The 144179-nt window shown below is 41.2% G+C and overlaps 1 protein-coding gene across 1 annotated transcript; it reads left to right on the forward strand.

The window, feature by feature from the left end:
• Nucleotides 1-4783: 4783 nt before the first annotated feature.
• Nucleotides 4784-117529, forward strand: HMGA2 (high mobility group AT-hook 2). Its single transcript, XM_066183197.1, has 5 exons — nucleotides 4784-5176; nucleotides 7918-8004; nucleotides 15645-15695; nucleotides 94130-94162; nucleotides 114258-117529. Exons 1-5 carry the CDS (start codon nucleotides 5066-5068, stop codon nucleotides 114303-114305), a joined length of 330 nt encoding a protein of 109 aa, XP_066039294.1. The 5' UTR covers nucleotides 4784-5065; the 3' UTR covers nucleotides 114306-117529.
• The last annotated feature ends 26650 nt before the right edge of the window (nucleotides 117530-144179 follow it).

Raw genomic sequence — 144179 nt, forward strand, 5'->3', positions numbered from 1 at the left:
GGAATGGTGACAGCCTGGGTGCATAGCTGTTGAGGAGCAGTGGAAGCATGTTTTGGCCCATTAGGTGGCTGTGCTGCATTTTGAAGCAGTTTTTAGGTTGGAGAGTTGTTACCAAATAATCCCATGTGGACTGATTCCACTGCAGCTGCACCAGAGTTAGCAACAATGGGAACCTTAGTATTGACAGCTTTCAGTTCCAGCAGCCGTTTTCAGCACTGTATCAGTTAACCCTGCTCTGAGGAGGGTTAATTGACACAGTGCTGCAAATGGCTGACTAGATGAAAACTCATATATTATGCCTCCCAACATCTTTGACAATTGTGCAGCTGCATTCTATATTGGCAATGGTGGGAATTTGGAGGAGGGAGGAAATTTGCCAGTGCAGGCAAAGCCTGAGCATGAGCGTTAATGTTCTTTTCTGGGTCTTTTTGTCAGTCACAGTCATGCTTCCTTAAAGATCTCAGAGCCATCTCCAGGTTGCTGATTATGAAGCAACAGCTACTTTTAGTCCCACTAGCTGGATGAAAAGAGTGGAAAATTGCTGATACACCCTGGCCCATCTCGTAGGTGTATTCTGTTCTTCTGTCTCTTGTATCCCCACAGCACATTCTAAAAGAACCAGGGAAAACAAACATTAACTTTCCCCACAAATACAGACAATGTTTCAAGATGTACTTCTCCTGCACTGACTGGTTCTCTAGCAGCAGAGCATCAGGATTCCCAGGTCCCTGAGTACCCATTGTAGCCTTTAACTACATAAATACCTTTGGCTTGTCTGGTTGGCCACAAAAGTGAAATACCCACTCAAAATACAACCCTTCAGACATGGCAGCCTCTAGCTCTGGTAGGCCATGGCACTTCCTCTAAGGAGTTTTCTGAGGCAGTGCAGAGCTGTAAGCTTCTTGAAATATGGAGGAAACAGTAAAAAAAAAAAATCTTCTGAATTTTACCATCTGCTCTCCCATTCCTGGCAAGAGATCTCTTCCAGAGTTAAAAAATTGCTGCTTCCCCGGGGCTAAGGCCTTAAACTTACTATCACTGCCCCTGATAGTAGTAGTTTGCACTCCATGGGAATTAGGGCGGGGAAAACAGGACTTGTTTGAGCGGAACAGAGGGGTGTCCTGACTCTGCCCTCCCATGTAGACGGTGAGCGGGCATTATAAAGTTGGTGACACACTTCCTGTCACACAGTTGGTATCACAGACCTTCAGCAGCAACTTGTAGAAAATGAAAAGTTCTCTTTGTGTAAAGCACTACCCACTGAGGCCATCTGAAGTCATAGACTTCCACTGGTGGGAGTTAGTTGTACTTACGTATGGGTTAAGTTAGGTTGCTATCTATAGGTGACATCTCCCTGTGACCATACAGCATGCTTTCTTCTGCATCTGTGGGCTTTTGAGAAAGGAACTAGATGAAGTGAGCAAGAGAAGCTATTATTGCTGCTATTTATAATCTCCAAGGCCTATTTAACCCGTAATTTTCTGTCTTTCTAAAACATACTTTCCTGCAAACTTGGTTCTTTTTTCTGATGGAAAATATTACTGCTGTTATTAGAATGCACAATTAAAAAAATTTCCTCTGGGAAGAGGGGTCAATTAACCCTCTACAAGCCATCACACCGATTAGAGAATAACAAATGACCTCTTTGTAAGTGTTCTCGGTTTGGTAGAAAAATCTGCACATTATTTTTCACTGTCTTCTTCTTAATCTTCTGATTAAGAAGTTCTTCTGATTTCTTTGCAAATGTCCTGAGTTTAAGACTCATGGAGACTAGGAATCAGGCCAGATTTTATGTCTATAAATTTCCTATGCTATTATGAATGGTTCCAGAAAACAAAACAAACCAACAAACAAACAAAAAAGCACTGATAATTAATACTTCTGTTAATAGACCAAACCTTAAATCCCAGACCAAAGCTGCTGGAAAGTAGGTCATGTCTACTCCAGTGACTTTGCAGTAGTCCCTTTGATTAATTATACAGTTGTGCTCACTGGTGTTTGCACTGAATATTGTGCAAATACAGCTATACTGTTAGAGGATGGATCGAGACAGTGGAAGGAACAGCTACATCTCTTCTGGGAAGAAACATGGAAAAAAAAGAAGAGCTGTTTCTGGCTCCTCAGCTTCCATCAGCCACTTGAGGAAGGTCAGGCTTTCTGGGTTCTGGATGTCACGTTGCTTACCTGGGTTAAGGTAAGCAACTCTGTATATAAATGCCATAAGAACAAGTGTTTTGATTAGTCTAGATGGCTCTGTATCCACAGAGTTGCCAAAAGGAATATGGCATTGATTTATTGTCTAAGTACTTTTGGTTAAGGTGGGAATCAGGATAGTCTCAAGTAAATGAAAGACCCACAATTGCTTAGATCTTGGATACTGATTCTTATGATGGTGAATCTGTAGTCAGACTGTAGAAAGACCCAAATTGTTGTGCTGGGCACAGTGCAAGCATCAAGGCTTTTCTTATCCAGAACAGCTTTCAAACAGGGAGCTTAGGAATACTGATCTCATGTGAAAATTATTTGCTTATGGCTACATGTAAAAAGTCTTTGAACTATAGTATTTTTACTAGAACTGCTCAAGGGAAGACTAGGGGTACAATTAATAGCCCATATAGGACGATTCTGTAGAGATGAATGTTTTGGAGCAACAGGCTTTTACCAATTGCATGTAACACTTTCTTCCAGAGAAACAGACACATTAAAATGCTTTTAAGAGATTAATAGATGTTATAAAAGTTATGTGCTGCTGCACTTTTAACCAAAGACTTCACAACGTCCACTTGGAATCCCAATCGCATACAGCAGCTTAATCTTTTGATGTATAGAATAGATGTAGGGCTCTATGGATTTCTTCATGGTGTGATGGGAACTGAATATTTTACAAAATGCAGTAGGACTACAAGGCTTTTCTAATAGCTGTTAGATTTAACAGGTGGACTGTGTCTATCTTCCATAGCTGGTTGCTTTTGGGGATGGGAGTGAAGCAGGCTTTGGGATTCTTGTGATTGGATTAAGAACACTTTGGCAATATTTTCAGCCTTAAGAGGTGTTCTAGAATTACTCTTTCTTTAGCCCATCTGTCTGCAGTGTACTTTTTCTATTCCATAGAAAATGACTCAGCTGTCTCCTCAGCACAGTCCTTGCCGGTCAATGACTGCATATGTTTGATTGTAGTAACTTTCTGCCTGTTTCCTTATTTATCGATAGATATAAGAATTTATAAGGTGTCAAGAAAACTGGCTGTATTTCGATAGCTTGCACAAGGACTGTTGCAACAGTATCTCTGCCCTCTTCAGTATTACATACGATAATGCAACTTTTCCTTCTGAGCGCTCTCCTGCGCTTGTCCAGCCCCGACTAGGGGAGAAAGGATGTCACCAGACAGTTACTACAGGGGTGGCTGTCAGCCAAAGTGCAAGACCTTGTGGGAGGAGTGGCACTGGGACTGGAGGAAATGCCCAAGTTGCACGTGAAGCCCAGGTGTGAACGTTTTCTTTGGGGGACGCACAGACAGGGGGGTCCTCCCTGGCCTTTTGCGGCCATCTCCTTATTGCCACAGCGGAGGGGCGCCTAACCATGGCTTGTACGGGAGAGGACCGAACTCCGGCGGAGGGGGAGAGAGGGCTGTGCTGGACACCCTGCCTACGGGGTCTGGGAAAAGGAGCAGCCTGCGGCCCCGCCATGCTAATAGGAAGAACAATGCCGGGGCAGGGCTCTCCGCAAGGTCATTCCCCGTGCCGTCACCCTCCCGGCAGGGCAGCTCCGACCCGCCGTCGGGTTACACCGCCCACATCTTACCGCGGCGGCGGCCGTCTCGCGAGGCGCGCAGCCCGCGCCGCGATGGCAGCGCCTGCCCGGCATCCGCGCCGCCGGCGGGGGAGCCGCGCTCCCGGCGGCCGCCCGGGGCCGGAGCGCGGCGGGCGCGTCCCGGCGCGGCCGCCTTTGTTCGGCGGGGCGCGCACGTGCGGCGGCCGCGCAGCCCCGCGCGGTGGCCGCGGGCGGGCGCGTGCGGGCGGCGGGCGCCGGGCCCGGCCTGGCCCTTTAAAGCCGCGGTGGCGGCGCGGCCCGACCGGTGCGGGACACGTGAGGCGGCGGCGCGCTCTGCCGCCGCTGCCCCGGCTGCCGTGCTGCTCGTGTTTTATCTGGCCGACCGCCAGCCCCCCATCGCCGGGTTTTTGCTCTGCCTCCTCCTCTCTCTCTTTTTCTTTTTTTTTTTTTTTTTTTTTTTTTCTGCAGCCCCCTCCTTGTTTTTCCACCCGCGGGTAAAGGTGGCTTTTCTTTTCTTTTCCTTCGTTTTTGTTGTGTTTTTGTTTTTTTTTCTTCCCCTCCCTTTACCCTCATCCTAGTTTAGTCCGTGGGCAGGATTCGCATAATAATATTTCCAGTCCAGGAGCTCGCATCACAGACACGAACCCAGGACCGCCCCCCCCCCCCCCCTTTTTTTTTTTCCCTCCCAATCTCACAAATAGTTTTTTTATTATTATTTTTAAATGTTCGCTCCTTTTGCGCGCTGCTCCCGCTGCTGCCGAAATCCCCGTCTTCTCAGGGTGCATGCTTCTGGCAAGATTGTGCAGTGTTCTCAGTCCATTTTCAGTGTGTCTTATCTTAATTTGTCCTGATCCGATCTAAGCGCGATAGCCACCACTTGCTTTCAATTTGTAGGACTTTTTTCCTCTTCTTGGTTTGCTCCCGACTACCTTCGGACTATTTCCCTCTCTCCTTGCATTTCCAGGGTTGCAACTTACTCTGCCTTTCCTTTTTTTTTTTTTTTTTTTTTTTTTTTTTTTTTTTTTAACCTCTCCTCTTTTGAGTTGCTTAATGTTACTAACCATTCCCAAATTGTAAGACAGATTCATTCCCCCTCCTTTTCCACCACCACCAACACCACTACCACCATCACCTCCTCCTCCTCCTCCTCCCCTTCTCTTCTCCTTTTTGGCAGCACCAGGACGTCCGGTGTGGTGGTGGCAGCGAGCAGCAAAAGCAGCAAGAGCTCGTTTTGATTCCCCCCTTCCAAGGTGCTTTGGAGAGACTGGTTTCAGGCTGAGCAGCAGAAGTCACGATGAGTGCACAAGGTGAGGGACCCGGTCAGCCTTCCACTGCTGCCCAGGAGCAACCTGCAACCGCACAGCCTCAGAAGAGAGGACGAGGCAGACCCAGGAAACAACCACAAGTCAGTATCGTATAGATACGTAGAGCCGCAGATCTATAGTGTTATAGGCATGTACATGTACGTATTGTGCTGCAAGTGAAGGAGTCCTGGCGACGGGGCGGGGGGGGAGGGGGGGGGCTTTGTTGTGCGCTGCTTCCCGGCGAGGTGGTGCAGAGGCGTAGCGAGGGGCTCCGTCGGGCGCCCCGGCGGGGGGACCCCGGAGCGACGGGGCGCTGCCTGCCCGTGGCTGAGCCGCGGAGCCTCCTCGGGACTTTCACTATTGTGCAGGGAGCGAGCTGGGGCTTTTCAATGTAAATGGGGAACATGGAGCAGCGCGGCTCCGACCAACCAGCGCTCGCTGGGTCATTTCGAGCTGATTTTGAAATTGCGAAAGCGAGGAGCAGGGAACGGGGCTCTCCTGTCTCCCTCCTCTCTCAGCCTCGCAATATCTCAATCTGCGTGCGCGCGTGTGTGTGCATGTGTCGGGTCCCACCGGGCGCTGCTGCCGCCTCCGATCTTGACCAGCCCAGCCCCTGAACTGCCCCTAGACGCTGGGGCTGGGGGAGAGGAGGGTGACTAGGAAGTCGCATAGGTTTTTTTTCGCCTTTTTCCTTTCCCCGCACCCCCTCCCCGGCTTTCCCCCCTTTCCCACCTCCCCCCCTTCGCCCCCCTCATCGTGTAGAGAGAGGTGCCCCCGTTGCTGATGGAGGTGGGGGAGGTAGCCGGAGGGGTCTTGCCCTGTTTTCAAACACCTTTTGCCCTAGCTTCAGCGCTTTCCCAGGCAGGTCGAGGCGACAGAAACGCTGCCGTGTCTGGACGCGGGGAGCGGAGCCCTGTGCTCCTTTCCACCCGCACCCACTGCCTCCACCTGGACCCCGAAAGGGACGCGCTGGGCTCCCCTTTTTGACTTGCAAGACCTGAATTCGCGCTAAGGTTGCTAGATCCGTGTGTTATTCCCACCCCCACCCCCCTTCCCTTCCTTTCCCGAAGTGCCATTGTCGCATCGCCTGGAGCTGCCGAGCCGCGCTCAGCCCCTGCCGCCGGGCGAGGGGCCCGGGGGAAGCCCCCGCGCTCTGCAGCCCCTCCGCCGGCGCCGCCGAAGGAGGATTTTGCCTGCGGATGCAACCAATTAATCCCGCAGCTCGGCGGGGCCAGCGCGGAGCCGCCCGCAGCCTTTTCCCTGCCTCCCTCGGAAGTCGCGATTGAGAAGCAGGGCTCTCTATGGAGCTCATTTTAAAGCCAGATTCCGCCTGCTTTAAACGTGTTTACTTCCCATTCATTTGGCATCAGCCCCACTGCCACGAGAGCCTTCGAGGGGCTCGAAACATGGAGAGAGCTGAGCGGCAGAACCCCGAGCCGGGGGAAACCCGGCTGCTTTGCTTCCTTCCCCTCCCCCGCCCCGATATGGTCCTGTAAATTGCACAGAAAGTACTTTTTGGAAAGCCATAAAAGCAGAGCCCCCCCGTTACCTCGCTCTGCCCTTGGTGACACTCACTCCATCGGTCCGGTGACTGCGGGCTCTGTCCCCCTTCTGCTTCACCCCCTCATTGCCCTCGACCAGCCCCGGCAGCCAGCACCCACCGAGCCTGCTGGCTTGTGCCAGGGCTTCCTTTTTTTCTTTTTTCTTTTTTTTGGGGTTTTTTTTTTCCTTCCCCCCCCTTTTATTTTCCTTTATTTTCCTCTTTTTTTTCCTCCCTTTTTTCTTTTCCTTTTTTTTTTTTTTTTTTTTTCTTTTTCCTCCCGTAGTGTTTGAATGTGTGGAAGTGAAAGAAAAATGCGTCTCCTTCAACGTGCTCAGCCCAGATGTGCAGTGCCTGCGGGGCTCGCCACTGAGCTGCAGCACTTGGGGAGTCCCCCTGCCAGCCTCCCCTCAACCTACCCGGGAATTATGAAAGCTGAAGGGGTTTAAACTGGTTTAAGTTAACAAACTGCACTTAATTAGTTCTACCACATCCTGTAATCTGAATGAAATGTATAATATTCAAGACTAGAAGGGTTTTATAGTGTTTATGATTCACTGAATAAATATTTGGAATCTGAGCTCTTAGTAATTCATACCCAGTTTTAAGGACTGGTTATTTACTGGCAGGCAAAGGAACTAGTTAAGAAAATAGCTAAAATAATCAGTGTTGACTCATTTTCTAGTCGGGGTTTTTCAAATTTTTCTTTGGTTTTTTTGGCTTACTAGTGTTCTCTTTGAAGAAACGTTTACATTTGCATGTGAATACAAATCAATTTTCTTTAGAAAAGGTGTGAATATAATGCCTACTGCAGAACAGCAGAAAAAAGTTTGCCCCCTTGAGAGAGAAATAGTCTCATATTACTTTACAATATTCTGGTAGTTAACTTCTTTTCCCCCAAAATTTTGTGCTAGAAACTACATGTGATAACTGTATCATGCTATAATGCAATGCAGTTGAAATTTTATGGGTAACTGCAATATTTTTTAAATAACCACTCTTATATGAGGGAAATAATAGCCATCTTTAAAAATGTTTTTCCTGCTATAACTTACATGTTAGAATATGCACACTTTTCCAAGTGTTTTTTATGCAATTGTAAGAGAAGTCCTTTATTGTGCAAAACATATTTTTTCCTTTACCTGGAGCTGCTAAATTTTTCATGTTGCATTATTAATATTATGGTATTTAATGACACTGTTAATGAATATATTTTAAGCAACTTCTCAGTTTAGTTTATCCTTTAGATCATCTGGGTTAGTTGTAGCCTCTTGCCACAATAGCATGTTTTCCTGTATTTAGGAACCAACTGGTGAACCATCTCCTAAAAGACCAAGAGGAAGACCCAAAGGAAGCAAAAACAAGAGTCCCTCTAAAGCAGCTCAGAAGGTGAGATTATTAAATAGAAAGAATTACTAATGCTGTTTTTTTATCAGCTGGTAGCAAAAAAATCCATTCATTTAGGCTGGGAAGTGTGGGATTGGAACTCTTTTAATAATGGAAGCTATATAAAGCATGATTTTCACATTTTTAAAATTAGAAATAACATAAAGACCCTAAGTACAGAACCTTTAAGGGCATCTTTCTTAGTAGTCTAGAGATTAATGAAATAGTAATGTATTTCATGAGAAACCATGAGATGTCCTGTATCTAGTAAGGAAGTCAATGTTAAGGATATTATTTTCTTCATTAAGATTTTTGTAAGAGGAAGATTAATTTCTTGCCCACTTACAGTTGTTACTATTACAGACCAAATCTGTATATTAAAGCTAAGTGCTTTGTCAAACATAAGTTAATTAGAAGTAAATCCAATTATGTGTTGATGGAAATAAGTGCATATATTGAAATTTACAGCCTTAAAATGTGATGATAAAGTAAACTTTGAGTTACAGTAAAAGCCTATTATATCTTGTTTAGTAATCAGTTTCAAAGTGACTTTTACTGGAAGTGCTTTTAGTCTTCTGAACCACTGTTTCTGCTTGGTGATGGGACCAAACTTTTATTCTGGTGGTTCTGGTTGCCTTTAGCTACAGGAGAAGCTCCCTGAAGTCACTGCATTTAGTGCATGGACTTTACATCACAAATACAACATGAAAATTTGTCTAAATTTTATTTGAATTGGGGAAAGCACAGCATTAATAAACTGTGTTATCAAGGCAAATCATGCATACCCTTCTGTAGGAAATATTTTAGTGAAGGCAAATAGTTGTGTATAGGCTTGGAAACAAATATGGGAGATTTGTTTATGTTGTTGGTTATACAGCAGTTAGCACTAGTTTGCAGGTACTAAATCAGAAACAAAAGCTTACAAAATGTAGTGGTGAACTGTAGGGCTAAACTGGACCAGTATCTTTTAAGGAGGTGCATGACAGGACGTGTGGAAGGTATTTGTGTCCTCATCTAATTATGGTTCATTTTTCAGTATGCCTATGGTACTGACCATATTGAGTTTGGCAGTTTTCAGTGTTATAAATTACTATAGCAACTACTGATAAATATTAAATCATTAAAAGGTGACTATGGTTTTATGTCTGTTTTGTTTAAAGTGTTTTCAACATTTGTTTGAGATACTTTTCCAACTGTCTTTAAATTCAAAATTGGTTGGGTTTTGGTTGTTTTGTTGGTGGTGGTGGGTTTTTTTGGTTTGGTTTTTTTTTTTTTTTTTTTTTTGGGGGGGGGTGGTTTTTTTTTTACTTTATGGGCTGGAAAAGAAGCAGCATGTTCTGTCAAGAAATCCATGAATTAGTAAAAAATGCTTTACAGGTTAAGTATTAAAAAAATCTTTCAATGCCATTCTGCAAGGTAATGGGCTTAAAATGTTGAATTTTTTTCTCTATACAGTAAAAGCATTCCTCAGATTCATGTTAAAATAGTTTATATGTCACTCTTCAAAAGACAGAGAGCAGTTTTTTATTAGTCTAGCAAATCCAAATGTGAGCTTTAGTATTTTAAATATTACTCCTATGAGTGTTGGCTTTCCTAGGAGAAACATTTGTAGTAAGATTAAATTCTAAGTAATTTGTGGAAATGTGTTTTTAAAAAATGCTTCTAAAAGAAATATTGACATTATTTCATTTACATAAGTGATTTGGAAATCAGTATAAATGGAAAACAATTTTAAAACATTCATATGTGTGTAGGTTTATCAAATGGAAGAGTTTTCCAGATGATTCTGGTACACAGTTATGCTTTCTTAATCTAATTTACAAACTGAGTAATTTCATTGTAAAATTTTGATTTTCAGAATGCATCAAGTTGCTGCTCTAATTAAAGCTTTTGGGTGTTGCTAATGTAAAAAATTGACCAAAGACCACATGTCCTTTTTTATAATTAAAAAACCCTTTGAGGGGTATGTAATTACAAGTCTTACTCGTTTCTAGGTTTATAGATAAAGTATATAAATGTTTGATAAATCCTCTAAAACATAAAACTCTTATAATGCCTTACTTGAAGAAAGAGACTGGTATCACATTTCAAATAAATATTTTAGCCCTTTTTCCAAATTGATAATTAACCCTCTCTAAAATGGTTCAGCTTCTCACCAGGTATCTCAAAGTATCTTTTAATGTAATATTATTTCCAATAGTTTTTCTAACTGTAATATGGATGGGAAGGTTTTGACACTGTAAGAAAGCTTTGTTTGGTGGTGAGGGTATCACCTCTAAAAGGAGTGACCTATATGTTACATTTTGTGGTACACATACATATGCATACATACATTTATTAAGACTTTCTCTAGCCTGTCTCAACCCCCAGAAAGAGAACTGGCTATCTTAGCTCAAGTCCCTCTACATGTGAACCTGGGTACTATACACCCAGCTGGAATTTGCTGGAATTTCTAAAGAAAAGTGCGTGCCCTGTGTGTTTCAAAGGGAGCTCATTGAAATGCTTCAGAGTGTTCACAACATGTTAGATAAATGCCGACCAGGAGAACCCACCGAGCAGCCATGAGAAGGCACTCATGATTAATTGATTGGGTGTTCTCTTGCAAAGCATTACACATCACAATTAAAAATGTATTGCACAAACTGGCAGTGAGTTAAAAATACTCCAGAACTGGGGCTTTGTTTTGTTATACTTAAAGAAGGAAATACCCTTAAATCAGTTGATGGACAATTTTCCCAGGAATTGTGGTTGTGTTGTATATTTAAAATTTCTTGGTTCACAGGATTTTTTTTTTTTAATTTTTTTTTTTTTTTTTTTTAGCTTTAAGAGCTTGTGTTTGGTCTTAGTAAACTGGCCTTGGGGCATCTCAAAACAAACTGTTCTTGTTAGGAAATTAGCAATGTGAAACTTGACAATGCATACAGAATGTTGCAAAACTAACTGAACAGCTAATAATGTGGCAATTACTCTAATTTTGGGTAATATGCTTTTTTCTTTTCTTAAAGCCTGGCATATCACACATGCCTAAGTTTTTATAAACTAGAAACAAATAAACTGTGTTTTATAGAAGACAAAACCATTTCTCAGTTGTTTAATTTTCACAAACAGGAGGAACAAAATATATTACCAGATAGATAAGAAGAGGTAGAGACAAAAAACTCCTGATCACCGTCCACTTCAGTCTCCACAATTACGTTGTTATTATGCAGTCTTCATCTTTAAGCAAGTTATTCTGTCATTCATTTAAAATATTTGAAAAAAAAAATAAAGCAAAATGTAAATGGGGTTTTGGGGGTTTTTCCTCCCTAAAGCACAACTATTTTTTCAGGATGGTCATAGTAGGGAATCTTCCTTTTTTTATGTTCCTGGGTGTTCTGTGATTGAATTTTATTTGTTTGGAGAGCTGTGTTCACCCATCACATTTCCCTTCCTAGGTCTTCCTTGTTGGTTTTTTTTTTTGTTTTGTTTTTTTTTTGGGGGGGGGGGTTGTTTGTTTGTGGGTTTTTTTAGCCCCTGTAGTTTGGCTTGACAAAAATACTGTAATACTGTATAGGCATAAATACTTTTGTGTTTGGGAGCAGGAAACACACTTGAGAAAAAGGAGTAGTGACTACTATATGATTGTCTTCAAAGGAATTCTCAAGGGATATCAATATGCAATGGTAAAAATTCTTTAATAAAATTTACCTTCAGCTAAAACACGTTGAGTTTTGTTGTAGTTATTGGTGTAGTGAGTTTCACTGAAAACACATACAGAGCTTGATGCATCATCCTCTGAAAACTAGAGCTTGTGATCCTGTGTGTGACTACACTTGCTACTGTCACTATATTACATGGCAAGGTTTGGTATGTAGAAAGGCATGTCCCTGGGTTAAGCAGTCCAAAGGTAAAAGAAAAAAAAAACAACAACAAAAAAAAAACAAACCAGAAAAGTGCATGTGATCAGGACTCTGCCCTGAATTGGTTCACAAAAATCTAGTTGGCTTCTCCATGCTTCATTCATTTTCACCAACACCAGTCACTGCAAGCTTAAAGGGAAAACAAGATATAATTTATCAAGTTATTGTAGTGTGGTTATTGCACTGAAAAAATAAGAGACCTCAAAATCAAATGTTTTGACCAAGATAGGAAAAGCAGAAGACTGACTTTTGTTTAGTATTAAAATGGATAAAACAGGACATGGAAAGTGTGATGTTTTTGTACTTAGTCAATGCCTAAGGTTTTTTTAAGACTATTTTTTGACTAAATAACTGTGTGGTTTTTTGAGATGGTCACATTCCTGAGCAAGGTCTTTTAACTCTGTTTGATAGCAGTGATCTTCCTCCTGAGAACTATCACTTATTTTACCTGACTTACAGCTCTGACACATTTTATCTGACATCTCCAGCAGATAATTTTCGAAGTAGATAAAGTTCTTCAGATTTGGATTCTCTTGCATTTGAGGCCTTCCTTGACAATACATAGATGCCCAAAGAGCACTTTAAAGCCATTCACTTATTTTTATTTGTCTTGTCTTGTTAATTGCTTTCAGTAGTACAGCCTTGATTTCTGTCTGGGTACAGCGCAGTTTTGCAATAAAGAGGCAGAGATCATGGGCAGTCGAGTGCTGGAGCTGCTGAGAGAAGCTGTTTGGAAGCAGGGTTTGATGGCCCTGTGGTACAGTGGATTGCAAATCTTCCTGGGGACTGTTAGCTCTCTTCCAGACAGCAGTGACTGAAATGGTGATCTTTCCTACCTGTGATAGATAAAAACCATCTCCCACATAGGTCCTGCTTTTAAATATGAGTAAATTTAGTTCTGTTCCTCAAATGTGACCTTGCAAAAATAGTATGTTTTATTATTGTTTGTAAGAAATTTCCTATTTTTAATGAAATGCGCTTTGTATTTGATAACATACTGGACCCTTCTTTAAATTTGGTGATTTCATGTCTTAGCTGTAAAAACCAAGGTCATGCCTCATAGCATAGTAGCACCAAATGTTAAAAAAAAACATTAAAACCCCCTGACCAAACCCACCTCTGGGAGGTCTAGAGCTCTGTCAGGATTTGCCCCTAGCTTCAGAGGCAATGTTGCAATTCAAGCCAAAAGCCAACAGACCAGGGTGTTTCTGATGATGCAAAAACCTATTCAGAGGAAAGGCAATGTTTTAGCTCTTTCATGGAGAAACAATGTATTATCTGTCTGACACACAGTAAAACATTTCTTCAAGGTGTCAATTAAAAGGCAGTTTTAGGCTGCTGGGGAAAATACAAGCTGTATTTTGGCGAAATGCAGGCTCAATAAAGAGGGAAGGAGGTGGAATATTTTCCTAAACTTCATGTATTTATCATTACCACCATGCTGCTACTACTCCTTTTGTTTGTTCTAGAAGTGTTTCGTCTTTCTCTACTCTGGAGAAGGAGATTAAAACTTTCACTTTGGAGGTTCTTGTCATTCATCTTCTGCAGTTTAATCTGTGAAAACCTTGCTATTTACTTACAGAATCTCTCTGTACCAAAACATCACCTCTGGCATGCCTGGCTGTTTGCTCAGCTCACCTCTGGGAAAGATTTGGTTTTGATAAGAACTATGGAAATGTTTTTTTTTCTAACATGAGGTGGAATTCATATACGGCAGGGATATAGTGCCTTTCAATCTGCAAGGTCCCCAAGCACTTGAGAAACCATTACCCAAACTAGCCAGCAGGAACACCAGCCACTTCTGACATGGACCTTTGGTGGTGGTGGTAGAGCTCAGCGCTGCTCATGGGAAGCCGCCACACTGTGTGACAGTTTGTGGCAGGAAGCAAAGATTAGTTTTTCAGAGAAATCCCTCATATTCATTATAATTTGTAGTTAAAATTTGTGTCGGTTTTGTACGGGCTCTAATTATTAGACCAAAGTACTTTTTGTTTTCAAAATTTTTTTTTTTTTTTAAGAGTTTTGGGATATGATCTTTCCTTCAGATGCAATAATACACAGAAGAAAATGAGTAGCCGTAGTGCTCTGATAACCTGTCAAGTGTTGATTTGTTAAAACCAATTTAAACTGATATTTTCTTTTTGAGATTTATGCCCAGTGTTTCATGAAGTAAATGAAGAATCAGGGGGCTACAGTTTATCAACACTATACCATATCTGGTTTTTTGCATCCTTCAGGTTACAAGTTACAAAGAAATTGAATGCTTAAAGGAAACAAAACTCTGAAACAGACAGCTATAGGCTATAGTAAATGCACTTTAACAAGTATTCTCTTAAGAGGGTTTCACCTTACATGTAACACCGGTATAAACGATTAAAGCTCAAGTTTACTCTTTTAACAAGTCTGAGTGATAATTTTGCCCTTTAGGAGTGTGAATTTTATTTTTCACAGCTTTCTTATTGCAAGGTATTTATTTCAAAGTAATTGCATTTAACTCACAGGGCAGGTTTTTTTGTAGAGATTCCTCCACTAGTTCCTCAGCTCAAGTTCTCTTTTAGAGAGATCAGATTTACACAGCATTAGGTTACAGTATATGTTACAGTGATTGACCAGCAAGTGATTTACTTAATGGCACAGTTGATTTCTAAGGGCAAATCAAATACACATAGAGTTAACTGGGGGCGAAAAAAAAAAAAAACCCAAAGCAAAACAATTCATGTGTACTAAAAGTCTTCATTCTTGGGGACTTTGTATCTGGAAAGTCCTGCCCTGACTACAGGTTGTGGCTAAATCCTGAGTGGAACAGGATTATTTACCTGGTGAAGTGTATGGATGGGCATAGCCTAGCTAGAGAGAATAATCTGACTTTTTTTCATTTTAAACTCTGTAAGTTTTTTAGTGTACTGCATCAGTAATGTTATTAGTAGTAGTATTCACAATGTCGCACAGTGGAATTAGTGGAAGAGCCTATAAACCCCCATATTTCCTTTAAGCTGAGCTCCAGGAGCAACTGCTGGGCTTACATAAATATAGCTGTCACATTTAGGGTCTCTTCCACGTTGTTTCCTTAAACCTGGAAAGGGAAGGTGTGTTTTGAGCCATAAAAGTTTTACTTACAGCTTAAGGAGGTGCTTTTGCCTGGAAAACTGCATGTGAAAAGTAGAGAAATTGTTTCCCAATAAGAACACAGACATATTCATGATGATAGTCTGTCCTAATTAATTTCATGCGTGTACATAATGAGACTAAAAAAGGAATTGTAGCTGTTGTAAACTGCTTTGATCAAACTTGAAACAGGCTGTATTTTTAATTTAGTATCTCTAAGTACTTTTTGATGGCCTGTGAAAGACTAGATTTGATGTTATTGGAGGGTCTCGGGTTTCGCAACTGCCCTACATCCCCACCCTCACTTGCATGTCAGATGGCTGGCCAGGGCACCCCAGGCTCTGCCGAGGGTCCTGAGCAGCTGGGGCTGTGTGGGGACACTCCTCCATCTCCTGGACACAGTGTGGATCAGGGCTGGGGACACCCTTGGGTGCAGGTGAGCACTGGCTAGGCACACTGGCTAGGAAATGCTGCAAAAAGCAGCATAATCACATTCTGCCAAAAAACACACAGGTTAGCTAGGGGGCCTGGTGCCACCCAAGAGGTATAATTGTAGCTTATGTTACAGGAAAGGGGTTCCTAGTTACTGAGGCTGTTAAGTAATGCTGAGGTATAAAATATGTTGTGTTTCTTTTACAGAAAGCAGAAGCCACTGGTGAAAAGCGACCTAGAGGCCGGCCCAGAAAATGGGTAGGTATTTCACTTCCAGATTTATTTGCTGTGTTGTAAAGCATGTTATAAAGTCCTTTCCTTCAGAGAACAGTAGTTTCATTTGTAAAAAAAAGCATCTGTCTTCTGTGACTCTTTGTTCTGGTGGATTGACTAAAGGGTTAAGAGACTAAAAAAGTTGATCACAGCTTCCTACCTTTAGACTCTGGTAGTTTGCTCAAGACACTTTACAACTGAATGTTTGCTTCCAGTGAATATTTATGCGTATCTTATCAGCATGAAAAGAGCCTCTACTCTTCCTTCAAAAGAGGGTAACAATGAGATAACTTGTTCAGTAACTGAGTAACAAAGGTTAAAGGGGCAATATCAGACATCAGAGGGTGATAAGACTCAGATGTAGGGTGCACAAGATAAAGTTTAAAAACCAAAATGCTTTTGTTCTACATTGCCTGGAAACATGCATATTTTTCTTAAATCCAGTGAGAAAGAGCACAGATGAACAGCAGGGTACTTGCACTTAGGACTTAGTTTTTCCATTCACAGTCATTTTCATGCCTCATATATTTGTAGTGACTGGTAATATATTTCATTGAAAGTTTCCGTTTTTCCTGACCCCATTTAGTCTTTAGATGTGTCTATCAGACGCATGTTTTTATTCCTCAGCTATGGAAGTATTTCAGTCTTAAGTGCTTGAAATTTTGTGTTCTCACTGATGTCTACAGCTAATGAGGGTCTCCCTCTCATCTGCATGGGCTTCTGCATGGGCTTTCATATGGAGTGTCACTGGGAAAATGGGATTGAGTATTAGAAGATACAAAGGTGTGGCTCTGTGCTTCATCACAAGTTTACCTTTCTGATTTCCCTTTTCCAGTTCCCTTTCCTTGCTCAACATTTTACTTTAAACTTCTTTTTCAAATCCACCCCCACCACCTTAATTTCAACCCCTTATTTCACTCTGTATTCTCTTTCCTCTAGTCAGTCCTGGAATTTTCCCCTCCATTTTGTTCAGTTCTTTTGCATAGCTGTTAAAAGAGTTGTAAAAGAATAAGCTTTCAAAAGCTCAAATTGCACCAGAAGGCACTGAAAACTACAGCTAAGGTTCTCCAGAGTATCGGCCACTAAACACAGGAAAACTGCCTTTAGCAGTCACCTTAAGAGCTAGTTCTATTGCATTTTCCAGTGAAGGTACTACAGGATATTTCGTTGGAGAAAACTGACCACTGCATACTAGATGAGTGGTTTATACCTGTAGTTTTTATGTCAGGTGCTTTTCAGGTACCTGAGGAAGCTCACTGGCATTAAAAAAAGATGGCTTTTTGAAACACATCTCTGCTGGTGATCTTCTCATAAGCAGCTTGGGGAAGGCAAATGCCAAGTGCAGTAAAACGTGGGTCAGTTTCTGTCTGCTTCCTCCCGTCTGGCTTGAACCTTGTGTATCTGGACGCTGAGCGTTGCCTGCTTGATCCTCACCTTGGGTGCAATCCCTGGGAAACAGCAAAAATACCTGGTTTATGAGAGTAGTTAATTTATAATAGTCAAGCCATCCCCTCTGAGTTAGGAATGTGTGACAGGTGAATAGGGAGGTTTGAAGAGTTTGGGGAAAAGGGAAAAGGCAGCAGCCTGAAATGTTAAGAAGATTTTCTCTTCCAGGTACTCATAGTCAGAAACTAAGGTGAGTTTTCAGTGAAAAAGGCTCATATAGCATTTCAGGCATCTTGCAGGCTAGAATGCTTCCCTTCTATGTTTGTATTTTATGGGGAAGAAAGAATAGGCAGTATCAGTGGAGCATTCAGTATGGAATGGGCTATTTGTCAGGTCAAGAATCTGATTTTCAGAAATGGGAGTTACTGAAATGGGTTGTATGCATTACTTTATTATGAGACCAATACTTTCAATAGTTTCACTATTTTTTTACAATTAATACATATTTTGAAACTCAGTTTTACTTTGCTCTTGTACCTGTTGAAAGCATAGTCTTTTTATTTTCTTTTTACAATGATATAATTGCTTCTTGTAATTTTCAGAGATAATGCTCCAATCTGCAGCTTTCATTGAGATAATTCTTCAGACTATGAGAATCAAATATGTAATTTTCCCCCCTTCTCTTTTTTCTCGCCAGTTTAAATGAAGTTCACAGACTCCTTCTAGCTTGTAGTTGAAATTAGGGGAGGAGTCTGTCTGAAAGCAGATGGTACAGCATCATCTTTTCTTTTTAGGCCTCCAGGATATAGCCAGAAAGTGTCCCTTTTTATCACCCATATCTCAGTTTAATCCTTAATGATTATATTCTTCTTTAATCCAATTTATTTATATATGTCAAGCCTTAATGATGATGGTTTAGTATCTGTGCAAGTAAGGAGCGTGTGGGGTTTTCTTCTTGGAGACGGCAGAATTCTACATTTTCGTAAGTTTGTAACCTTTTTTTTGGGAGTCTAGAGGTTCTGTGTCATATGTTGTTCATCAAATTGTAAAATATTATTTCTGCTGTTTCCTTCAATATGCTCATGCAGAGACATACAAGCTAACAGACCACTGCAGAATTCCGGTAGCTGGTCTTTCTGCTGGTTCACATTAAGTATTTAATGTTTGTGACTCACAGTGTATTTATTTATATATTATTTTTTAGAAGAGAAGTAAATCTTTTTTGACTAGTATAAAACTGAGAGGGGGAGGGAGAGCCCAAGTGAAGAGGGCAAGCAGCCCAGTTTATCACAAGCATATGAGACATCAGATGATCTTTTCGGTGCAACGATGTGTACTTTGCAAAGTTGTCAAGGGAAAGAAGACCTTTGTCAATAGAATAGATGGTAGAGATTAAACAAAATCTTATGAAAATAAAATATTCAGCTACCTAAAAAAGCTTTCTAAATATGGAGAATTGGATGAAAGTCCTGAAGATAAAAAGGTCAAGCAGGTGAGAAATGAACATTGAAATCAGCAACACAGTTCTTGCTGCTGTAAAACTCACCTTCACTGTAGGTTGCTGCGCGCGTGTGGAACACATTGAAAGCTGTGAGTCTATTACCTATTTACCCTCTTCATGGGGACCTCAGTACTCCTTAATTTTAGAGGTTTTATTGCACAAACATATTCTAAGCTCCTTGAATGCATCTGCATTAGTGTGTGAGGTCAAATCAGGAGTAGGCTTTGGAAATGCGTCTCCTAATTTTCCCCACTTACTGTATGTGTTGTGTAGCAGTCCCTGAGCTCATTGGTTGGACTCCTTTCAAATGAAACCAAATTGGAAGATGTACTGCAGAAGTGCAGTCTGGTAGACATTCAACCCACAGGACTAGGCTAGAGTGAAATAAAAACCTCTTGAAAGGTGTGTGGTTTGGACCTTAGGTCCTCAGCACCCTCCTGTAGTCCATATTATAGACATAGCCTTTGATGCTTAAAAAAAGTCTATGAAGCAACCTGGTTTTTATTTGCAGAATTATTTTATGTAGCACAGGCATGAAGTCAAATTCACATTCACAAAAGTCAGTGAAAGGTTTGTCATTAACTACATCAGGGCCATGTGTTTGCCATTGAGGCCTGATGCTGCTGCTCGTGTAGTCAGCAACTGTTTTGCTCATGGCTTCACATAGCCCTTTGTAAAGAGCTATCAAAGGTTTTTTATTTTATTTTTTTTTTAATTTAATTTGGATATGCCTGTAATTTGACTGAAAGGAAGGGTCTGAAGGTTTATGAGTGGTGCAGAGGACTAAGTAATCAGTTGTTTTGCTGTTTGTTCCAAAGACATGCCTTGAAAAGTCCTGGAAATTTCATAGTCCTCTAGTGCTCTCAGGCATCAGTTTAATGGAGGAATCTGAAATCCAGTTTTGAAGCTGATGCTGAAAAGGGTATTTGTTTATTATTTCCATTGTTGAGTCTTTAGGTAGAAATTTTTTTTGCATTTCCTAATTGTTTGACTTCAACCACAGATTCTCTGCATGGCATGGCAGAGTTGTTCCAGGGAACAGTCCAGAGTTTCTTACAGCCTTGAGGAGGACTTTGGTAAGGAGAAGAGATGGCTGATTCCATGCCATATCGCTGTTTTAAAGCATGGATAGATGAAATTCTAGAATTTACATGCTTGTAACAGCAGAAAATAGTCTGTGATCTTCTGACCAGGGACACGCAGAATGCATGTGAAGCATCTGCTTGTGCATCCTATCACTGAAGCCTAAGTAAGAACTGTGACTTGTTCAGAAAACTTGCAACAATTTTGTTTTCTGCTGAATAGTATAGAGAGCACATTTCAGTTTGGTAGGAGATAAGCGATAATAAAAAACTAATTTCATTAAGCAGATTTTTAATCTGATCTAGTCGTGGTCATCTAGACAAGCTGAGAGGGTAGGGGCTGTTCAGCCTGGAGAAGGCTTCAGACAGACTGTACAGTAGCCTCCCAGTAATCACAGAGAGCTACAAAAAATATGGAGATGGACTTTTTACAGGGACCTGTAGTGATAGGACAAGGGAAAATGGCCTTAAACTGTAAGAGAGTGGTTTAGGTTAAATATTAAGAGGAAATTGCTTACTGTGGGGGTGGTGAGACACTGGAACAGTGCTCAGAGAAATTGTGAATGTCCCACCTCTGGGAGTGCTCAAGGCCAAGGTAGATGGGGCTTTGAGCAAACTGGTCTAGTGAAAGGTGTCTTAGCTCATGGCAGGGTGCTGGAACTAGGTGATCTTCCAGGTGCCTTCCAACCCAAACCATTTGATGATTACATGATTGATGATTATAGTACTTTTTTAGTGAGGGCAGAGTTTCACTGTATACAGAATGGCAGTTTAAGCAGTGCCAAACCACATTTAAAAAATATTACAAAAGTGCTTTTTTTTATAATAACTTTTTCTTCGGATTATTTCCCAGTGCAATTCTGACATAGCTGAGATACAAAACCTTAAACATGCAATTGGTGGGACGTTTCTATGCCAGCAATTCCTGTGTCAGGGCAAGGACTCCTAGTGCTCATTAAGATTTTGAAATTTAGGTTCTTAATTTTGAAGAAGTATGTATCAAGAAAATCCCATTGCCTCAGAGGACCTGTCAATGTTTTGAGGCTATTTCTTGCCCAAATTAACTCAGTTGGTCAGAGCGTGATGTTAGTAATGCCAAGGTTGTGGCTTAAATGCCCATACAGACATTCACTTAAGAGTTGGATCTGATGATCCCTGTGGGTCCCTTCCAACCCAAAATATCCTGTGAATATATGAACACTGAGCCTTTCCACACCTGAGTCAAGTTTCTGTCTGCTAGTGACATACTCTGTGATGTGAAGTCATTTAACTAATTTTTCTTACTTCATATGCAGGCAGCCTTTTTTGTCTCGTATGAAATCATGCTTAAATTCATGCAAGCTTATTCACTGGGTGTTAGAGAGAAAGAAGAATGTTCTGAGATCATAGTCCATCCTGCTCCAAAGAAGGCTTTGTTAGAGCAGTGGTGAATTCTCAGCTGGACATATGAATCTTTTTACACCATGGAAGACAACCCAGACAATAAAATAAGACACATAATTGACTTTTAGATAGCAAAAGGTTAGTGTGCGACTTTCTCCCCTTTGAGGTGGTGCTTACCAGTGTATCCCTAAGCTGGTCTAGAGAACATGTGTTTGTTTAAATTAAGTACTACCAGGTCCATTTAGAGCAAGCCATGGCTGGGGTAAAATTCAAGTTGCATATATTGAATGATTAATGAAAAAGTTACTATTTATGAAATTACAGAAGGTAGCACAGATAAAAACTGAGTTTCTTGTTCTTGGAAGAATAACATAATTTCAGTTATTTTGAGTCTTTACAATTTTTGACTGCTATATCTATGGTGTTACTGCTTCATGTGAAGCACATTGTGAAAATTTACCTAAGTTGCAGTTACTTTAATCTTCCAAACTACCTTAGCTTCCTTCTGGAGGTCATAGATACTATTTTATAACTTAGTAATATAAAATATCTTCTTTCTTGAACATGTTCTACATCTGTGTGGGCAAGAGCATCACCTGAGAGTGTTCATTGTTTCAGTGGTCTACACAGCCTGAAGGGGCTTTTATAATTATGAAAAAAGGTCTGTTGACCTCTCCTTTAAAATACCTAAACTTAGGAAGTGGATGAAGGACATGAATTAAAAGCCTTAAAATCTTTATACCTATACACTTACTTTCCAGTTTAGATGATCTGAAAAAGAAATGAACTCTCAAAACATGAACATTTTGACAAAAGCAGTGACTGTTGAACTTTTCTCCTCAGACTAACAGATGCTCTCTTTTTTCTTTCGCCAATTTTTGGTTGTTTTCTTTTTTTACTTTTCAATTCAACATTCTGGGAGAGGCAAAAATTCATCCTATATGCTTGTACCAAATGCGTTTAAAAAATCACTAAAACTATGTTCTGTCTCCTCAGTGTTCAGAGAGGTGTATGTCTTCATTTCTTTAGACATTTGTCTAAGCAAATAGCGTCCTTCCTTGGAATTTCAGAGTCCTGTTCTTTGTTGGTATAAATGGATGTGGCAACACTTATTTGAAATGGACCACAACATAAAATTTAGCCATGATATTGGTTTTCTAAAATGCATTTATATTAGCAAAAGGATATTTCACTCATTCTCTAATTCACTTGCACTTCTGTTAAGGTCAATTAAAAGATATCATGTTAGACATCATGCTAAAAAAATATTTTGACTTCATCTGACATTTCAGACTCCTTAAAGGAAAATCTTGTTCTGTTTGAGGTCCAAAGAGGAAATTTTATCAGGTAAAAAAATGCACCAAGTAAAATTAGAGCATCTCTAGTGAAAGGCAAACTGAAATTCTTAGCAATTTCCTTTTTATGATCTCAGATAACAGGTGTTCAAGAACTTTAAAAATCAATTTTCTGTTTGGCTGTGTACTTTGATTTTATAAGCCTCAATGCCTGTTTTACATATGAGGAAACTGAGCACTGAGATTGTTTGCGGCAACATCAGGAGGCATTTTTACACCTGCAGTGTTTGATTTTACTAGCACAGTTACTAACAATTGTTCATCCAAATACCTGACAGAGAAAATGCATCAGGTAAAGGAAAGTACAGGCACTCATTCTTGCTCCTACAATTTCGTTTTCGCCATTGAAAATGTTATGAATGCAGAAAGAGAAGCTGGGCCTCACCTCCATTGAAAGTGTACTCCACAAGGTTAATTGCCTTGCCCAAGGAAATCTGTAGGAGAGCCAGGAATAGAACTCGGATTTCCTGGCAGCCTGCCCTGTGCCTTCAGCTCAAGGCCATCCTCCTCCAGTTAAGATTGCTTGAGAGCACATTGGATGAGGCAGGGAAGGAAACACAGTTTCCAATCCTTTATTTTAAACCAATAGATATTTTAAACCTGTTTCTGTAAATTCAGGTGTGACTATTTCAGTATCTCTGATATATGTCTAGCTGGTGGGCAATGAGGAGTAGGAGTAAGATATTTAAAAAGTCTATGTATCACCTCTGCAGATATTTAAAAGATGTGTAGATGGGGTCCCTAGGGACATGGTCAGTGGTGGGCTTGGCAGTGCTGGGTTAATGGTTGAACTTGATGATCTTAGAGTTCTTTTCCAGCTTAAATCATTCTGTGATTATGTGATTCCATATACAGGATAGAATGAAGAGATTCAGGACCAGAGGGGTTTTGAACCAATCCCATATACAAGCCTGAAGAATATTTGATACATAATGATGATTTTTTTTGTCTTTGTATCTTGATTACATACAAGTCCAATACTGATTGATAAAATGAGAGACAGTCACAAAAACAAGGTGCCTGGTTCCTTGAATATTTGGAATATGGTTACTCTCCTTTTGAGCATTAGCCAGTCTGAGTCATAGCTGTGGGACAGGGCCATTCCAAGTCACCTCATCTAGAAATAGATGGGTCACCTCATCTATTTCCATTCCCTGTCTTTTTGAAAGGTAGTGCTGCAGAAGGAATGAAACCCCATGTTTTAATGTGTCATCCAGAAGAGAAGATTCAGAGTCAAGACTCCTAGGTTTTCTTAAAATTTCTGACTAATTGTGCCACTCTTTTAACATAATTTAATTTAATTTAATTTAATTCTGCTTTATACTGCAAGCCCCCATAGTGCAATAGCCATACAAGAAGATATCATATTTTTTTCTCTGCAAGAAAAGGCCATCTTATAAATGGCACTCAGTCCCTGTGTGGGTGAGTTTACTCCTGTCAATTAAGAGTTACCATAATAATTAAAGGCAGGTAATACTTTTGGCTTTGTTCTGCATTCTGTACAGACCCAAGTGGGCAATGTGGATGCCAAAGGGGTACAAGGTTGATCCTCTTCTGGAAGAGTTTGGGAGAGACTGATACTGTGATAATCAATATTTGGAAGGAGTACTTTCAGGTGTTTGAATGAAAGTCATTATATGCTCCAAGTGCTAGTATTGTTATTTCCTCTTCCTTAATTCCGAGTCTAAGCCCCACTTCAAATTACAGTTCAACGTTACATTTTAGGTATGAGGCTAGATTTTCAACAAGAAAGGGGCCTCCCTCTATTAAATAGCTGCAAGTATCCTCACCAGGAGTCATATTCTAATTCTGTAGCACACAACACTTAGTGAAGAAAAGTATTTTCTTTTTGTCTCTGCTGTTTTGAATTTCTGTTGTGCTAGTTTCCACTTAAAATATAAATGGACCATAGTTTACAGTAGCATTTACAAGTCCCTAAGTCACCAGACTGCAAAGGAAAACCGGGAAAATAAAAGTAGAGGTACACAACCTTGACATTTGAAAATTGTGACTTCACAAGCTATATTGCTTAAATAGTCAGATTGGGATATGCAGTTTAATGATTTAAAGATGCAGTAGTGATGCTGCTGCTAAAAGAGGAAGAAATCTTTTGGGGTCCAAGAGAATACAGATATTTTCAGTCTTGAGGGAGGGGGCCTGGGAAGATGAAAGTCTGAATGAAAAAGCCATATGTTGAGAGGCATGTAATTGTGGAGTGGAGCCTGATAATGCTGACCACACTGTTTTTCATTCCTGTGTTGTTCTCTGTTCAGAATGGTCCTGGTTGCACAGAAGATGCTAATTAGCCTTGCTGTTACTGTAGTACTGTGCTGTTGGTGGGATATGATTTCCTTCTTCACAATAGAGTGTGAGAAGAAGGCTGCTTCTTGGTTGTTTTGATGTTGCAGAGGTTTCATTTCAGGAAGGAAATCTTGCTTCTGCACAAGAGCAACCACCAGCCACCCTGTGCTGGGAGGAGAAGGTGGATTTATCTCACAAATGTAGGCATCTCTGTATTTCATCCTTTTTCTTTCATGGCATAACATTGCAGGGAATCCATTACACCCAAGCTACAGCCTGTCTCACTAGGGTTTTAGATTCTATCATCTGTTTCCTTCCAGGACAGGCTCCTAGAATATTTAAAAAGTCTATGTATTATCTCCAGAGATACTTAAAAGACAAAGAGATGTGGTCCTTAGTGACATAGTTTAGTGGTAGACTTGGCAGTGCCGGGTTAATGGCTGGACTTGATGATCTTAGTAGTCTTTTCCATCCTAAATGTTGAAAACTGGCCTTAATTAGAACTCAAAAATTGTGTAGCTTCTTCTCTGCATGGCATTTCAGCTTCAAGAGAAGAGCTGGAGAATGCTTCTTATCCAGGAAAACACAGGAGCTTGTGATTGGGACACTTACATAGGAAGTGTGGATTTAAATCTTCATCACATTTGCTAGTAGATTGACCTCCTGTGGACAGTCTTGCTCAGAGATGCCGATGTCCAGGCTGGACCTGAGCACTGTGAACAGTGTTATGCTCTGTCCTGGTAATTCATAGCTCTGAAAGCTTCTCCAGGGATGGAGCTAGATTTTGGATGGCTATTGGCTGAAACTTGAAATGGAGTGGAGTTTTAGTGGGGAGGTAAGGCTAGCTGCCCTTAGATTATCAATTTTGAGCATGTTCAGCTAATTAAACTGAGAGGGCTTGAAGGTTAGTACAAAAATACTAGGCAACTGAGGACCTTCCAGAGATAGCTGCAGAGAATAGATGGATCAAATCCCCATTCTAGTGAAATTTCCACATACATAAGATGTTACTTTTGTGTTTTATAGCATGGATATAGCTAGAATTTTGCTGGCAACAGCTTGCTGCAATCTATTTACGTGTGATTTTAATTCCTTCTCTTGCCAGTTTAAATTGTATTCCCTGTTATTGTTGCAGGTATTGTAGAGTTTCAGGGGTTTTTTTGGCAGCTCAGTTATATATCTTTATGAGTGCTATTTCCATAGCAACTTTAGGAGACTAGTAACGAATAGTGTATGCCTTTATTCTGCTTTTTCTTTTCACTTTAAAATAAACTCAGTAGTTTCAGTTTGTCTTATTCTGCTCTGCCAATCCCGACAACTGTTGAACTGTGGAACTGCAGGGTCTGACTTTGGTGCTACTTATGATGATTTAAACAATACTACTGATAAATTAAATTTTATTGTATATCTGTATTGGCATCAATGGGAATGGTGCCTGGTCCGCAGAGGTTGGTTTGTTTTGATTAAAAGTCATTTGCCAGTGGTGGCAGTCTCCGTTTTGAAGACTCAAAGACAGTGAGTGCATTGGCACAATTTGGAGTTTTTACATCCTGTCTGTTCTGAGTAACTGCTGAGAGCTTAAAAGCAGTCAGACTGGTAGTTTCTGTTTGGAGCAGAATTCATGACTTTACCTAATATTACCCAAATCCATTTTGACTGTTATCAATTATCCTAATAGCAATTGGAGTCTTTTACAAGATGCAATAGAAACACATATGTGAGCTTCACTGTTATGATCTTATCAAAATTGCATTGTGTTAACATATTCTTGGGGTTTCTGCAGTATTCACCGGGAACCCATTCAGGCTGTGTCTGCTTGTCCTGTTTTGTTTCCTTTTAATGATGCTAAATGCCTTGAGAAATCTGCTTGGGGGCCCTCCATCCATGTTCAACTGTTTATCTGGGTTTTGAAAAAAACATCTCACACAATTGACCAAGTATATACAGTACTTGGATCAAACTATTGAATATGTAGAGGACACAAGGTGCCCTCTGACATGGCACAGACTGTTGCATTCATTGATGTTCATTAACATTCACAAACTATTTGGAGACGTCAGAGGTGTATGAAGTTTTCAAGGTACTTCTGCAAAGTTCCTGTTCAAGTCAAGAATGACCATTCAGGCAATTGTTTCATCAAGCTTTACATGTAAGTCTCAGTGAGACAGACTGACAAATGGTCTACCAGTGAGACGTGATGCCCCTGGTCTAGTAGATTGAATATGTATCCAAGAGATGCATGATAAAATATTAGGTTTGTTGAAGTCAATGGCCAAACTCCTAATGAAATGGCTTGTCTGGATTTCAGCCCTTCTCCCTCTGCCACTAATGTGCTATGTAACTTGTGTCTGATGCTTGGTTACAAGCTCTATAAATTGTCTGAGTAGCCGTGTTTGCACAAAGCTCAAGTAATTTGAGGAAGACCATCTATACATATTGAACAGAAACTTTATGGTGACTCTTACATAACAAGAACAGTATTTGACTAAATCTGTGAATACAGTAAATTTATTAATAATATCAGTTAAGTTTTGAACAGTCATTGCATGAGTAACAGGTGGACTGGACTTGTACACAGATACACACAGATTACTTTTTTTTTCTTTTTTAATTATAAAGCGACTTGTATGCCACATAAACAGTAATACTTCTTAAAAGGATAACTTCTTTAATCATTTCTGTGCATGATTTGAAAAGTGAAATGTGGACAGCTCTACACTGTAATCCTTAGCAAATTTTTTAAAGTATATATAAAGATGTGGTTTTGAAAATGCCTGAATTATCTTGCTTTTTCTGCATGCATAACTTGCATTGACCTGTGGTCATAGGTAGATACATACTGAGGGTATATTAGTCACTGAAAGAAACTCCTTTTAAGGTGAGTCAGTGTAAAGTAGTGCCTCCACTGAAATGAATCCAATATCAAGACTCCAACTTACTTGGTTCAAGTCAGGATTCTCTCTTCAAAGGCTTGTAAATAGTGATATATAAATTAGAAACCTTTTCTCAGTTTTGCTAACAAAAAAACACCTCTTATGGTTTTGAGTAAGGGAAAGGATTTGCCCTTTAATCTGCACTGTATCTTGAGGGAGAGGGTTTCAACATTTCAAAAGTTTTATTTCTAACAATAATTTTGCTCCAAGCAGAAAGGTACTTTATTCCTTTCACTGCTCGTTTCAGGAAATAGGTCTAAGAACTTCTGCAGGCAAACCAGATGCAACTGCTTTCTGAGAAAGATGTTGTTAATTTCCATTGTGCCAAATCACAAAAAAAAGGCTATTTACTGGAGAAGTTAGAGTCATCATGATCTTTTTGCATAATTATAAATCACTGTGGTTTTCTTTGCATGGTTAAAATTTCAAATAGTAATTAAGTAATGTCCTAGAGCAAGTTTTGTGCATTGCAAAGCTCTGTACAACTTTCTTCAGATCCCTGAAGCCATTATCTTGAGTATGTAATAAATGAGAAGCAGAACTGTAGTGATTTATTTAGCTTTCTCTTTTTTTTTATGTGTTAATTTTCAGAAAAGCTTTTTGTGACCTTAAAACAAAACAACAACAACAACAAAGTGGAGGAATTCTGTCCTTTCTTTGCACTTCTGTGAGCATTCCAGACACTTTGCACAAGTATAGAAGCACGAGTGAACATAGCTGTATGCATTCTGTGTTTGTCTTTTCTGGGTCAACATTTGAATCCATAGCTTGCCTGCTCTCCTCATACAGGGCTACAAAAATGTCATGGATAGAAACTGAAAAAGTTCTCATTTTCAGGAATTCAAGCATGATCAGGCTGTTGAAAAATTGAAAAGGACATTTATTAAACTTAAAAAAATGTGTGACGGTTTATTTGGAAGATATCTAACAAAAAATAAATGTCTAATCTGAGACTAACTGTTAGAATATGAGCAATATGAAAAATTGCAGGTAACCTTCAAGAAAATCAATCAGTAAAGAGTAGAAGACAGGCAAAAAGAAGGAACAAAGATCTTACTCTGTAAGACCTAGAGTATTGGGGAATTGTCAGTTTTGGATTCTTAGACTGAATTTGATCTCACCAGCTGTCAGCTCGGTTGTGTCACATGTGCTGGTATCAGAATTTTCAGTCTAGGGTAAGCGAGTGTCTAAGTTATCCATTTCTTATTTTGCATGCCTATCATAGCCCCTCTGCCTCTTGCAGTCTAGGAAACTGAAAGGAAAAAATGATTTTTCTTCTTTCAGAAACAAAGGTGATATGTAAAGCTCTTTTGTTTACAGCAGTTATGTTCTGTAAATCAAGGCTCAGAGTAACTTTCTTATTACCTGGGTTAGATACAGTTTAGGAGGTTACATTCCTCTTTTTGGATTCTGTTGCTCAGCCGGATACCTGGGGATCTCCTAGTAACTAGTTCATTATGGTTAGCTTGCATTATTGGAGACAGAATAGCCAGACCCCAGAGACAAAAGCCATGTCAGCTTGAGGAGGAGGGCAGAATCATGGGAAGTTTGAAGGCAGCTCAAAATCACTTCATTCCCTTCATATCCTGTCTTAAGCTGTATGTCTGATTTTGCACTTCCGGAGAGTGCAAAGACTTGGACCCACAGCCTGTGATTTAAACTGCTGCTGACATCAAGATTGAATTTGGGTGGCAACACATCAGCACCATGAATGACTTATGAATTAAACAGAAATTCTAAGGGATATTTTCATACTTGGCTCAAGTGGAAAGTGGAGATATTATTTGTGCAGATGGAAATGTCCATGCCCACTGAGGTGCAGTGTTGTCTTTGCTAATCTCAGATATATTTCTGTTTGAGTGTGGATTTTCTCCTTTTCACAGTGGTTCTCCTTCTAGCCAGTCTGTCAGTGAAGTCATAACCCCACAGCTGACATCATACTCTGTAATCATGGAAAGTATTGCAATCTCACAAGTACAGTCTCTGAATGATGGGAAAATGAGCTGTAAGACAGGAAGTTGCTGCTTAAACTCAAACCAATGGCAATTATCAGAAACAGAGAAAGTAATAAGACAGTTCTGTAGGGCCAAACTGTTTTTTTGTGTAGTATTGCTGAAAGCACTTGAATTAACCCAGGGAGGAACTTACCCCCTGCGTCTGGAATGACTTGATGACGAGCATAGGGAGGAAGAGAATTTGCACTCCATTTTAGTACATTGGAAAGTTTTCCTTTGTCTGGAAGTCTTTCTTTATCTCTGAATTTCCTGGCTTTTGTGGATTTATACTAGATCTTTAATGTTATTTCAAATGTATTTTTTTTTCTGGTGTTTGATGTCTTTTGAGTTGTTTTTACAGATATATATTTAATGAAAGAAAAAGCTGTCTTCCATTAAGTAGGTTGCAATGCTTTCATGAGCACTGAATAGCTACCAAATGCAAGGTGTCTCCTTTTTTCACATTGGTGGTTGTTACTTGTGTGGCTGAAACATTCATTTCAATAAGAAGAAGCAAGTATCTTTTAAAAAACAGTTTTAGCACCTCTCTTCCAAGGCTAAATATTACTGCAATTTTTACTTTTTTACCAAAGGATTGCCTCACTTGCTCTATGTCCAGAGTGTTTGTAACATCTTAACATTAATGACCTGAAGTATAAATAGAGCATCAATACATTGTGCTTGCCAAACCTTGACAAATAATAATTTTTAAGACATGTGGAAAAATTGAATAAGTTACATGTTGTACCTGTATGCAAGTTTCTCGTCCTTACTTAGAAGATATCAGAATATCCCTGTTCTAAGCCTGATAGGAGGCAGAGATAATGTACAGTCAGGCCATGGGGAGTGGAGGCTTTTGAGGATGCAAGTGAATGAAGGGTGTTATTTGTGCACAAGCCAAATTCCCAACAGAAACAGAATTGGGTTCTCCCTCGCTTGCATGGTCTTCTGAGTCCATGGCATTTCCCCAGTTGTGTCTTGGTGTGAGTGAACAAGGGGCAAGGGCCACAAGTTTTAGGAAGGGGAAATCCCATGTAGCAAGGAAAAGAAATTCACCATAGAAGGGGGTAAGCAGGGGACATAATCTGTAGAGAAGCTGAGGAATCTCCCTCCTTGAAGAAAGCTCAGGCCAACCTGATGTAAGTTCTGATTTAGAAGTCAGCCGAGCTTTGAGTAGAAGGTTGGATGAGATAAGCACCAGGCACCTTTCAAAACAGAATTTAGGTTCTTTTATGCTATACCTGTCAACATATTTGAGCCTGTTGTATCTCAAATATTTTAATGACTGAAAATGCCACCAAGGTGTACTTCCTTCTTCAACAAGTAGTGAAATGGCAGGTAATTGAGCTTGGATTACTTACAGGTTTTCTTTTGTGGCAGATCAATTCTGGAATGAATAGTAGAGTTGCTCTAGCTTTTCTTTAACTGCCCATCTCACTCAGTGCTAAGTCAAGGGACGAGGACTAAGAGCCTTAATTCTGGGAAGTCTTGGTGAGAGCCAGATGGCATCCCAGTACTGTGTGTGCTCTTTGCTTATGAGAGAAAGAGATTTCTCCATATCGTTTAGTGGATTTTTACCCCTTATGCTGAGAATCCACTGCTTTTTGTCTTAAACGAAGGTGAAAGGCAATTTCATCTGTGTTTCTGCTGTGTTACACTGAAGAGCAGAACCAGGGGACAAAAATCTATCCAAGCACCCTGTGCTTGTTTTGCGAGCGGTAAGGTAGGACACATGCCAGAAAGCTGTGCTCCTGGCAGTCCTACTGGAGGCCTGTGAGGGGAAGAACCTGTGGGCAGCACATGGATGGACTATGGAAATGGGAGAACAGCACTGATCTGTGCCTGTAACAGGAATCAGCTATAAAGGTAGTAGACAACTTCTACTCTTCTTGTTCCTCTACTGCACTTGTTGAGGTATCCCATGTATGTGCAATGACAGGCTACACTTCTGTGTTGGGCAAGAGAGGGGCAGGCTGTCATTGCATCAGGGGAGTGTGAAGTGGCATGGCTACATACCAGGCTGCAGTGATCCAGGAGCTGACTGGGCGGCAATCAAAGCACAGTTAGCTCTGGGATCTCTGTTGCCCACAGCACTTTAGGCCTGCAAAGGGGAAGTTCTCCCATGTGCACGGGCTGCACACCCCATACTGATCATGCATATAGCCACAACCTCTCTCCTCTGCTCTGACCTCAACTGCTGCAGCTGACTGACAGATCTGCCACTCCACTGCTGCAAATGGCTGCTGCCAGACTGGGACAGGGATCTTCCAGTGGTCAGTGATCTGATGGGAAAGGTCCTTGCTCAGGTCCTATCAGGCAAAGGTTTCAGATGAAAATTTATGTCTGTACTGCCATGTTGACCCTTCAGCTGGCCATCTTGGCTGTATCCTGTGACTGACTGCACCCGTGTGACTTGTCAAAGAGAAAGAGTTCACCACTCTGAGCTTTAGGGTGTTTCATGGCAAAGATTTGTGGGTGCCAGTCGCTCTGATGGATGTTGCAGCTGGCAGGCACCAAAAGGAGTCAGTTTTAATTTGGTCTGAAGTCCATCAAGGAGCTTATTTTTACCGCTTGGCCAGATGCATTGTTTTCCAGGGGAAAACATTATCCATCCATAGATTAGCCACAGAACAGTTGTTTTGTTCTCTTTTTAGAAAGAGAGAGAAGCATAAGGTTCACAGTAGTTTGAAAGTCAAGTCCTGTGTTCTGTATCTTATCAAAATGTAGCAAATATATTCCTAGCCGGTAGATTTTCCGAATGTTGCCCCTGGACCAAAAGTCATGAAGGAAAATTCTTCTGTCCCTGGTCTGTGTCAGCACTGTGTGAACATATGTCATAGATCAGGTCTGGAGGAAAGTTTTTGTTTTCCTTTTTTTTATTTCTGTAAATACTTGCAGTAAAACTTTTTTAACAGTTCATCTGTTCAATTTGTTTATTCCCTACTTGCAGTTTTACTAATCCTTATTTTTTGTGACATCATAATGATTTCCACAGCAACCAGTTGTGAGATTGAAAACAAAGGGTTATGACTTCAGGTGCAGAATGTACAGACAAACTCTTAAGAAACAGGTTTTCAGACAAATGATCCTATTAATAAGGAATAAGAGGGCTGAGTAAAAATCCCCAAACAGATGATGTGCAGTACCGACAGAGGTGATTCAAGCTGAGCCGTTGTTAGGATTTCCTGTGAGACTATAGTATTGTTTGAAGGCCATAAAAATACATGAATTTGCAAGAAACTGTTTTTTCATCTCTTTAGAAATGGTCAAGTTGCTATTTAAAGCTGCTGTGTTTGTCAGAACAAAGTTACCTCTTGACTTGTGTGCTGTTTCAAAAAAACACAAGTCCCCAAGGTATAACTACTATTGAAAAAGACACTATTGATTCCTCAAGGACTTTGTTATAAGTCCATGGATCTTTGTGATCCATGTGTGGGTGAGATCCATAATGAGTTTCTTACAAAAATCTTCCTCAGATTATCAGCAGCAAACATTTCTGATAAGCTTCAGTACACTCACAGTTAGAATGAAGGGACATGGTGAATGAACTCTACTAGCAGTATTTTTATGCTTGAAAATGTTTCCTACATTCAACTTCACTTTTGGATTTACAGCTCTGCTTCTTCCACTTCTGTTGCTTAGTGGCTCCCATAAACCCTACTTAAAAGAGCAATGAGTCCTTCTCAGTGTTGAGGACTGTCCCACTTACATTCCCACCAAGCAGACAGATTTTTAATTCTTCCCCGATACACTGAAGCTGTTAGTTAAAACAAGACAGGAGATGCAGGAGTGAGTCCATAACAACCAAGTAGTTTCTGGGGCTGTGCTTTGTGACCTTGCTTTTTTAGGCTTCTTCCTGCTTCTGGCAGGGATGGAAACCTGTCCATGTCCATGCTTTGGCCTTGGTTCAAGACTCTCTGCAGGGTTCATGGCTTCAGCTTGCTTCAGATGGTACCTGTCACCCTTCAACCACTTGATCTCCTCGTAGTAGCAATCTTCTCCCCCTACCCTGTCTCTGGGCACTTTTACCAAAAAGCACCTGAAAAGGAATAGCAAGTTTGTGGAGATTGCATTAAATGGGCAGCATATCCTTTGTGGAGCTTTCCTCTATCCATGCTTTTTCTTCAGCTTCTTCACATATCAGATCTCAAGACAGGATTCATATTTATTGGAGTATCAATTAATAAAATTACAGTAGGTTTTGCTTTATTTAATTGTGTTTGTGTTCTTCAGGCATCTTTGTCTTACCCTTGTTTCTCTCTTCTGATAACAACAGGAGGGGTTTCTGTGTGGGCCACTTGTTCTAACTCTAAATACTTTCTGAATTTCCTTTCCATTATAGTTTCCCACAGGCACTATTCCTTAGTTTCTCTGAAATACTTCCCCTAGGATTTGTGTCTTTTTTCCCCCTCAACATTTCAAAGTTTGGACAGGGATTCTCCACTTCCTGGAGTTTTAATATTTACATCCTCTGTGCCAAGCCATGGCCTGTTAATGGAGTCATGCGCACTGGATTTCTTACAGGAATTTTTTGTTTGCTGCTCCCAGGAGACCAGAACGTTTTCTCACAAGTGGTATTGGAGTAAGAACAACAAATGATCTGGGCTTTTCCTGAGCAACAGAAGTGGCTGGGAGGGGCTGCTGAATCTTGATTTCTCCATCCTGAGGAAACAATCAGTGTAGGTTTGCTCTTCATTTTGATGAGACAAGATGGGAACAGTCGTTCTGGGGAGTGGGATGTACTGTGCATAACATTTAAATAATATTTCGCGTGTAAACCTTACAATTTTTTTGTCAAGATGATACCTTTTCCCTTTTGAACAGTAAGGTGTTTTTGGTAGCTTTTTCTCCAGTACAGTTTCTTCAGGTGTTTGAAAATTACGTTTGTATGAAGGTGAATGTCCTAGATTGTTGCAGAGATACTGACAGCTTTTCAGGGACACGGAGCATTTTCAGTTTGTGTGGGTGATATTCAGCTAACTAGGATGGATTTGAGGTGATTAATTTCTTTTCCTCAATGAGTAAGGAGTCAAGATGAGAGGTGATCAGCTACCTCTTGAGCTGTCTCTGTGGTCTGAATATAAAGCCATACCATGAAGAAATGAGAAGATTAGTTGTAAGGTTCTTGTTTCCGTCGTCCCGCTGTTGCCTATCATGTTTTCCCTTTTGTCCTCCTGGCCAGGTCTTCCAGCCTGCTGCAGGTTGCTGTAGGCCTCTCTTTGCAGGTCTCTTTCAGTTAAGTAAATATGATATAGGGAAATGGTGCTCCTAGAAATATTTACCCTAGTAAATACCCTGCTTTCTAGGGGCCTTGTAGACAAAAGAGCAAATTCTTCAGCTTTGAGAGGAAATGTACAAACATCAAGGGTTGGTGTGTGCTGAGGTTTTTGTATGCCAGAAAGAGCAAAATTGATTAAAAAACCCTGTTGCATTTATCAGATACCTATAAAACCTATGGTTGTTGGTGGATAAATGCAAACACTCTTGGCATTCCTGGTCCAGAAGCACTCTGAAATCCTGCTGCAATTCTTGTGAAGTCACTCACCTTTATATGCACTGAGCTGTATTTCAGTAATGCTGTGGGTGGTTATTTTAGTCTCAGTTTCACAGTAACTGCACCTGGAATGATTACACCAGCAACAATGTGAAACATCTTAATGCAAATGGCAGCAATGGGGGGCAGGAGGCTGGAATCTTCCATACGCCCACCTCTGCTGCAACCGTGCTGCACATCGAGGCTCCCCATAGCTGGGAGTACTTAACTCACAGCCTCCAAGTAAGTAGCTTCTATTTAATTTTGAGCATCAGAATATCTCTGCTAAAATAGAAACTGAATTTTCTGAAGCTTGTGGAGCTAGGATTGAAGACAAACATATTCACTAGGAGGTCTAAGCATTAAAAAAATTGAGACGAGTTTCATGTTCTGGGTTTGACATTTTTTTTAGCCTCTCCTTATCTGATTTTCTTTCTTCAATTAGTACTTTATTCCATTAGCCTTGGGGAGGAGGACTTCCAGAGATTGATGGGAATGTGTTTTAGTTTTCATTCAGTTAAATATTCTTCAAATGTTACGTATGTAAAACAGCCATGGCTGAGAGTGCACTATAGTATATTTATGTAACTTGCAAAAATACTTAAGGGCCCTCAGTCTTTTTGTAATACCTGAATAATGCCTTTGTTTGAAGAAGTCAGGAGGTTATGAGTGGCTGTGGTGAGTTGTTGTATAAGGATCAGTCAGATCTGATTTGGTCAGAATGAACTGCTGAATGAGAAGTCAGAGAGAGATACCCTTTGTGTGAATTGATTGCCACCTGAGAAAGACCATATTGACCAGTATGTAGCTTGTGAGGTTCTCTGAAGTGCCTGTAATTGAGCAACTTTTCTACATACAGACACACTCAGACATTCAAACCAAAAGAAGTTCCAAGGCAAACACCTTTTAATATTGATAATAGAAAATATTAATATAACAGAAATAGAAAATATTGAATTGTACATAAAATAAATTTTATTTAATTGTATACAGATAGAAAATACAAAATAATGTAGAAAATAATATTGCAGTTAAAACTTTTCATTCTAATGTTTTTAAGAAACAAAACCGTAAAAATTCAGGTTATATTTGGAAAAATGTCCCAAATAAAAACCTCAAAATGCGACCAAATACTATTTGCCAGAGCTGGAAAAATATGTGAACATTTGCCACAGTCAAGGTCAGTTGGTTTGTCTCCTCCTGATGTCCCTTTCCTCACAACCTGAACTTTTGTGACCTTTCTTGTAGAGACTCTGGAGTAGTGACCCCTAATACTAAAAGGTTTTCTTTCGGTAAGTTACTTTTCATTACAACTCTGACAGACATCAGTAGGGACAAAATGTTGGCCTCCCCAATGAAATCACTTGGTTCTTTTTCTCTTTTTAATGATGATGCTTTTCTTTCTCTCTTTTTAATTGTGATTTTTGCCATATCCTCAAATAGCTTGTCTTTGAATCTGAAATGCATGCAGGGATATCGTTTAAAGAGAGCTTGCCAGCCTTCTGACTCCATTTCATCTGATGGATTATGTTTTGTCTGTTGATGCCCAGCCCTGTGAGGAGTGTGCTCAGGTCTGGAGACTGAGTTTTCTGTGGATTAAGTTCAGCCTGCAGGTTGTGAGAAAGGCATCATTGTTTTGTACCTAGTGATAGCAAAGATAATTAATTTCATATTTCTTACCAAAAAAAGAGTCCATCTTGCTCCTGAAGTCTTGCACAACCTAAAAGCATTGATCAATGATTACTTCTGTGTCCATAGTCACCAAAATGTCTTTCTGAATAGAAAACGAGGTGATACAAATTCTTAAATTATGAAATAAACGATACAGAATGTTATATACAAAGTGCATTAAATGTATTGAGTGCACTAAGAGCAATATTTAAGGTTTTGCTGACAATCTCACTCTCCCTGCCTGCAGCTCCGGCTGCATTTAATGTGGTATGTCCTACATGTGGCATGTCCTACATGTGGCATTCAGCTCCTTGTGACTTTTCCATTTTGTTCACTGGTATATGCACTGGTTTTCTTGAAGTGCTTAGGAAAAGGAAGTTTTGCAGCAACTAATCTCGTTCAGGAAAATAATGATAGTGTAGCACTTTACAAAACAAATATGAAAAGTAAATGTTTGGCAGGATTAGTGAGAAGAGTTAAGGTTAGGTAGATAATCAAAATTGAACAATCCTGTCTTTCACTTGTTTGCATACTTACAGTACCAATTGCTGGCTCAGTTTTATTTTAAAAGTTGCAAGTTGATATGCTGCTTTAAAAGGCATGAACTTATCTTACCAAGTGAATGAGCAATGATACACTTTCAAGAATACTTGTTAAAGAGTCATTTCCTAGTACCACAAACTGAGGAAGTAATTTGAAATGAGTAACTAGTCGATTTAATAAGTCAGCTAATGTACTCTTGAAAGGAATGGAAATAATTTAATATCAGACTAAAATATTTGATAAAGAACCTATTGTACCTTCATCTCTCAGGCTTGAATCAAGTATTTAAAATCTGTGGAAGTGTTTTCTATGACTTTAGTGTGGTTAATCAGATTTTTGCAAATACATTAAACAATTAGATTGGTTGATCCTTTGCAGCATGGTTCTTACAGGAGATTATGTAGATAGATGGTAATTTTGACCTTTATTAACATTGACGTCTGTGGTGGTCAGTGGAGATTTGGGAATAGTCATGAGGTGCTGATGTAAAATTGTCAGTTTGCTATTACTACCCAATGTCTCCTTAGCACTAGAATGCAGTTAGCAGAGCTAAGCAATAAAAGCTGTTTATTCAGCTAAAGTCCCAAACTTTGATTTTAATATATTTGACAAGGTCTTTCACAAGAAAACCATTTCCCTTTAGGCAGACTTCCAAGTGGGTTTTTTTTTGTCTGTTTTAAAGTGGCATTTGTAGGTCAGACGGAAGTACTGCCAAGCTATCTTAGCCTATTGCAATTAAAATCACCTCCTTCACACTGTAGTAACAGAATTTTATGTCTTTAAAATATTTTCTAGGTATTAAAAATGAGTATAACAACAGGAATAGATGCACTTAGTAGTAATGTGTCACAAAATTAATGCAGAACCCCCCCCAATGGATATGCAGTTCCTTTTCAGTACTTATTTTTCAGTGATCTTTGTGATCTTCTTTCCCAGGGAGGATTTTTACACATGCTAAATAAGCAGGCCTGAAAATTCACTTTCATTGGAAAGTCATTTATGATGGATTATAGTGGAAATTTGATGCAGCTATAGAGTTTAGTTTGTTTCTTTAGTATTATCTTTCTAAAAGAACAACAAAAAATAGAAAAACATGTGCTTTTTAAGTGTAATGTATAATACAGTAGCAAAGACACAATGATTTATTCAGTTCACGACCTTTGCAGGGTTCTTTCCTTTTGCTGCTATTGATATTTTTTTAACAGTAATGGAATTCGTGGTGCAAAGATTTTTGTAATTGAAGTTGGGAGTTTTTCCATTAGGGGCTTGGGAGTCAATATGCAGAACAGTATCCGAAATGCTTTCTTGCCTTTTGCTGCCCGGCAGTTGCTCCCCTAGAGGTGTGCCAGGGTGCAGTCCCACATGTTCTCAGTCGAGGAAGGCATCTACAGCACTGTCTTGGGGTCTGCCTGAGTCTCTCCTGGTGTTACAGCTGTGGCTTTTCACGGATGTGAAGCCAGATGGCTCCTGCAACCACCGATCCCCCTTACTCTTTCTCAGGTTCATGAAATCCCAGAGGGTCAATCCTGCCGGCAGTGTGACATTCTCATCACATGCTTTATGAAAGAAAATGGACATAAAGGAGTTTGTAAATCTGAAGTGTCAAAAGATGCCCTATCTTAGGGAGACCTAAGCAAAATAATGAATATCTACCATATTTCCCTGCTTCAGTTTCTGCTTAGGTTTATGGGGAAAGAAAATGTAAGAAGTCTATGATGTCCTTTCTGGTGCTTCTTTTCTCTTTGGATCATAGAGTCACTTTCTTTTTGTTAGTGAATTTCTATCCGCCTCAGCTAGTTCAGCATGAGACATTTCCCCCCCTAGGAAAACATGCTTCTCTTTCCTGCTAAAGCCTCTTTTTTTCTGTGAGACCTGTCCCTGTCTCCCTTACCTTCTTATTTTTAAGAGCTTTTCCCAATACTTAGTTTCTTTATGTTTTTTCTTCAGACCTGTGTTTCTTCTCAGAAACTGGGAAAAAATCTGATTGAGAAGAAGTAGAGTAAGAAAGAGCATCTGACAGTGATTATGGACTGGTGTGAAAAGTCCACGGACAGTGGGACTAAGCATGCACAAAAAGAGAAGGGAGTGTACTTCCAGAGAGAGGCTGCAATGATAGACAAAGAAAGAGTTGTACCCTGTATACAGTTAAAAACCTGAGGAAAGTGTGTGGAAGTAATCAGTGTGATACTTGGGGTTTCAGAGACTCTTTCCTCTATGTCTTTGATTAGGAGACCAAGCCCTCGGTTCTGAAGATGGGATGATAAAATCGGATTGAGTGGGAAAGATTTAATGTGAGAAGTAGGAGAAGAGAAAAAGCAGGCTTAGCATAGAAAAGGCATCACAGAAAGAAGAAAAGGAAAAAACAGGTGGATGAAAAGGAAAGAGGAAACAGACATTAAGGACAAATGGAAAAAAAATAAACTGTTATCTTCTGTACAACATAAAAGAAAGGAAAAATGGAGCTAAGCCAGAGGGGATAAGAAAAAACCAAGATATTACATGGCATTGCACAAAAATGTATTAAAAAATCATTGGGCTTTCCTGCAATCAGGGGATGAGATGAGGTGAGGAGTCTTCACAGTGCAAACCCTTGTTTCGTGACATTAAGAAGCAGAGTGAGGAAGGGAAGCTCAAAGGAGGGATGGATTAAATTACAATTTGAGAGGCATAAAAAGGGCAAAATTCTAGAGGAAGCCTTGTAATTTATGAGTAAAACTCACACAGTTCTTGTGTTCATACTTGTGCATTTGAATGGAGATTCAGTGAAGCTATCCACTGGTTAAGATCATTTGTGTGGGAAGTTGCACTGAGCAATCCTGAAGACAATGCTCACAGCCTGATCAGGAGCTCAGTGTGGTCAACAGAACTGTCCCATTGTATGTTGGCTTGTTTCCAGAGTCTTTGACCACTCAGCCCGAAAGGCAAATGCAGAACTTTTGCCATTACAATTTGCTAAGTGTTTCTGAAGCAAAGGAAGTAGTCATGAGCATGTTTTGCCCACTGACCTGCCCTCTGACTAAACTGTTGGTGTAGGAGGAGAACTCTATATAGGAGCAATGAGACAGAATATTTCTGCTATTAGTGTCCCTGGTTAAGGGGTAAAGGAAATAACTCAGAACTTGTTCAAGCATCGTCACCCTGCAAACCACACATGAGTATCCCTCAGGGGGTGTTCTGATGGCATTCCTATCTTAGGTACTCAACAGTGCAACATGCTTCTGCCTCTTAATAATATCAGCTAGAAAGGCTGACTAAGAGTCTAGATACTATTTTCCAGTTTTGTTTCCTTCCCTTTCAAGAAAGATGGATTGATTCTTTATAGTGTTTAACCCTAATGGATACCAGATAAGCAACAATTGTAAGCAAGTTTAGGTCTCTGTAACTAATCAACAGTTGCTAAAATGCTGACATTCCTTGACCATATCTGGTATGCTGTGAGTTTCTACCATCATTTGATCAGTAAGTTACTCTTCATGGTCTTTTCTGAAAGAAAACTGTATCTGTGTTTTCACATACAAGCTTTCCACCCACTTGTGCCATATGTTCCGTTTAAAGTTCCAGGACAGGAAGTATAGTAGAGATACCCCTCACTTTCACATCTAATTACAATTAAGGCCTTGAGTCTGACATTGAGTCAGACTTCCAGTTTTCTAGTTCCAGCCTTCCACAGATGAGACTTCGTGTTCAAGAAATGAAAGTAAAAGAAAGCTTTGCCTCTGTGTTGAAGTGTTGATTCTGTAATTTTCTTTCATTACTATCCAAGGCAAAACTAGGCAAAATGCCTTTTGTCTTTTGTGGATTTTTATTCCCATGGAAAGATTTGTAGACACAGTTTAATGTTTTAAAATAATCTAGAGGTCTGTGTTACTCTGACCTTTTGGCAAAGGTGCTGAGTTCTATGAGCAGAAGCCAGGTTGTAAGTGAGTGGAGATAGAGAAAGATTTCCGTAAGATTTCTTAGCCACAGCAAGCTGCAGTAACTCTGTTAAGGTATTAAATTTTATACTCATTGAGGTTCCAGCATGGTGCACTCATTATTTAAAAACAGTGTTGGTTTCCATGTTTTGGGATTTTTTTATAAGTTGGAATAAATCGTCAGAAAACTGAAGGGCAGCAGTGGTGAGGTCTACCAGAATAGTAGTAGGTGCTACTGGCAGGGTCATTGGCCAGTTCCCATAGGGTCGTTAGTCAGTTCCTATAACCAAACCTAATCTTTTTTGGAGTCTTGATGTCAGTGCAAGGCATTATGTCATGTACAGCCCAAATATCCTGTAGAAGGAAGACTGTAAAAGACTGTATATGTCTATATATCTGACATATATATTTGTCTATCTTGCATGCTCTTTGCCTTTTATTCTTTTAATCTACAGAATATGAAGACCTGAGGATGATAGGCCAGAGCTTACGATCCTGTTGAAATTGCCGGGAGCTGAAAGGGAGTAACTCAGAGTAGCATTTGTCCCAGACTCTTTGTCTTCAAACCTCATATACATAGAAGAAGCATTTTTATTCACAGTTTTACATGCAAGAGACACTGTGCAGTAAAGAAAAAATAGGCAAACAGATCTTAAGTGCATTTGCCCAGCTTTTTTTTTAGTGCATAGTAATTTAGTTTTGAAAAGGCCAAGCATGAAGTAATATTTGTCATCACATAAGGTTTACAGCTTCATTAAACATAGGCAATATCTAACAGTTATGAATGTAACCTTTGCCACTTTGGAGATAATTCCTCTAGTTTTATTTTAGTACTGCTTAGGATGCTTTTATCTACAATTAAAAACAAGTTTCCAGTATGATTTTCTAAAATGGCCTTCCTTTTTCTTTCCCTGCAAATTCACTTCAGGAAATAATTGTGTTTACCATTTATAGTACTTAGAACATGAACTACCTGATCACATCTACAGATTAGACAATTAAACATATAAGAACTAGAAAATGAACCCCTGAAATAATCCTCACAGGTATTCCTGGAAACAGAATTCCAACCAAAGAATTAATTAGGTCATAGTCTTTCAGTAACAGAAAAAAGCGCGAAGACACTAAATTAATTTTCTTGCAAAACAGTTAATGCCACAGTTTTTGTTAGGCAAATGATGATATTCAGCTAACAAATATTTGACTAATATAGAGAAACAATGACCTAAATAGTGATTAACAGTATTGACAAAAACTGCAGTTGTTTAGAATATAGATATCTTAATGAAACTAATGGTATTAATTAAAGGTGATGGATAAATGGCCTCTGAAATAGTATTCTGCAGGAAAATAAAAATTGGATCATGGCTAGAAGAATTGCGGGTTGTCCCACACTGCTCTACTTGTTGAAGGGTAGATTTAAATACAGGCTCAGGAGACTTTTCTCTGAAATCATCAAAAACGTGTACTTGAACTAAGAGATAGTATCCACGAGGAGCTGAATTTGATGCCATGGACTCATTTAATGGAAGGCAGTCAACCAATGTTTTAAACCCAGCAATACTCAGTCACTCATCATTGGGTCTGTATGTGAGCCCATGATTCCAGAGCAAAGAGCATTTTATTTGTCCTTTGGAAAAGGAGCCTCAAATTCTCTTATGTAAAAAGACCATATATAAAATTCATCCAGTCATAGTCATACTGGGCAAAGATGTCCTACCAAATCATCCTTGTTCTCCTACTTCTCCATTGTCATATCTGAGTTCATAAGTAGATACAACATAACATTGAGGTTAAAAGGAAGCGTCAGTAGGGTGAAGTGACGTTCACTCAGCAAGAGGGCTGCATAGAGACTTCTTGAGCGTTCCAAGTATGTATATGCCAACTATCAAAATTACTTTAGAAGGATTATGAAGAGGTTGCCATTTTTAAGGAGATGAGTGGACAGGAAGATGTTAAAAAAATAGTTCTCAGAAAGTAGAAGTCGTGCTCAAATGAAGGAGAAAAGAAAATTGATGTTAAACATGAAGCATTGTTAAAAGGGAAGCATTGATGAAAGAGGACTAAAAAGGTCCTGAGGAATAACCTGTTAAGGACTTGGAAGTACTAATAAAAGACATTTTAATACACGCTGGAAATGGAGGGTCATTGAAGAGTGTGTAGAGAGAATGAATCCTGAACAATTAAAGAGCTCAAGTAAGAGAAAGCCACAGAAGTAGAAAGACACAAATTCTAGGACAGTTGGAATGCATGTGAAGGAGTTTGTAAGCAGATCAATAAATCAGTAGTGAGAAATTTTCAGGAACAAACGCTGTTCTCCAAAGAAGTCTGATCAAATGGAAATATGAAATTTCTGAAGTTCCTACAGTAAATCTGTAGCTGTAGAGCATAGGACAGTGGCTTAGCCTCAGAGAAGGTGGTGGCAGCCACTGGGACACCAAGAGAGCTCCTGGAACTGCATGCCAGTAGGTCTGATCACCACTCCAGGCAATTAGGTGTAAGCTATAGAAGATAAAAAATTGTAGAGCCTTGGATAAGTATAATATTTATAGGTAAATAAAAAAAAAAATAGGAAAAGCAGTAAGCTTGTCTTAGAAAGGAATTGTGTGTCACAAACCTGTTGGAATGAAAGAAAACTAGTATGTGGCTCAAGACGGTTCAATCAATGTGATGTTGCTTGTCTTCCAAAACAGTTAATTTCAGCGTTATTTGTGGAGCACCTTAAAGGAGTTAAGTGGTCAGGGAATGAGAGAGAAGCCCACTGTCCTGTGGGCTATTTTGACAGTGGAGGGGAGATACCTTTATATTTCCAGCGGGACTTGTGGTATGATCTATGCTGCTCAAAATTAATGATATTGAAACTAATTCTGCAAAGTTATGCATTGGGGATGATAAAACAATTAGTTAATACTAAAGTAGATGGTGAGCAGATGAAGAAGGAACTCCTGGTACTGAAAGGCCTGGCAATGCAATGGCAGGCAATGCTTTGTGTTGTGTTCAAGGGGATGAGAAGCAGCTCTGGCTTTGCAAAGGAGAGCCCTGAGGCAGCTAGTGCCAGACAGGAAAGAGAACTTGGAGTCATGACGAATAGTTCGTGCAAAATGTCACTTTTGTGATGGCACTTGTCAGAAGAAGGAATAAAATATTAATAATTGTTGCAAAAGGAAAAGAGGACAAAATGTCGTACATACTTCTGGCATGGATAACTCAGTGATCCACTTAGATTTTTAGTGGATTTGAACACTCCATATAATAATGAATCTGAAGAAGTGCAGATGAATGTTAGGTTGTTCATAGGTACAGAATTATTTTCCAGCAAGGAAAGATAAGCAGACCAGGTCTTCTCCACTGAAAATAGGACAGAAACTAAGAAATAGGACCGAGACCTGTACATCTAGTTAATTCTGTATAGAGCATGAATGGAAAATAATTCTTTTTTGTTTTCTGAAATATAACAGCTAGAAAGCCAACAGCAATTATTTAGATAAAACAAGCAAAAAGAAGGGGTTTATTCACACAACGCTGTTAAATTGTTGAGCTCATTATCATAGAAGTTCTTCATGTCAGATGTGTAAATTGGTTTACAAAACTGTTAGACAAATTAAAAAAAAAAAGTAAGATACAGAAAAAGGATTTTTACAGACCTTGTACAGAAAGTGTTTTTAAACTCAGTGGACTTAATGCCATCTCCCACTTTAAAAATGCAGGAAATGTCATTCCATATTTGCCACGTGTTTTTTCCTCAGCAACAGTTATTAGCTGCTGTCTGAGCTGGCACCACTCTAGAAATAGATTTATATTCTGACTCACTGCTCTTAAGGTCCTAATTTTTAGTTCAGTATGCTTCTATATTATACCTAATATTTAAATAATAAGAAATTTCAGCTGAAATAGTATTTCTAATGTATCCTACAGTAAAGAGTGTGTGTTTTGATGGCTATAAAGTATCTGGGACCCCTATATTGGAACTGGATCTCCCAACTTTGATATCTTTTTACGTGACACAAAACAAGATTATAATTTCTGTTACATGCAGAGGAACTGTAGTTGTTTCTGTGTGCTTTCTGTCAATTCTTTATCTACTTTAGGGATGCTAGTATATGGTAGGGCACTGCTGGAGAAGTTTTCTGAGCACTAAATGGAAATATTCGGTTTTTTAATAAACTTGAGTATAGGATGATTTGTCCTATAACAGCACATCTTCAATTCCATAGCAGTGTATATATATCTCTTTTTCCATTATCCTGCATATATATGCATCCACATATATATATCTGTGAGAGAGAACAACCCTTACTCAGCACACTGCAAATAAGTTCTGTAGGTGAAAAGCTTTTTTGTATTAAAACTCAAACATTTCCAAATGTTGAGTGTTAGATAAAAATAATAAAGTGTACTTATTACATAGAAAGACTTGTGGACATGCTGAATTTTGGGTAATATTTTGGTAGAAATTACACTGGGATTCACTGAATTTTATCCCAATAGCATGAGGTGAGATGTAATAAATACAGGTGTAGCAAGAAAATACCTACTGCACTGTCTTTTATAGTTAGACTCAATGATCTTAAACGTTTTTTTCAACCTAAATGATTCTATGACTTTATTCTTCCTCTTACAAAAGCAAACAAACAAAGATCCAAAAACCCACCCCAAAATCAATGTGTAGGTCCCCAGGCAGATGGAGTGGAGAGGCATCTCTGGGTTATCTCTCCTCCAGGGCTTATAGGGAGGGCAGCAGAGACTAAATCCTGCTGGCAGCAGGGATGGCAGGAAGGGGTTGGGTTAGAGCATGTTCTGCAGTATGGTACAGTTGCTGTCCCCACCTGATAGGAGGGTTGGGATTTTTTTCCTTTTTCTCTGGTTTATGTCAGTGGAAAGTTGCACAAATTAGAGATGTTTTCTAATATATTCTACCAGGCCCTTTATGCCATATGACATTTGAAAACAGTCTTTACCTATTGCAGTAAAGTCTGAGCACTTCTATAAAGGTTTGTGACCTAAACTGGAATAGATACAAGGCAGTAATGTCTCTTTCTATAGTTAGCAAAAATTATGTTGACTGTTTTGCTCAGAGGACTATAGAAAGTCTTAAGTACAATGAGGAACAGCACTGAAGTCTCTCAGTCCTGGTACCTACAGGGTCCTTCCTCCTGCGTCAACCTCTTCATGGTAGTCATGAAACCTTTGAACAGTGATTTGTGAAACTGAGCACATGACAGGGTCAATTTATGCAATATTTTACAGAGATTCCAGATAAAGTTGGCGGACCAGTTGCACATTTTTTAAAATATGTTTATAATCAGGTTAGTTCAAGACTTAAAAACATTGCCAAACACTGCAGTGCTTGCCTCTGTCATGTTCATGTAGCTCGATGGTGGTTTAATTTCCCCATTTTTTTACCTGTTTGGAGAATAGCAGATGTTGAGTGGACATAAAAATCTATCAAGTACCCAAATCTGCCCGGAGTTCTATGCAGAGACAATGTGATGACAGTGATTCCATTTTCACTGCAAAATTCTACTCCAGTTCCAATTTAGGTCCAGTTACTGCAGCTGTCAGAAGGGAAACCAGATACTTGAGGCTCCTGTCTCCTTGTCTGAAGGCGACAGTTTAACAGCAGGAAGACTGTGTTGCCGTTTGACAGATCCTGGTTTCCCAAAACAATTGGAATGTTGTGAGGAGTAATTTAGACAAGCTCAGGGCAAAGGTGGGTTGCTGCAAAACTAATTTAGCTTCGCTTAAAAAGCAAAGGAACCATAAACAAAAATAAATAGTGAGAATATTTACTCTTCATGCTTGACAGGAGTCTTGGAAACTTTGGTAACTCAGTGGAACAGTCACAGGGTGTATTTTTTTTTTCTGAATAATCTCTGTAGACCTATAAAGCAATCAAGATAAAACCTGCATACCTGTCCCCAGTTCTGCCTTATCTACCCTGCCTTCTATAGATTGAACTTTTGGGGGTAGTCAGGGGTCCCAAGGAAAGATTGCAGTTGAGCAGTTATTTTACAGAGATGAACAGAGACTTGGTGTGTGTCAATTCCAGTGGAGCTGTTTCCAAAATGTGCTGTGTTCTATACAGTGACAGGAAAGGGTTGTGATCAAACAGCCAGAGGAGGAAAGAGACAAAAGGAATCAGTTGGTTTCAAGCCATTGCTATATAGTTTATGCCACGTTTGGGGCAAAGGTATGTGACTGACACAGGGAAGTTGAGACAGCAACAGGCTTCTTCCTTCAGCAGTGTGCTGAAATGGCATACTCAATTTTTAGGATGCCCGAGTTTATCATCGGAAAAGCATAACAGCTCCATTGAGTTGCAAAGGGCAAAGTCAGGGTGACTTTGAATGTGTTGCATGACCTCAGACAAACAGGAATTATTACTAACCCAAACAACTGGAAGTGTAAAGTGAATTTCAGGTGATGAATCTAACAGAGCAGAGCTCTTTGGCCAGGAGGGAAGATGATTGTGGGTAGGATGCATTTAGGGAATCTCACAAATCAGTAGTGGCACAGAGAAAGGGAAATGTTTATCCATTCTTGTGGTTGCAGAACTGTGAGTCATTTAATGAAAGTAGTACCTATTAGGGCTGAAAGAAACAAAAGAAGATGCTGTATCACATAAGGCATATTGAAACACCTTATGTTGCAGAAACTGAAAGTTTTTATGGAAATTCAAAGATTATTTGGATAGGTTCAAAGAATATGATTTTTGTCTCGGGCTGTTCAATACCACAGCTTAGGTTCAGGAAGCCCCAGAACCATAAATGGTCGAAAACTGAGGTACCATTATGGGAAAATGGTACTCGTGCTCGTGCATGTGCTCATCTTACTCATACACTCTTCCCTACCTTGCCCCCATGTCAGAAGGGATAGTCCCCTTGATAGTTTAACAGAAATGCCCATTCTCATCTTTTAAGGAAAGAGGTAATGGAGGAAAAATAGTATTTGAGATCTGAATAATGATGCAGACATTTTACTAATGGCAGAATAATAGTAACCAACTAAACAAGGCATTACTGTACCTGAGAGGATCAAGCATACCATATTACCAGCCACTCGTTTTCATTACAAGAGACTTTTGCAGCCCTGCTCCAATTGTTTGGAAGCCCTGTGAGGTCCCTGAGCTCCAGGTGCTTAGTACAGTCAGTTGTCAGTGAATGAAATCCACCTGAGAGCACAGTGATTTCAAACTGGCAACGAGCAGGATACCGTTATACATCCCCCTTCCCTCAGATGAAAGTGCTTTTTTAGGTCACATAGAAAATTAGTTTCTCCCTTAACAGATGCCACAAAATTAGTACATGATAAACTGTATACTGATTTTTGTTAAATGTTACTTTGAAGTTGTAATTTTGCTAGGTAGTCAGTTTGACACCATTTCAGAAGGGGAAAGTGGTAATTACCCACACTGCATCTTTTGTTTGTAATAAAAATGTGCATTCATTTGCTATGCAAATATTTATTTAAGTAAGGTGCTGCAGCAGAATATGCCCATGTTAGGTGCAGGAGGTAATAATGTTCCTGATAGGAGGTTACTTATTAGAATTCAACCCCAGCCTATGACATCTGTTTTATTGTCATTTGGAGCCTTTCTTGAGCTGGGAGGTTTGTGCCAAGCTGAGAGTAGAGGATGCCAAACAGCATCTCTGCTTGTAATATGTGTTAAGACCTTGTGCAGCTGATGTGAAACGGATTAACATACTGTCTGTTAGCATCCTCAGTGTTCTTCAAGATAGATATAGAAAAAGAAGGGATTTAATAGAAAGCTGGAGCTAACTTCAGGGGAGTTTAGGCTCTTTTTATCTTAATGTGGTGTAGATTAACAATGAAGTAAGGTCTGAATTACAACTAAAAGACAAAAGGGAATTGAGTACAATAAAATTATATATTTTACTTGAAAGGGCTCTGTGTTTTTGTAATTTCCATTTAGCTGGGTCAGCAGACTGTAGAGCAAATAGAGCCACTGAAGTAATATAAAATGTAAATGTATAGTGATAATGTACAAACTGTGTTCCTTGATTCTTATTCTTTGCCCTTTAGCTGTAATTTCTCTTAAAACATCAAAAACTCTCCTGTATAAAACCTATAAATGTGATTTTGAAAGACACCTTGGTGCCTTTTGTATGTAATTTCTGTACGGAAGTTCTTCTCAAAAAGAATGTATTCACCCGTCTTCATGAGAATGGCTGAACATCGTTAAGAGACCTAAAAGGGGAGCTGCATTTATATTTGCCTCCAGGACTTTGAACTTTTCCTTTAAGAATAATTTAATGGTGATATATTTTAATGTTTTTTATATGCATTTGGCTCCAGCATCTGAAGGTTTAAGAAACTCACTAAGTACCAGGTCCTCACCAAGTACAGGACCCATCTCGAAATTTAGTGCACCATGATGGCAGCTTCCAACTGTTCCTCTATCAGCCTTAGTTGCCACCCTCTCTCCTCTTCAGCATCCTGTTCACTCCCAGCCAGAACTGTTGCCTTCATAACCTACTTTGCTGGCCCCAGAGCAGAACCTTTTCTCTCTTCCTCCATTCTCTGCCTCTTACCAAGTCCCACCAAGGCGGCACAGAGCTCAGCCTGATCACGACATGTCAGGAAATGAGCTTGGGCTCTGTGCCAAGTCTCACCCCTGTTGTTGCTATACCTCACCCATCAGAAATGCTACATTTCTGGAAGGATGATTTTGATTGACATCATCCAGCAGTATTCTTATTCATGAGTATTTCTAGCCTTAGATCTGTGCCTACAAGTACTACTCCAGTCAGTACAGGTGGCAAGGTGAATGTCAGAAGGGAGCACTTCCCATTCTACTGGAATAATTTTTTCATAGGAATCTCTGAAGAGGACATTTTCCTGACCCATATGACATTCACAGCAGACTGCAGCAGATCCAAATAAACCATTTCAACCCAGCATATAAATTACTTACTTGAATACTTTGGTATGTTGTACAAAATATTAATTTAGGGCAGGGATCTTTTTTTAGGGGGTGGGGGGAACATATGTGTGCATAGTTAAATAAAACTGCTTCTTCAGCTGTGTACAAGTGTGTCTATTAAAGGTGGAAGACCAAGTACTGCTTCATTTTAAGAGATGAGCAGTAGGCAGGAGCCACACACAATGCCAGTCTCCCCATTTGTTAAGAAAAATGTAGTAATCCAGAACTGTACTAAGATTTCTCATTACAGAGACGTCACAGCTTTTTCAGTACTCTGCAGCCCATTTGCTGGTGCATTATCAGTTATTTACATAAGCAGTAAAAGTTCATCTGAAAAACATCGTGCTCCGTGAGGCAGATATATTTCTTCATCCTTACTGTGTTTCTTATTCACTAGATGGCAAGTACAGCCAAATTTGACCTAGCAAATCCAGCAAAGTCGGCTTGCCATAGGCTAATATCAGGTGATACAGTGGTGCTTTCTTTTCTGAGGATACATAGGCAAGACAGGGATGCCCAGATTGAGTGTACCTGTTGCAGCTGGCATCTCAATGGTATGTATACTGGTGGGGCAGGGTGTAGGTGACGTAGGTGATGGAGCAGGAACAGTACTGGAATGTTTGCCAAGCAGTGCATCTCCTGAGCTGAGGTGATGTAAAATGGCAAAAATCCATCCGTGATGAAGGCGCTGTCTGCATCAACAAGGCTCCATATCACAGTCATGTTGAGATGATGAAGGCAGACAGCACTAAATTAGATAGACAGAAATTTTGTTGGTGCTGCACCTGGGGCAAACAGGTAAGGCACAGGGTTGAGGAGGTATGACAGATCCACACTGCCAAGCTGTAAGCCTTTATTTCCCTCTGCCTTGGGTGAGAACAGTGGTACAGCATTATTGCCCATGGGGAGCCTTGGCTCTGGCAGGTGGATTCCCCCTCTGTGGTCAGTCTGTGCTTCTTCCACACTGAGCTGACCCCTTGAAGAACACGCAAGTCTCGGGTCAAGAAAAGGGTCCACAGTGTGAACCATTTAAAACACCTGTTAGTTTTTTTATGTTTGGTTTGATGTTACAACCTTAGTGATACATCAGAAAGTTTTATGGAGAATCATGGATGGCTGTTCCAGAAAGTTTGCTCCCTATGACCAGATCTATGCTCTACATACCATCAGTAGCATCCAGACTCTTCCAGAGAACTAGCTAGTGCATGCTGCCTGCACTGCTGAGCAGCTCCTGCACATGCAGTGTGCCTGGATGGGGCCAAGAGCTGCATCTGTGCAGTAGGAATGCACAGGCAAAACCAAACTGAAGAACTCCTTACTCACAACAAGATTAGGCACACTTTGTTTCAGTCGCTGGCTTGTAAAGAACCCATGTGTGGGCTGAGCATCCTAAACGCTTGCCGTTGTGTCTGGGCTGTGAGTTTTCAACAATATGTGTGTGATTTAGTATGAAACAATTGTAATTTATTCAGTGTTGGGCATCATGTGATTTCTGGTGCGAAGGCATGTTGTTCAAGCAAGGAGTGAGATATTTGAACCCTTGCACACCCAGAATATGCACTTCCTAAACTGCCTTTTTATGACTAAATTTTTTGGTCATTACTCTTATTTTTCCTATTCAACTAGTTGACTAGGAGATCAGTGTTTCTTTGTAAAAATGGAAGATTTACACTAAAAAGCAACCAGATATGGTAACTTCTTTTTTTTTTTTACAAAACATTAGTATGATTTTAAGAGAGCCAAACAATTATTTCTGAATGTAGTTTAAAAAAATTTGCTCCCTGGCTGACTGCTCTGTGCACCAAGTTGTGTTCAGTGAGGCAATTGTAAACTCATGTATAGGGGTTTATAATGGAAACTGCAGCTCTGCTTTCAGCAGGGCTGTGTAGACACACCACTGTAATTTCAATTTGATTAGATGCTCAATCAGTTATTCCTGGTAATAAAAGGCAAAGGGCATGAGGTGTTTTAGCGTCACATGTACTGCTTTTGTCCAGGATACTTGGCAGGTGAATATCTGAAAGGGAGAACTAGAATCAGAGGCTAGAGCTGTTTGAAATCCCTCCTTACAGCATGGGTTTGTGAAGTGATTTATTTGAGCTGCAGCCTATAGACCATACATCACCTTCCTGGTTGGCTTTGTTGGCACCTTGTCACATTCTTGAGGGCTTGAGGAATTCATTGTTCTTGTTTGAACTGATAAGAACAAAAAAGGATTTTCTGCCGAGACCTTGGGAAAGGCAGAGGGGGAGGAATGTTGACATGAAACAGCAGGGCTGCACTTTCCCAAGCCTTTCAGCTGGCCCAGCAGCCTGCATTCTTCCCTGGCTGAGGGACCCGGGTGGAGGTGTGATAAGCACCATTTCCTTGCTGCTACTGCCCAAAAGCATAGCCCCAGGGTAGGATTCCAAGCTGCTGCTGCCCAAAAATATGGCCCTGGGGTAGGAACCCTTCAAAGAGAATCTCATAGCAGCAAGAGGCCACGATTGCCAGGATGAATGTGTAGTATAGAGGGTTGCTTAATATCACAGAATCACAGAATGGGTCAGGTTGGAAGGAATCACAGGTTGAACCTGGTCCAATCTCCCCTCTGATTGTTGTTATTATTATTACAAAGAGAGCTGATATTATTTCAAGGACAGCCTCTGTAGGGCTTTCTGGTATCCTCTCAACAAGAGAGCTTTAGGAGGCTTTACAGGTACCTGGAAGGAGTAATTCAAGCACAATACTCCTCTGTGAAGATAGCAGGAAAGAAGCTTTGGAGCAGATGATTGTCTGCTCTGGAAAAATTTTGGGTTTAATTGGTAATTTCTGTAGCTCGCTGCTCATCAGTACCAATATAGTTCATACTGGCACACCCTTGTAAGTCTCAAGCCCTTGTGGTGACATTTTGTACTTTCAGGACGAGTAAGGAAAAAAAACTTTTTCATAATGTTGAGAAAATACGAAAGAAACCACCAAAAGTTCAGCTGGAGTTTTCATTCAAGATAGTGACTCCCAGGACAGTGATGAGATGCTGTGTCTGTGACAGTGCTTGTTATGAAGCCTGTAAGAAGCAAAGCAATGCTCTCAATAACTGTAACATGTTCCGCCTTCAAGGAATGGTTCTGGAACCAAGAACTCAGTTCACCTTCTTGAGCGGAGCATTCAAGGATAAAGTGGAGGAATAAGGATTGGGGTGGTGTATTTCCCAAATGGCACACACAGAGCAAGGTGAATTTTGGAGGACTGGCTCTTTTCCTGGAGCGGGTCCCAGCAGGGAAGAATGATTAACGTACTGAAGCATCTGTCTTAGGAGGATAGGATGAAGGAGCTGGGCCTGTCCAGCCTTGAGAAGAGACAGCTGAGAGGGGACCTCATCAATGTCTGTAAGTATCTGTAGTGAGGGAACAAAGATGATGGAGCCAGGTGGCTCATCAGCAAGATGGCTGAGCCAGGTCTTCTCAGTGATGCAGCAATAGCACAAGAGACAACAAGCAGAAACTGATGCACAGAAATTCCAGCTGAACATGAGAAAGAACTTCACACCTCACTGTGCAGGTGACCACGCACTGGAACAGACTGCCCTTGCTGGAGATATTCAAGAATTGTGTGGAGGCAGTCCTGTGCAGTGTGCTCTGCTTGAGCAGGGAGGCTGGATTAGATGACCCACTGTGGTCCCTTTCAGCCTCACCCATACTCTAAATTCTTATAGCTCAAATATTAAGGCTGAGCTAAGAATGCTTTTCAGAGAATACAATTTGTGTGATATGTTGGATGCTCTGTGGGATTTTTTTCAAGAGCAGGCTTGTGTCTTAGGAGACTTCGCAATCTGTCTCTGCACATCTCTGTGTGGACACAAAGCCAGAAGAGATGAGTTACAATTTAAATCAGCTTCTGTCACCCAAGGAGGTAGCTCTCACTAGTCAGGGCACTGAATATGAGCATCCCCACCAATGCTGCTCTCACAGGAGGGTGGAAGAGAAATGAGGCACCAAACAGGGAGGAGAGACCAGGTTGATGTTGACAGGACAGAAGGGAAAGAGTAAAGTGGTGAGGGATGTTGAGGTGGCAAAGGCAGAAAGCCAAGATCCTATGATAGGCAAAAAAGCAGTGGCAAGATGTCCTGGTTAGAAGCAGATTGGGAAGGATCAGTGTACAGAGCAAAGCCTGCCTGCCCAGCTTCAATTCCTCAGTCCAGACAGTGTAATTTGTGTGCTTTAATTTTCATCATGTGTAAAATAGGGATGGTAATTCCAGTCTTTCACTTTATGAAATATTTTGGCAACTTTAGATGAAAAGCCAAACATTTATTTTACTAGCACTTGGGATAGAGGAAAACCTTTCTACCTGGGAAAACCTTCTTCTAGGGGTACAGATCAGTTCCTTTGGGGTTGGGATATATGAGGCCGTCATTGACCTGTTGCTTAGACCACAGCTATGAAATCTGTAACTTAATGTTCAGTACCTTTTATTGCCTAAGAGGGGGTTGCATTTTGACTTTATTATCAGCAGTGGCTATACAGAGAATATACACCAGGATAAAAGACACACAGGGTGTAAATGGAGAAGTGGCAGAGTGTGTGGATGTGCCTGTGTAAGCCTATCTTTGTGATACATGAAGCACCTTTATACAGGAGAAAGATTGAGACAAGCTTGTTGGGATATTTAAGTCAGTCTTGGCAGGTCTAATAAAAAAGTCTGTTTCTGCCTGCAAATGCTGTCATGCTCATAATTTGAGCTGGTCACATTTACAGTGCATTTCAAACACAGTTTGTTAAAAGGTGCTCTTCTCTTGGCAGCCTGGCATCTTCTTCTTGATGTCACTTGAACAGGTATATGCAACATTAACAATGGTTGCCAGAGAGTATTTGACACTAATTTAAAGGCAGATGGAGTTTGTGGTGCCAATGCTCCCTGCACTGGGCTAGCAGTGCAAAATGCTGCAAGGATTGTATCTCTGATCTCACAAGAGTATTCCTCCTGAAGTAGGGGCTGCTGGCTCAGGCACTGCCTTTTTGGGTGTTCTTAATGGTTTTCTCTTCCGATGACCCCACACTGTCGTCCTTTTCTCCAAGTCCAGCTCCTCTGACATTCACATTGGCAAGCTTGCCAGCTTTGAGCTTTGCTTTTTCTTCATCTTGGAAGCTGCCCTGCCTTGCAGCACTGAGTTCACTGACAGTGTGTCACTGCTCTCTGCTGGAGAAGCACTCAGCTGGGCCAGGCCTCTCTGGGTCTCCAGCTGTTTATCTGGAATGCAGGTGTGATGGCCAAACCGATAACCTCTGAGCCTTCAAGAGCAAACTTAACATGCAGCTTATTCCTGTTCCTCCTACAGCACAATTTAGGATCTCTGTTATGCAGGCTGGAGACAAGAGTTTTCAGAAAGATGAGAGAGATAAATAGGGTGATACTAGGTGAATAGAAACATCTGTGGTCACACAGACTCGCTCCTTGGTAGCGTACTATAGCAGACACTGGTGTCATTTTCACAGGTTGCTGCTCTAGCCTGGAATATAATTCCCAGTTGTATTTGCATATAATGATCCATCTGTGAAATGTTTCTTGAAGTCAGAGGGACTGACCAGTTAGGAGTGTGTTTTTCTACTCAAGGGCATAGTCAGCATGAGGTCCTAAGAGTTCACATTGAAAGAGACTAGTATCAGTCATTTTAATCCGATTTTGGTAGTTGCAGAAGTTATTCTGGCTGTCTCGCTGAGTCATTTTCAAAGACATAGGAAAATTATCAGATCTTCCCCACAAAATGAGAATTATTTAAAATAGTGTCTCCCATTTGAGCCCACACACATACACATCTATATCACGTACATGCACACATGATACATCTTCTAATTCCATATACTTTTGTAGCTCTGGCATCTTTTTTGCTTGAAAACCACTCAAGCATAAATCATAAAAACGCAGCTTTACAACAGCTTTAAAGTGCTTTTATATTCTGCAGCATTCCATGTGAATTATTGCTGTGCTGTCAAAGAAAACAAAAACATTTGGGAAGGACTGTTTATTTTACAGTGGTTGACCAAAAGTATGCAAGTGGTTATAAAAAAATGTAGACAGCTAACAATGGGAGGTGCCATTGCTGATTCTGTAGCCCATTCACAAACCTTTGACATTGACTTTAGATTACTAGAGATAGAGCTAGGGACTTCCCACAGGAAAATATACACACTTCCAAATCACTCAAGTTATCACTCAAGTTATGAAAAAGCCACACCATTCTCCCCTCTGTCAGTCCATCCTGAATGTTCTTCCCCACTTGCCCACATAGCCAAGCAAAATGCATGGGATTTCTGTATGTGTAGTGAGGCCTTTTTTTTTCAGCAAACTGTTTCTTTGGAGTGGTTTCCACTACAACAAGATAGTAGTAGAGATGTGTATTTGAATTTGTCTTGTCTTTCAGAGAAACCTTTTTATTAAGGTGATACTACTTCTTGTGCTGTAGGGTACAATTTCCTATAATTTGACTCCCTCTGTGTTGAGCTCCCCTACAAATTACTGCGTGTAAGTTGAAGGTAAGTTGAAGTGGAGTCTGTATGATATTTTGCTTCTTGTTAGAAATAAGGTATGTGGTTCCAGTCTGGTCATACTAGAAAGTGAGTGGTAGAACAGAAGGCAGCCCAAAGGGTGAATAAGGAGGCTGCCATATGAGTGGCTGCCCTGTGAGGAATGACTGAGTAGGCTGGGACTCTTCAGCCTGGAAGAGATTTAGAAGAGTCTACAAAGTCATGTGAGGCATGGAGAGGTCTGGTAGGGATTGACACTTGACTAGTTTTTCTAAAACTGGAGTGAGTGGAATCAAATAAAATTAGCAGTAGCCTGTTTCAGAAAAAGAAGAGGTAGAGTCCCTGAATTAGCCATCTTGCTTTGCTTGGTCCCAGTGTCAATGTTGGGGTGGGCAGAGAATCCTTTAAAGCAAACAGTAATAGTCATCGTCATACTCATGGTCATAAGAATAATAACAATCATAATCTTAAGAATAGTTTATGAAAAAGCCCTGCAAGTATTTCTTGCAAAGTGGTTAAAAATTCAGCCTTGGTCTGGATTACTTTTTAGCTACCAATATCCTGCAGGAAAGAAAGAGAGAAAGAGAGGGAGAGAGAAAGAGAGAGAGAGAGACAGAGGCAGGGAGACAGAGACAGAGAGAGAGAGAGAAAGAAAGAGAGAGAGAGAAAGAGAGAGAGAGAGAGAGAAAGAAAGAAAGAAAGAAAGAAAGAAAGAAAGAAAGAAAGAAAGAAAGAAAGAAAGAAAGAAAGAAAGCAGTTAAAATAATATCATCCACCCTCTGCCCTTCTCTGTACAAGTTCCATGCAGTTTTTAATGAAGATCTGGTGATGAAGAAAGGATGTGAATCCTAGTGAACCTGCTTTTCATAAATGTGCAGGGATTACTGTGTCACTACTGTTGACACATTTCCTTTCCCTGTAGGTACACACCCTTCCCCATGCATTTTTGCAGTGCATGAAAGTTGGTTTGACTAGTCTTCCAGTCATGCCTCTTATGTGGAATTTTATTTGAAAATTGAGGTGGGGAGTGTCTGCAAGCTCACTAGCAGCTGCGCAGTCCTCTAGCCCTCTATTTATTACCCTAGTAAATCAACAGTGCTGTACAGTATTACCTTGCATGGCTACATAATTAAAGCTATCTTCCCTGACCAGAGGGAAATAAGCATGCAAAAGCTTGCTGCTGTTTGCCAAGAGGAATCTTAGTCAATGGGAGAGAGAGAAATGTTTTGTGCTTGGTCTTTTTGCTGCTTATATTAGAATCATGCACTGCTATTTCTATCTGTTTTGCCAATTGGCATCCATCCACCTTTTCTATTCATACTCAAACAGCCAGGAACACTACGGCAGGAGAGGAAGCCCCTTCTCATATGTTGCTGACCGAGCTGCCAATGGCTTGTATTTGTAGTGGATCCAGCAACAAAACAAAGCACAAAGCAACCCCATCACATCAGCTGTGTGTGCTAACGAATAGGTTCATTGAATAATTTTGGAGCAGAGTCCCAGACCTTCCCTTCCACTTCAGTTGCAGTAAAGGCATTAAATTTATTTAATGCCCAAAGCAAAAGTGACATATGTTTCACTACACTTGAATAGCTATTTTGTTGGATCAAAACAAACAAACAAACAAACAAAAAAACCTACACAACAAAACAAACAAACAAGCAACACCAGAAGGAAAACCCTGAGGTGCTTACACTCAAATATAGGTGGAAATGAATGAACTTAGTCTGAACTGATCAAGTTGATTAAATGGTTTAACTGAGCTTTGGTACAGCAGAAAACTAGATATCTCTTCTGACCAGGAAATGGAAAACCATCTTATAAACAACCTGTAATGAGAGAATCTGAGTCATTACCTTGCATGTGCAAATGGCATATACACTTATGTATCTCATGGCCAAGTTACAGCCTCAACAGAAATAGATTTACAGGGACTGAATAATAGTTGGGAGAAATAGAGGGGGTAGGGAAGCAAGAAAAACAGCCAAGTAATTGAAAACATCCTCCAGAGAAGTAGCCAAGAAATGACATTTGGGATGCTGAATGTGTGCTGGCAATATGAACACAATTCCTACTACAAAGACTTTTTGTCAAGGTAGTCATCATTTTGGGACGGGTTGATTTGACAGGATACACTTGCTGATAGAAACAGGCTTGTCCTAGCCTTCCCCATTGGAAGTAGGATTTCCTGATACTGGATCTGAATTCTGCTCTGGGTGTCTCGCTGAAAAGTAATCTTTCAGTTTTTCTTCCACCCACTCATTCTGAACTACCAAATTACGTGATCACCATGGAAGTAAAGGTATACCCCAGATGCTGTGCCCTCTGCTAACCCTGTAGAACGACTGACTACCTTTAGTTCACAGACTCAGATCCATGTATTATGTTTTCAAGCAGCTTGCTATTAAGAATAATAGAAGGGAGTATTTCTAACATGAACACTATGATCTTGTTGTGGTCAGACACTTCTATTTCCAAAATTTATTGGTACCTACAAATATTGCTTTCTCTCATCAAGACAGAGGTAACAGTGATTTTTTTTCAGCTTTGTGAACACTCTAGAATAGGATAAAATAATGTAGTTAGGGAAAGTTAATAATAATTTATTTAAAAATGGAGTAACCCACATTTTAAATAGTTTCCTTTTCTTCTAAGTTCACTGATATTTTTGTTCTTGGTCGTCTGGACCTTTCATTGGGGAAGTACTTTTTACAAGAGTGAAAAATGGAATATCTTCTGCGTGTACCATATTTCTGATGTGTAAATCTTTTGGGCATTGTATAAAGGAGAATGCTGTTGTTCCACATAGGAAATTAGGCAGCAGAAAGTGAATTGGTGGCATATTCCAATGCTACATTCCCTGCCTGATAGACTTTGCTGTTTCTGTTACCTACAAGTGTGTTTCAGGAGTTCATATTTTGTTATAAAACACATACTTTATTTTCCTATTGTTTGCAAGAAAAACAATGCATTTTGTAAAGTTTTGTCCCTTAGCTGGGAGAAAAGATTATCGTGAAGGTGTGTCAGAAACTAGCAGCACGTTTTGTCAAAGACGGTCCTCTTTTTTTTATGTGTTAAGCCAGCGGTTTCTGCCTCGGCTCCATAGTAAGGAATACTTTTAAAATGGAAAATCTAGTCAATGAGCTGATCATGTTACAGAAAAAGAGCAAGAGTTGACCCTGGGCATTTCACATGTTCTCATTCAGTATCTTTTCTCTGCAAAGCCAGTTGGAGCTGTGATTATTTCTGTGTGATATTTCATAGAGAAAACTCACCAAAGGAGTGGAAGCTAGGGTTGATTTTGCCTGTTGGCTGACCTGCGGTAGCCAGCCACATGTGTGCAGTCAGCTTGCTGCAGATGGAAGGCAAACACATCACTTGAACTGCCATCAGTGAGCCAACATGTGGTCAGTAATGTGACTGTGTGCCTGCAGTTCCTGTTTTCAACTGGCCCAGAGGCGATCTGCTGGTAGTAGAAACCTACCTGGGAAACATTTGTCAGGGAAAGTTTAAGATATGGGTATGTGATTTGGGTGTTAAATTTAATTTAAAAGATTATGATATGGAAACAGCCTTAGAAAAAAGGGCACTGTTAACATATTTGCAATGTCTGGGGAAGGTGGACATTCACTTATGGGGTGTCCCTGAGCCAAGGGTATCTGGGTGTGGGAACGCTGCATACACAGAACAAAACACTGGAGCTCAGAGATTCCAGAGTTTAATATCCTTTGGTGTGCTTTTCCTTCCTTGCTTTTATGGACAATGAACAAACCTGGGAGAATAATATAAGTCTAGATTTACTGTACACATTTTAAGTCTAATATTCTTTATGGCACACGGTAGGCCGTAAAATTTCAAGGTTTCAGGTCTGTGTAAATCAGTATAGTGCCCTCAAAGAGATTGAGACAGTTCTTGTATGTAAGAATCAGAGCAGAATAATTTTTAAGGGGAAAAAAAAAAAAAAAGCAAATTCAGCATTACTGAACTAGAACATTTTCATTACCTGAAAGTGAGTAAAAATGTCCAAGATTTGTAAATCTTTTCCTGTGGCCGAACATTCATCTTGATCATTTTCCAATCATTTAGGAGCAAGCTAGTAATCCGTAAGGCCCAGTGGAGATGCTTTCAGTTATGCCATAAACGTTTTACGTCTTGAATCTCCAGTTTTGCTCAAATGCCTAGTATTCTGGGCTGTCACTGTCATTCTTCATATGAAAAGGAAATATATTCTCTAAGATGGGCATTGATTTTTGCACTGGTAGATAATACCAGCAAGTTATTCAAAAAGCACTGAAAGGCAGGGTTCTTTTATCTGAAAGCTCTGCATTAAGGAGTACATGGGTTTTCCTTTGTTTTTTAACAGGAGTATTCACTGTATTCTTTTTGCTGTAGTTACTCAATAGCAACTAGTGGGTACATTCAGTTGATGATGACGTGCAAGTGCTGTGAACTCAGTTTTGTTTTTTTTTTTTTTTTGCTTAAAACCCTATTTCAGGATTGTATTGTTAACCCTTACTGCAGTTCCTGAATGCATTCTGCATAGAATCAATACCAGTAGCAAAAACCTTAGAGAAGGGCACAGAACCTCTCATTCATGTCTGCAGCTGAGGTAAAAACCTTCGTTAAAGGCACAAGTTTTTGAGCTAGTGGCCAGCCAGCTCAGGTGAGGCTGTGAAGGTGCTCATGCACCTTGCTGAGGGTGGTTGCTGTTCTTGCAAGATACCCTCAACCCTCAGTGACAGGGTCGACAGCTTTTGGAATTTAAGGAAAAACTCCTGTCTTGGGATCTGCAAGTTTCTGTACATGTCTGCTGCTTGTTGAAGCATCCAGCAGCTCATGTGCTTGCAGCATGCCCCCCCACCTTCATGTATGAACGTATTTATTCTTGTCTCAACTGTAAGCATGAACTTGGCACACATAATAGCATTACACGATATCCTCTTTTCTCTCCTTTAGCGAAGTGAAATGGTATGACCTATGTGCTCACATTCCTCAGACTCATCTCAAATAATACCTTTCTTCCCACTTTCTCAGTCACTGTAGGCTGGGTCCTGATGGTACAGAAAAATAGCTCACAGTAGAGTTAGGCAGCCTGACAGCTCTGCCTGGTTGAAAGCAGTGCTGTACTGATGGCTGCAGGATGGACAGATGAAGAGCATGTTTCTGAGTGGGTGGGAGGATGTGGCACTTGGCCACCTCACGGTAGTGTGCAGGTTGCAGTGTCCAGCCAGCCTCACACATCTCCCTTTCCCTGTCTCCTTCCATTTGAACCTCCCTCTTGCTCCATTTCTTCTTCTTGACTTACTGCACCATCTATTTAGTTACATAGTCCTGTGATTACAGGTCTCTAACTCTAGCTGCTCTTACTTGTGTGATCACAGGAGGGAGGAAGGGAGGGAGTCCCGTCTCTCCTGCTGACATTCGCCTCCAAGGTCTTGGCTAGAGGACAGCCACCGCTGGCAGCAGTCTGGGAGGAACTCGCAGTGGTAGCAGAAGAAAAGAATTTGGCAGGGAGGTGAACCACATGATTGTGATTCATCCTGCGCTCTTGAAATGTGGCAGGAGGGGTAGGAAAGGCTTCATGTGCCAGCGCTGAGAGCAGAGATATTCACATTCAAACATCACATTCTTTTTATAGTAAGGCATGTCTCATAGGAAAAATGTTGAACTTGGCCTTCCAGGATGAAGAAAATAGGCCTAACTGTGATTTTACTGCTTGAGTCACTCACTTAATCAGTTACTGGTTGCATGTAGGAAGCCTTCTATTAGGCTGACTTGGAAAAAATTGTTTTTCATTAATTAATCGTGACACTGAGCTGTTTTTCAATTTGCTCAAAACTGCTTTCATTTGCAGGCCCCCTTATGCAAAAACACTCCTAATATACCATGGTTCAGAACAGTAATCACCTTAATCCAGTCACTTGATATAGCTGCCTTCTGGATAAGGCTCTAGTTTTTTATCAGGAATTAGAAGTTTGCTGGAGAGAGGTGAACAAAGTTGCATGGGAATCATGATGACCTTTGGGCTGGATTCTTTTATCTTTCCTCATACGGGATAGCCCCTCAGCCCTGGGTTGCATGCGTGTCCCATTCGCATACCACACAGGAATGAAAACAACAGAAGATGTCATTAATGTGCATGGAAGTGCAGTGTGGTGGTTTGAAGACCATGTAATAAATCAGTTCCAGTACAGCTTAAAAATTCTGGCTTTCCTTTTGTAGGCCACATTTTTGTGAAAATCCAGCGTAACAAGACCATCTTCCTTAGCCTTTTTTTGGCCCAACTCCTCTTTCCAGCAGGAGATGGTTACAAATGCAGCTGTGGAAGTGCAGTACAGCTGAGGAACACCAGTCTGCACAGTCCCACACACTCACGAGGCCCATGTTGGCTTAAAGGGTGATTGGTTCACATGCACCATAAATCTGCATTTGCATCCAAAAATGTAGAGGCCACAGTGTATGGAAGTTCCTTTTCCTCTCTGAGTGTGTTTATGACAGATTTATATTGATGGCAGCAGTGCACACAGCCACAAACGTCTATTATATTCAGCCTCTCCTAACTCAGTCCCCGTTTCCTGCTGAAGGTGAGACAAGGTCCTATATGAATGAGGGGTGAAATTACAGCTGAACTTTCTAATTGTGTTAGTACAGGAGAACCTTTAAGAAGTAGAGCAAGACCTTTTGTGTTCAGAGCTACCCCCACCCTCTCTTTACCAGTTCTCTTTATGTTAAGTTCACATTTTTCCCCCTACAAAAAAATAGTAAATGTGTGCCTATATATCTCCCTGTGTTTACAAAGGATATTTGAAAGGAAGGTCAGAAGTGCTTTGATTCTTGAAAAAAGCCAGCCAGTTTCAGCTACTCAGAACTTTCAAAGTGTATACAAAAACACAAATGCTGGTAACTGTTATTTCAGGCCTCAGGCTTAGACACGATAAATTAACACTGTCCAGATTTCATTTTGGAAGCAGTGCCTACTCCTGCACAGACATTCATATCCTGATGAACTCTGGGGCAGCTCGGAGGGGCAATCACCACATCCTCTGTCTGACCCTGACAGTGACTGCTTCCTCCTGCCTCCCACGCTGGGCTGAGCAGATGAGTCTGGGTGTGAACACCAGCCACAGCTATGAAAGCCAAGCCAATGTCAACTCAGCTCTGCAAGAGTATTATAGGACCAGAAACTACTTCATCTCATCCTCCTTCCCCACTCTGTTTCCCTGTGACAGAAGAGGAAGAAAAATCTGATGTTTAGAGTGAGGGTTTCAGAGGTTCGTAGTACATTTTAGGAGTGGTACCAGTGTCTTTGAGGCTTTGAAGAACCCTACTGTGAAGCTGCTCTGATAAACCACAGTCCTCTCCATGGTCTCATACCAATTTTGACACCACTGTTTTATTTGGAATAATTCCTTTTCAATTCTAAATCTAAATTGTGAACCAGGAGACAATGCTGAGCTGTAACCAGAAAGAGGCAGTGACATCTTGCCCATTCCTCTCTGCTCTGTAGGTGTTTTTGCTTCTAGTTTGTTAGACAAACATCCTTCCTATTTAACTTATTGTTGTGGGCTCTGGTTGCTTTGCCAAAAGACTGGAGAAGCATGGACATGAGCAGAACCTAATTCCTTAAAGAGACTATCAAAGAAACTGAACCAATCCCAGAAATCATGGGGTGCAAAAATTCCTCCACTTCTCTTTTCACCTGTACCAGCTTCTGAGTCTAGGCTGGTCAGTTATTTCTTACTTCAATTCATTTTTCACTACAGGATTTAATGGCTTAGGACTTAATAGTTGTTTGTAGTGGTAAATTGTTCCACCTTTGATTGAAAGGAAAGTTCATAATCTCCTGAACCAAATCCCCACTTCAAACAGCCCAACTCTGTAGCAAAAGTCACTGGCATGTTGTTGTCTGTGTTTGCCATGATTCACTCATCAGCCACCTCATGCAGGGTGCTTTCACATTGTTCCTGCCCGAGCCTCTGTCACCTCTTGTGCCAGAGATTGTTGCTTCTGGCTGAGCTGGGGCATCTGAGTAGTCAAGGTGTCTGCACAGGTTTAACATGTTTTTGGGCTGACATACTACAACAAACATCTGTCTATGCTTTTGGGTTCCTAACATATCTTTAAATGCCTATGCGCGCGCGCGCGCGTGTGTGTGTGTGTGTGTGTATGTCTTCCCAAAGACACAGAGGAAGTCTGTGGTAGAGAAGGAACTTGTCCCAGGAGGACAGACCCTGATCATGCAGAACAACGAGCAGATCTCTATGTCCTCATTCGTGGACTATTTTGAACAGAGCTCAAAACATCAGCTAGTAAAAGGAGCATGTGTGAGATGATGTCACCCTGGCTTCAGAGGAAGAGCCCAGGGCTTCATACTGCTCCGTGGCAGCGTGACAAGTCAGGCTTCCAGTGACAGTAATTTACCCTACTAGCCTGGATTTTAATGGATTATGGCTGAAGTTGTTACGGTCTGTCTGGAGGGAAAACAAACAATCAAATAAACAGACAAACAAATCTGTAGTTTTAGGAGGCTACCTTAAAATGTCAGCCATCTGCTAGGCAGAAGCTCAATAAATCAAGGTTGCTGGAGGAGGTTAGTGCACACACGTGTGTGCCTGTGTTCTGCAGGCTTTGCATACTTCTCCAATGACCAGTTTTTTAAGTTGATACTTACTTTGCAGAAGATGCTCCTAGGATTTATGCAGCTGCTGGCAATTACAGGACAATGCTGGGGAGACTATCAATCTGTTACTTTTTTCCCTATAGCAAACTGTCTAACCTTGGAAGGTGCTGAATAGCTGCACTTCCCATTGCATTTAATTTTCACTGTAGGCGTTGTATACCTTTACTAGAGGAATCATGTGTCTTCAGATCTGGTGTTTCACTCAGTGTCTTCATTAAGGCTGGGTCTGGGGTGGAGTGGGTGGAAAAACCCTTCCAGGCTGTCTGCTTTTCTGCCGTTTTTCTTCTCAATGCCCCATTCTCAGAGCAGCTCACCCATAAGAGCAGTGTGGTATCCTACTCTCAGAAGAATGCCATTGCAGAAAACAGGTCAGGATGAATGAGGGTGAGAGACTGAAGCATTCCCTTTCCTGTGGCTAAGGAGATACTGTCCCAAGTTTGCAGTCAGTTACAGAGGCAGTGTTCCCACTGATGCTGAGGTAAGCTAGAGCTCCCTAACCAGCTCCCTTGGGGGGATATTCAGAAGAAAGCAGAATCTAGGGTTAGCAAAAACCTTTGGTTGCTTTCATTCCTTAAAAAACAAATGAGAAGAGCTCTTTTAACATGACTGCTTTTTTTTACACACAACTGCAGAATGTGGTGGTGCTGTGCACAGCCTGGCTTGGTTTGTGCACCCAGATCTTTATCCCTTCACTGCCACTGCACTGCCATATGGATATAAACCCCCTTGGACCAGCAAAATGTCATTTAAAACAAAGAGAAAAATGAATAGCATTTGCAGAGCAGTAGAGGAAACACCTTTGCAAACAATTTGCTCCCATTTTGAAAAACGTTGGAGTATCAGCCTCCAAAGTTGCAAATAATACTTTTCTTAGGTTTCAGATGCACACACACAAACAGGTGCAACCTATGCCCACCTACAGAGCCCACTTCCATCTGCATGAATATTCCTTCACTCCATCATCACAGAAAATTCTTAAATGTAGGACATAAAATAAAAGTAATTAACAGTATTTATGAGGAAGCATATTGTGTTTAAGTGCACACTGTGGAGAGAAAAAAAAGGCATTAAGATTGTTCAGAGCATAGGAAGTGAAGATGGAGGAAATTGTGTTTGTTGAATGTGTTTATATGAGGATTACATGCAGTTTATGCAATTCAAGATTTCAGAAGCAGATAAGGTCTTTTAAATCAGCCATAAAATTTGTATCTGATTTTTCACACCAAAGAAATAACAAAAAATGGTTTTGTTTTCTCTGGAGGAAAACAGACTGAAGGAGGCATATGGCCAAATTCTGATCTCACTTTCACTGGTGTTCAGTAAAATTGTTGGAAATATGCTGGATTTACACTGATGTAAGTGAGATTAGAACCTTCCCTGTGGCAGACAGAATGTTGTCTCTGTACATCTAGTATGGTTTGGGGCTGTTTTTATACAAAAACTCTCTTGCTGTAATGTAGTTGAAAAGGTCATGGTGAGCAAATACAGACAAATGTTATATAACAATTTGCAGCTTTAATATAATTTTGCTGGTATTTGGCAGAATTCTTTGGATCAGTGTATAATTTTGCTGGTTTAAATGTGTTTCTTATGAACAAGTTATTAACTTAAGAGAAGTAAAAAGCATCCACCGAGTCTGAAATGAATCAACACCCACATGCCATATCCCTTTCATTTGCTAAGTGGGTGCTTGTCTTGTCCGATCTTGTGGATTTAATTTCTGCCAGGATGTGTTTATGCTCTTAAAATGAATCTATCCAAGCAAATCTTTCATTCCACAGCACAGGCTTAGCTGCCTCTGCATAGCTTATACGTGATGCATATTTGTTTGGCACAGACATGGGGCATCCCACAAGGTGAGATGAATCAGAGAGGAGGCATGCATGTACCTTCTCCACTGACTGTAGGCCCATTCTGGTGTTTGGGTGCATTTATTCTATTTTACAGGCTAAATCTGAGGTCAGATTCTGTACTGCTGTAAGCCTGGCAGAGATCCTTTAATTGCAGTGGATCTGTAGCAATTTGCACTGGCTGGGAATTTGGACCCTAAAAGCTTGTGTCAACAAAAGCTTCAGCTGGGGAAAAAGCAGTAGAAAAAACTAACGAAGTGAAGCTGTTGCTGTCCAGAGACTTTTCTATTATGTAACCCTAAAGTAGTAGTGTTTTGAGTATAGCCCATTCGGTCATCCTAAACAGAATTAGTACAGTTGGGAAAAGGGGGGAGGTGTGAATGTTTCAAGGAGGTCTTTGAACGTTTCTTCAAATGTTCATTGCATCTAAGATCCCATTTTTTGTGTGCCTTTATTTGCTCCAGAATACCGCTGGACTGCCAACAAAGGAGGGCTTGTCCTCCCAGGAATTTTCTGCATTCCTCTCTGGAGTAGGCATTTTTCTCAGCTACAAAGGCCCTTTGGCAAATTCCCTCTAATCATTGGATTTACCCTGCGCTCTGATAGGTGCCATTCATGAACTTGGTCTGCTGTTTGATGGGGCTAAAGCATTAATGGGATCTTTTCATGATAAACAAAACAGAGTAACATTACTGGAGGAATCACAAAACTGCTCTTGTAGGGCAATGTGGTTCTTTTTCCCTCCGTTCTCTCTCTGTTCCACTCTGTTCCCCATTTTCCTTTCATTTTTTTCCTTATCATTTCCTTGCTTTTATGAACATGCATTCTTTTTTTGTCTCTAGGACATTTTTAGTGGTGGACCTTCCCATATCTCTTTACCTCAGGAGACAGTGGGCTAGCTCACTGCCTGTGCTTGGCCCCAGGAGGTACAATAAACCTGTACAAACAGCCCAGCTTTAGCAGCTTGGTGTTTTCTCTGAGGGTCTTATACACCATCAGAGCAGAGACATCCATAGATCCTTAATCCATCTTCACTCCCGTGGGTTTAATTCCCATCAATGGGTTTCACTTCCGTCAACGAATGACCAGTGTTCAAATGAGGGGAAGGAAAACAAGTTGTAGAAGGACTCACTTTTGTATTGAAATAAAAGCCAAAGTTGCCTCTGCTTTTGAAGTCCATTTGTAATGGTGATTTTGTAGTCTTTTAGACAACATATATGCAGGTTGTCACTTTTAAAATGTGCTATACTGTCCTAGAAATGAATCTGTTGTAAAAAGCAACATACGCAGAAGTGATACAGCAGCTTATAAAAAATAAGCTCAGCAACCAAAAATAAGGCAGAACTGCATCTTTGTTTTGAAGCTGTTTCAGCTCTTCTTTGTGGGGTGATGGGACCCAATAAAATGTAAACAATTCACTGCTCTTTCTACCACCACTCCTCTCACTGAAGTATCTCACATGCCTTCTGATGAAGTATCACACTTGGGTTTGGGTGAGCAGTATAGCTCCTCTTGAGAAAATAAAAATTGCAAGAATTTCTTTTAAAAACCCTTTTCTGTTAAACTTCTGAGTTTGAAAAAGTGCTCCATTTCCAACTGTTAGTTTTAAACTAAGTAATTTTCACATTCATCACTTAAGTTGTTAAATCATCCATATTTAAAGCTGATAATGAATTGTTTGAGTGAAAATAAGCAGGTAGTCTTGTTTCAGAATTTACTGAAGTTGCCCAGTCTTTTTTTCAGAAAAAACCATTTTTGCTGGAATCTTGTTCTCTAAAAGAGGGAAGAATCAGACAGAAGGGAAATGACCACATTTTCTTTCATGTGCTGCACAGAACTTCTCTCGCTTATATTTTGCTGAACAGTACTGTGCTTGCAAAATGTTGGCAGGGAAAACTGCCAACTCACTGTACTGTGAGTATGTGAGAGAGCTTCTTAGACTTAGGTCAACAGGCAACATGTGAAGACATTGCAGTCAGTAACTCCTCTTTTTGGTACCCTGGAGACCCTCCTTGTGTTTTTCAGGTAAGAGCCTTAACCTTAAGCACTTTGAGGGGATTGCTTAGGTTGAAGGAAACATGAGATATTTGCTGTAATTTGGCCTAGCTGTAACTCATTTGGGGAAATCTCCCCAAATCTTCCTTTGTTCCTCCCTCAGTCCATCTGGTTATCCATCTATCCGTCTCCTTGAAGAACAATCAGGGACGGCAGGGCTTTTCTGATGTACTTGGGTGGCAAAAAAGGCTCCTGAGCTGACAGTCACTGGAATGGAAAGCCTCCATAGATCCAGCTGACAGCTCTGAAGGTAGAATAAAGGTGAATGAGAGTACAAGGTTGCATCTTTGGCAGATTAAGGGAAAAAAGGCTGAGAATGACTGTGGTTCTGTGTAAGCTAACCAGGCTGGATAGCCTGGACACCTGGTGGGACACCTGCCCTGGTCATGCCAAAGCCAGCTGGGTGTGTTTTGCTATGTTTCAAGTGCTGTGTTTCCAAGGGCACCACACCTGTTAGCATGTGCTTGTGGGAATTTGGCAGCTACAGAGAGCTGGGGACTCAAGGCATTGGTTTGACAAAAATTCAGTCTCCTCAACTGTAAGGAGGCAAAAGATACAAATTACCTCAAGGCCCCTGAGCCCCTCAGCTCTTCCATATCAGCTTCCAAACCTGAAGTGCAGGATGTTTTATTAACAGTTGCTATAACTATGAACACTTACTTGGCACCAGTCACTGTGATGTCCAAGGACCTTCGTGCATTTTAGTGAATTAATTAAACATATTACAGCATTTAATGCCCACGGTGGGAGATTCAGCTGCGGGCCATGGGAACTCAGAGTTGCACTGTTTGAGTGGGACACATGATTAAAGGATGCATAGTCATAATTCCAGTTATGCACTGACAACTTTATTTTGTATTTGTTCTCTTTTTAAATTCACCCTCCAAAACACTCATTGCCAAAAATACCATAGGGATAATGAAATAATGTGAAAGTAATGATATGTTCAAAATTACATGTTTCATACCTCCTGAGAATAGCTTGAATGGTATAGAAATTAGAGCTACCTTTAAATAATGGGATCTTTTTTTCTCAAAGTCTAATGGTAAAAATAAGCTTTGCTGTCCTCAAAGAACTAGTGCTGTAAAATGCTAATCATGGCTTAATTGTGATTCGGTATGTTAATTCCATGTGACAGTCTAAAGGTCTTTGAAGTCTACTTCTTGATTGTGTCTAATAATCTTGGAGTTTTATGGTGCTGAACTTCAAGAAATAGGCCTGCAGCTAAACTGATGCAGGAGAATATAGTTGTGAGGTCACAGTTAACAGTGATTGAAGGTGAAGTCCTTCTAGAGTTCACATGAAGACTAGAGTCATGAAGGGGTCACTCCAGAGGTCAGTTTCCAACAACAAGCTCACATTTTTTGCAGATCTTTTTTCTATATATTTGACCAAGAAAGGGTAAGAATAAGTCTTTGAAAACTGTGGCAAATCAAGTAAAATACTGTCCTTCCTATCAAGTATAGGAAATACTGACATGAGGAGGAGGAAGGCTGTGCCTCCTTGGGCCAGTTGGCCTCTTTGATCTCACTGAAAAAAGGTAATGGACCTTTGTCTCTGCTGGATGGAGTGAACTAGAGATGAGGGTCTGCTGAAGGTCTTCTCCATAGAAAAAACTCTTGAGTGGTCTGATTCCTCCAGGTGAAAAAAAACTTGAAGGAGAATATGTGCTCTCTGTGGGAGGTAAGATTTACATTGAGGAAAACCTGGATTTATAGAAAGAGCACAATGACAATCATCTCCTTGGATCTCAGTGATGCTAAAGGGTTGAGGTCTTCTTCAAGGTAGGAACAGATGACAGTGTACATAAGTGCTTGTTTTGGACTTCGTTCCAAGTTGAGAAAACAAAAGACATGCGACACTTATTTACCCCCAAAAAGATGTCCCTTACTGCTCCTTTCTTCCTTCCTGCCCACAGCTGCTGCACAGCTGGGCCATGAGCAGCCCTGTCCCACCATTGACATGAGTTCACAGCATCACCTCTCCTTTTCCTCTTGGTTGCAGAGATGTAGTTTGTGAGCAATACTAACTGAAGGTGAGGAGATATTCTCCTGAAGTTGCTCTCTCTGTGTTATGCACAGGGCTGTGATTGCAATTATAGCAAAATATGAGATGCACTGGTGTAGGTTTCAGCTTGGGTAAGAGTTTACCGGAACTGGTTTGGAATTTCTGGACTCTGTTGGGTTTTTTTTGTCCAGAAACACTAAATTGTTGAATCAAAAATTCCTAAGACAAAAGGTCTATTTCAAGAAATTTCCCATCTAAGTTAAAACAAATGGAATGAGAAATTCCTGTTGGTTAATTGAATTGCTGTTTTTGTTTCATGAACCCTTTATGTTTTACTTTTAAAGGACTTCTACTAAACTTTTCTTCCTCAGTCTTTGAAATAGCAGTTGCTGCATCAAGCAACTTCCACTTCTCTGATCCTTAGCCTGACAATTGTCAGATTGCAAGGCAAATTCACTCCAGTTTCATGGCAGCAGCACGTCCTCTATCCAGGTTATTCTGGAGGAGCCAGAGCTGTAGCTGGAAAGCTCTTTGATATCATTGTAGATTCTTTTAACTTCAGGGGCTTTCTTTTCAGCCTCAGCTGCTTGGCAGGCAAGCCAGAGTGGTGGCCAGAAAAGAGACATGTTATTGTTAATATCATGGTGACTGTTGTAGATGTACCTTGTGCAGAAATCATGCAACTTGTCAAGTCTATTTCAGTGTTTAGAAGGAAACACAATCTGAAAACTCTCACAAAGCAAGGAAAATTACTTTTCTTGTGCTAAATTCTGTTCAAGATCTTCCAGAAAGATAGTATAGTTTCTTGTAGAGAGTTATAATAACCTCATAAAACTGACAGAGGATTCGTTCTTCACGTTCCGCCAGAGGACCAAAACTTGGCTCCTCCCCCTTTGTGTTTTCAGTTCCCGTGTGCACATGAGGTAGACATGAAGAATGAGGGCAATTGATCATGGAAACACCTTGCCTATGGGATGTGATGAATTCTTCAAGACTTGCAGTCTTTAAATCACAGCTGGATGCTTTTCTAAAAGATATGCAATATTTCAACCTGTAATTATGTTGATGCAAGAATTGCTGGGCAAAGCTCTGTGACTTGCGTTGTGGAAAAGGTCAGAGTAGGTAGTACCAATGTTACTTTCAGGTCTTACTGGTGTCGGTTGGGTGTGTTTGGGGATTTATTAATCACTACAACATGTACACTGCCTCAGTTCAGTGTTTTATTCAGTTTGGTGTTACCATTGTTACCAAAAATCAGTAAAAAACCCAAACTCTTTAACACCAATGTAGTATTAAGAATCAAGCATTCTTTATTTGGCCAGATGCACCTGGCAGCACCATGAAGGCTGTTCACATTGTTGTAGCAGAAAAATTATCTGAAAACAAAGCTTCTTCCTTTCCAGACCTGGGTTCTGACAAGAACTGATTGCCTGGCTACAGAGAAGGTGAGGTCAGTGGAGGAAAGAGGCCAGGCTGTCCTGGCTGGCCATTGCTGGTGGAGGACTTCACAGAGTTAAGCTGTAGGAAGATGTCCCCACTGCACTGCAGCTGTGCTGGTTGCTGGTGGAAGAGGTCACTGCCCTCGGTGCTCATCCCAGCCGGAGGTTACTGACCTTGCCCAGCTGCAGCCAGGTGCTGTCTGTGAGTCCTTCCTAATCTGCTTCAAGCAAAATCAGCCAGATTAGTTCAGTCAGTGTAAATGGTTGATCAGAGTGAGCCTGGCCACTGTTGTCTGAAGTGGTGGGAGGACATGCCACAATGCATGCTGGTGGCAGAGCACTGAAAGGGGCAGCTCTCACATTCTCATCTGGAAGCAGTGCAGTCCTGTGGGAAATGGATGCATGTCCTCAGATTCAAGGCTGGCTCTCACTTTCCCCCTCCACTGTTCACTTCCCATCTTGGAGACTGTCTCATCAGGAAGAGATGATTAGGCTTCTCTTATTCCATATCTAATTATCCCATAGCATGACATCTTTTGTTGCCATGTTTGAGCACACTCAGCCCCTACCTGAATTCCAGTGTAATTGTCTTGACTGCACTGCTATCATATCAAGCCCAGGTTACAGGCACATCCTTTTGAGAAAGATTTGTTTTATTTACTCGTCTAGGAAACAGAAGTTCACATCCTGTGAGTTGTACTAGCCTTGTTTTCCCTGTTAATTTCTGGTATTATTCTGCCACTACTGCAAATATCTGTTTAACTTTGTGAGCTCCTGACAAGCAATAATTGCATTATCAGCTCTCTCAAGTTATCCGTGAACCTAAAAGGCAGCGTCTTTTCACAAACCCCTATGCCTTGCAGCCTCAGTGTTTGCAAAGCAGCACAGATGAAAGAGATTGCTGGGGCAGGCATCAGTACAGACTTGTGCTGAGACCAGCCTCATTTAGTGCAAGTTTATTACCTGTGGAATTTTAAAAGGATGTTCAGTGTAGCATGTCCGACAGGCAGGAAGCAAACTAAGGCTTGTTTTTAACTCTGGTTAATATCCAAGTATTTTGTTTTACAGGAACTGCTAATTTTTGTTTAATCTTTTCAACAGCTACTGAGCCAAAGGCAGCTGTAGTAATAACTTCAGCAAAGAGGCTGGGGTCTTGTGTAGCCAGCAGGGATATCCTAGGTTTAAAGGACTGTAATCTGCTCAGATGAAGAAGCAGTCTGGTCTAGCATTGGTAGTTTCTGTTGATTTGAAGAAGATGCATCAGTTTATAAATCCTGCCATTTTGTGGGAGGAATTTGAGGACGACAGTCTTCAAGAGCTGACAGCAGACAGTCCACACTGGTTTAATTTTATTCTGAGCGTAATGTTGGTTGGCATGTGATGAGATCAGAGTTTCTATTAGATGCTGGGTGAATTTATTATCCCTGCTGTTCAGTAGGAGTCCTGTCAATGTTTCTATTATAAACTTTGTTTATTAGTAATAACTCAGCCATAAAAATTCTCTCTAGATTGAAACGTAGTGAGCAAGTTCTCAGCTGGGATCCAAGAACATTTCTCTTTTCCCTAAATTTTGAAGGAAATTGTTTTGGCTATGATTTTGTTAGAATAAGATAAAAGGATTTGGGGCATATTTTGCATTTCCTTCACTAAAACGAAAGCAAACATTCTATAGGCAATCATATTCTTTGCTGGTTTTTATATATAACAAAATTAAGCAATCAGACAGTAAAAGGATTTTGTGTACAATTTAACTGGCTATCCACATGTGAAAATATGGCATAATTGCCCATCTCCTCAGCAAAGGCCTCCTGGTTTACAGTCAGCAGTGAGGGTATAGGGATTGTTACTGCCCTGGTTTCATCTGGGATGCAGTTAATTTTCTTCCTAGTAGCTGGTACAGTGCAGGTTTTTTCAATTTAGTATGAGAATGTTGATAACATATTAGTGTTCTAGCTGTTTCTGAGTAGTGCCTACTTTAAGTCAATGCCTTTTCAGCTTTCTGTGCTCTGTCAGTGAGGAGGTGGACAGGAAGCCAGAGGGAGCATGGCCAGGACAGGTGACCTGAACTGGTCAAAGGAACCATACCACAGAATGTCTTGTTCAGTATATAAGGTGGGGAGAAATTGGACAAGCAGGGCTGATCACTGCTGGGGGACTGGCTGGGCACTGGTCAATAGGTGGTGAGAAATTGCACTGTGCATCAATTGTCTTTTTGGTGGAGGTTTATTTCTCTCTCTTTGTTTCCCCCTTTTTATTGCAATTATTATTATAAAATTATTGTTATTGTTGTTATTGATGATATGGTTATTGTTATTATTCTCTTCCTATCTCAACCCATGGGGTTTACCTTCTCTCTGATTCTCCTCCCCATTCCACTGGGATTAGGGTGTGTGAGGAAGTGGCTGTGTGGTACTTAATTTCTGATGTGTTAAACCACAACAGTTACACTCTGCAAGTAACATGTACAATACATTTTTAGATCACAGAGTCACAAATCTAATGTCCTGTATATAGTAGTCAACATCAGAAAAGGAGGCAAACATTCTCCTAATAGATAGTCATTAACAGAGGAAGTCTGCAAGGGAAGATTCAGTTTGGTTTATAGGCCCGTAATGCTTGTCAGATACCTTGAAAAACAAAAATTAAGATGTTAAATGACACTAATCCACTTTTTTTTTTTTTTTTCTCCATTCTCCTTTAGTTTCTATAGCTACTTTGGATAATTTGATGTAAATAAATGACCCACAAGTAGGATGATGCCCCCACAGACACCTCATACAGCCCCCACAGATCACTCCAGCTGTAGGGCATTTGGGGATTGCAGTGGTGACATGGTCTAAAGCCTGGAGCACACCAATATACTGGTGCCCAGACTATTTGTGATGGGCAAAAAAATTGGATGGCTTAATATGAGGTAACCTCCTCTTTGCTTAGGTGATGAGAGGATAAAAGCAGGACTGTCAGGGGGCCAAGTCAGAGAAGTGTCCATCCATGGACCTGCAGACCATGTTAAAAGCCAAAATCTGTAGAGATTGAGAAGGATACAGGAGAGGAAGCACAGAGAGGTGAGCTGTTACAGCAGAGTATGAAACTTGGTTAGCTTCTGACAAGGAGTATTTCTGTTGAAATAGTCTCATCAGAAAATAGGGTTTCAGGTGAAAATTAAATTTTGAGCTGAAACTACTTGGTCACTTCAGAAGATATTTTCTTCATGGAAAAACCCAAAATGTAACGCTTTATAGCCCTTGCTGGGCTAATATATTAATAATTAGTTTTCCTAAGAAAGGGTGATGTTATCTCTCCTTCAGTGAGAGGAAGTGTCTGTGGAAGTGTGTGTGGAGCAGGGGGAGGAGACAGAGGTGCATGGGCATTTTCCAGCTTGGTTGAACTGCCCAGGACCTGAACCAAATCCAAACTGTTCAGCAGTGTACTGAGATACTGAGCACTAACCTATTCACAAATTTGAGACAGAGGGCAGGAAGGAGGTACTCACAGAGATACCACACTCATGTGAACCTTGCAGGCCGACTGTTGAACTGGTGTAAATTGGTCTGGCTCCAGTGACCTGGAGCTATGCTAAGTATGCATTAGGGGGTGGGATCCATTCAAGCATATCTTGCTTTGTTTGCATTCATTCATAAATTGTGCCAGTATCCAAAATATGACATGAGCATATGTATTAGAATTTAAAAAAATAAATCTGGCTGATTTTAAATGTGCTGAGGTTTTTTTTTTTTCTTTGCTTTAGTTATTTATGACACTGGAAAGTACAAATTAACATGGATCCCAAGGAAGTGTTTGATCTAAAATAAGGAAAATTCCTTTAGAGGGGAATTGTTTCAGGGGCTGATTGTTATTTATTTTATTAAGCACATAGGGGTTGTTTGGATTTGTGTTCTGCCTATAATTCCTGTGTTTGGAGCAGAGCTGGTGGGAAAATTGTACCAGCAATTTATGAAAGGTGATACTGTGTCAACAGATGGGCAATGGGTTAGGACATGTGACAGTAATCTTCCATGGCATTCAGAGCATTCAGACCATATGCTTTAAAACATCAGCAAAATACATGTCGGAACCACTTCCTCTCCATGCCCCCCTCCCCAGGACCACAGTGTGGGGACACTAAGGAGTGGAGCTGGGGGGCTGCTTTGTAGTCCTCAGCACTGGGGTGCTCTCTAGAAAGGAAATGAGCTTGAGAAGGGTGGAGGGGAACTCCTGGGCCTTCTTCCAAATGAACGAATGAATGAAATTCAAACACATGAGGAGGTGAATGGACAGGGCAGCAGCCATGTGACATTAGCAGGACCTGGTGGACTGCCGTGAGGTTTGCTCATGAATATTTAGTGCCAGCTCTTTGGAGGGTCTTTTTGCCATACACTCATGGAAATAAATGGTAGAAGCATGGCCATCAACTATTGTTTCTACTCCTGCTTTTCTGCACTATCCTGGTTTTCATCTCTAGGTTGTAAGAGCCTTTGAGAAACACTGCATGTCTTAGTGTATACAGTTTGCAGAGTGAATAAATGCTAAAGAATGTCAGAGAAATCTTTTTGTCTTTGGAGGCTAGCATTAGAGAAAGATTATTTTTCAACTCAGTTTAACCTCATTGGCAAGACATCCCATCTCTCTACCTGCTGCTTCTGCTCAGTGAATGCAGGGATTGCAAGCACAAACTCAAGTCACGAAATTCAAGAGAATATTTTGCGATCCCCACCAACATACAGCCTGGGGGATCATGGGAAACCTCCTTTGTACTTCTTAGGCTCAGTCTGGAAAACTGAAAGTTCAGACAGGGGGAAGCACCTCAAACCACAAATAAACTGTTCTATCCATTTGAAAGTAATGGGCCAAAACCTGGTGTTTTTACTCAGGCAGAACTCTCTCTGAAGTCATTAGCCAGTTTGTCTGAGGAAGGGCAGAAGGTCTTGCTCTGGTGTTATACATTAGGACCAGCATTTCTAAACCTCCCACTGGTAGTTTTCATCTGCCCAGAAACCAGACTTCTCGGGAAGGGAGCAATGGTGGAGTCCTGTGTGGGGGCTATAAAATGGTTTACATTCTGTATTAATATTGATTTTGCAATGATAAAAGGAACATAAGCATTTTAAAATCAAACATTTTTCTGTTTAAATATTAAACATTGGGATTTATCTTCTGATTTTTAAATAAGGCCTGAAGGTGACTGTCAGCTAGCTTGCAGTCATTTCTTGCCATCTCTTCTAGGCAGCTTTTTAGTAGCACAAAAGATTCCAGGCAGAAAAGGGTACCAGATAGCTAATTGTATTCACAAGGGTTATTTTCAAATGTGTGTAACTGTTCCTGTTGAGAGGTGTTCCTCACCTTTTGAACTTTCTGACTGGCAGCCCAGGTCATCCAAAGTGTCACACAGATTGGTATTTCTGAGTTCAGCATAGCACAGAGGGGAGTAACCCACTCAGACCTCCTTGAAAGTTCAGTGACAGCTTCCTTAATTGAATAAGAGGTGACTCAGTGTTTTATGAGCATCTCTCAACACAGTCATAAGTTTTATCAGTACCAAGTTTTAAAAGACAGCCCTTGTACAAACAACCTCTGAGCCAGTGCCAGCTCACAGCTCACTTCTGCCAGCAAGACCTCACCACTGATACTGGCTGCTGAATCCAAGTACATGGGCAGGACTCCCTGAGAGGGGGGACTTCTCAGCTGGTTTGTGACAGCTCTCATATTTGGAAAAAGAAATGGTGACTTTATGCCTCTTTACATTTTTCTCTTCTTGGGCAAGAGGAGCAAACCAAACTCATGCAAGTTTGGAAAGCTTTGGAGGTGCTTGTGCCAGTGCCACATTGGCGGCTTGGACCTGCTGGTGTAGTGGCAGCTTTCAGTCTTGCCCCTGCACCATGACAGAGGAGCCTGGATTACCCCTGGCACGGTATAACACCACAGCAGCAGGGTAGCTTGGCCATGACAGTGCAGCTCCCCATAATGAGTGGGGCTGGTCAGTTGACTCAGGGAAGCTGGTGGTGAGTGCACTCCTGCCTACTCTGCACTTCTTCTGTGTCCTTCTGTGCAACCAGCCAAAAAGAAAGTTTCCTTTCAACCAGCCAGTAATCCTCATTGCCCTCCCTCAGCAGTCTCCAGTGCTGCTGCTTGAAATAAAGATATGTCATGAAACACTCATGATACAAAAAATTGCTTCAAGGCATTCCTCCTAGAAGTGAATTCTCTGGGATATATTTAGTCAGCTGAGAAGAAGCAAACTGTGCAAGAAAGTTCCCACAGTCACGCTTCTTCCTGAACCATGGAGTAGGATTTGGACAGACCTCCACAATATAAAAAAACATTTTTAGGGATATTTCTGCGGTTGCCTCATGCTCACTGTTGGGTGTGTTTCTGCATGGTGGAGCAATCACCTTGGGAGAAGTGATGCGAAGCAGTGAATGAGCCTCTGCCACCAACATTTCAAGCAGCACATGCTTCCTAACGTGTGTGAGGGGATGTAATGTGCAGCCTCACCGCTCACTACCCCAGCTGTGGCTCCTTAAAGCAGGTGCTGCTATGCTCTGCCAGGCATGGCTCTTCCCCACCAGTGTAAGCTTGGGAGGACAAAACAAAACAAAACGTAAGTTTGATGTGGTGGGAAGTAGGCTACTAAAGCTGAATGTACTCCAAACTGTGTAGAAATGCATCAGAAATATGTAGGATAGCTTCCCTCTAATAGGTCTCCTCCTTCGTGCCCAGCCTCATGGTTGTGCTGAGAATGCCAAGGGAAAGAAATTGCTGGGGTTTGTATTGGTGATCACCTCAAAATCCCCAACTGGGGAAAAAGGTACTGAAAGGCTGAAGTTTTTTGGGGGATATTTGCTACAGCTGTTGTAAATGCGGCAGAGCTTGCAAGCATCTAACTGGGGGCCTTTCCTTCCCTGCTGAGGGTCCCAAGACATCAAGCTCTCTGCAGAAATGATGCTCAAGCATCCTGTATTCCTTTAGAGGAATAAATCCTCTGCCTGCATCTACCATCCCATTCTTCAGTGCTGTCTGTAGAGGAGGGAAACCCAGGCAGCAGCCCCACTACAAAGGAGGGCTGGCAAAGCAGGAGCAGACTGCTAGAACAGCTGAATTTCTCACAGACTCCAGAGGAGGTGTCAGGGAGGGCTGCCTGTGAGACGCACATCTTTCAACAGTGAGCTGTTTGTCTTCTCACTCTTGATTGTTAATGACCATGAAAAGCTAGTGGGAGGTCAGCCAGGACACCCGTTTTCTCTCTTGCTTTCAGGGATCCAAAGACTTTGGGATAATGAAATAAATATTAGGTTGTCAGTCCATAATAATGACACTTTACAAAGTGGAAATGCAAATTTCCTGCAATATCCCTGAATAGCAGGTGGTATTTCCTGAGGTATTGTTCCTGACCTACAGGGGAATTGATATTATGAACTGTCTGAGGAAAATGATTATGGTATCAAGCTCCAGCCATTAAGCAAAACAATGAGAATATAGTAAACTAAACAAAGGAACAAGCAAAAGAAGGCTTGGATTTTGTATGCTCGTTGCTGGTTTTTTCCCTAATGCTGTAGGTGCTGAGTGTGATTAAGATGCAGAAACCCCCTTTTTACAGAAGAGGCAGCAGCAGAATGGAAATAGGAGAAAATGTTTAAATTCAATTACTTTTAAGGGCATAAGGAAATAATATATAATCATTCACAGCATTTGTATTATTAAAGAAGTAAAAAATAGCAGGTGTTGAATTAACTAATACTTCTATATGTCCAGCGAGCCAGACAGACATTTACTCAAGCTTCTAACATAAGATCAGGAGCAAACATGCCTGTGTTTCTGCTAACTAGATTTTTCTTAGAATATAGGACAATCTGTTACTGTCAGTCAAAACTCACTGTCTGGTTTCTGATTTCATATAAAGGTTTGCTGGTCTACACTTCATGTAGTGTCATTTGTATCTCATTTGAGTAAAATCCATTTAAAAAAATCTTATGTACGTAATGTTGTTTCCTCAAGTGTGTTCAAAACCTACCTAAAGCAAAAACTGATAACTAATTTTAAATTGATCCTGAACATGCATTGCCGCATATTCCTACACTTTATATAACTTTATAGCTGAAAGACATATATATTGGCTCACACTGTAGAACCTCCAAGATTTATTTTCTTCTACTGCCACAGTCCTACGCTCTCCCTCATGGAGCTGCTCATGCTGCCAGACAAATGGATTTGAGCTCGGTCCACTTCTCTAATATTGTTCAAACAAATTTGAGATTTCTAGTTTTGTGTGTCTGATCTTGGTGGATTTTGTGTCAACTTTTTCAGTTTTTCTTGTTCGTAACTTACTGTTTGATTTCTCTGGAACTCCTGTGTGGATGTTCCTGCAGAACAGAAGCAGTGTGCTGTTTTCTCTGTACATCAGGGATGTGGATGGGGATGTATTTGTACTCTGGGCTATCAGATTATACAGACTAACTGAGAAGCAAAATAAACACCCCCAGGGATCCCTAGCTGCTGTGCTGGGATGCTCTTTTATTTCTGATTCACTTAGAAAGAATGATTTTGCATGATACTTAAGAAAGTTGCTGGTGGTGATGTTGCTTTTCAGATGAGATGTAAAATCAAGGCCCTGACCACTTGTGGTCATCAGAGTCCCCAGGGCACTGAGGTTTTGAACCCAGTGTACTAGCCAAAGTCCAGTTTGTATAATCACATACTACTTTCTCTGCCATGTACACTGGGTATGCTATTCTTCACCTCGTGTCCAAACTGTATGTGATACTGTCTTGTGCTCTTAAATGTGCTGCCAGACCTCATCCCAGAAATGGCTACTTTGCAGGGTAGAGTGAAACAGATCCCTTTATAAGGTTCTTGTGTCACTTCAAGTGTGCAAATCACTTTAGGATCTGCAGAGATGAAAAGGATATCCCAATATAAAATTACGTATTCAAATATTGTGATTGCTTTTAGTTATCTATTCCTTAGCTTTTGATAGGCAAGTCTTATCTGTTGAACTGAAGAGTATTGGTATGACCCATCACACAGCATTACAGGACTCACTGATTTTCTGCTAATGAGTCAATTTCCCTTTCTAAAGGAACACTGAGGGTTAAGGAAAATATTCCTGAGGGAGAGAAAACCAAAAGAAACCCACCTGAGCAATACCATAAGGAGATAGACAAACATGGTCATCATGGAGGTGTCCAAGCACTTCCCAAACTTCTCGCTTGAAATTTGCCATTGTCTACTGTTCACTAATAGAGCAGGTTCAGACTGTGATTATTACTCTAGTCTTCAGTCTCCTTTCAGTATTGCCTTATTACAGGAAGCTATTCAGGGTATGTGTTAGATCTTTTGCTCACAAAGTCTCTGTGGTTCCTTGGCATCCCATCTTCAAGGAACATAACGCCTGCACAGTGAAGACTCCCAGGAATTACTGGCCAGTGCTACAAGTCACCGTGCAAAATTTTAAATGGGCTAACTGTTTTCTAGGGGAGGGTAGGTTAATCTAAAGCTCCCTAGACTGGATCTTCCCTGCCAAAATTCTCAACAGTGCAAAATTACCCTGCATTCTCTTTTCTGATGGCCCTTCAAGGATGTGTAGATTCTGCTTTTCATCAGACATCTGATCTGATGTCTGACAGTTGGTCCAAGGACAAACATCATCATGTCATGGGATGAGCATGGATGTGAAAGGTTTGTCATCATGTCAGAGCTGAGCATAGAACCCTTGAGTACCTTTGTAAGGAACCAACCATTCAACCAATCCCAAGAGCTGGGCCCATCACACTTAGGGGAAAGGGGGCGGAGGACACTGATTATTCTAAGAGCCATATGGAATTTACTTATTGGGTGGGTTTGCCCTGAGGTACAGGATGTTTATTAATAATATCCCAATGTGGAGATCTCATGAGAGTTCTGGCTTTCTTGTCAGTTAGGAAGCTGTCTGAAACTGTGATGAGGCATCTGGAAGACTCATGAAATCATCTGTTTTGGACTTGCAAACCAGTTTACAGTCAGCAAAGCATTGTCTTTTCAATAGAGAATAAATTTTTTAAAAAAGAAATACCCCCCCCCCCCCCCCCCCCCCCGTATTTCCTAAGTAAAATAGAGTTAGACTAGATCACTTCCGTGAGCTATGTATTTCCTTATTTGTGAAAGAAAAAACTGTAAAAGGGGACAATTCCACAGTGCAGAATGAGGAAAATAACCACAAATTGCCAAGGAGGCTTGTCAGCAAGGCCAGGCAGAAATTAAAGTGAAAAAATGTGGCTGAAAAGGCCACACATTTATTATGTAAATGCATCTAAATTAGCCCTGAAGACAGACGTTCCTGAGAGGTGATGAAAGGCAAAGTGGCATGGGCAACTCCTTATCCCATCACTGTCTCCCACCCTTTTTAAGTGCTGGTATAATAAAAAGTGAATATCCTGGCTGTCCTGTTTCCAGTGCCTCCAGCCAAAAAGCTGAAGCAGACCCTCTCCTGCACAGATTGCTGTGCTGAGAGATGGCTGGAGCTCTTCAGGAAGAGCACATCCTCCTGTGGATCCGTCATTGGCCTTGTAGGTTGGGTGGAATCCTCTGCTCTCCAGGCCACAACAGTCCCAAAGCCTTTGCATTTCTGTTGACCATTTTTGTGATCTGAGAAGACAAAGCACTACTATAAAGCCTACAAAAATGCATCTAATCCTAAAATCTGAAAAACCCACTGGTACCTAAGAAAATTCTTTCTAACCAAACTTCCCAATTGCTCTCTTTAAAAACACCACAAACCCCTCAAAATATGTAAGTAATGCACACGCTTTCAGAGCATAGAAGAAGCCAAAAGTATGACAACAATACAGCCATCTAGTGAGCTTGGTGGACATAAAGAAATATGAACAATGTGTTTCTGTTTTTCCTCTCAGTTCCTTGCACATAAATGGCCGTGCAAAGACCTTGTTGCCATTTGTGTGTAAGCAGAGAAGGGGGTATGTGCTTGGTCCCACTCTTTCTTGCCATCTCTCTTGGCCCCTTTTCATTCCTACATTCCATCCCCTTGCATCTTTCTCACCATGCAACCCAACCAAAACTTCCCAGCACTGTTCCCTAGTAGCCAAAGATTTCCAGAAGCTCCTAGGTGGACTCATGATGGCACAAGCAATACTGTTGTTTCCTCACCCCTCCACCAATTGCTGTCCTTCCTTCTCTGGTGACCTCTTTGCCGCTCATGAGGCTGGCTTGAGAGAGCAGTGGGCTCACAGCTACCTCTGGTGTCCCTGGAGCTTGCCATAAGGCACACTGTCACATTCCCAGGGTCCTTTCTCAAGAGAAGGTCTTGCTTGTGATTGGGCAGTCACAGCCATGGAATGTGGGGATACTTAGATGCCTGGGAGCAGCCTGCTGACCACCTTGCTCCACGCCATCGCCCTTACCTGTCAATATCTAGAGTATCAGAGTATCCTTGGCCGCATCGCTGCCAATGCTAGAGTGATCTTGCAGCTGCTGGTAAGTGATCTAGTGCTGATATAATACCTGATCTCACCAAGGTGGATTATGTTCAGCTGCAAAACAAGCTCCTATCTACCCAGCACACCTAATTCCCAGAAAGAGTATGCCTCTCTGTGCCAACTACAGCAGCATTTGGAGGCCAGCTCTCCTCCTTCTTTCATCCAGCAAGCTGCTTTCACCTCTTCTGCCAGGACCACCTAGCCACAGATACTACCAAGTGGTATATTTTTGGCATGTCCCAAACCACAGAGGTTCCAAGCACAAGAAAATGTAACTAATTGGAAGGTGAAAGCATTTAGCTCTTTCGGTAGACTCTGGAAATAAGGGCAGAATTTGGCCAAGGAGGGAATTTAGCAATGTTTTTGCAGCATGAATAATTAGGTTTTGTTACTTCAGCAACAGAAGCAACAAATTAGGGGAGAGTTTTCAGAAACTGAGGATCAATATCCATCAGCCCTATTCTCTGAAACGACCTGCATTTGCTAAAATGTTCACAAGCCCTCCCTAGCAGCCCTAACATGTAAAAGCAGGCTGCTTTCCAAGTGGCGGATGGAGCAAGGAAACCACGTTAAGTTTTACAAGGGAGTGGGGCTGTAGTAGGGTGCTCCAGGCGCTGCATTCTTGATGTGGTGTCAGGTTTCAGTACTATTATGAAAAAAATCTGCGGGGGATTTGCGTGCATACCTTACACACATACCTTTGATGTTCACATTGTTAGATCCAAGCAACAAATAGGATCTTTAGGTCACATGTAGCTTCCAAAAGGCTATTAAATAACTATGGCTAGACAGTCAGGTAATTGTCCTGTAAAATACAGTCAAATTATTCTCTTCTAGATTGGGTTAAATTCAGAGTCTGTTCAGGGATGTAAACAGAACAAGTCCAAAATTAGACCAGGATTATAAAGAGCAGAATCTCTTTCTTCCTTCCTCTCTTCCCTTTTTTTCACTCGGTTTCAGACCAAGGGAAGCATAAGTACTCAAACACTATTCATATTTCTGCTGCTGTTGAGAGGCTGACAATAGGATATTGACAATAGGATAGATGTTGAGTTTGCAAACATTTATTAAATTATTTATAAATTTTTTATCTAGCTAGATTTAAAAAAAAAAGCTGTTTGCTACTGTCTTTTAAAATACATTACTGTGTTGCATGGATTTCACAATGATGCATGTGATGAAATTGCTGTTAATAAGTAAAATCACACCAGACTGGAATGGTGGGAGTTTTTTCTGCTTTCCAAGAAGGACCTAGAGATCATGCCCTTGGACATAATGAAGGCAATTTCCATTGAAAAATAAGAATATGAACTGAGTTCAGTATTTGACATACCACACACCAGAATGATCCCAAAATATATCAAGCCAGGAAGTGGATTAATGGCAACAACTCGCCACCAAGCCCCTGGTATATTTCAAGTACGTGGAAAATGTATTTCTATTTCAGACACTGACTTCTTTATGAAATTATGCCAGGATGTCAGCAGTCTCTGCTTGGGCTCTGACAGACACTCTTAGCAGCATCAGTGTCCTGGAGGCAGTAATAATTATCAAATCTATTCGATAGACAGACAGCTATCAGACATCTGTATATCCCAGACATACGAAAACATCCCCAGCCAACCATGTGGCTACCAATGGATGTGCTCAGACAAAGAAGTTCAAGAGAAATGCCTCAGGCCAGATCCTCAGCTGCAGAAAATCAACCAGGCACAGGCGATTTGCCTTCCTTGCCCTGCGTGCTTTTTCTTTGGAGGAAAGCCCTGCCCAGCCGTCAGAGGGCAATGGGAGGTCAGGGAGGCAATGGGTTGGATGGCAAGGGGAAGCGCCTGCAGGAGCTGAGAGCTGAGGGCTGCGCTGAGGGCTGACCACACAGGTTCTGTACAAGATGCTTTATAACCCTGAGGGAGTAGAAATGGCCGTGCAAAAATGGCTGCCTCAGATCTCTTGTATCCTTACCCCAGTTTGTGCAGATGACAGGGCAGATAGCTCTTCCTAACAGCACCTAGTGCTGTGTCTGTGCTCAGTGAGCTGAGCAGTGCCTGAACACAGGCAGCCTCAAGCACTGCCCTGCAGTTGTCAGTGCTGTGCAGCTGGGAGCTTGCTTTCCTTCACCATGTTGTCCTCTGCCATGTAACAGATGTGGTTAAGGAAATAGCACAACCCAGGACTCTTCCTTCTAGGCAGTCTGGAAGAAAAGTGGTGTAGATACAAGCCAGTCAGAGGTCCTGGACTGGATTGTTTTCTCCTGTTGGTGAAGCCTGAAGATTTTCTAGGCTGATCACAGTTTCCTGTACCTGCCTTCCCACAGTGCCCACTCTGATGTTGTCCTGTCTGGCTGAGATGTGTCTCACTAAAGCAAGCACAGATCTCTGGAGGCAGCAGTTCTTGTAGTATGCAATGCTAAACTGAAGAGACATGCCACAGACTGCCACCGGAAAATACCCAAGGGAGGTCACAGACTGCTTGGGTCAAGTCTCACAACTTTCAAGGTAGCTTGGATGGCTGCCTTTCCAGACTGGTGAAGGTGCCTGAGGGCCAAGGGAAGTGCATACTGTATTTGCATCAGTATTTTCCTTCTTGAGAAGAAATACAGGTCCGGGCTGTGGCCATTGCACCATCACCATGGTGGAGGTGTATAGCCAGGGACAGAGTTACCACCTGATACTGCTGGGACACTGCTGTAGTCCCAGGTCTACCCAGCAGAGCAGTTTACCTTCTGTTTTCAGTCACTGCCACTTCAAGTTTTGTCCATTCCTGTTTCTAGGCTTGGACTTTGTTGTTAGCAGAAGCTTTCATAGGCCTGGAAATTGATTGTTTGTATCTAAGCCTCCATTGTGGCAAATGGGCTGTGCCTATTTCAGGTTTCTTAATGACACAAGGACACTGTTACTGAATGAGTTGATGTCTTTGTGACCTCAAAAATGAGAAGAGTGAACATCAGAGGCCATAAGGGGAAATGTTACCTGACAACAGCTACATTTTGAGCAAAACCACTGAAGTTTAGAGTTCACTTTCCAAACAGCAGTGGATTTTGCAGCAGGTTGGCTTGTTTGGGACTTCCCTATGCTATTTACTCTGTAACTTCACTGGAGATTAATGCAAAGGTCAAGAGTATTCGGGGGCTCCTGGCAGTCAGGTCCAGAGATGAGTTCACTGCTGACCGTCCTGCAGCTCTGATCAGCTCCATGCAGTGTTTCCAGTGGGAATGACCTCTGCAGCGGAAACTGCCCTGGGATTTCGGTCCATATGGCGGGAGGTGCCTGAGCAAGAGAGAGAAGACTCTGAAACAGAAGGTGGAACCAGATTGTAATGTGATACAGTGCTTTCCACCTCTAGGTCATCAATTCAAATCTAGTCTGTTTAGCAGTGACCAAAAATCATTTCCACATGGGCCAAGAGAAATACATGGTGAACACAGGAGTTGCTGTATCCAAACAGACAAGATAGTCTGGAGATAAACAGTAGCACAATAGTTATTTGCCCGGACAGGTTTGCAAGATATAAAGCTAAGTAGTTTCTGATCAGTTTATCCCTGAATAATGAGAGCTTGATTTCTTTGCAAATAACTTAAAATTTATATTTCTGTCTACTAAAATGTAAGTTTTTTCTTTGCACTGTAGCTAAGAATGACTGAAACCTCCCCTCTGGCTTTCTCAATAGTCTGTCTGTGTAGGGAGTTATAAATAGACAGACACGTATGACGTTTGCCAGACAAAAGAGCTAGCTCATGTTTCCTTAAGTGTATATCAAGGAAACCTCAATGCTGAACTGTGTGCTAGAATTATTCTGAAAGACAGAAAGTACTTCTTAATATTTTAGCAGCAAAATGCACAGGATGCCAAACTAAACTTAAGCAAAATGCATCAGGAAAGCTTATCAAGTGTGTGACAGATGATAATGAAGTAACAGGGAAACCCCACAGAGCAGCAGTGACTCTGAAGAAGAGCAGTCAGCAACAGCAGATCCTTCTGCTGACAAGCTGTATTGATTTTAGATGAGAACACCAATTTATACCTTGCTTATTGAAACACAGATACAAGGTCCATTAAATGGATATTTCATAAGCTGCACTGCCTTAAATATTTTGTGGAAGTGCAACCAATACTGACTGAAACCTTATAAAAATTAATAACATTGATGGTGAACACTAAACTAACAGCTACTGTACTTTGAATTTTGATTATATTCTTGATAAACTCACTGAAATATTGTCGTTCTTGAACTAACAGTTCAGCCAGCAGATTAATAAAGTTGATGGGTTTTCTCATCCTGTTCTAAACATTAAATTTGTACTTGTCGAGATCTGTAAAAGTTGGGTCAAAGCAACTGAGAAGAAATGGATTACATGAGCATAAAAGAAAACAGAATTGGATTTTTAAATACATTTCTTTCAGTGTTTTATTCCTCTCAGAATGTAAAACCATTCCAAATGAAGCGGCTTACAGATAGTTTGTAGTGAAGGTAGCTTTCTGTAAGCAAAATACGTGAAATCCTAACCCTGATGAAGTCAGTTTCTTGACTTCGATTGGATATATACGTATGTAACTGGATATATGTGCCACTGCCTGAATTTCAAGACTACCAAAAGAGTAATTTGAAGCAGTGTGCTTTGAATTTGCCAGATTAAATATAAAATGTTATGCTGGTCAAATAACTATTAAAAGTCACTCTGTGTACTTGGAAAACTCTGATGCTCTCTGCTCTCTCCAACAAGTGGAGTAGGAATACTCGTTATCATTGACTAACTGGTGCAGCTTCTGACATGTTGCAGACTTTTCCAGCATCAGTCAGGGAAGGTCAGTTTAAAAGCTAATAAATATTTTTGCAATTATTTGACTTTGTATTAAAAACTCAGAAGAGTGCCAAGTGGGATAGAAAATAAAGAATAGTTTCACAGATCTTGCCAGAATTCTCCACAGATTACTATTAGCCTCATTTATGAGACTGCACAGAGAACTGTGAAATCTCCTTTGAACTCTAAGGGCCAGATGGTTTTGCTGTTAGATTCTAATGACCCACAGCAGTGTGCATACACAGACACTATGGTTGCCAGTTGACTGCAAACATGTGATGGAGGCAGGAGAATTCATGACCTGTGCTTCCAAGACACAAGTCCCCTCACTACTGAAGTGATAAAAAAGCAGTTTTGCTACTGCCTCAGAAGGGAGATGATTACTAAAGCAAGCCATGAGCATACCTGGACCTGAGGATTGAAAGGCAGACATCGTACCATGCAATTTCAGGAAGATTTCTGCTGATGATCAGGAAGTGGCAAGTGGCTTTTGCTGGAAGGTGAGGGTTTCCTGGCAGGCTGTGTGAGCCCCTGCCCTGGCACTGTACCATTCAGTGCTGGGAGAGGGAGAGAAAGGCTGGACTCAAACCAATTAAAGCTGTAGGGCAGAATGGTAGTTACTCTGCTGTCATATGGAACTGCTTGTAAGCCATGACTTATGTTGGATTACACTGGTTTCAACTGGTATAGTATGAACTTCCTGCTTTTTCAAGGGTATGTAGACAAAAAGATTAAATATGGTTTTACTCATCTTTTAATTTAGAACTACAAGTTTTTGGATGACCTGAAATTATTTTAATGATCTCTGCACAACACTGAGCTGTCAGCACTATAAATGTCATCCTAACTGGATATTAGTTTCCATCATGGCCATTTAGTCTTCCCCAACAGAGCTACCTTCATGCAAATCTCTTATCTGCATCAAGCTGTTGGAAAAAAACAAAGAGTCGCTGTTGCCAGGAAGCATCAATCAGACATCTTCATAATACTCAGTTTGAAGAGAAAGACACAAACAAAAAGTATAAGAACACCATGTGTGTGCAGCTTACCCTTGGAGCTTCAGGAATAGCAGTCAGGGGATGATTTACATTTAAACCAATGCTTTTATTTCTGATCATTAAAAATGTGTTCCAGCATTGCTCATCCTACTTGATACAGATTTGCCCTTAACCTTCCATTTTCCTTCCTTAGCTTTATAACATTAGGAAAAGTCACAGGGTAAGAAGAACTTATGTGAATGAAAAGTGTGACAAATTGAATTTGATACAACTTTAGACTTCTAGTAGAAGATGAATATGAACTCATCACATGAGGCTGCTCTTTTGTTCTCGTATAGAAAGCAAAGAATTTGTTTGACCAGTACAAGCTGTAAGGATATGTGTATGATATTGACATAAAGTAACAGAATTTGAAAATAAAAGAAAACAAAATGCGGGATGTGTGACAGAGGAGTGGAAGAAGTGTAGAAGATAAACAGTTGGGCTTTTAACATTCGAAAGTTACAGCAAAGATAAAACCATCGAAATTTTGTGTGTTCCCCTTTTCAGGCATTTTGTGGGGTTTTTCCTATTGAAAGTTAGGAATATTATCCTCAAGTATCTTTTGCCTTAGCTCACATACTTAATATTTTAAGCATGGCAAAAGAAATGCTGGTGCATTTTGGATTTGTTCTTGTTTGACAAACATTTAAATGACGGGGTCATAGGATTTTTCCAACAGTGTCACCTGTCCTTTTTGTATCATACATATTTTAAAAAGATATCTAATGTTGACTTGTACTTGCATATGATATAAAAACCCCTGAAGTTTGCTTTCAAGTGTATGGAATATCAGCTGATGTACATGCATTGTACAATAGCTGTTTTCCTAATTTAGGATAAAAATGAAATGTGAAAGCACTGTGTTCACAAATCTTCTCTTAAGATGGCTAACATAAGTGAGAGAACCTCTGACAGAGTAGATGTTCTACGATCTTACTCTGCAGGCTCCTAGCAGGGGCAATATATAATAGTTCAGAGCTGTCTTTTCTTGCTTACAGCTTTATTTTGCTCCAGAGCACCTATTTAAAGTCTCTTGTCCATGGCTATTTTATAGTTCCAGTTTTTTCCATAACCAAGGCAGATTGTCTTTCCAGTTAATTGAACATGCAGATGCAACACTTGTGAATCAGAGGTGTCACTTTCAAATCCCTGAAAAGATCTTTTAACTCAGTAAACACAAACTTTAGCAAGTTGAAGCATTAGTACCTACAGTGTGTCAATATGGTTCAAAGGCATTACGTCCAAAACAGTTAAAGAAATTAAAGGGGTGCTTGGGAGATGTCTTGTTATTCCTGAACACCTCAGTTCTTCCGGTCAGGGTGACCTAAGTGAGCAGGCACTAGCCCTCACAGAACTGGGCTTTACTGGATTTATATGCCCAGCCACCTTTCCCACTCAGCCAGGCTGAAGCAGGAAAAGCAATGCCTTTGAAAACTGGCACTTGCAGTGATTCAGCTGCCACAAGCCAGAGCCTTCAATGTGACATGAGTGGGCACGGCTCCCAGCATGTCAGTGGGGTGTGCCACTAATACTGGCTGAGGGATTGAGCCCGGCTTCTGGGCTTGCATAGCTAAGCCTCTTCCATTTAAGGGAGCAAGCATAACATGTGCTGAACTCCAGATCCCAAGCCCAGTGGAAACCTAGCCGGCCGTAAGTGAGCACTGCCAAGGAGCTCTCGACATGAAGCACTACGATAGCAAAGGTCTTGAATGACTAAAATTCTTGAAAGCCTTGGTCAGTATCAGAGACAGTTTCCAACTGGGCAAAGTACAATATTTTCCCTCTGCTTTTTATGAATGGCTGGATATGGTTGTGCTGGAGTCATAGTCCCCTGTGGAAGCCATTCATAAAAATAACAAAACTAAACAAACACATGCAAAGAAACTTTCAAGGTCCAGTCCAAAGCCACTGGGTGCCAGAGGCTGGGGAAACATGCTGGCAGCTCAAGTCCCAGCTATCACTGAAAGTATTCAAGGGGCTTTTTGGTGGTCTGAAAAGTATGAACTGCTGTGTAGAAGGGCAGCTGGTAGAATTACTGTGACACATACTAGGCAGAAAGCCAGAGCTGGCCTTGTTTCAGACATTGTCTTTCCTCTCATTGAAGTGTCAGGACCTAATTCATGGAAAATATGGTGAGTTGGCAGCTCTTTCAGAAGATTTCATTGAGCCACAGTGAGTGAGAGCCACATGAACATAGAGTGCATGGCCAAAAATATATGGAGATTTCTGAGCTGGAGAAAACAGTCAACCTCTAAAAATGTCTGTGGATTTCATGTTGTTTGGGAGTAGACACATGTACAGGTGTAATTAATGAGCAAAAAAAAGAAAATAAAGTGAAAAAACACCCTTTGCAGATTACAGGAGAGCTCAAGGAGTTCTCTAATTATGAGAGATTCCTTTAGAACAAATCATTTCTTTGTCCAGGAGCAGCAAATGTCCATTAATGAGTCAGGGGCTGCAGTCCACCTGGAGAAGGCATCAGTAAAATGTGTGCCTTGATAATAGCTTCTCCATTGCAAGGGAATTTAATGGAAAAGAAAAGGGTCCACCCTGAAGTTTAAAGACAGACCCAGTCATCACATAGTTTTTTTTTTTTTCCCTCTCATATTTATTTGAGAGCAGAACTTGGAGCCTGTTATATACAAAAATATAAAAGCAGTAGGATTCCACTGAGTTAGAAAAAGACTGAAAATAAACAAGGCATCTCTTGTTAAAATGGGATACTTGTGGTGGGCAGCCTGAATTTAATCAGTTGCAATTAATTTACATTTTCATTGATCCTTCCCACAGAAATATTGCTCTGAAAAGCCAATTACACTAAACTGCTTATTCAGAAATATTCCAGTTATTTCCTACTACACTGTCATGAAAATTAGATTTTTGGCCATGCAGAGGGATGGCATGTTGGCTTCCGCCCAAGCAAGGCACTAAAATCATGGCTGGGATTAGGAAAAACCAGGAAGGAAGAGCAGGAAGAAAATCATTGAGTGTGATTCATAGACTTTAAAAACAGAATGTCTGGGGGAGGGGGGCAGGCAGCAACTTTGTCCCACTGAAGTAAGAAAAGCCTTTTTGTCCTTTCTGTGTCAAGATCTCATCCTTTATCTATGGTCTTATTGTTCCATGCTGCTCCTAGCACCCACAAGGGTCATCCCATCATCTGGGCAGTGCTGGTGTATTTTAAGCATGTCTGTATTTGTTCCTTAATTGGTACTCCTCTTCTCCCAAGTGGGGATGAAGCACACCAGCACCTTGGTGAGTCTCCTGGCTCATGTGAGGACTGTGTTTCCCAGTCCTAGTTGGGACCAGCCAGGAGAGAGACTTGCTGAGATTCCATGGTGATGCCACCAGGTCCTGCATAGGCAGGTGGATGCACCCAACCTGGCCAATGATCGGCATCCCCATAATCACACCAACAGACTTGCAAGAGTCAGCACAGCATCACCTTCATGCAGCTGAAGGTCTCAAACCAGAACTTCCAAGGGCTGGAACCACTGTCCATCCCAGTCTCCTTGATTTTGGCAAGGGTGGCTTTGGTCAAGTGGGAAGGCTCAGGAATGGTGTTATGTATCCTTCACCTCTCTGCCTGAGCTTAGATTCTACTCATGATGATTAGGGAGGGCTTCCCCACAGCCAGACACTCCACTCAGAGCTGAGAGTGTCATAAGAGAGCAGCAGCAGAGACAACAAAATCTTGTTATAAAATCAGATCACTCTCATTGTCTGATAAGTTAAGGCAGCAGTACCATAGAAGAGCTGAAAGATGTAACATGCTAAGTTAGATTTCACCTTGGCTTTAATTGTACAAACTTAACATATTCCTCTTCATCCACAGTAATATGAACTACTTCATGGCAAAGTTGCAGATAGGTATAGGAGAGGCTGGGTGTGAGAGCTGGGTATGTCCATCTCTCCATTTCTGACTGTGGGCTTTTCCTGTGTTTTATTTCTATTGCTGAAAATATTTTTCCTAGCACTCATAAAGTCAGAGTTAAGTGCTCTCACTTAATTTTGTTTCTCACTGTGCCTTTGTTTTACTTTTCAGCCTCAGCAAGTGGTTCAAAAGAAGCCTGCTCAGGTAAGAAAAACTAATTTAAATTATTTAGACTACTTTAAGTGAAGCAATTTTTCAGTATTTCAACTGGCCTCTTCCACTGTAAAGAAAGAAGGGATATGCATCAATCGTATGAGCTGGGGGACAGCTATTGGCTTGCTGGGCACAACCACCAGAATAATGCTTGTGGTGGCCCTTGGGAAAGAGAGGAGGAAGAAGTGGACAGTGCCTGCTCAGAATTGTCCTCTTTCTGCATTGGTCACCTTGAACTGATAATGCAGACACTTGCACACTTCCGTGGTGTGAGTCCAGCATGTAATAAATCTCACTGTGTGTCCTGAATGTGGATAGGTGGGAAGTGCATTACAGCAAGGTGGGGCACATGCATAAAACCCATCTCTCTACTTTTCTAAAATGTTGTGTATAGGTAAAGCCTTATTAAATAAGGGCCTTGTTACCCTTGTAAAATCATGGCTCAGGCCTGCTACTTAGGCCATGTAGAAGGGAACTATGGGAGAGGGCCTCAGCTGGAATAGGGGTAGAGAGACGTGCTGCGTGACTGCCACGTGTCCACATCATGGTGTATGGTGGTTGGTTGACTCGGGCTTACTGAGCCTCAAAACTTTGTAAACTGATAACCAGCTAACTGCTTAAAAAGGACTAGTTTTTGCAATAAAGGGAGTTTCCTTTGCACTGCCTAGGGACTCTGCGTCACTCTGCATCATCACACTAAAGGATTCTCTAAATCCACAAAATACAATAGGCTGAACTTGGTAAACAGACTGGATCCGTCATAAAGACTAACACGTTGGAATTCTTTTTTGTGTTGGGTAGTATTATACTTTTTTAACACTTTGGAAAAAATGCAAGCCACAACCTGTCATGAAACCACTTGAACACTGCAGTTACAATCCACTTCATTTTCTTCTCCCAGCCTGCCCTGTGAACCCAAGAACCCCAAGAACCTAACTCTAACACTTTGTTACATGTGCACCAACAGAGAAAAGCCTCTGGCATAGGAGCAAGTCTATGGGCAGAGTTCATGGGCTGTGCTGCTGTACCTCCATGTACATGAATGATTGCTGAGTCAAGAGCATAAAGGGTCCATTGCTCTTCTGGAAAGAAGTCTGCTTTTAGAAAGGAATAATACTTTCATTTTTCCACCTTATGGTTCTAATACATTATTAATGTGTACAGTTGTTATAATATCAACTGCAATCTGAATTAGGAGCTGTTGCATATGAAACAGAAAACATCCCAGCCATGAGTTGAAGGGGAAAAATGATGTAACCCTCCAAAGCATGTGCAGGAATCAGATTTCTACAAAAGAAATCAATACAGTTGCAGCAATGATGAATGCATGGCACAGCAAATAATATTAATGTCTCTGAATGGTGGAGGTAACACACAGGATGAATGTAGTAGTACTTTCAAGTAAGGTTAAGTTTTGCGAGGAGAAGTAATGTCTTTTGTTAGGCCAGCTTATGCAAAAAACACAGCCTAAGTCCCCAGTGACTTACTATGGATGATCTGACTACACCACACAATTCAGAACACACCAAGCTGTTCTAACAAAAGATATTTCCTCTCTGTGTTTTCTTATATCCTTCAAATGTTACTGTTGCAATCAGGCTATTCCAACTACAGCATGGTAGCAAATCTGCCGGTGGGCACAAAGTCGGCTCTCTCCTCTGTGGCACCTGAGAGACAGGGAGGATAAACCCTGCTGCAGAGAGGAGACCAAATCCGGGAGGCAGAGACTCCTGGGAGGATGTCGATGTTGCCTTTCCTCTGATACACATCAGAGCTCAATCCCACTGAGATCAGCAGAAAGAAGGGGTCTAGAACAGATGGCTCTAGCCTAGCCTAGCAGAAACCATTGCTGCCAATGGCCTTATAGTGCTGCCAGGTTCCCAAGCTCCCCAGGCACTGACCCCTGCAAGTGTTTTGTTTGCACAATAACCCTGTGCAACCCTGGGTGCACAAGAGGAAATACCTGGGACTGAAGCTGGGCTGGGGTGTAGGAAGACAAAGAGGGGACCTGGACTCTGTTATTTTATAGCAGAACAAAGTAATGACATATTTAATTGATGGCAAAATGATGTAGGCATTTGAACTGAAATACTAGCATTCCCCATATGGATTTTCCTGACCATTTGCTGAAGCAGTGATTCTGGTAGGGATGCTGTAGCATGTGTCAACCAGCTGGATGCCACTGCTGCTGCTGTGGTGCCTCAACAGCATCTCTGTAGGCAGAGACAGAGAGAGTGAGACAGAGAAAAGAAAGCCCTTTGACATTCCCATTAGTAAGGGAAGTGTTTGTTCAGAAAGCAAGGAGGCACAGAAGAATACATGAAAGGAGAGAGAAGGCTGTTTAGATCTCTCCAGTTACCACAACTGATTGGTGAAAGAACACCTTAAATTATTTATATGCCATTTCTTTACAGAGACAACATTTCTGGTTTTAATCCTTAGACGAAAGGATGATCAGTGAAATCACTGAACTTATCTTCAGCCCTTCCTGGGTTTTAACAGGCCCCGCTCTCATGCTTACAGTACCACACCATTGCAGTTTTGCTGTTATAGGTGCATGGCAAAGAACAAAAATTTATCACTGTGAGCAAATGCTCATGACAGTGTCTTCCTGAGGCTGAAAGAAGGAGAGGTAAAACAGTGTAACTCCTGGGATGATCAAGAACTTCATGCTGCTGGGTTTCACTCAGGTCTGGTTGCCTTTCTCTGATTTCTTTTTATAGTACCTAATTTCCCTTCAAAGTAGGGAGGTTCAGACTCAGAATTAACAACAAGAGCATGAGCTCATGCAGGCTTTCTAATCTGAGCTGTCTAAGGAAATAGTGATAAATTATATAAACATGGGGACTACAGGGAAGTTCATGGAGGATAATGTAAATCTTATACTACATTCAGAGGAATCTCTTCCTTTTCCATCTGTTTCCTTCAAAATATCCTCCCAGATGGCTTTACCATGTGGCAGTCTGGATTAAGTTAGAAATGTATACTTTCTTCATTGGTGGGGACTGTGAGAGGTTACAGTCAAGAACTGCTGGTTGATGGCGAGCCTGCCTTGGTAAAAGTGGCAGAAACTCTTGCTCAGGCTTGGTCCCTGAGTGGTCTCCTGTGCTTTGGATTTTACGTGTGTTCTCAAAGATTTCTATGAGTGTTAGTTTACATCATTCTTACTCTTGTTCTTGCTGCTAGCAAGTGTGTCTATTGGGTTTGTGTCACTTTTAAAAGTCCAGAAGCAGTAGGACAAGATAAAAATCTTATTTTACAAATAACAGCTCTGTTCCTATCACCATTTCCCAAATTTTAAGCATCATGCAGGGCTCTGCCATGCTCTAAATCTTTTTATAGATATCAGCTGTCCAGTTTAGGGCCATGAAACCAGAAATAGCAGATGTTTATGTAAACTTCTCCAATAACTTTAAACTTTGCTCTGAGGATTTACCATCACACAGATAGTAAACAGCAGCAGTAAAACCCACTGGAAACCTACACACCCATATCATTAATACAAACCTTTAAATACAGTGGTTTATTCACTTCCTTGTGACGATCACTGATGCATACTCTCACACTTCCTTAGGGCAATGAACAAAAGAGCCAGCATAACTGCGTGGCATTGGTAAGTTTAGCACTTTCACACTGATATTTGCCCAAGCCTCAAAACAAGACTCTTTGAAATCTGCTCTGTCTCTAAAGAACGTACAGCCAGATTTTACAGTCATGACATAGTAATATTTTTACTGAGGTGTGCAAATATACAGCCCAAACAGAAATATCTTCATTTCCTCATTTTTAAGCAATTTGTAGTAGCTGTTGACTCAGCCATATGGGGGAGTTACACTCTTATGTAATATGAAGGAAATAGATGTTCTTAAGAAAACGCAATGAAAGCAATCAAAATTTTCTGGAAACAGGACACGTTTTATTTTTTATCGTTTCTGCAGAGAAGACATGTAATGAACATAGAAAATCTTGCTATCTCTCTTAAAATCTCAAATCCTTGGAAATCCTTTGTAGTCTGAAAGACAGCATACCAGTCCAAAGACAGTGCGTAGATCAGAATAAAAGTGTATCAGCCAGAAGAGTACATATAAAGTATACATAAAACAGTGTACACAAGCAAATGTATAGAAAATGTACACCGAAAGAACAAGTGAAGCGCACTTGTCTCCCTAATGCTAAATGCAGTAGATGTTTTCAAAGCAATGTCCAAAAAAATCAAATCCAACGTGAATAAACATTGAAAAGAAAAGCATTATTTTGTATAGGAAAGAAGATTTGGATTTCCTATATTTTTTCCTGCTACTCATTTCTCAGTGTTGGTATCAATGAGGTTATGCATGTGAATTAGTCATGATATATATATACACCTCAAGTTGCATCTATTGCATATGTCTACTCAATGTAGGACACAGTAAATGCTAGAAGCATCACACAGGCTCTGCAGCCCAGGAGCTACCCCTGTGGTTTACACATTCATGTGCAGGAGAGTTACAGACTGTGAGCAGAGCTGAGCCTGGGGCCCATGGTGGTTGTGTGGCAGGGCTGACAGGCTGGCACAACCTGGCCAGTAAACCCAGGGTGCACGTACTTCCTCATCACTCTGTGCCACGCAACTAATCTGCACTTCCACAAGCTTCAGGCATTCTGTGTATATGCTAGCCACCATATGTGAATTCATCCTTTTCCCTTCTGGGAAATTGCAGACAGAAATGTGGTAGAAATAATTCAGAAATCCACTTTTGCAGGTTGAAGGCTTCCAGTGTCACAGACAGGATTACAAATCCAAACAGGTGCACACATACGTTCGAGAGAGTGAGTGCCATTGTCCAAGGCCACCCTGTGTCCTGTGAACCCAGGAATACTGCAGTCTTATTCAACTGAGCCTTGACTGTAGAAATACAGAATAATCTCTGCCCTGGAAGTTGACATAGTGCCCTGGGGTTTCATTGCTCCTTCCACTGCATTCAGCAAGCTGTGTTTGTCTCATGGACTTTTTTTCTGCTTATTGATATGGAGAGTCAGGAAGTTCCCAGGGGAACTCCTGAAAAGTCAGATCCTGGAGAGGTGAAACTTTCTTTTCCAATAACAAATGGAATTTCATATTTAAGCACAGGATAAATGCATATGTGTTACATAGGCCACTCCAGAACATCCTCTAATGTACTGTAGGCTCTTGGTACCATGTGAACACATGCTGAGCAAGCATATATTGTGGCTCATGGGAAATAATGAAAGTCTCTAGCTTTCTTCATGGATGCAGTAGATGGAATTTCATGGAGGGTACTGGGCTTTACATCCTTACCTTATTTGTCTTTTCAAGGTAAAATGGTGGCAACTAGTGTGGTTTCCAAAAGAAGACATACTCAGACTTCCTTTTTCTTTTATAATGGGTTTATTGTGACTGGGAGATGCTGAATAATTTGTCTGATGACTTTAAAAAAAGAGCTGTTATTTGAAATAAAAAAAGAATCTGGGAGAAAACATAGGAGCTGCAATTACTGCTTCAATGAACAGATGAAGCACTAACTTGGGCTAAAGAATGATGGCTAGAAGGAAAGGTCAGGTATTTCTGACAGAAAATATTTTCTTACTTACCTGACATAAGATCTGAATAGAGTCTTAATGATGCAATTCAATGATGCTGTGCCTGAATACCCATATTAGTGTAAGATTGACACACCAAAGGTTTTAAATATTTATGATTGTCATTTACTACGTAGCTATGGTAGAGGAACATTTTGGAGATGGCTGCTTCCAGAAATTTGGTTGTGTATAAATTAAACAAATTGAGATATTATATGACCAGAAGGAAGGGAAGAAAAATTATTTTAAAAACCCTTCAAGACAGGAGTATATTCAGGTATTCAGTCACTTTTAAAGAGTCAAAAATTGGAAACATCTCAGCAGCATCCCCCTTTCCTATCCTAGCAAGCTCTCCAGGCTGCCAGGAAAGCAGTGTTCCTAGTGCTGCTCCCTAAACCCGAGACACAGTGCAGCTCAGGATTTGAAGATCAAAGAGCCTGAGTGATGAAGCAGGAGCAACATGATTTGATTTGATTGAGTCCACAGATCTGTTAATTTCAGATGCGTAATTCTGTCAGTAAATGCTGACTGAGTCATACATCCGCTTGCTTAATGCACCTGTGGTCCACAAGGCAAGTTGGGGTGCCTGCCACTGTTCCCCATGCACTGCCTAAGGAGCAGAGGTGCCCCAATCAGCACCGTTGCCAGGACAGCACAGCTTCTTTGGAAACCATTATTTCTGAGAACTGTGCTGTGTAAGTTCCATTTTAGGCAAGTCTCAGTGTCTTGATCCCCCTTCCACTAAACCTGAGGTGCTGATGCTCCCTTCTTGCATAAGGGAGTTATCAAAGTGCATACACTTAAAATCTGATGTGACAAAAAAGGAATCGGATTTAGCAAGATTTTTTTTCTTCATGGCTTGTGAAGGACTATCTAGGGGATTCAGTCTTTCCTGCTGCAATGTGCCACTTGAAGATGTCATGGCCTTGTCAACCAGTTTATGAGTCAATCAAAGAGCAGGAGTGCTGTGACTTAGTTCAACATAGGAGGAGCCTTCATCTCTGAACAAGAACAATAATGGATTCTTGACAGCTCAACACACAACATTTATTTCCCTGAGGGAAACTCTAGCACAGGAAGCAGCTTTCTGAAAGCAGCACTTGTCACACATTTGCTCATTCAACACAGACACGCTGTCAGGATCCTGCTCTTTTCCAGTGTGCTGGGCAAGACCTGACCCTAAAATCAGGGATGTAAAACTTCAAAGACTACAGCTGCTAAGCCACTCCTTGCACAGCACAGGGAGTAGGTGTTGCAGTTGGTGGTAGAAGGCTAGAGGATGAAGGGGTGAGCTAAAAGATTTCTCTAAGCCAGCAACTCTCCTCTTCATCCTCTCCCTACCTCCTCCCTCCCCTCTCCTTGCTTGTGGTAGAAGCCTGAGGCAGGGAGGCAACATGTGTGGGCAGGGTAGCTTTGTGTTTGACCCCATGACTGTGGCCACAAAAGGTGTTTAGGGAGGTACTCCATCCAGTTCAGAACTTGGCTCTGGTTTGACACGAGCTGAAGTCTCACTAATAATGGCCAGAAGAGAAGGGGTTGTGATGTGTACTTGGGAAACACCATTGAGGAATATGGCTGTGCAGTGTTTAAAAAAGTGCCAGTCAAGGGTAAATTAAACAGTGCTACTTTTGCATACACGTGCTACATATTTTGGCTGAGATTTTCAAGAGTAGCAAGAGTCAGTGCTGCTAACACTTGGGTATCTTACTTCATACAAGATATGTAAGACATGCAAGATTCTCAGCAGCACATGGCTACTCCCTGAAAATTAGGATTATTTTAAGATATTTCCTGAGTGATATTTGGAAAGCTGAAACTACCAGCATGATCACTCTGTGGACTTACAGTAATAAAAAATAATCAAAATGCTAATTAGCAAAGATGAGGTGCAGAAGGCTACACAGGAGGAAAGTGCTCTTTTGGTGAGAGCTTGGTTCCTGAGGTTCTCATAGAGGGCTCTGCATGTTCAATGCTCAGCACTGTTTTTGCTCCTCCACATCCAGTTGAAGCCACTGAAAGATGCCCTATTCCCCGACTTAAATATTATTAACAGATACTCCAGGGTTGTATCCTTGCTCATTTGTTGGACTGAAAAACATGGGAAACAGACCTATGTAACCATTTTTGGAAATTGCTCTATCTTTGCCGTTCCAATTTGGGACCATATAAATTCTGTTGCAAATTTTAGTTTAAATATTAAGTATGCTGTCATGGATGTGTAATAAGGTAAGCACAGAAAAAATCAAAGTTAAGGTCACTGAAAATACAGTTTTTGTCTGTTAAATAATTTGCTCAGTTAGAGTCTTCACATACCAGCACTAATAAGGTTAGGCTAGGAAAAAGAGCAGTATACTCAGCCCTTATTAACATATTTAAACATATTATGGAAGGAAGCAATAAGAAGACAATATTTTTTTTTCTTCGTTTTCCCTGACATCTGGGAAATTTTATAAGGTCCACTTGTCATCCAAAATAACAGTCTTAGAATAGAAGAATAACAAGAATTTTTCAGCTATGTTGACTGTACTCTGTGGGCCACTTGTGGTATTTTGTGAATTTAGTTCCTTGAAATTAGTGCTACCATGCTATCCCAGGGTGACACCTGGTCTCCCTGGGCAGTCCTTCAACTTGTGGCACCTGTGCCAAACATTAAGGATAGTATGGACAGGCTGAGCCTATGAGCTTGCCTCCTCCCTTGCGGTTCAGAGAGGACAACTCAGGTGAAGGATTCATAATCAGTGTGAAACAATTGTGATAGACACTTTAAAACCATTTTTCCTGTGGAGCACCTATTTGATATCACTTCCATTGATGCTCTCACTGCACTGTTCCTTAGTGCTGAGATGGAGTGAAGCAGCCCAGACAACAAACACAGTCTGTGACAGGCAGGGTGCAGTTTGGGGGCCCATTCAGAGCTCATGGTCATTGATTGTTCATTGAATATTGTAGGCATGGGACTGCTGTGACAGACAATAGGTATAGGTGTATCACGACTTCATGGTAGACCATGCAGTGAGAATTATGGTCCTAGGCACTTCATGTTGAAGGCTACAGAAGTACATAGGTGGTTTGCAGACATCAACATTTTGCCAAACAGTGCATAAAGGATCTAAATCTTTGCACAGCCTAGTGTTTGTAAGCTGCTTGAGTTCATCCTTACAGGACCTAAATAAATAAATGTGCTTTTCTCACACTGAGGAAGGAAAAAGCCCTTAAAAACCCCTGCCTGACTGTTGGGCATTGTAGTATTCACATTATCATAGCAAACTCTCTCATGGATTCTTTTTCATTGGGATCCCAATGCAAAAAATGTTAAGTTTTTTATGAAGTTTGCCCCAGCAGATGGTGAACATTACTATGTGGAAGTTCTGCTGTTGATCCCACTGTAAAGAATTTCTGGAAATTCCAGAATGTTTTCAGAAAATGTTGGCTGAAATATCTCTTTAGAAATGACTACTCCTTATTTTAGAGAGGGATTTAATATTGCTAGTGCAGTTCTTGCTTTGTCTCTGCTCTGTCTAGGTAGTCACATTATTCAGGGCCAGTCTCTGATCTCAGGTTTGAAGAGTTATTTGCCACACAACAACCATGGGAAAAAATAAGGAGGGAAATAAAAAAATGAATCACCCACATTCTGCTTGAATTCAGATCTCAGATTTCCCACATCCTGGTATTTAATTTCTCACAGAGTTACCAATGGTTGATCTCACGGCAGGATTAGTGGGAAGAAAAATGAGAGCTCCATTGAAACCAGACTTGAGTCTGGAAGGAAAGAACACGTGAGCTCTAGGACCTGGGAGATATCAGATTCAGGGTAGTGAATGGCTTCCACCCCCTCCCCTTCCCTGATTCTCAGGCTTATTTTGAAGTGAATTCTGGAAACTGAAATCAGAACAGCACAGAGAGAGTTACAGTAAGTTAGGGGGCTCACACATCGCTTCGATAGCCCCCTGAAAACTGTGTTATATAGTGAGGCATTAACTGTAATTTATATTAGTATTTTTTTATGTTTAGAAAGAGGAGAACAGATTAACATTGAGGTATAAATTGCAGTAAATCTGTCTCAGTTGTAAAATAAACTTGTTTTGAACACACGTTCCCACCAGCATACCTTCTCTGATTTGATTATAGAATGTATATGTGTTCAAATGGAAAAAAAATCTCATGAAAGATTCTATAATCAAAAGGAAATCATCGTTATCTATTAAATTGGAGACCCTCACTCACTTTGAATCAGGTGATCTTGCTTTGAGAAATAAAGAGCTTTTTCCTGTGGATCACTGCACAGATGCATCTAGAGAAATTGGGTCGTTGCTCTACCCTGAGGGGGACCAAACTTTCTCACACTTTCCACCAGATTGTGTGAAATATTCAAGAAGTTGAAAAAACCTTTAAATGCATCACTCTAAATCCTTTAGGACTTGAACATACTAAGATGACAAGAAGAGTATGTCATTAAACCATAACTACCCTTTCTGGATTACCTGGTATTTGTAGATTTATTGGCAAGGTGGCTTAAATTAGGGATATATTTTTAGCCTGCAGCATTACATAATAAAATAACAGCTGAATTCCTGCAGTAAAAAAGGGAAGGGATGGGGGGAGTTTATTAAAACCAACATGAACCTCTCTGATTTTGCTCTTTTGTCTGCACAAAGAGGTGCTCCATGGTTACACAATCAGTAAAGTTTGCGAGAGAGGCATTTCCATTGCCCCATTGTGCTCAGGAGCTGTCGCCTGCCTTTCACTGCAGACCTGCTGTTTAGTCTGAAACTGAAAATTAAACCCAGAACTTCTGCTCTCAAAGTTAAATACTCTGCATTGCTGGAAGCACGCAGCCTTGCCAGTGTCTGTGTGGCAAAATCCACGTTCAAAATCTTCAGACATTTTTAAAAGCATTTTACAAGTCTGTTACGCTTTATTGTTTTTGTTTTGATTTGGTTGGGGGGTTGTGGGTTTTTTGTGAAAAATCATTTTCTGAATTACACTAGAAAGTCTAGTGAACTGTGCTGAACCAGCTCAGGGAGCCTGGCTCACTATCCTTAAGAAATATGTTTCTCATTTTGGAGGGCTTTTCTGAGAATGGCCAGGGCAAGGTAGAGCCCTGTATGCTAAACCCACCCCTTCAGAAACAAAAAAACAAGGGATGAGAAAAACCAGGGGAGAGCGCAGAGAAGGATGGTGGCGGCAGGGCCCACGCAGAGCTCAGCATGGCCCTGCTGAGGCTGCACCGGCGGCCAGCAGCGCGGCAAGGCCGGCTCAGCCTCGGGGCTGGCGCTCGTAAAAATGTCACCAGTGCACTTCCACGGTGAAAGGCGCTTTTATCTCCCCTTCCCACAGCCCCTTTCCAGTGGGTACGTGGGGCTGGGCCCAGCGGCTGCTGCTTGGCCTCCCCGCATGGCTGGACCCTAATGAGGTGTGTGCGGCTCTTGGCTGCAAGTTTTCAATCTCTTTCTTATTACTTCAAAGCTGCTCCTCTGAGGTTCAGACAAGTTTGATCACTTGGCAAAATCTCTCAGCTGGGATTCAAAAGGGAAGATGCTTTATTTTATTATTTATCATTGTAAATAGATAGCTCTTCCCAAACTGCTCTTGCCAGTGGCTTCGTGGTCAGAGCCGCAATGCTTTTTTAAGTGATAAAGGATTGAAGGTGAACAACCTTTGGCACTTGCTTCCTGTCTGTAACAAGTGGTCATTTTAGAGGGAGAAAAAAATGAGAATAAAAATATAACAGGGTTTGCTTTATTTTCCTTTTCATGTTTTAAATTTGGGGGAGGAGGGAGGAGCAAAAGGCAAATTATGTGAGTTTGCCCTCCATTTCAAAGCCTCTGTAGTGTTTACCTACCCCATTCTGGGAGACCATTTCTGTAGTCCTTCCTCTGCCGCTCAGCATAAAATATGCAGGGAAACTGATGCTGTTTCAAGTACCTCAAGGGCTCAAGAGGAAAGCAGATTCGCTCAGGTTTACCTGTGTAGGCTCCAGTATCCTTTTGGGCTTTTCCATCTCCAGTGCCACAAGAAAGCAGAGCTAACAGTCACCCACAGCATTTTGGTGACCTAGGCAAATCTAAGGATTTTTAACATTGGCATCCACCTTCTTCTTTCATCTAATTATGGACACAAATATTAGTGATTAGAGACTATTATTAGAGCTTCTGCTTGCTTGCCTGATGCTGCAGCCTGGAATTTGGCTGTGAATGCGGAGCAGTTTACCACTCCTCCAGTTTACAGCATTCACAAGAGGTTTGTAAGAGCAGCTTCTCAAAGTTGGGGTCAGTCCAGCTCTGTTGTGTATATTTCTAACAGCACCACTACCTTCTTTTTCTTAATATTTTATTTCCTTCCCACCAGAAATGTTTACATATTGTAGCATTGAAGCTCTCCAAGACAAAATACATCTCTGTCAGTGTTGCGTAGCACCCGCAATTGCTTCAAGCACCATTTTCACTTTAGGTCTGTGCTTTACAGATGTTAAATGGTGTTTCCTGCAAAATTCTTCTGACCAGTACTGAGATTTTGCTGAAGATTTTCAGTCTTCTTTTAATCACATGGGAACAGTTTTTTTTTCAAAGTGTTTTGACCTGGTTAGGTCAAAAAGGCACTTGCTGTACTCAGATGCCAAAACGCGTTTAAGAAATCTGGCCTGACGTAACTTAGACAGCTGAGTCTCAATTTCAAAAGGCTTCAGCCACACAGGTTTTGGCACTGAGTGACTTGCTGCCTTGCAGGAACTTCATTGCTGAGTTAATTTCAGCACTGCTTTAAAATCCATGGCAAACTTGGGCACCTAAAGCTGAGGTTCATTCCAGATCACCTGTAAGAGAAATTGAGAGGCGGAACCCAAGGTAGGTACATTTAGGTTAACTAAATGTCAGTCAGCCTAATTCCTGTTTCTGGAAGTTCTCAGTGTGAGCCCTCCTGGATTTAAAACTCCTAAGTCAGATAAGCCCTTTCTCTCAAAGCAACCAGAGAGGCTCATTATCACTCCATTATATCAAACAGTTCTCTGAGTGCGAGATAAGCTAGGAGATAGAGAAATGTTTTTGATTCCCCCTTAATCTAACAGGAAGAATAGACTTGAATCTATATTTTAAGTAAGCTGTTCTAACTTAAAGAGGAATGTCCTGTCCTGTCCTGTCCTATCCTGTCCTGTCGGAATCCTCCTAGGCAATGTCTTGGTCCCCTCCAGCTGAACCTGTTGCTTAAGAGCCAAAACTTGGCCAAGCCTGGCAAGACACTTCCTCCAGCAGAGGAAGGGGATCTGTAGAAGTGGTTTCTATGTGTGTAAGGATGGTTAACTCTCTTTGACCTCTACCAGCTGAGTCCCAGCACAGCCCCATCAACTTCACTCTGGCTGCCTAAAGCTAGTTCACTTCCTCCAACAGCTGGGGATGTGCATTATCCAGTAATCCCCATGAGCAGCCTTTTTGCTAGTCAAGCAGTGCTATTCCAGCAGTAAGAGGGGAGGACACACTTAATTTCCTTACTAACTATGCAGATAAAAAACCACAGGCTGGTGACCTGCAGGAGAGCATCAGTTGTTGACTTTATTTTCTCTACTCCCTTTCTGTCTTTCACAGAATAATTGATTATTTATATAAAAGTGGAGTGACTTTAACGGAAGAAAGATGTGTCTCGCATACACAAAAGTTTAGGGGGCAGCCTTCTTCCTAGAAGGTAGAAAACCCATCTTGAAATATCTGCTTCAAATCAGAAAGCATGGGGATTTTAAAACAAGTCTATGTTTGAATTTCCAATCCAGTGCTATTGCCTACATGTTCACAATTTTATTAAAATTAAAAAAAATTATTTTTGCGATTTGTTATACATTGCCTTTTTGAGTGTGAAAACTTTGAGGACATCACGTAGTCAAATTGATCTCTAGGATACTCTATACCCCTTGGACTGCTCCCAAGAGCATTAGGCAGCTCTGCACATGCTCACCTGCAAGCACTTGGGCCTTGGGAAAGTTAAGCAGCAGCTCAGCAAAGCTGCTTGCTGGTATCTAAATATTGCTATGCCATCATACTATGGCCAAATCTGTAGTCTTTTGAAGACCAACATCTTTACATAACAAAGTGGGCTATTAGAGGCTAGGTCAATAGGAACTTACACATTTAAAGCAAGAATGTTGGTTTCCAGTCCCTACATCTCAACCCCAAACTGTCCTAACAGCTGTGTCTCTTTATTTGTCTCTTTGTTTATATTTAATGTCATTTAAGTACTGAAAGTTTTACTTCCTTGGGGGGCCCTGCCTGCTCACTGCTCCCAGGGCTGTCCCGTGACTTAGTCTATTATTGCAGAAAGAGTGGTAGAAGAAGGCAGGGGGTCTCAGAACTGCCCTGTAGCCAGAGTTTTTAACTGTCCTGTTAGGCACCAAGCTAATAGATTTATGCTCCTTATAGCATGCTAGCAGTTGCAGTGCACAGCAATTGCTTGCTTGTGGTCTGGTTGACTTATATGTGTTTAGATACAGAGTTTCTGTACTGAAATAATTCCTTAAAATCATTTTTAATTCAGCAGTAAGAAGGGTTGTATGGCCTTTTCTGTATATAGTCAAGGTGATCTCTTCTGCCCTAATAAATCTTTCATTGTGACATGTGAAATATACCTGCAACAATTTGAGTTCTGAATCCAGCTTCTGGAGTTGAACTTTGTCTTACAGCTGAGTGACACCTGTCATCGGGCTCGCTAGTGTGCTTTGCAGGGAGTACAGAGCTCCAAGCAGCAGATCCCACCCTAAGCTTCACACAGAGCAAACCTACTCAGAATAGTAGTTACTTAGCTACTCAGTTAGTTCTGTATGAATTCCGAAAGCAGTTTGGTGCTTTGGCTGTGGAGCAGTCAAGATGGCACTGTCTCAGCTGGGCACAGTCCAGGCCCTGCCATCTGCTCTAGAAGCCATCTATTCCTATCCCTATATTTCAGGGACTCCACTGAACATATTAGCTGGCATGCCAGGGGATTTCAGACATGTTAACAGCAGACAATGGTTCACAGTTTGCAAGTTGCTCTTGTCAGCAGTTCTTTTTGACGTATCTATTCAAGCATACCCTCTTGGGCTTAGAAAGCAGCCAGCAAAATCTGTCCCAATAGCTAATACTTCATTATAAAATAAAAGCTCTAGCAAATTCAGAGGCTCCATATGCAGGATTACTGTGATCCTGCAGTTCATTTCACAAAATGGGTTTTAGGTTTTAGGTTTTTTAATCTACAGGTCAGAAATTCATGAGCAGAAGGTGAAAAAGCTGAATTGCCAATGTGTTTCCTGGGGCCAAGACATTTGAGCTGGAAGTTCTGCCCAGGGTATTAGAACAGAACAAACATTTTTCAAAAATGCCACAGTTACCTTTCTGCAGGTGAGGGAATGTTCCTCTCAAACAATTGTTTCATCATCAGGTTTTGTTGTTATCAGTTTGTGTGGGCCCACCAAAAAAAGAATGTAGAGGAGATACAAAGACCAACCTGAGTATGTCTGTTCTTCAGGCCACTAGGATGCTACTGGCTGCTTGTAATTCCAGAAAAAATAGCCTGCACCAGCCAAATGTGGATCACCAAATGGAGGTCTTGGCCAGCAGGTAGAGTTCCATTTCACCTGCACAGGATGTTGTGGGAAAGAAGTCTCCTGGGATCAGGGGACGACTTTGATCTGAAAAGACACTGACATTTAAATACAATCGTTTGTGGCACAGCTCCATTCTGGATGGTACCACCTCTGAGGTTTAGCAATGAATCACAGATTCATAGAATCACTTGTGTTGGAATGGAGCTCTGGTGATCATCCAGTCCAGCCCCCCTTCCAAGGCAGGGTAACCTAGAGCAGGTGACACAGGAACATGTCTAGGTGGGGTTTGAAAGTCTCCAGAGAGCGAGAGTCCACGACCTCCCCCGGCAGCCTGTTCCAGTGCTCTGCCACCCTCAGTGTAACAAAGTTCTTCCTCATATTGAGGTGAAAGTTACTGTGGTTTAGTTTATAGCCATTGCTCCTCATCTTGTTGCTGGGCAGCACTGAAAAGACTGGCACCAGTTTGTTTTTCCACAGCGGCAAGACTTCCAAAGCAGAGATTCAACTTCATAGTTCTGGACAGGGTTCATGAGTCCACACATCTTGACACAGTTGTCCTGTGCCCATCGGGTGTCCCAGGGGATCACAGGCATCCGCACAGAGAACGAGGGCATGACACAGGAGACCAACACCTTTCTGATTTATCTTACCAGATGAGATAACCAGGGCATCTAAAACAGCATCAGGCGCTGTCTTCTGGCAACCAGATCCCACCAAGGTTGTCATATTTTAGAATTCTGTATTGACTAGCCCTAATAAACATACTGGCTGCAGACAGCACTTATGACTGAAACCTGCTTCCCTGCCTCCTTCTCCTTTTTTATTACCTTCACCAGTATTAAATCAGGGCTAACAACAGTGATATCAATCCCCTGCAGAGTAGCCCTGTTGTGGGCAGGTAACTGCTGTCAGTCATTGCAAAGTATTTGCCTGTTCTCTCCTGCTGCAGGCCAACCTCAGTGAGAGATGAGGGTCCAGGCTAGTGTCCATATCTGCCAGCCCCTTGCCAGTGATGCCCCTCAAGAAAAGGCTCCTGTAGGGGCTTTGGAGAAAGCCACCTTGCAGCTCTGTTTTGGGGGAAACACTAGCTCCCTATCACTCCTCGCCTGACAGAGTGGTTACAGCAGCTAAGGGTAGAAATGGCTCTGTGTGCTGCCTTTGTCGTACAATATCATGCTATGTCCTGTAGCAACTCAGGATAAACATTCCCATATGTGGGAGCTGTGGATGATGAAGGACAGCACGTGCCAAGTAAAACTGCCTCTGCAGCAGGTCCCTGTGCTAATCAGCCCCTAAGGATACATGTATGGGGGATGTACACATGGATGAATGGGGAGTCACCTGGGATACTGTCTTAGCAGCAGGAGTAAAGCCTGGGCTATGCATGTGAGTGCTCATCCTGTTATTTGAGTATTGTCCTATTCTCCCTGAGCTCTTCATGGCTGTGGCTTCCCTGTTAGACAGATCCAGCCTGGTTTGAAGCTTTCTCAGGTTTCTCTTTGCAATCTGCTGGCCCAACCTCTCACTAGTTTGCTGCAGCAGAAAACAACCTGGGAAGTAGACATTCAAGGCAAAACTGGGCCAATGCACATTTATGGTGAATTAACACATGTCACCATTCTGCCTCCATAACTAAAGTGAATACACCTAAGAAGTGAGAACAACCTCAATTAAAGCAGCTGGGTAACCCAAAACTTTAGCTTCTTGGCTGATTGCATCCTGTGATGGTGTTGCTGAGTTTGTGCTCCGCATGACTATCACACACTGAGTGACTTGGATTTCTAATATCTGCTCTGACCATGCTTTCCTTCTTGATTTGTTCCCTTCTCTTCAACCTTATTGGAAGCACATCTGGACTTACGAAGTATTTAATTCCAGGCCCAGTTCCTCCTTCAACTTTTGACTCAGGGTCTATGACACATGGCTATGCCATCGCTCTTGGCAGGTCTGTGAGGACTTGGAAGTGCCTGGGGAGTGCTTGCTACTGGTAAGCATCCTTCCCCTGAGGTGTCCAGTGCCCTGACAGTGCCAAACAATGCTCTTCAGTGACTCTCTGGTTGAAATGACTCAGCACAGAGCCAGTTTTCAACATCAAGAGGTTACACAGTTTTCAAAATGCCTGCTCCACCCTCTATCTTTTGGAAAGTGTGTGTGTGTGGGGGGGGGGGGGGGGGGTGCTGTAGAGACAGAGGTTGGGTTGAGGGTCCCAGCTGCACAACCTTCTTATATTTGCAGTCAGTTTTTCACAAGTGCAAAAAATACCTCTCTGTTCCTGCATTATACATCTCTATTTTGTCTTTCAGAACCTCTACTCACTTCTTCCTTTGGGTCCTTCCTGCATATATGTCTGATTTGTAGTATCCCTTTGTTTGAATTGTAGGTGCTTCAGAGCAGCAATCATGCATGTCTCCATCAGTGTCTTGACAAGAAACTTACATGATAGGTTGGCTTAAAACCACTCGTTTGCGACTGAGTTATCTTAGGCTTTTGCAAGGAATGAACAATCTGATTCCTTTGGTAGGCTTTTGTTCATGAATAAAATATTTCTGAACACTGATGTGAAGTCTGTCAGTCTCAAATATTTTTAAATAATTAGTTTATTATTTACATATTTGGGGGGGGGTTAGCTTGATTTTTAGTTTCTTATCCTTCCCGTTACTAAGTATTTGCAGATACATGTGCAGGTAAGAGAAAATTCCTTCACTGCATGAACATATATAAATGTCTGTAGAAAAAGCTTCTCATTAATTTTCTTGGTCACTACAGCAAGGGTTACTAGAAAAAGAAAAAGTACTGTGAGATTCATAGTAACAGTTACTAGAGTGGACAACTTTTTAATTAAGAAGAGCTCTCTTGTGGCCACCCTGGCTGAGCTTTGAAATATGTCCTTTCACATACTTTGCATCTCCCCCATCCTTCTTTAGTCTGTGATCGGAAGTCTACCTTCATGGAAAATGAGTTCATCAGGTTTCAGTAGTCTCCTGACAAGCCAAGCATGAAACAAAGAGAGCTGCCACTCCGCACCCACACGTGTGCTGCTGTCTTCCAGGAAATGATAGTCAGAGGCTCAGGGCTGACCACAGTGCTGTGAGAAATTAAACGTGATCATCATCAAATATCAAAACACATCTACGTGTATTATGTTAAGAGCACAGAACCCACAGTCGTAATTTTTTAACTGAAATACTTGGCTTGGAGGCAAAACTGGAGTTTGCCACAATCATTCTGAGTTCTGAATTACCAAGGGTCAAATCAACATATTTTGCAGTGTCTCTCCACATGCAGCCCAAATTAGCCCTCCGGTAGGTGCCTGAAAATACCATTTTTCTTCTTGACTGAAATGTTGTAACAGTTCTGTTCTGCCCAGAAGATAAGTAGGAAAAATGCATTATGTATTAATGGAATTCGATGGAGGGTGAGCTCAGTTTCCCCAGTGCCACGAGAGACAGGGTGAAATTTGCTTGATTATTTCATGAGTTGAGAATCATTTTTGTTGCAGCACTGTGACTATAACCCAGCTACAAGTGGACAGTAGTTGTTGTGAGGAAAAAATTGTTCATCTCTATGATGGATCAGTGTCATCTGGAATTTAAGAACTGAAAATTCAAGGTCAGAGGGCAGCTGACACTTGATTTTGTGCTCTTTCCTCTATCCATGGCTTTGATCATGCTACATCTTTCTTTGTGCCTGGTGCTCAACAGAGTACCCCAGGGTCATGGCCTGTTTCCTTGTCAAGAGGTATAAACCTACTGGCCTAAATATCTGAGGCTCAAGCTTTAGCAGGGGTGGGGGCATGAAGGAAGAGGGGGGGAGCATTTCCTTCATGCTTTTCACTTTTCCCACATAACCCAAAGCAGACTAAACAAAACCAGTGTGAAATCTCATGGCTTGATGCTGCTATGGTTATATTTTTTAAGCTGTCATCCGTTCATTTATAGTTATGTTTATTCCCTGGATTTACAGCTTTTTTCAGCTTTTTCTTTCAGGGAGGTGCAGGAGGAGGTCGAAACCTTTAGAAAGGGGACTGCAGTAAGCAGTGGCCTATGATTAAAGCACTGTGTTTTTTCTTGATGCTGTTCCTCTGCAGCAGTGTCACACATGGTAGCATTTAGGAGTCCTTCACAGCTGAGGTGTTTCAAACACTAATGAATGGAAGTTTCGTCCTATAAGGCAGGCAAGCTTTGAGGCAAGCTTTGCTGAATGGTGCACTGTAGTGGCCTGGGAAAGGAAGAGAGTTATAAATTGTGTCAGTTAGCCACCCAGACAAAATGAAGCCATGTGGAAAATCAGATCTATTAAAGTATGTTTTAAGCTGGTCATTCTTCAAAGGTCTCAGTTGGCTGAGGGGGTGAATTCCTCTTCTTCCTAGATCTTTTTCACGTGCTGTCTTAGGCGATGATGTTCAGTGTTAGATAAAAAACAGCTTTTCGTTGACAGCCCCTTTTATTAGAACTGCTAGTTGCCCTGCAGTTCACCACCCATGTCCAGAAAGGTACTGAACTTTTGTTTAAAAAAGCAGAATAAGAACAACATATTTGGTCAGGCTTGCTGAAGGCAAACATGAAGCAACTCTAGGGCCAATGAGGAGGAGAAGGCTTCCCAGAGCAACTGCTTAGGATTTGACATGTGCTCAAAATGCTTTCCATTTTCTACCTGCCCATGTTTGCTGACCATAAGAGGCCCGTGACAAAGCATGGCACAGAATGCTTTTTCTTGGCATGTCTTGGAGTAGAAGAAAAACCTGGCAAGGCAAGGTGGGGGGATCAGAGAGCAGGGTACCTTCCCTTCCTTCCCAAGGTGGCTTCTTGAGATGTGACAGGACCTGTAAAGGGTATTTTATTAGCTCAAGAGGTAATTGTCAGCTGCAAGAGGGACAACAGAACTGACAGCCTAAGATGCACGGTCACCACGGTATTTACTATTCCTATGTGTGTGTTCTAGGAAGAGACTGAAGAGACGTCCTCACAAGAGTCTGCAGAAGAAGACTAGGAGATCACACCATGCAATTTCTACCTCATCAGCAGTTGGGTCTTTTGAAGGGAGAAGACACTGCCTTGACCACTTACTTTCTATTGCCATGGTCTTTCCACTTTTGCCTGGGGGAAAAAAATCACATAACCTTAAAAAGGATTTGACTAATCATCTTCTTTGTAATCCCTTCACAGTCCCAGGTCTAGTGAAAAACTGCTGTAACACAAAGGGGACACAGATTAACGATGCAACTTTTAATTACTGTTTTCTTTTTTCCTAACCTACTAATAGTTTGTTTGAGCTGCTAAGTAAGGGTTAATGGGTCAAGAAGAGCTCCAGATCAGGTTTATGTCATTCACTGCACTGCGTATAAACAAGAAACTTGTAACATAGTCATTATAATGGGCATTGAAATAGGAAAGGCTGGGTGTGTAACACTTAATGCCTTGCAACACTTCCAGCAACCCACTCCCTACTTAGTGAACTCCCTGTTTTAGAACACCAAAGATAGGGATAGATACTATCCTTTTTCTTTTGTAACCTTCTTGTAGACTTGTACTTGATTTTTTTTTTTAAGATTTACTATTATTTCGGGAAAAAAATGAAAGCTGATCTTTCATTTCATTCAGCTGGTAATCAGAAGAAAGAAATCAACATGAAAAAGGTACTTTCATTTTGCAAAAGGGAAGAAAGACAAAGATACGTTGTATAGTTACAGATACAAACATATCAGCACAAGCAATAGTAAACAAAATGAACAGTCCTTATCATCTGGATAATAGGAAGCCAGGGAGTTGGCTTTCTTAGAGACAGGAGTTTTCTTTGGAAACAAAAATTACTGACATCACTCTTATGCCATTACTGAACAAGTCTTTATTGATAAAAGTGTTCTAAAACATTCAAAAAGGTACCTAGAAATTAGTCATAAATTTATCTGAACAACAACAACAACAAAAAAAACCACCAGATTTTTGCTTAGTTTCTACTAATTCCACTTGCCCTGTACCAGTATTTTGAAAGAATTGAATCTTTCCTCATTGCTCATCAATCACAATGTAAGAATGAACACCATGTACCTCAGCAAAGCTCATGCATTACTTTAAGCAATGTATTTTGACATAGGATGGTTCATTGAGCACCTCTGTGCCAGTGGCATTTCTCCATCTTTTCATTCAAAGCAGCACTTTTAGCACCAGATGCAATATTACCCCACTATTCAATACTACCTCTGATTTTTACAAATAACTCAACAGACTGATAAATACATGCTGCTATACACATTCAATGCAGGAAATTTTTACTCGGTAGATAATCATGAGTGTATCTGCGTTTTCCCCTTATTTCTATTTCAGCCTTTTTGCAGTTAAGGAAGCAATGTCTTTTTTGTGTTTCAGCATGACTATGTGTGTTTCTTTCACTTGGTTTGTTTGGGGTTTTTTTTTTCTTTTTTTTTTTTTTTTTGTGTGTGGGTTTTTTTGTTTTGGTTTTGTTTTGTTTTATTTTATGTACTTACTCTATTCTCTGCTAGACTTCTGTGTAATGTACTGTTAACTTGAATATATTTTTGTATTGAATTGCTGATAGGTTGGTGAGGATAATTTTCTTCAAGGACACTACATGACAGAAAAAATTTAGCTGTAAAGTTTAAATATTACTGTCCAAGTTTGTACCTCAAATGAATTGTTTAAAGAAATGGACTAATTGATTGACAAAGACCTACCTCCAGACTTTAAATGGAATGAACTTGTTATTTTCAGCATTAGTTTTGAGACGTTTGAAACAGTTAGGACTGCAACTAATCCCTAATTCAAAATTATTTTTGTAAAATAACTTGTGGAAAATGAACACATTTTAAATTACTTTCGTATTAAAAATAAAAAAATGAACAAAAAAAACCTTCAAAGAAACTTGAAGCTTTGTAGGTGGGAAGCAACAAGCTCAGCTCTTGCATAATGCAATCACAAATATTTGTTTTTTTAAAAAAAATTAGTAGATTGTAAGAAAATACTTGACAAGTATTTTCATGTATTTTACACAAATGTGATTTTGTAATATGTTTCAGCCAGATTTATTTTAAATGCTTCTTATGTAGAGATTTTTTTATTCTCCCCTCTCTCACTTTTTTTGTTCTTTCCCTCTCGGTCTCCCCTCTCCAATTTCATTTTCTCTATTTCTGTTTTATTTCCCCTCTTCCTCTCTTTCCTAGTCAGTGCTTTGTACCATTGTATTAATAACTGGGCCAGGGGTAGTTTCTCAGGAAGGCGTCTGTTGGTATGGCTTTAGCGTGGAGCCAAATGCAGTTCAAGATAAGGACTTCCTGGCTTCTTCCAAGAGGCAGTGTCAAGAAATATGGACCTCCACGAAAGACTGCACAGGGTTCAGTGATGGAAATTGCTGGGAAAGAGCTGATTGGAATATTGTAACTAGACATGATAATATCAAGTGAAAGGGAAATAATCCTGGCTATACAGTAGCTCTAACAGGCCAAATCCAGTGTCACTTGAAGGCAGTAAGAGGAATTTTGCTGACTTCGAAGGGCATCATATCAAGCCTTAGCAAGTCCCTTTTGGGGTCTGAGGGGTTCTTTTGCATTTTTTTAAACCACGGTATTCAGTGGATGACACAGAAATAATTGCTCTGTGTGTGTGTCACTCTTCAACCTCTGAGAGACTTACCACTCTGATGAACTGAATCTTACATTTTCTATATATTGTAGTACAATCAAAACACATTACTACCTCTTAGGGCCTACTATACCTCATTTTTTCAGACTGAAAAATTGCATGTGGCCATTGAGTCAGTGAGAACATCATAAAATTTTTTTATATATATAGTTTATTTTTGTGGGAGATAAATTTTATACGACTGTTCTTTGCTGTCATTGGTCACTGCTAACTATGACTGGACATGTAACTCTTCTACCATTTCTGCAAGAGAGGTGTGTTTGCAGGAAAAAAATGCTTCAAGATGTTGAACTACAGTTTACTTTTCCTTGTGAGTGTCTTCTAACTTTTTGCTTTGCTCTTCATGTAGAGTTGCTGTCTATGATTGTACTTCAAATCGCTTGCTTGTTGAAAATGTTCCTTTAATGGTTTATCACAGTCTGTTCAGCACAATAAACATAATAGCTTCTGTGATCCCCATGTTGCTTGATTCCTAGACTTTTGTCACAGTTCCATAAAATGGGTAATAAAGTTTGGTCACAATGACCAAATTTGTAAAATCTTTGCATGCAAGTAGTCTTTTTTTTTTTTTTTTTCTTTTGTCCCACGATCACAGGCATGTGCCTGAGAAGTTAATTTACTGTTAGGGGCCCCAGGGGTGGGCACTTAGCAAAACTACACATCTTACAAGGCTCCCCGAAAGGTGACACATCAATTCCTGGCCCAGAACTTGCTGTGCTGAGCTAAAGGCTAAACTGTGCACTTGGGGACCAGCAATCCTACCCACCAGACAGGGAGCACCACAGCGCAGGCCAGGCTGATACTGGTTTTGTTGCCTGGTCTCAGATCTGGCCTCTTGGGGTCCACCAAGATGATAGGCCTTCTCCTTAGGCAAGATTGCAGTTTGCATCCAAGTTCATGAAGTTTCCATTATGCAGGCATTAGGTTAGAAAGACCAGGTACTCAGAGCAGCAGACACAGGGGTATGTCTGGGTACTGTCTGGGGCACAAATTGAAGAGCTCAGGAAACTGTATTAAAACTCAGCTACCCCCAAGATTGTCACAGGTAAGTCAGTAGGATTCTTCTGTCTTCTCTTCATTTGCTCTTACATGGTCCTGTGGCCTGTTACAGTGAGATTTAAAGTCATAGAATCATAGAATATCCTGAGTTGGAAGGGACCCACTAGGACTATCAAAGTCCAACTCCTGGCCCTGCACAGAACAGCCACAAGAATCACACCATATGCCTGAGAGTGTTGCCCAAATGCTTCTTGAACTCTGTCAGACTGGTGCTGTGGCCGCTTCCATGGGGAGCCTGTTCCTGGGCCTGACCACCCTCTGGGTGAAGAATCCTTTTCTGATATCTAACCTAAACCTCCCCTGACTCAGGTTCATGACCTTTTCTGGAGTCCTGACCCTGGTCATGAGAGTGAAGAAATCAGTACCTTCCCCTCTGCTTCCCCTGGTAAGGAAGCTGAAGACCACTATGAGGTGTCCTCTCAGTCTCCTCTTTCCAGGCTGAAGAAGTCAAGTAATCTCAGATGCTCCTCATATGGCTTCCCCTCAAGGCCCTTCACCATCCTCATGGCCCTCCTTTGGACACTCTCTAATAGATTTATATCTTTTTTATGTTGTGGTGCCCAAAACTGCACACAGGACTTAAGGTGAGGACACACAAGTGCAGAGCAGAGTGGGACAATCACCATCCGATTAAATCTGTGGTGCGTGTCCATTGTTTCATATTGGCAGCCACTCCTGTCTCACCTAGGGGGATTGTGCAGTTATTATTTCCTGAGATGTGTAGGTTTACACATTCTTTGTGTTCACTCGTTTGCAGACTCTCCACTCTCAATATCTGTCTTCCCAAGGGCTTCATGACACGCTCCCTTTGGCCTCAGTTACTTGTAAAATAATCAAAATAAGATCACAAAAAAAGCACTAAGTAACAACACCCATTTAGTCCTGAGTCAGATGTGAGTAAGTGCATTCATCACAATGTTCTCTTCTGCTTTGTCACTCTGCTTAGTGGTATTAAAAGATCATTCCAGGGTTCAGTCTTCCTGGTGGTCGTCTTCCCTGTGGTTGCCATCACTTGGCTCTTCCTGTTATTTTATCTGATGTGATGCTCCAGCTGTAAACCACCCACCTGACAGGTCAGCCAAGTGGCTGAACTTCTGCTACTCTGTGCTAAACTCCCCTCTACTTCTTAGTCATTCCTCCAGCTTGCTTCACTCCCACTTCCCTTCTCAGGGCATCTCCCAATAAATTTCTGCATGCTTTATTCCATGGTGAGACTATTTCTGTGTTTAAAACTAATTGGCTTCTGCAGGATCAAGGCCTGCATTTGTCTAGCAGCCAAGAGTGCTTTATCCAAGAAGCCGGTGGCAGGAGTCATATTAAGTTTCTGGTTTTGCTTTCCTCTGCCATCGCATCTCATCCGTACAAATATGGGGAGGAATTATTGAAAGCTGGTGCTGCCAGTGCCTTGCACAGCTATTTAATTGTCCATAGCTCTTTTCAAAACCAAACCATCTGGTCTGGTCATCATTAGAAACAGGACCCAGAGCAATGTGAGTCTCCCAATCACACGAGAGGAGTCAGATTTGTCATGCCTCACACTTCACCTGAAGCCTGAGTTATGCTTTTCACCCCAGCACGTCTGCATACAAGGATGTAGAATTTTGTCTCTCAATTTTTCCTTTTTTAATGTCCCACCATCTTTGTGATTACATTAATTTTTAAATATACAGAAGTACTTAAGCATTGTCATGGTTTAGGAATGGCACTCCTGCTCCCTCCCTCAGGCCCCTCCAGTGAGAGAGAAAAAAAGGCAGAGATTATGACCTAAAAACAATTTACTGGAAACAGCAATGAGATAAGAAAATAAACAGCAACAGCAACATTATTAATAATCACAGTGTAAAGAGAGAGGGTGTTTTACATGCAAATTTCTCACCCACTGACCTGATGCAGCACAGCCCTGAAGCAACCAACAAAATGGCAGCCAGACCCTCCGTGCACCTGCTTTTACTCTGACTGCAATTCCCTCCTTCTTGGGAGAATCTCTTACTTCCACTCACCAGTGATGACGTGCGTGGTATAGAGTGACAACACAGACACGCCACATGGCATCAGGCTCTGCACCCTCATGGCTACTGAGAAAAATTAACCCTGTCTTTGGACGAAACCAGGACAATCATGTAACCTTTAGCACAAATAAAGGTACAATTGCTTTATGCCTCCTCTTTTCAGAAATACTACCAGTACTTATTACACTTTATTGAACAGGTTGTCCCCAGAAGCTGTGGATACTCAATCCCTGAAAGTGTACAAGGCCAGGTTGGATGGGGCTTTGAGCAACTTGGTGTAGTGGAAAGTGTGCCTGCCCATGGAATGAGGCTTAGAATTACATAATCTTTCAGGTCCTTTTCAACCCAAACCATTCAGTGATTCTGTGTTTTATTATATCTACTTGCTCAGCCGAAAGAATGTGTGTCATCATGTGTTAAATACATTGTCTGAACAATATAGACACGGAAACACTGGAAGTCAGATTGGACAGAGCTCTGAACAACCAAATCTAATTGAAGACATCCCTGCTCATTGCAAGAGGTTGGACTTTTAAAGGTACCTTCCAACTCAAACTGTTCTATGACTCTATGACCCTGTGATCCTTGCTGTCTGGACTCCTTACAACAAGCAAGAGTCAATAAAGGTTAACGCTCTTCCTGCCTGCCTACAGGATCCATGGGCTTTGTGCCATGCTAGGACATGCAAGCGATGGGGAAACTTCAATCCTCCTGCCACCCCACCTCACTCACAAGAGCAAAAGGAGGGAAGCCATCCTGAGCATGCACTCCACCTTGCTTCCAGATGTCCCTGGCATGCAGGTCCTGCTCTAGCTGTTTTGCTGTTCCAACCATCCTCATGTCCTTCAGTTAGCATGATGAGCTCTGCTGCTCTGCACTCATTCACCTCTATGTGGCAATAAGGTTTAATGTCTCTTTTTCCTTCACACCTTTTACTTTCCTTTGCCATTCAAACAACCTTTTGGTTTTTTGGATATGTTTCTCACTTCTTTCCTTCCCACCTGTGATCTAATGCTTTTCCCCCTCCTTTATCACTCTAACCTTGCAGTGCACTTTTTCCGGTATTCAAGAGAAAGAAAGCATCCTCCTGTAACTAACATCCTCTGGAAATACATGCATGTAATTACGATTACCCTGAAGATAACAGTCTTCTGTGGTAGCAGTTTAAGTGGGAAGCAATCTGCCTGTTTACACTCTAAAATGAGACTGCAGATGGTTGTGCCCCAAACCTGCCACACGGGATTACAATCAGCTTTTATCTGCTAGAAAGAAAGGGAAATTGACACATTAGCAGATAAGACACAAGCCTTAACTGAGTGCTTCCCTACTGAGTTGGGGCTAATTAAGCACAGCTAAAAACATTAGCATTGTCACATAAAGGAGGAGCATTACATTCTTATTAATGGCTAGGGTAAAACTCAAGCTGGAATCCAAACATATGCTACATTAAGGCACGCTATTAAAATAATCAGTGAAAGAAAATAACAAATGAAAGTTGGGTGGATCTGAAAAATCAATAGCAGGCAGAAATATAAATTAGCAAGAGAGGAAACTTAGCAAAGACAGAAGCCCCATCAAAAAACAAGATTACAGTACATTATATATGAATGTCAGCTACAAAATATTATGTGGGACCACTAAAGATTATGATTTTAACTAAAGGGGGTTTTAATTCAGAAAATCTATTAAACATATATAGTCCCTCAAGGCATTTTGTTCTTAGTTCAGGAAGAAGGAAAAAAATAAGCACCTTTTTATTGCACTGGAACACATTTACCATAAAACCATAGTTCTAGCAATATCACATAATAAAAAGTAAAATTTAAATCAACATTTGAAAACAAATCAGCTCAGCAGATGCACTGAAGAAGTCACTTTAGCCCTACATGACAGCAGAGTATTGTCTTTGAAGCTACATCATAGTCTAAGATAGGGGTTTTATGAGGCCTGATGTGCACAGAAGGTGTTCACAAGGAATTACTGCTCCTAGACTGCAGCCACACTTGGGGTCCAAGACAAATTAATGTCTATCCAGGGCACCGTTAATAAGATTATTTTTGCCAAAGGTTCATAATGAGCACAGTTTGGGATTGTTTAGCTTTGGTTTTTTTATCCCAACAGGCAGTAAAGTCAATGAGATTCAAGCCCTGGGGAATATCATCAGCTGGAGATCCCCACGTGATCCACACTTTTGGTGTCCCCTCATATGGCTGTTGTGTTATGAACAACACCTTTGAGATCCACCTCACTGCCCAGTTATATCCCTACAGGTCTCAGAGGCACCACTGACTGGTCCATAAGTTGCCCTACATCGTTGCAGAGAGAAAGGGATCTTGCCCTAAACAAAACTCTGTGTGGCAAAAATTAATGATATAGAACTTGTGTTGGAGGTGGCCACTACACAAACCTCACTCTCACTTTTGCAAGCAGCTTACAGTCAGGAGATGTGTCTCTGTTTGGCTTTGGATATGTGTAACTATACAGCAGGACCATAACTGCATCTATATCTTTTTAATGCTTTTAAAAAAAAAATTAAAATTACATTTTTCAAAGGCTACTGGTGATTCTCCCTCACTTATGTCCCTGACACACTCAACAAAGTGTTATATTGTACTTACAGCAACAACGCAGCAACGGCACAGCACAGAATGAATGTCAGAAACCTTGTGTTACCAGACCAATAAGGACATTTTTTTCATAAATAAGTTTCAGTGCATCATTATTCAGAGGTTAGGGGGAGGACTTGTTTTTCACTAAAATCTTTAGAATGAAATTGTTTCATCAGCACTTAATTGTCTGTGCTGGGAATGAAAACTGTCTTCCTTCAATCAGAATTTGACACAAAACACTTTGGTTTGGTTATATGTGAGTGTGTTTTACATGAAAAGAGTCCCCATATTTCTTAACCAATACACACAATTAAATAGTATAGCTCTTGATTTCAATAGGAAATAGGCTTAAGAAAGAAAGATAGGAAGATTTCATTTCCTATGGAACACAGGAAACATTTATAATCTTCTGTCTATCCCCTTTCCGTTTACAACTTCAAGGCTATTTCAATTCTTTTTGGCAATTAGCCTTGACCTGTAAAGGATGACCTCTACTATTGGCTTTTCCTCATGAGGTCTTGACTAAAATCAGCTTGCAGTGCACAGATTTACCTTTGCACTTCTCTGAACTCTATTATGGGGAATCTCAAGGCCTTGAATAAACTCTTAGGACATGCAGCCCCAAAAGTAACTGGTTGTGGATCAGTAATGGCTTTTCTGGTAACACAAAAACCTACAAATCAGGAAGCTAAATAGGCACAGTTCAGGGTGCAGACAGATGACAGATGCAAGGAAGAAAACAGTGATGGGGAGGTGGCTGAAATCCTATTGTAGTTGCTTACAGCAATGAGTTTTAGGGATAATTGATCTATTGCATGGAAGTGAAGACCAGTTAAAGTTGCAACCTCTGCTCCATACACGAAACCTAGTGAAAGATACTTTATTTATTTATTTATCTAGTAAATTATATGCACAAAAAAAAAACAAAACAGCAATAATGTCAGCAGTGCAAACCTTTAGGATAGCCTGTTCTTCCCCACCATATGGACAAGGGTGTTTCAAGACACTTTGAGAACATCAATAAAACGAGTGGGTGTCCTCATAATCTATGAAGGTGAAAAGTGGCCACACCATGTTTTCAACGGAGACAGACTCCCACAATTTAATGAGGGCTGACCCCAGGAAGCAGTGGGATAGTAGTAAATAAAAAAGTAAATTAAGCGTTTGATGTTGATGAAAAGTTAGCATGTTTTTCTTCAGTTAAAGGTCAAAAGAGTAGCCAAATAAAAAGTTTTTCGGCTTTTAGGCAGAGATCTGTGTCACCAAGCTTTAGTCATTTAAAACTTAGATGTCTCATCTAAGATTTTCATCAGCCAGAGGGCAATTCCTTCCTTCCTAAAATATAGGTCCAAGCTGGGTGGGATGAATCACTCATCCCTCCCTACTGACTGTTCAGGAAGCTGAGACAGCGATGTTAACTTAGCTCAAAAAAAAAAAGTGAATATGGGTCGTTTCCAATTACACTGCTGAGCTGAGCAACTCTTACTCATGAGCAATTGCTCTAACCCCTGCACTCATCTTCCAGATGTGTCTCCAAAGGCAGATAAGTCAGTTGTCTTCATCACATGCACAATGTAGGTGCATAAAATCCAGAATGAGATTCAGGCTTTGTGTCCCAGTTTCACAGAAAAAATTAAGTGCAGACTGGGAGAGAGACAGGGTCAGTTTAGACAATCATGTCCCCTGATAGCCAGCACAACCCATTGCCTAGAGCAGGCAGGCATCCTACACCTGTCCCTTGAATGCAACTCATCAAAGACTAAGGTAAGGTTGTGGTTTAATCCCAGCTGGCAGCTAAGCCCCACACAACTCACTCTTCCCCAGCAAAATGAGGGAGACAGACAGAAGAGTAAAAGTGAGGAAAATCTTGGACTGAAATAAGGACAGTTTAATAGGTAAAGCAAAAGCTGCCTATGGAAGCAGAGCAAAACAAGGAATTCATTCGCCGCTTCCTGTGGGCAGGCAGGTGTTCAGCCATCTCCAGGAAAACAGCAGTCCCTCATGCATAGTGGTGACTTGGAAAGACAAATGACATCTCTTCAAACGTGTGTCTCCCTTTTGTCCTCTTCCTCCAGATTTTATAGACTGAACATGATGTCATATGGTATGGTGTATCCCTTTGGTCAGTTGGGGTCAGCTGTCCCAGCTGTATTCCCTTCCATCTTCTTGTATATCCCTAGCCCATGTTCTGGTGCAGAGGTACATGAAGCAGAAAAGGCACTGATGCTGGGCAAGCCCTGCTCAGCAGTAACAGATTTGTATTATCCACAGTTTTCAGCACAAATCCAAAGCTTATTCCCATGCAGCTACTATGGAGAAAATTATTTCCACCCCTGTCAAAACCAGCACAATTTCAAACCAAGGTAATTTCAAACCAAGATCTTGGACGTTTTTCTTCCCATGCACCAGTCAGTCATTTCTTTGATGTCCCTAGTACGTCAGGAGCACTGAGGTCATGTGTTTGGGGGTTGGATGAGATTTCCTTTAAAGGTCCTTCCAACCCAAACCATTCTATGATGCTATGCTTTGATGTCCCTCTATATAATGTTGTGACATATCTGGAAGGAGATGTTATATGGTCAGTTCAAACCTCAAACAACCGCAAGTACACATCTAAAACATGGAAATAGAAGGCAAAAATACAGAGTCATATTGTCACTACGCTTTCTTATCATTTTGTATTTGCTTATGCTTTGTCCAGCCAGTGGCATAGCACTTAAAAAGTGAGGGGGACAGCATCAATGGTCTCAACAGTCACTGGAGGAGGTGCAAAGTTTGCAGCCTCACCCAAAGCATAGCTGAGCCAGGTGAGCCACAGTAGCTGAGCAGTCAGTAGGCAGAGCTGCGGCACACAGAGTGACAGCAGCATGACTACAGTAAGTTCTGGGGGGAAATGCTTGAAGGACCTACACAGAGAATTTTAAGTTCCTGGTGGAAAACAACTATCTCAGCTGAGACTTGCTGCTAAGTGAGTGCACTTATGTTACAGACTGCAAGGATACAGATTTCAAGTAAAACAGCAGCTTCTTGGAGAGTTCATCAGCACTGCTCTTTTTGATTTGGGGCAGATGTCAGCATCAGGGCATGAGACACTGCAGCCCAAACCTGATTAGATTTCCTCACCTTTAGATCATATTACAATTAAACATATCAAAACAAGCCACTTCCTGAAATTGAGGAGGTCATTAAAGCCGATGTTCAATTTCAACCTACAGTGCCATCAGAATCTGTCCTGATGCACTGGCTGCTCATGCTGTTTTGCGTTTGAGTAAAAACTACACAGCTGAGCCTTTGGATGAAGTCTAAACCTCCATCTATGCAGCCCTGTAAAAAAAAACTATGAAAGAAGCCTTTTGAATTATCGTTGTCCTGATCTCATAAGAATGAAACGGCATCAGAAAATAGTAAAAATATTACGTACCTTTTTCACAGTTAATCCTTTGTGTCAGCTTCCCAGATGGTGAGAATCTGTTTAGCTCTGGGAAATCAATGAAATCACTCTGTCTGATGCCACTGAAGAAGTCAGCTAATCAAACTCTGGCCAAAACACTTTCAGAACCTCCTTGTCTGAAAGGAGGAGAGGGAAAATGCACAGGAGTTTCAGAGTTAATGTCTGACTGCTCTTCTCTGGAGCTTGCTGCTGATGCTCTAAAGGCCCATCTGAACACAGAGATTAGGATTCAATGACATCCAGCTAGAAGGCAAAGGTATATTCTCATTACACAAGGATAAAGGAGGAATGACTGCAAAAACCACACTTAAACTCATTTGAGAGTGATATGAATGTGAAAAGTTTCAGGCCTTCTGAGGCTTATTTTTTCCTTCATGGGTTATACAAAACACATTCATGCAGCCTTAGCTATCTCATGGGTTGTGGTATCTTCAAAACCCCATGAAACATTTGTTCTGCATTCAAGCATATTTTGCGTTGGAGCTCAAACTCAACAGTATGCTCCACACTGAGTGTTACTATGTGGAGACTGTGCTTACTTCCCCACATGGAATTAATTTCAATAGATGCTATCAATTCTGTAAGAATCAAAAGCCTCATCTTCAGCCTTGGGATGGTGTAGATCAAGAGGCTGGATGTCCACAAAAGCAATAAACCACAGACGCGGGGTACCCCCCTTGAAAACCTATTTGAAAAGTTTCCTCACCCAAACGTGGTACCCCAAAACCATGCCAGGGGCAAATACAGGGATGGCACTGAACCCCCCAGCTAGAGCCCATCCCTGTGTTACTCCCAAAACTCTGGATGCCACCTCTTTTTTCCAGTCCTGAAGATGATGGTGACCCCAGAGCTGGGATGCTGCCATGGAGCTGACCAAGCTAAGCATCCCACCCAAAGGCACACCCAGGAGGTGGTCCTGGCTGTCATAGCAGTCACAGAATCAGCACAGCCACACTCTCACCTTCAGCACTTTGCTGAATCATAACTTTACAGTCCTGCAAGATCACGAGAAAAAGCGCATATGGGAAAGAAAAGAAAAATATGAACAGGAACAGGAAAAGTAATATCTAACAACCAGCTATCACTTTCCAAATATTTTTCTTCTATTAATTTTAAGGGCAAAATCATTTGGTGGTAAATGGGGAATAAACTAAAACCATCTGCACCCTGCTCGGCAGCTGTCAGAAAGCCAAGCAAGCTCTTTGGGTATATAGGCCTGATGTTTAAATCCACTGAAGCTACTCCAGCAGTGTCAAGCACACTGATGAGAGCCCTTTTCCAGAGCTGAAGAGGCTGATTCTAATGTTATGGTATTTCTAAGATTAGAAAGTTGTATTAGAGATCCCACTAAAATGATATGGTTTTGCAAGAAATTCATTTTATTTAGTGATTACTCATATGGCACCCATCTATTTTAGAATAAAAGGAAACCAGCAGGGCAGAGAAGAGATCTCATGTACTGATGGGATAAGATGCCTAGCACAGTATGTGGTTTGAACACCAGAGGTCTGGACTTGAGCAGAAAGGGAGGGGAGCAGCCCATAAACATAATTTGAGAAGAATGTCTTAATCCTACAAGTAGTTAACAGATAACCTGATGGCTGACTTTGGCAATTTGATCCAAGCAGCAAACACCAGCAGTCCTGGAGGAGGGAAAAGCTTTTTTTAAAAAAAGAATAAACTTTAAGAGTATGTCCCATCAACTAGATTTTTGAGATAAGATTAGTGAGGAATAGGTTGATTTGTACTTCCTGAGTTTAAAGTGCAGATCTCCATGGATCATAATGTCCTGCCTAGCTGCTAATCTCTGCGTGTTGAAAAAACACTACTTCTCTTTGGGAGAGAAAGTGTTGCACATTGGGATAGTGCAACAGTATTTTTCCACAGAAAACCGAAAATGTATTTTCTTCATTTTATAGGATTGGAGTTATCTAAGGAGGAGGCAGGAGGATCAGCATTTTTGCAGCAAGGTACTGAAAATAATTCCTCTGGAGATTTTGCAACTTTACTGAGACAATCAGCAACTCAACTGACACAAATATATATTTATATATACACTACTTATGATTATACCATATATTTAATAAATATGGATTTATTATCCATGAGTTTAAAATTTTTGTCCTACTAACCAATTTTTGCAGAGGTTAAGAAAGGATGGATTTCCTTTAATTCATTTTAGATCTCCAGACACTTCCTTTCTCCTTGCTCATACTGTGTAGCAAAGGACACATAGTTGGGCAGCCCTCCCAGCATCCTTCAGTGTTCCTTGTAGCCCAGTCCCTACACCCTTTCCTCACAGAGGAAACAGCCCAAAGGCAAAGTGGGAGCCCTTCTGCTGAGTTTCACTTGCCCAAGCCGCACCTGCAATTCTCAGGACAGAGCCTGAGTAGATACGGAGATTTGGACTAAACTCCAGGCATTTTTATAACACCCCACATGAATTACAGTGTTTTGCCAATTATTGTTGCCTCTCTCCTTCACCTCTTTTCACCATGCAGCCCAAAGTGACTGAATGGAAATATCAGTGATGCTGGCCACCGTGTTTGGTGCTGTCACGCCTGTTTTCATACAGCTCCTCCTCCAGAGCCACGGATCCATACGCAATGCTGGGCTTCACTGAGATGTGTGCTGCAAACAGCTCACCCTGCAGGCACCCAGCAAGTGGTGCCAGAGCAAGGAGATGGAGAAGAAAGGAAGTGTGTCAGACAGAGGAAGAAGAAGGCAAATTACACCTGAAATTTTAGGACTCAAAGGGGACAAATAAAAAGCAGAAAAGGTGTGTGAACGAAGATGAGACTGGAGTTGAAGAGCCTCTTTAGCTAGGCATAAATCTGTGCTGCTGCTAGGGGCAGTCTGTCCTCTCCCCTCTCCCCAGTCGTTTCCAGCCTTGCGATCTAAGCTGGTTGGAAACGACTAAATGAACAGAAGCTGAGGTGTCGGCCTGTGGCAGAGTTCAGGGGGAGTAGTAGAAAACTTGTGTGGTCAGGCAGGAGTCTGTGTGGTCAAGCAGGGACCAAGGGGACCAGCAGCAGGAGGAGGGAGCCAGGAGGACAGCATAGGGTCTGTGCCAGGTCTGAGTCCGGGCTGTTCAGGTAACTCCTGTGTGGCTCCACATGACATCCTGAATCCTGCAGGTGCCCACATTTCTATAGCTTGCTACATGGTCTAGAGAAGCCTATCTTAGTTGGCACCTACCTTATTGAAAAAATCAAAGCTTGTGTTTTTATGAAGTGACTGCTGGGTGAAGGCACTTGCCTGGATTTTCCCAGTGAAGACCTTGGGTTCTACAATTACTTCCAAAGACTACCCCTTTGGATATTCAGGCTGCTTCCACTGGACAACCTCCTTGGCACACAAAACTGAGCATATACCCCAAGTCGTCAGCATTGGCACCCTGGAAAATTTCATAACCACATTTTCTACCCTGAGCTCGGTGTCATGCAAACGTGCTGAGTGCTATGGAGAAAGATGCTTTCTCCAGTGCCTGTGAATAAGACTACAGCCCTCAGCAGGAGAGGCTAATGTTTCTATTCATTTCCAGACAAAGATCACTGAACTGCAGGGAACTCCAAAAACACAGCTCTTCTTTTTTTCATCCTGTAGAGACATTTCATGGGAAAGAGAAATATTTATTTTAAGGGTTATTTCCTTTCTTTATTCAGCCCCCTTTTGATGGTGCATTTCCCAGAATAGGTGCTTGTTTCTGGGCCAAGAGCACCTGTTTAGCTCCTACATCCCCAAACCTACATTAGCCATTGCAATGAAATGAAAATCTCACATCAGTTTCTCTAGTCAGCGTGAGCAGCTAAGGCTACAAGTGGGCAAGTGGGGAAGCCTGAGAGCCACTTGCAAACCTTCATTCAAAGGCTTTAGTACAGATAAAACTGAAGGAAAAAATGACTCTCCCTGCCTGAGTTCTCCTACGGCCTTCCACACTGGCCAGTCTCTCTTTCTCCTGCATCTACAAACAGAATTATCCCTCATGAAGCTTAAGTGTTAGAGTATAAACAGCAAGAGCACTTCAGATGTGTGCTGTAATGCAATGTGTTTTTATTTTTGGTTTTATTTTATTTGTTTCTAGCAGAAAAAAGAGAAATTTTAAGGAAGAGGATTAAAACAGCATGGGGAGAGAGAAAAAATATAGATACAGTGAGCTTTTCTTCACGAATTTTATTAGCAAATTACTGTAATGGCAATTTCAGTGCTAATTATTGAGAAATAATCCTTTTAATTTTAATTCTGTACCCCTGAGCACAGCACAAATCAGCACTGAAGAAAACCATTAGTTCCACATCAATCTGTGATTTGCGGAGACATGCAATAAAACTGTATTAATCTTGGATTACAGCTAATTGCTAAGTCTCACCCTCCTGTTCCATGGTTGGTTCCTACCCTAGAGTTACGGCAGCTGGGGACTTGTTTATAGCCACAGGGCTCGTGCTTGTCTGAACTGGGTTGGTGTACAGAAAGGCTTGTGTAGACTTGCTGAAGCATTCCTGAAACTTCTATATGGATTGAAGTACGCGAAATCACATTCATACTTCAAAAGGCCACAGTTTATAAAGCATGGTACGATTGTAGCCGAAATCAGAATAGACTTCTTTGTGTTAGAAAGCATCTTTCTAAACCTTTGGGGAAGTGAATTTTTTTTGTTCTGGTACTCAGCAAGTAGACTTCTCTTTCCAAGTGCTCCTAAAACAGTTTTGCTACACATCTGCCATATTAATTGGATAAAGCTGTAAGCCAAAAGTCCTTTTTTGTGAAGGTTTATGAGCATTTTTTTCGGAGAAGCACAAGTCTCAAAGACCAAAGCAACACACTGAAGAGAAAAAGAAGTTATTGGGGAAAAAAGAACAGCATGTATTAGGTGGGAAACCTTTTGAGGGAATTTTAGAAAAATGCTTTAATAGAAAATTAATTACTTTAACCCAATAGATAGTGTATATAAATATTAAAGTTTCAGTTTTGTTATAAATGTTGGTCTCGTAGTACTTTAGCAGTCACATCGCAGAACAGTTTGAAAGCAGGTGAGGACTTCATACTAATGGTGAAACCCAACTATCAAGTGCTTTTAGAATCAAAAATTAGTCTCTGAGTTTTGCCTGTAAATTCACTGGACCCAGGATTTTCTCCTTCCCTGCAGAGAATAGGGTATGTATTACACCAGTTGGTTCTGAGTACTGACTGAATACAGGGTGAGTGGGGGAGCCTTTTCTCATGGATGAGAGCAAGACACATTGGGAAGTGCCATAAGAAAGGGTTCTGGGATGCAGTTTTTTTCCTAGGCTCCTTCCTGTTTCTGTGCTGACAAACCCAGGAGAGGATTGTCTGCTGCCCATCCCCAAAACACAGCCCCTCCACCCTTGCTGTGTTTTGTTGCAACCATCCAGGTGATTGAAGCAGAGACATCTTAGTGGGGTCACCTGATTCTTCATGCACATGGAGGGACCATGGTGGGGGATCCACACTGCTGGACCGAAGCATGAGGGCAGCAAGAATGCTCCTGGCAGCACCAAGTTCCAAAGGGGGCAGTGATAGAAGCTCAGAGCAGGATCAATGATTTCTGATTTGCATTTCCCATAAAACATTAGATCAGGAAACACATAGAGTACCTCACATGTTGTGGGTTAGGATAAAGCTGTTGGATGCCTCCCCCAGATGGTTGCTGCAAGCAAAGGGGCTGATATTTGCAATTCCCAGTCACTGCCAGTCTCTCACACGACTCATACAGCTTGTCATAAGCCCTCTCCTGAGAACAAGTGGTGAACTCAGTGACACTTCATCTTTCAGGGCAGGAGAAAAAAAACCTTCCCTTTTCTCCTCACTCTCTGCAGCTTATCTGTCTTTACCTTGGGCCTGCTCTGGTGTGTCCCTGTGAATCTGCAGCAATGGATCACGCTGGAGGGACTTGAATCCACATCAGCAGGGAACATCAGGAGGATTGCAGTGTGTGGGATCTGTCACTTCAGCATAGCTCAAGTGACAAGTACAGGTCTAAATAGGTATGTCTAAACATGATCGTGGTACTAAAGTTACAGCACTCACCTGAGTGGGGTAGGTTTGCATCCATGTCCCTTGAGGATTTCTGCTTTTTCTCTCATGACTCACTACTTGGCATCTGCTCTGGACACTTTGCAAATCCTAATCTCAGTATGCCTAAGCACTCACACACCTTCCTGACATCTTCTGGGAGGGATCAGGGATGGACACAGAAATAGTGGTGGTCTGACTCTCTTAAGCCATTGGAATGGCACCACTAATGTGATTCATAACGTGATTTCATATACAACAACTGTTTGATTGCTGAGTATATCTGGACTGAACACACACTGAAACAGCTAAATACACACCAAATATGGCCAAGAAATGCTTGATCATAAATACATCAGTTGTGGAATAGTTTCATAACTGTGCGTGATCTTAAAGTTTTAAGGAGAGCAAGGTTATGGGATATTTAGTCAGTTGTAAAGGAATTTCATTTCAACTAGTAATCAGAAAAGTAAATCATTTTCTGGTACTATAAAATTAAAATTTTAAAACAAAAATAGAGATGAATATATTATGGGATGGGAAGAGGATGAGAACACTGAGTCACACCAGAGCAGGTTTTAAAACATTTCCAGCTGAAGCAGTCGTATGCCATTGTCTTAACTGGGCAACATGTGCAGAAAATGGCTCCCACCAAGGACTAAAGGCTGGTTGCAGTCTGCCACCAAGCATGCTTGAAAGGATGCCAAGGTCTGGACAGTCATAGTTAATAGTTTATTCCAGCAGGACTCAGGGATGCACCCAAATATGTCCTGTATGTCCTGGTCTCCATAAACCACTAAACTCCTGTATCAGCCCCTTGGACCAGACAGCGCAAGGGTAGATGTTCATTGCCATGAGCCATCAGCATGATCATCGTGCTGCCCCTCAGCTCCAGGCCACAGTCTTTGTGGTGTTTGCCTATGAGCTGAGCTAGTGGGACTGCTCTGTGAAGCCAATGCCTTTACCGGAGACCACTTTTTTTTAACATATTGTAACACTTGTAAAGCACTTTGCAACAATAAATCTTTTCATTGTTTGTGACATTTCCCCCACCTGCTCTCTCAGGGTGATAATACACTTTTTAAATATATACTATCCGTTTATACCTTCATTAAAACTCTATATATGCTCTTCTATGTCCCCAAGGCATTTGCTGAAGTCATGATTGCTACCAGTGTGTGACGTAAGAACTCAAGCTCATAAAACCCATTCATAGACACTTTGCAGCATATGCCGTTTATTTGGGCTTCTATTAAAGGTATTATGTTGCCATACTTTGCAATCATAAAACAGCAAAAGAATTCCAAGGGATTTCTTGATAAGTGGTTTGTGTTTTAAATGGACTTGGGCTATGTAGGAAATTGCTGGCAAAAACGTACCTAATTGAGCCATTGCTGTGTTTGTCTTCTTGACTCTTGTTTCAGCTCTGCAGGTACACTGCTCCCCTGCAGGGTGGAAAAGAAAGCTCTTGGATATGACAGTTGTCACTACAGTCATCAGCAGAAGGTTGCCTACACTCAAGGGTTTTCCACCAGACCCAGAGCAGGAAAACAACAAGCCACGGGGAATACTTGACTCACCATGCTAAGCACTAAAAAGATACAGGGCATTCTGCTTCATTATTCAGGCAGTTTTAGTTTTATTCATCATTATATTGCTACCAGAGATAAGCAGAAAACAGGTAGACCCAGATGCGAGCACCAAATTATATCCCTGGTAAAGAGCAGAGCACATGTTTACTATGACTTGGATCCATTTGCCATTTTTAGTCTGAGTATTTCTGAATATTATAAACCAGAAGTTTGATCTCACTTTTCTGCTTCCTACCAAAGAGAGTCACAACACTACAGACATTGAACTGAACAACTGAATGCATATGGATAATTCCACTGAATTCAATACAATATGCAATTCTGAATACTAATGTGTATTTAAAAAGCAAATGGTGGCTTACACTAACAGACTTATCTTTCAACAAGATTTAATAAATAGCATTGCTTAAACTGTCAAATAAAATCATATAATTTTCCCCCTTTCCCTATTTTGGAATGAAAGTAGAAACCAAACAGAAATCTCTGCCCTTCTTTTGCCAGATTGAAGAAATGTTCGTTGTAAGACAATATTTTCCTCATTTGCCTTTGTTGCAAAGTGTACCAGATAAATATTGTGACACTAAATCATAAGAGAAAATAAACAGCATTGAATTAGAAACCCAACACTTAATGCTGGCACCAAACCCAGCGTTTCAGCAGACAATTAGTACATTTGGTGTTTGCAGCTCCAGATATATTCTCATTAGAAACTGGTTCCAAACCAGCAAGCGGCTCCAACAAAGGCAAGTTAGATGCAAAGAGGACACAATTTTAGTCTTGTTGTAACTGCTGGCAAACTACCTCAGATTTCAATAATCTACTAGACTGGGTCCAAAATGCAGACATTAGATATACCATGAAAGAATGACTGTCTGGAATTTATTATGCAGCAGATATGCCACCAAACTGGAAATTTCACATAGGGTGAAAAAAAAAATCACATTCTGTATTTAGCTTGGATAGGTTGAAAATGATGTAATAGAAGCATTATGATTTATAACAAATTTATGAGCTATGCAGACAAGCTGTTCTCTGGGGATATATGTGGTAAATGAAGAATACCAGTGGCAAATAGAATTTACATCAAAGCAATCCTGCAAACCTCAAACACTTATTACTCTATTCGTGACCTTTGTTAGTACACAGAAGTAGAATACAGCTTAGCATAATGTTACCGTTTACATAAAATGAAACATTTCTGTTTAAACAATTACTGAAAATAAGATCAAAACTTTATGTAAATACACAACATGTATTTTTGGCATTGTGCACCAATGTTTGAAAGCAAGTTGCTTTTAAAGGAAGATATAAGTTTATTGAATTGCTACACTTCAATGCAAGGGGTTGCTTATCTGAGAAAAATATCAGTGGTGCACCTCACAGGGTACAAAGTGAAGTATGTGTAATGTGATTGCAGGCTCAGGAAGGTCTTCACCCCTTTTTTGTGGATGTTAGCCCACATAGTAGAGAGTACAATGTCATTCCCAGCTAATGGCAAACTCTTGCAGAGACATGGATTTCTCTATGCTGCCCCTGAAATTAAGTAACTTCATGCCCCTAAAAGGGGAACAGCATCAGTCTCAGCGTAGTTTCCAGGGAATTTTTTCCTGATAATTTGCAAGTTTTGTATTACCAGATCTGGTCTATGAAGAAATACTGTGCAGTAGAAAATACAGACAATCTCAGGGGTAACTCCCTGCATGGCACTGGCACACGAGGCAGTAAAGATTTTGTACTGGTACTCAGAAATGGAGGAGTGTGAAGGAAGAAAGAGGGCTAGAGGGGTGAGGAGGCCTTGGCAGGGCCATGCAGCAGGTCAGTCTCTCCTTTGGCTTGCACAGCTTTTCTATGAGACAACCAGAAAAAATATTTATCAGCTCACCTCTTTTCAGCAGGGCTAATTTATTTAAGTTTTCTGGGCCTTGCACCAACCCACAGTGTCCAGAAGACCATGGCGGCTGACAGGCTGGAGCGGTCATGGCTGTGCTCCACCAATGGAAGTTCTGACCTCGCGCTGAGCAATCAAAGGCCTTTCTTTTGCAGGTGATGGATATTGTCCACCATGCTTGTGTGGGCTGAGCTTTCCTCAGAAAATTCTAGGAATTCTGCTTCCTTTTCCCCCTCCCTGATTAAGTTTTCTAGATTAAGAGGTATGTCTTGCCAGTGATGCACTAGTTTGTCCAGGTATCACTGGATCCAGGACATGCTCTTTTTCTAGGTATGATCAGGAGTTCAAAGTAGAAAATTGGATGCCTTTGAGAACACTAAAACACTGCAAACCCTGTAGGTGACAAACTAAGTCAAAAGGAACATGTTTGTAATAAATGCCTCCTTGTAATAAATGCACCGTGATGCCAGCAGGTTGAGGCAGTTCCCTCAGCACTGGTAAGGCCAGACCTGAAGCACTGGGTCAAGGTCTGGGTTCCCAGTAAAAGACAGACATGGACATACTGAAGAGAAGTTCAACCAAGGGCCACAAAGATGATGAAGTGATAGGAACTTCTCTTCTCTGTGGAGAGGCTGTGAGCTGGGACTGTCCAGCCTAGGGAAGAGAAGAGTTTGAGGGAGGATATTATCAGTGTGTAGAAACACCTGAAGAAAGGGTGATAAGGAAGACAGAGCCAAGCTCTTTCCAGTGGTGCCCAGTTATGGGACCAAATTGAAACACAGGAGATTCTTCCCAAATATTAGGAAACACTTTTTCATTTTGAGGTTGACCTAACACTGGTACAGGTTATTCAGAGAGATTATGGAGTCTCCCATCCTTGAAGGTATTTAAAAAGCACCTGGACACAGTTTTTGGCCACTCCTCTATGTGGCTCTGTTTGGGCAGGGGCTGGGTAGATAAGGTGTCATTCAGAGTCCTTTCTAATCCCAACCATTCTGTGATATAGTGATAAGCCTTGACAGTGTACCTCATTCAGTGACCCCGCCAGCATCTTGAGATTCCCAGTCTCTTTGAAAGCCTTTGAGGACTCACTGAGCCTCTAAAACGTGGAGTCCTTTGCATACCTACAAATCTTAACTTCTGTTTATATTTGTGCATTGTACCTCTTTAAGCATGAGAAAAGCACTGTTGTTTTCACTTTCAATTTTCATATTGATAAGAGTGAATTGGAGTTGTGTCAGGTGATCCCAGACTCCATTATTTTTGATAGAAGTAAATATACTTAAAAATATGGTTAGGCATGATATATCATGGCATTATAGAATGGTTTGAGTTGGAAGGCACTTTAAAGATCACCAAGTCCCAACACCGCTACCATAGGCAGGGACAACTTTCACTAAAACCAGGTTGCTCAGAGCCCCATCCAAGCTGACTGTAGTGGGTTTTTCCCACTCACTTGTAGTTTTCTCTCCCCTCGCCAAAAATCAAGCTATTTAAAACCCACACATTGACCTTGAACACTTCCAAGAATGGGGCATTGGTGTCCATTGACACAAGTAGAACTCAACTGTTTCTCAGCAGCTGGAACCTAGTGAAGGATGTCTGCTAACTTACTGCAGCTGTTTTCCATGGAATAACACTGACCTGCTGTGCCTTTCACATGAAAGTGGCAATATATGGCCAGAAAATCAGATGTTCCGAAAAAAAAAAGCAAGCAAGAACCAATGTATGTATTCCTTATTCTAAACTTCAAGTATTCCCCTGAAAACCATAAAAATGGAACATTGAAAACTACCTCATCCCCTACATCTCCATGTTTTTCTAAAACTTGGAATACATTCTGAGAGAGACTCACACATTTTTTAGCAGAACTTCCTTGATCACCTTTCACAGGAGACCAACAATGATTCATTTTGACCACACAAGTCGAATGAAACCAACTGTAGGAAGTTTTATTCATCTCCAAGTTCTATAGACCTGCTCTAGGCTGCAAATTCCTCCTCAATGAGAGTCATACAGTCAGCCAGTGTCTCCAGGAGCTGTGTGCATCATCCTAGGGCAAATGAATTGAAGGAAACTAGATCAGAGCATTAAACCTTGGTCCCTTAGTCCAAAGAGTAACTGTCTGAGTGCGTTATTCCACTAAGATAACTCCTGCCATTCTTTTAATATTCAGTCACCCAGCAGGAGACTGAATAGTTTTTATATACCATGAAAACAATGGTATATTTATCTCTGACTTAATCAACAAAGGCAAAGAAGGATGATACAAGGGCAAGCTATTGAAACACAAGTGTAATGCTGGATGTCAAACAATAGCATACTGTAAGTAATACCAAAAAGGGTTTACTCCTATAGCAACATTTAGGGAAAACATATGATAACAATAAAAATTATTTCCACAACCTTTTCACCACTCGTTCCATGTGGGAATGATAAGTGATACTCCTGCTTTACATTTTTAAAGAAATATTCCTTGCAAATTATACATTACAAGCTTTGTTCACTGAGCCTGTATTGTGCATGTGTTCTCAGTTATTACGTTTCTGAAACATGAATTGTATTATGAACATCAGTGTGTAAACTCCACTCAGGCTCATTTAGAGCCATTTCAAGGGGCTGCTGCTAGCTCTGAGATCTACCAGAAGCAAAGGAACAGTTAGTTTTGAGCCATCTTCTTCTAGCTGCCATTTGAGCACAAATATTCCAATTTGTTCTTTTCTAAATCAACACCGGATGGATCATTAAATAACGTACACTCATTGAACAGATCGCGGTCATGATCTGTATCAAGGCACTGCCAAGAACATATATATGTGTAGTACTGCTCATTTCTGTGCTCTGGCTTAGATTTTTAAGCTTGCGTCAATTCACAGCAATAGTTTTGCAGCCAGAAAAAAGTGGATGAGCAATGGATTTTGTTTTATTAATGGATTCTTCCAGCAGCAAGACACATGTCTCCACCAGTATGTTCAATAGGCAGAAATATTACAGCATATTCCATTTCTATGCTTTTCATCAGTAGACCACAAAAGCTTTTGCAAACTTGGATTACGTCAGTCTTTGCTACAGCCTTTAAAAGAGGTAAAAGTGTAAAATGACTCTGGTACAGATGGCTAAACTGACGCAAAGAGTGCTTGAGGACATGAATATTTGAGCTGCAATCACACTTTTGATGGCAGCATGGACACAAAGACTTGCTCCAGCTCACACAGTCAAAATGTGGCAAAGCTTGACACAAAATCAGCAGCAACTCCTTTGTTCTAGTCTGGCCTGTTTAGGCTGGGTTTTATTATGCCATTTCCCCATATCTCTTTCTCTTGAATACTGGTCTAGATCAGGCAATGAGATTTTTATGAAATATAAAGTCTTCTTCTAAACTTCCTATTGAAAAGATGAATGGTTCAGTGATGGTATCCTCTGTGACTAGCCTGCCCTCACATTTCAGTTAACAAGGCTGCAGTTTCTTTCTGCTTGTCCCTGTATTTCATGTTGCCAAAAATAGCTTTAAATACCAGATTTTTGCTTCCACAAAAAGGAGCAATTTTAGCAGCGCAGAAAAGCACATAGCAAAGAGGCATTTTCCTCCTCTACTTCTCTCTTCACTGCTCTCAGAGTTACACCCAAGTTTGTCTGGATCTGGGAAGTGTAAGGGAGACCAGGCTTCATTGTTGTAACATTGCTTTCTATGTTCCCTTTTTTATTTAGGATTTTGACCTTTAAATCAAAGCCATGCATTTTCAAGTGGCCAGACCTATGTTTCCCTTAACCTACCTATCCTGAGGTAATCTGGCAAAAGGATCTTCTTCACACTAAGTTTTTTATGGTTTACAATTAAATTCAGAGTTGATAAGGTGTCAATTTTTTCCTACTGTAAATCAAGATACCCTTGTCTTTGGAATTAACTCCAAATTGTTGGTCTGGGTGTGAACTTCACACTTATTCCCTCCTCTATCCTGGCTGACATTTTCCTGTTAATTTTTTTTTTCCATTTCATCATTCATTGGCTGATGAACTTATAAATACACTTCATCTGCTTTTACTTTGCTTTTTAAGCATAAACCAATACTGAACATGTTGACTTGATTATGTCCAGAGGCAAAAGAGTTGCATGCTTTTTAAGTCACAGTAATAGCTTGAAACTTGACTTTCTGCTCCTTTGGTCCATCAGGATAATCAGTGGGTCACCTCCTCCTACACCCAGAGCAAACAGTGTCATGCAGAAGAAATGCCATCTTTGAAAACTCATTAACACCATCACTGCTCACAGCCAGGGGGAGCAGAGTGCAGAGGAGTGTAAGAAAATGGTAAATAGTGACCAGGTGCACCCCCTGCTCCCTTCCCTGGTGCATTTCATGGGCTGATGGATTTTTCCTCCCTGTCCCTTCCAAAAGACCTCTGCCCTCCCCAATTTTTACTGCTGTATAGCAACCTATTCTTTCTGGAAGATGCTGTCAGTTTTACCCATAGCCTGTCCAGGCACTGACACCCCCTACCTAAATTAACACTTCCTTCCTCTAACCTTAGTTTCTGGTTACCTTTCTTGAATAGAGCCACTTGGCTCAGCTCATGCAGAGGTTTAGAACCCCTGCGAGGATCTCGAGAGGATTTTTCACATCTAACTTTTCTCTGGTGGCAGAGGTTAGATATCTCAGTGATTTTTAGAAGGGGCACTTTGTCAGCATCTTTGACTTTTGGCTGGTGAGACCACCACGGGCTCAGCCTGAACAGCAGTCCTCACCACAGCCCTGTCTACAGCTGTAGTGTCTCCCCAGTGAGCTCCAGAATGGACAGTGCTCTGTGTGGGCAACCCATGGCCAAGGGGCTCAGGGGGGTGGCAAAGCATACAGACATGGCACAAAGGTCCTCACCATTTGCAGGAGGAAGCTCCTACTTGAGCAGAGTTCCCAAAACTGCTCCAGACAAAAACTCATACCAGCCAGCACCTGCAAATCAAAATTGCTCAAAATGAGATATGCTGAGATAAGGAAAAGCCGTGTACCCGGTTTGTTGAAGCTTCTCTCTGCAGGAAGGCAGCAATGAGCTGCAGGGGTCTGGCTGGAGAGGTAATTCCTTCTCCAGCCCAGCTACAGCCACGCTAGAATGGCACAAAGAGGTAAGCTGCATGTGGCCGGCTTTGGGAACACAACACATCCTGCAGGGTGTTATCACAAGCTCTTCTTCTTGCCTCTCTTCTGAAGCCTTTTTAAATGGAGAATAATTTGAAAGCAGACATCCTAAAGGAATAAATGTAAAAGCTGTGGTACATTACTTTTAAGAATTGCAGATAAGAATCAAATTGTAAAAAGTGGTTCGCTTCTGACATGGATTAAAATTACCTTTTGCATTGCATTTACATACATTAAAATTACATTTTTAATTATCTTCACTTTCCCAGATGGTTTAGCAGATTTAAATCCTTGAAAGAAGTTGTGTCTGTTAGCAAACATATTACAACAAGCTTGATCAAATGATAGCTCTGTTTTAATGCAAGTACCACAGCAAAAACAACATGCCTCCTATGTCAGCAATTACAGACAGAGAAATTGATCCAAACCCCAGAGAAAGCACAGAAACTTTACCATTGGTGACTGGGTTTTGGATTAGGTAGGCATTTTGTACCAGCACTGTGCAATGTATCTATCAGAAAAGATGATTATAGCTCTTCTCCAAATGATAATTCCCAGGAAAAGCATCAATTCAGCCTCCATGATATCAGCAGTGCTGCATTCTGCTCGAATAACCGGATGCAAAACATCCTCTTGAAAGTGTGTGATTGCTCCTTCTCTGTTGTGAGTTTGGCAATGTGTGTTTAAACTGCTGCTGAGAGCTTTCCTCCAACTTTCATCAAAGGGGACACTGAGTCCTAGTTCAAGGGAAAAATCTAAATCAAGCCCCTTTTCAGATTAGAAAACTGTAGTTTGTTTTACTTTGTTTATATTTAATTACATGATCGGTTGTATTCTGGTCATGAATGGCATTAAAATAATCTACCAGTAACAATAAGCAAATAAATCAAATGAGTGAAAAAAAGAAAAAAAGGAAAAAGAAAAATGGGCCCAAACTTCTAGAATTCCCAGATGAAATTATAAACAAATGCCTTGTCTTTCCTTACAAGATTTTGCAGATTTCAACACAAAAGGCATACGAGGCTCTGATAGGGAGCTTGGCCCTGCTTCCCACTGGCCTTCCCAGTACTGGAAGTTGTTTCTTCCAGCTGCTTTTCAGTATCTGTAGCACAGTGGCTTCTGAAAAAGAAACTTTCAAAGGGAAGAAGAAGAGGAGTATTTATCTACATTTTGTTGTGTGTGAAGATTATTTAGAAAGCTCCATAGTTTCCATTGTTCCCTCCCATTCATGTGATCAGTAAAAGTCAATACTTACCTAATCCCAGCAAAAAGAAAGGGACATTGATGCTTTTCCCAGATAACAACAGACCACATGCTTTGTGATACCAAATTTCTACCTCCAGGTTTCCACCCCGGCACTCTCTTCCCGCAGCACAGAAAACATGCTTTCACCATCACATTGGGACACAGCTGCACCCCCATCCCCATCACCACTTGGGCAGTTCCTCAGTGTGAGGTCAAAAAAGGGACCTTCAGCTGTTTCTAGGACATTTCTTTCATACAGTTGTTTGCTACCCTCCTGCTCCTCTTCTTCCTCCTTCCTCATCCCTTCTACACCTGCCCTCTTCTTCCTGCTTTTCCACTTAGGCGCTCCCTTCCTAAGTAAGACCACGACAAGGGGAGGCACCAGTGTGACTTTTGCCACCATCTTGATCTGAGCAGATGGTACCTGCAGATTCCACTGCACCTTGCTAGCCTGGGTGAGGTGTTGATGCTAGTGCAATGCCTTGGTGTGGTGGCACAGGACTCTCTGCAACATGGGCTCTGAGATCTCACCCACAGGCAGGGCTCTGGCTGCCAAAACAACCCACAAGCAACAGGGTGCAAGGTTGGCTGCTGGTAAATACCATGGCCATGTCATGGCAACAGGTTCCTGGACTTCCCAAAATGTAGGATCTGAACAGGACTGCGTATGCGAAAGCAGCTCAGCTTTGGTTGCAGCACTCAAGCAGCAACACAATTATGGACATATGGTCCAGGATGCAACAGAGCATTCCTCAGGAAGAGCCCAGCTTGTGATTTGAGAGCATGTGTCTCACTCAATCCTATGGTTACCACTGTGTCCTCAAGGGAAACATTTTGGCTTTAATATATCTATAAAACACTTGCATGCCAATACTGTGGCTTTACAACAGGGCTGATCTCCATCCATGCAATCCCAGGTTGTGAAATAGCATTAAAATCCTGTGCAGAGAGAGGGGCTGAATGCATTCTCACACTGACCAGAATACGGTTGGCCTTGGAGGGTGGGTGGATGCCAAGTCTGTGGAAAGATTAAAAACACAGTGTACCCAGTATTGATATGTTCTTGCAATATACAAAGTGCAGCAGTATGTCACCCGGCTCGGCTGCTTCACATTATTTATATCTGCCTACGTGGCTGATTCATGTCTCCTGAAAACTTATTGCCACAACCTTGTTTTGAAAGAAATGCAGTGTCCCACTCCCCCAGCAGCTCCTGCCGGACCTCTCCTTGTCTCATTTATTAATTCATTCCTTGCCAAGAACAGCACGGTGATGTAATAACTAAATGTGCTTTGAAATCAACATGATATAAAGGACTTCTGCAAGGCTTCAGGCCGGCAGAGCACTTAAACACACGCGTGACTTTAAGCATGTGAGCGGTAGTCCCGTTGGTTTCAACAACACTACACGTGTGCTTAAGTGCTTTGCTGGATCGGGGCCCACATTTGACAGACAACTCAGGTTATGCCTTAAACAAAGAACCTCTTTGACACAAGATTTTTAGCAGAAAAACTTGGAGCTTTGTGCAACCCTTGGAAGAGTCAACACTGAGCCCACAGGAGCTGATAGAGGGTCTCCCATCAATTTTGGGGAGTTGGGGCTTTTGCTCTGTGATCTGGAGCTGGGTGTATGTTGGCTGTTCTACCCTTCTGACTAGGTAAAAAACAAAAAAGACACCACTAGTTTTGGTCAAAAGATCACAAATAAAAATAGCTGACTTTTAGTGTTTACAGGCCATGTATGTGGTAGCAGTGCAGATTTTAGACATGTTATTCTTGCAGGAAAGTCTAAAGAAATGATTATCTTGTCTACAAATATAGACCTGTCAAGGCTGAACAGTTATGTTCAATGTCATCGTAAGCAAAACTGACATTTTATTTACTCATTTGTACCACCAGAATGTCAGCTCAGCAATGATTAAAGCTGTCAGTAGAATCAACAAATAGTGTAAAAACAGAGAGCTGCCAGTCCAAGTTTCTGTTTCACTGAACATGTTAGTTTGAGTGAAGCTTTGGCTGAATGTTTTGATGGTTTTGTAGCTTATTTTCACTAATTAATTTGCTTGTCTATTATCCTCTGGAGGAAAACAACATAACTGACAAATAAAATGGCTCTCAGTCAGTCAGTCCATCAGTCAGTTCTCCAGAGGAAATCCTGTGCGACTGCTTGTGAATTTCCAGCTGATCTGTAATT

Source organism: Chamaea fasciata, unplaced genomic scaffold, assembly GCF_029207755.1.
Source record: "Chamaea fasciata isolate MVZ Bird 193981 ecotype frontalis unplaced genomic scaffold, bChaFas1.0.hap1 SCAF_5, whole genome shotgun sequence".
NCBI lineage: Eukaryota > Metazoa > Chordata > Aves > Passeriformes > Sylviidae > Chamaea > Chamaea fasciata.

What these genes read in the sequence shown, in the direction of transcription:
- HMGA2 (XM_066183197.1), top strand. Translation starts at nt 5,066, where the DNA reads ATGAGTGCACAAGGTGAGGGACCCGGTCAGCCTTCCACTGCTGCCCAG. An exon ending in CCTCTAAAGCAGCTCAGAAG is followed by an intron (nt 8,005 to 15,644) that starts GTGAGATTATTA and finishes TTTCTTTTACAG; the next exon opens with AAAGCAGAAGCCACTGGTGA. An exon ending in TTCAAAAGAAGCCTGCTCAG is followed by an intron (nt 94,163 to 114,257) that starts GTAAGAAAAACT and finishes TGTGTGTTCTAG; the next exon opens with GAAGAGACTGAAGAGACGTC.